General features: G+C 46.4%; 2 protein-coding genes across 2 annotated transcripts; both read left to right on the forward strand.

Annotated features, from left to right (window-relative positions):
- The first annotated feature begins 30,236 nt into the window (after window positions 1-30,236).
- Window positions 30,237-80,402, forward strand: LOC138516904 (zinc finger protein 300-like). The gene is made up of 2 exons (XM_069632360.1): window positions 30,237-30,438; window positions 68,583-80,402. Exon 2 carries the CDS (start codon window positions 69,547-69,549, stop codon window positions 70,504-70,506), a length of 960 nt encoding a protein of 319 aa, XP_069488461.1. The 5' UTR covers window positions 30,237-30,438; window positions 68,583-69,546; the 3' UTR covers window positions 70,507-80,402.
- A 12,973-nt stretch (window positions 80,403-93,375) lies between these two features.
- LOC138515662 (uncharacterized) lies at window positions 93,376-95,781 on the forward strand. The gene is made up of 2 exons (XM_069630345.1): window positions 93,376-93,534; window positions 93,910-95,781. Exon 2 carries the CDS (start codon window positions 93,921-93,923, stop codon window positions 95,508-95,510), a length of 1,590 nt encoding a protein of 529 aa, XP_069486446.1. The 5' UTR covers window positions 93,376-93,534; window positions 93,910-93,920; the 3' UTR covers window positions 95,511-95,781.
- The last annotated feature ends 48,398 nt before the right edge of the window (window positions 95,782-144,179 follow it).

A 144,179-nucleotide genomic window follows, 5' to 3' on the forward strand; every position in this document is an offset into this window, starting at 1 on the left:
ATTTTGCGGTGCCGTAATTAGCTCCGAGGTCCCTTTGCGGGTTGGATTTTAACGCTTGCAAAAAGCAGGCGTTAAATCCCCCAACCCGCAAAGGCACCTCGTAGTAAGGCGGTAAGGATTTACCGGTACCGGTATTTTACCGGTACCGGTAAATCCTTACCGCCATCCGTGTAATGAGGCCCTATGAGTTACTGTAGGCAAATTCAAAATGCCCCCGGTGCACGTGCCTTTGGCCACAAAATGTTTATCTATGAAGCAATACTGCATACCCAAAGGACATAAGGACATTTCAGACACAATTAAGGGATATGTAGAAGCAGGAGAGTTACGTCCTGTTACTACTGCTTGGAATAATTTGGTGTGGCCTGTGAAAAAGGGGGATGGGAGCTGGAGAATGACGGTGGATTATAGAAAATTTAACAAATACACTCCTCCTTTAGTCCCTGCAGTCCCAGATGCTATAACTTTGATTGAGAACGTACAAAGGTTTGAGGGAACCTGGTATGGCGTATTAGACTTAGCAAATGCCCTTTTCTCTGTGCCAATTGCTGAAGAATGCCAGGAGCAGTTTTCATTTTCTTGAAAAGGGTGTCAGTATACCTTCTCGAGGTTGCCTATGGGGTACTTGCACTCCCCAACCATTTGTTGCCGGCAGGTGGCAGTAGATTTGGACACAATATAGTGTAAGCCTGATGTACAGGTTTCACATTACATTGATGACATTTTGATACAGGGTAAGGATAAGCGAAGTGCGTGAAATCAGTTGGAAGCAATCATTGATGGGTTGAAGAAGGAAGGGTGGGAGATTAACCCAAACAAAATTCAAGGGCCAGCTGAGTGGTATTTTGGGGAATTCAGTGGTATAATGGGCATCCAGAGATGGTGCCGAAAGCCTGACAAAAGATACTTGAGTTTACTATTCCTGTGAACAAGAAACAAGCTGAGCAGTTCACGGGGCTGTTTGGATTTTGGAGACAGCATATACCACATTTAGGGCAAATAGTGGCTCCACTCTACAAAGTGACAGTATGAGTTTGAATGGGGAGAGGAACAACAGAGAGCATTTGACTTGGCAAAAAACACTGTGCAGCGTGTACCTGATCTGTGGCCTTTCAAGTTAGGAGAAGTGGAGTTGAATGTGAAGGCACAGGAAAACTATGCTAACTGGAGCTTGTGGAAAAAGCAAGACAGAAAATGGGTTTCCTTAGGATTTTGGAGTCGCAAATTATCTGAAGCTGGTGATAGATACACTCCATTTGAGAAGCAATTCTTAGCATACTATTGTCCACCTCCAACACTTCAAAAAATCCTAATGATAAAATACTCGAGGAAACACCGGGGTGTGGCATGCTGTCCTAGGGGGTTGTGTCAAAGAGTTAAATTAAATTGCCTGGACTCTCAACTGGCTAATAATCATGGCTAAGTATCCCATAAAGAAGACAACTCTCCAGGAGGGGAGTCAGAAACTCCAACAGAAGGAAGCAATCAGTCCAGTCCCCAGGTCAGAAGGGGGAGAGAGGGCATACTTGATCATCTTCCTGTAGTCAAAACCAAGGGGAGTGGTGCCTTCAAGATAGAAATGCTACAAGGGATCATCCCCATGGTGTCACACGTATATTACCGGATGTCGTTCGGCCTCCTAGATGCCCACTTCCATATCTCCATCTTGCCTGCGCAAAGAGGATCCTTGGAATTGGTGGTGGGATGGTTGACTACTAGTTCCTGTGATCTGAACCGTGAGCATTTACAAAGCTCTGGCTCCTAAGACCACAATGGAGGGGTTGATATCCCTGCCTCCATACAGAACATACAAGCTACCGAACAATCTGTCAGCCCTCCTGTAGAGGGACTGGCCATGGCCCATCAATGGTTGATAGTACTGTGGGCATAACTGAAACATTCTTTGTGATCCCGAGGCAAGGCACCACCAGAAGGCACTTGTAATCAATTTACTGGCACACTGGGACACAGCTTCCTTGGATTAAATTAATGATCTGTGGATCATCCCACATCAAGAAATGGCTGGAAAGGTTGCCTGGGAAGGATCATCTCATCCAAGATTTCCCCTCAGAGTCACCTCAGCTCATGATGCTCATGAAAGACCCCAGTCCACTTGGATGAGGTGCGACCCTGGCACCTTCTCAATATAGAGAACATGAACCAAGGAATTAGGTAGGGGATGCACAATTTGGAGAGTGCTGTCCGCTATGACGACGGGCCTCCTGGCAATAATCTACAGAGCTCATAACGTGGTCATGGTCAGCCCAGACAACCTCAAGGTCAAGACACCTTTATCAATCAGCCGAGAGACCATGACTGCAGTTACTGATTCCTGAGACGACGTGCTGGGCGTAATCCAACCAACTGCCACTTCATGCTAATATTATCCTTAGAATGGAGAATGCCAAGGGAAATCTCTTATCCATATATTCCCCTCACCAATGAAATACTCCCTGACAATTTCAACAATGAGGGAAATATTCCACAGATCTGGCATACCCAAGTTGGATCTGTTTGCATGAACTTAGATACACATCTGCCAAGGCAGATATCCCGGTCTCAGGACCACCTGGCCCTGAGAATGATGGCCTAAAATCCCCATGGACTGCAACTCCTCCCTTCATATTTCCTCTACTCCCCTCATGCAGGATGTACTAATCCAAATCAGGAGAGAAGTGGCTCACGTCGTCTTGGTGGTCCCCTGATGACTGAAGAAACCTTGGTTACCCTTCCTTCTGCATCGGGCTGCAGGTTTCCTCCCTTTCCATCTAGGCCCAAGCCCGATGGGTTGGCCCCAACTCCTGCTCTCAACCATGAAATGATTCTAGCTGATGGCCTGGTCTCTGAAGGGAGGATATAGAAAGAGAGTGCCTCCATTGCGAGAGAACATTCAGGTGTGTGGATGTCCAACCACCCTCTAATCCTATGGGAGATACTAGTGAATCTTCTCAGCCTTGTGCCAGAGGTCAGTTCTCAAACTACTCACATGCGCCTCAGTTAAGATGTTGGAACTCATACAGGAGGGGTGTGGATTGGGTCTTGCCTCCTGCACCGTATGTGCAGAGCTAGCAGCCATTTGTGTGTTCAAAGCCTCCTGGGTTCCGAATCACTTTTAATTGAAAACACTGGCATCTGAGAAGCTCTTCTTTTTATGCCACCCCGCCTTGTTTGTACTCAAAGCCATCATTTTCTACCCATGTTCCCTGTTGAAACCTGAGGTCATCTCTGATCTCCATCTTCAAGAGCACCTGGTCCATCCCATTTTTAATGATCTCTCTAAAATCATTGTGATGATCAATTTGTTACTTTCTGCCACGGTAGGAAATCAAACCCAGCAACTTTCAGCAGATGTTTACAACCAGCCATAACATGACATAAAATACTGCTGGTTAACCCCAAACACCCCACCGCCCACCGGGGAAGGGGGCTGTTCAGGGTAGATCAACAAAAGCTATGTTGTCATCCTGAGTAGCACTCTTGTTCCTATGTGTGCCATTTTCAGAGCTGCCATTTGAGACACACCTAATACTTTAATCAAACACTATAAAATATGTATGGTTACTGAGACAATTCTTCAGATCTGTGGTTCTATTGTGTGTGAATGACTGAATTACACTTGAAAAGGTCTTAATGGTTGCAGTGCATCCACTTTTTATGTCCTCAAATGAAATGTTTTGGGACGAGGGAGAGGGACGAGCAGGTAATAGCATGATTACTTTGCATCAATCTCATTATTCTGAGTCCTTCTCATCCTTGTTCCTGGCTTTGTCTCACCCCACCCAGTGGTGAAAATGGAAAAAATGTAATGGGGAATCCCACAAGGGCTAGGGTGGGGGTAGAGTTTGGAGGAGGGGGTGGAGTTCCAAGGAAGCAGATTTCAGAGGAGGTGGAGTTCAGAGGGGCCGAATAGGCAGTTGTACTCCGCTTAAAGAACATTTTCAAAATGATAGGTTCTTTCATGCTGTTTCTTTTCAAACTCCACACTGTACATCAATCCCACTTTAAAACACTTCCATAGCAGCGGTCCACCCAAAATATGTTATCATTGCCACTTTAAAATCACTTTGGGATCCCATCACCAGAGAAATAACCTGAGAGATTATATTTTCCAACAACTGCGCTGGCAAAGTATAAAAGGTGCTCACCTTTTAAACCCAACACTCTATATTGCAAAACAAAATCCAAATATGAGATTTACTTTGATGACAATTTTATGTGGTCTTGCGGATAAGCGTCAACAATGGGAACGTGACTACCTGGGTGAAATAATGGCAGTCAAACAGATGAGCAAGCTTTCCGGCCTCAGAAACACCCATGGGGTGTTGCACCTGCCCTCCCACATGTATCCTTTCCTTGTGCTCTTAAAAGCAGCACATGACCACAATCAGGGAAAAAGAACTGCTCCAGTGTCCAATATTGCAAACTCGCTTGCCACATCCTGAGCAAATATTCACAAATCACTTGCACTCTCATCTTCCCCTCCTCACCCTCCTGTTACAATACTCGGCTTTATAGAAAAACTATAGTAAGGTACTCACACAAATATAGTCTATGTAAATGTTAGGCAAAACGTGTACAATTGTGACATTATTCCACACACATATCTTGACTTCCATGGAGCGGAGACTACAAATACCAGAATCAAATTCTAGAAAAAGCAAATTATCTAATCTGCTCTGTGTGCTGGAGCACCCAGAGCAGATTAGTTCAGTGTCCCCCGCTTCGTCAGGTACGCCTGTACCTGGTGTTGCTGGGGGCTCAGTGATACAATCCGCTCAGCGTGCTAGAGCACACGGAGCAGATTAGATCACAGAGCTCCCACCTTCGTCAGGCTGGGGGCACTGTATGTAATCTGTTCTGTGTTGGAGAGACAGCCTCGGTGATGCATATGCAGAAGTGGGGACCCCGGTTGCAGGGCGGCTCACAGACATTACCTGGCTGCAGTCAAGCCTGATAGTAAAGGTGGCAGCTGCGTAGGGTGTGGAGCCATAAGAGCATGTTGCCAATGGCGCCAACCTGCTATGCGCGGCTCTGCCCCTACACTCTAGACTTTCGGTGTGGTCTTCCCAGCACCAGGACAGGACTGAGGCAAGCCGGGTCCCCCGATCTGCCCAGACATCTGATGCCGGTTCTCGTACCTGGCCAAAACCAGCGCATTAACCAGCGCTGCCCTCACCCCATGGTAGAACTTGGTGGTGATTCATTGTTCTGGTATGGACAGACAGAACTGTGGGTAAGTGGTGAGCTCATACCTTCCCCATCCTAGGGGATAGGAGGGCAATACAAATGAATTCATTTATTTCTGCAAGGGATGGCCTTGGGAGGTGGACACCTTACATGAAAAGTACTGGGATGAATAAAAGATGGATTCGAATTACACATACGTGATATTTCTATGTTTGGTCCAATTGGGCCTCATTATGAGTTTAGGATGTGCAGTAAAAGTGACAGTAAATCTTTAAAGGGCACATTTGTGGCGGTATCAGATTAACAGATATAGCACCACTTTTACTGCACTGGAAAATTCTGAGAATGAAGGAAATGTGGAGGAGATACCTCCACTCTACCACCTCAAAACATTCACAATTGCCAGGGGTAGAATTACACCCACGGTAATTCATCCAAAATCCCCCTGGAGTCCTGGTAACACAAAGCATGGGCACTAACAGTGCCATTCTAACCCCTTATATTTTGAAAGTGGCGTTCGCAGTACTTTAGTCCGGCGGTAATTTATTAGGAATGACAGCTGTAGTAGTTGCTCGTGCTTCCGCGAGCTCTTATCTAAGGTTCTACGATAGAATGTTGAGGGGTTAAGGTTCGGGGGGGACAGTTGGTGGAGGGAGAGTGAAAGGAGCAGGGAAGAGATGTACGGCGTTCGGGTTTGATAATAAAGGCTTAAATAACTTACCTGTGGAGGTCTCGTTATTACACTGGCGACGAGGATCTTCAAACCCGACCCACGCGCCTTGCCAGCCGTACACATCATCCGGTACCTCAGCTGATTTCTGGGCTGCGCTCCCGGACGAGGTCGAGCGCGGGCCCCGGCGTGAAAAGTGTCAGCTGGGCCAACGCTACTTGCCTTCAGCGGCCGGCCGAGCCGCGCTCCCGGAGGAGGTCGAGCGCAGCACACGGCAAGGAGTTCAGCCGTGCTACGGCTGAGCGGCCGCTGCCACTAGCAGAGGATCCTGCCGGGCCGCGCTCTCGGAGGAGGTCGAGCGCGGCACACCGCAAAGAGTGCAGCCGTGTTCACGGCTGTGCGGCCGCTGTCAAGCTTAAATCCTGCCGAGCCGCGCTCCCGGAAGAGGTCGAGTGCGGCTTGTGGCGGGGTGCGACAGTGCCGTGCGGTGCACAATAATACTAGGGAGCAGCACAGGTGAGAGGAGGACCCTGGGAGGGGGCAGAGTCCGGCGTTCTTCGTAGCTGTGAAGACGCAAATTATACACGGATGCCCTGTTGTTCGGCTCCGCCCACCACATAGGAAGTTAACGGAAGGCTTCCTGTTCAAGGGTGGGTGTGTCTATATTACTCGAACTGCAAGGAGAGGAGAGTTAACTACTTGTGTGCTGGCATTGAGATACTGTGCTTTCTATTTGCTACAAAATATAGAGGAGGGAAGTGACTGGAGCCTGCCTTTAACAGTATTGTGCATATGTGAAGGTGGAATAATCATCTTGCTAGTCTGCCGTGTTGAACAAGTTACTTAAACATTGTTATTCACGGAAGAGCGCAGAGAGTTCAGGTGTTTCATAGCATAGACCTCAGTCAGTGGCTATGTCGGATCCAGTGACTATGCAGCGCAGCAATGCACGTCCTCCTCCGGCCTTCCTCCCCAATCCGGGGGAGCCCCCCATTGCATGGGAGCTTTGGGTGGACACTTTCAAAGTATATCTGAGAGCGTCAGGGGGTTCCAGAATGTCTGATGATGACAAGGAAGCGACCCTACTCAATTGCCTTGGTACGGAGGGTTTAAGGGTGTTCAGACACCTTCCGGGCCAGGATGTTATGGCTTTGTCTTCAGGAGAAGGAGATGGTGAAGGGGGGTAGGCAGTGATTTTGGCATTTGAGACTGCTCTAAAAAAACTTGAGACACGTTTTGGCAAAAGAGCAAACATTGTGCTTGAGAGGTATCATTTCTTTTCAAGGGCACAAGGTTCTGGCGAGAACATTGATTCGTATGTGACGGCACTGCGCACCCTCATTTCTACTTGTAAGTTCACGGGCATGGCAGAAGAATACATTCGTGACCAGATCATGATGAGAACTAGTGACTCGAAGGTTAGGGAGAGGTTGTGGACAGAGAAGGATCCTCCGTTGGAGAAAGTAATTGAAATAGCCCGTGCCCTGGAGGAGTCAAGGAAGAGTGTCAAAGAAGTGACGGAAAAGGCGGACATTGTACACATGGTTCAGCCACGCAAAAATGAAGAAAGTCGAACCAGGGACAAGGATCAAAGAGTCACGCCGAATAGCAGAGAATTCTGCAAGAAATGCGGTTGGAGGGGTCATATTGCGGGTGCAAGGGAATGTCCTGCTTCTGCCGTTGTGTGCAGAAAGTGCAAGGGAAGAGGACATTTTGCCCGCATGTGTAAGGCTATACCACAGAAGGAAGTGGTGCGGATGGTGGACCCCGAAGAAGATGATAACAATGTAACTGTTGTAGGATATGTTAGTCCTTCTGCTAGGGCGGATTTGCTTCCAAAAGAAGGTGCACTGTTGAGTGTGGGACCGTCGGGAAAAAGTGCGTGGGCTACTCTTAATGTGAATGGAGTTCCACTCAGTGTGTTGGTTGACACGGGTTCTCCATACACTATGATATCTCCTGAGATGTATAAATCTAAGTTCCATAAGGAGGTGTCTAGTCTTAACCCGTCTGATATTAATCCTTGTGCGTATGGCCGTGTTCCAATTAAAGTATTGGGATATGAGTGGGTTGAAATTGAATTTCATGGCAGAAAAGCCAGAGGAAAACTGTATGTAGCTTGTAAGGGCGATCCGGTTATTGGGTGGGAGGAGCAGGCTGCTCTAGAGATGGAGATTCGACCTGGCAAAGCTGTCCCGGTTTTGTGCGTAAGCAAGGAAAGAGAAGGTAGTTTGCGTGAGGGAAGTGTGGTGTCAGCCGATAATCTCCAAAAGAAATTTCCATCAGTTTTCTCCTCCGTCCTGGGCAAGTTGCGGGGTTTCTCACACAAGATCGTGCTCAAGAGGAATGCCGTTCCCGTTGTGCACAGAGTTAGGCGTGTACCAATCATGGCACGTGAAAGTCTTCAGACAGAACTTAAAAAGCTGATGGAGGCTGGTGTAATAGAGGAGGTAGAGTCATCAGAGTGGTTAGCCCCGGTTGTATTGGCACGTAAAAATGATGGTGGTATGAGGATGTGTGTTGACCTAAGAGATTTGAATTCAAGTATCTGGATAGACAGGCATCCCTTACCGAATATACAGGAAATGCTTTCACTTGTGGGAGGGGCATCTTGTTTCTCCACCTTAGATTTGTCATCTGCCTATCACCAGGTGGATTTGCACATTGAATCACGACCTCTTACATCGTTCATTACGCCATTTGGAGCTTTCCGTTTCCGGCGTATGCCATTTGGTTTGGCATCCGCCTCCGCTGTTTTCCAGCGGGTGATGCAAAAGTTGTTTTGCGGGGTGGATGGTGTGGAATATTTCCAGGACGATATCTTGGTGTGGGGCAGGTCTCGTGAGGAACACAATGAAAGGATTCTACGAGTTTTGGGCATTTTGGAGAAGAGTGGTTTGACGGTCAAATTAAGTAAGTGTAAGATAGGGGTGGAGAGTGTGACTTATTTAGGACACACCCTGGATGCCAAGGGGATACATCCCAAGGCTGAGTTGGTGAAGGCGTTATGTGAAGTATCTCCACCCACCAGTAAGGACCAATTACGGTCGTTTTTGGGATTGGCCGAATATTATAGTAGGTTTATTCCCACGTACTCCGACAAGACTGTGGCCATGAGAGCGTTGCTCAAAAAGGGCGTACATTTTGAGTGGTCAGGGGCATGCCAGCTAGAATTTGAAGGCTTGAAGGCTCAAGTGGACCAGGCTCCATCGTTAGCTTCCTTTTCTCCATCTAGGAAGACGGTTTTGACAGTGGATGCTAGTGAGTATGGTGTAGGGGCAGTTCTTGAACAGTGTTTTGATGGATCGTATCGCCCCATTGCTTTTGCATCTAGGGTTCTTAGTGAAGCAGAACGTAGATATGCTGTCATAGAGAGGGAGGCCTTGGCAGCTGTCTGGGCATCCAAACATTTTAGAACATTCTTGTGGGGAGTAGAATACACATTACGCACCGATCATAAACCCCTAGTGCATGTTTTGACATCTAAGGGTTTGTTCCAGGCATCGTCTAGAGTGATGCGCTGGATGGCGGACATGAATGAGTATAATTTTAAGGTGGAGTACTTACCTGGCAGTAAAAATATGGTTGCAGATGGTCTATCTCGTTTTCCCCGGCATGATGTAAGTGCGGAAAACTCAAAACAGGCTGTGATGAGTGATGAATATGTGTTGGTGGCCAAAGTGTTTCCGGCAGTAAATGAGCAGGAATGGGGTAGAGAATGTGCGATGGACCCTGTGTTGAACAAAATCAAGACTGCTCTTACTACAGGTGCAGGCAAGGATGAATTGGACAAGTCGTTCGGACAAGTATGGACAGAGTTGTCTGAAGGTCCGTGGGGCATTGCCAGGGGTACCAGGTTAATACCACCTGAATCTCTTAAGGCCAAGTTGGTGGAGTTGGCTCATGAAGGGCATCTCGGGAGATCCATGACGAAAAGAAGGCTGAGAGAAGGGTATTGGTGGCCCAAGATGGATGAGGAGGTTGAGAAGGTAGTTAAGGATTGCATGGCTTGTTCAGTCAGTGATAAAAGTAAGACAACGTCGCCCCAACCCGTACAGCCTGTGGAAGTGCCGCAAGAGGTGTGGTCAAAAGTGGCAGTAGATATTATGGGTCCCATGGACACCTTGGGTGGAGGTTTCAGATATTTTGTGGTGTTAGTGGACTATACCTCTAGGTGGGTGGAGGCCACGGCCTTGTCCTCGGTCACCACTGAGAAGGTGATTGACTTCTTGTCAGCAGTGTTTGACAGGGAAGGGGTTCCGGCTGGAATAGTCTCAGATAATGGTCCCCAATTTGTATCAGTCACCATGCAAGAGTTCTTCTCCAAACTAGGAATTCGTCACCATAAAGTGGCTTTGTACAATCCAGAGGCCAATGGATTAGTTGAACGGATGAACAGGTTTGTGAAGGGGGCAGTTCAGTTGGCCATCGCAAATGGTTTGCCGTGGTGCAGTGTGGTGACTGAAGCTCTAAAAGCCTATAGGGTTACCCCTTCTTCCTTTACTGGAGTGTCTCCTTTTGAGTTAATGAGAGGGAGAAAACCAGGATCTAAACTAAGGGTGGCCGCTCTTGGGGGTGGTGTACAAAGTCGCATCAACATGCAGGAGGTTCTGGACAAGGTGCGTGTTAAACAATCCAGTTTTTGGGAATCTCAGCTTAAAAAAAAGAAACCCCTGCGTGTACAAATTGGTGATCTTGTAGTGGTGAAAAATCCAAGATTTGTAGCAAAGGGTTTGTCCAAATTTATGGAACCAAAAATTGTGACCAAAGTAGGTCATGGATACGTTAAATTGCAAGATGGTACCAGATGGAGTTTGAGGAGGGTGGTCCTTGTTAAGGGAAAGCTGGCGGGGACTAAGGAACTGTGTTGTGAGGGAGGTGGGGATACAATAAGAGTTGATCCAGATTATGCCTCTGAGGATGTGGTTCCCCTAGAGAGGGATAAGGATATGGCTGTGCTGGTTGGGGAGGATGCTCGGGTGGGGCATGGTAGGAGGCAGGCGTCTGCCTCGGAAAGTGATGATGTTGTGCCATTAGAAGGAGCTCATGATGCTAAAGGGATGGATGTACATTCTGAGTGTGATTCTGATAAAGGTGCTTTTGGTTTGACTGGTGTGGATGTAAGGGTTGCAGAGGAGTTGTCAGTGCTTGCATCAGATAATGCAAGCATAGTTCCACACGGAAGGGGACAGTGTGGAAACTCTGTTCTTGCGGAGTCCTCCAATCAAGTGAATAATCGCCCAAACCGTATAAAGAATATTCCAGCCAAATACAAGGATTTTGTTTTAGAATTTGCAGATGATTAATGCTTGGACTGTAATCATTATCAATGTTCCATATAGATAAATATGCCTCTTATTGCATATTAAGGATTCTTTCTGTCCTACCTTACCTTACCTATGTTCATAATTAATGAATGTTCATTATGGAGGTTTACAGGGGGAGATGTGTAGTAGTTGCTCGTGCTTCCGCGAGCTCTTATCTAAGGTTCTACGATAGAATGTTGAGGGGTTAAGGTTCGGGGGGGACAGTTGGTGGAGGGAGAGTGAAAGGAGCAGGGAAGAGATGTACGGCGTTCGGGTTTGATAATAAAGGCTTAAATAACTTACCTGTGGAGGTCTCGTTATTACAACAGCCTCACTTGCAATGAGGCCCATTTAAGTCTCCTCACAACCCTGCAGCGGCATCATCTGCTCTGGAAGCTCCTGTAGCCGGCAAGTGGCTGAACCTGTACAGCAACATCTAGGCACGTGCTCTGAGCATGAGCCAACACCCCAAAGCAAACTAGTGTTTCCCTTTTGAGCATGCGCTGATGACGCGAAGCCTTCTCTGAGCATGCGCTGATGAAGGTAGGCCTTATCTGAGCAATGCACTGATGACGCGAAGCCTTATCTGAGCATGCGCTGATGAAGGTAGGCCTTATCTGAGCATGCGCTGATGAAGCGAAACCTTCTCTGAGCATGCGCTGATGAAGGTAGGCCTTATCTGAGCATGCGCTTATGATGGCGGACCTTTTCTGAGCATGCGCTGTGGATTCTCTGGGTGAGACTACAACAGGAAATAGTATCTTCCATGTGCGCATGCGTGCAACCTCCGAGGATCTGCACATTCCCTCCTTTCAGTGCTTTATCTACGAACTCTTGGGTCATTCGTGTCTATTCGCTGTGTGCAGATTATCAGTATATCATTCCGGGAAGTACTCGCTTGACGAAGGCTAGCTCTGGGCCCTGAGCATTTGATCAATGCGGGCTTCAAGGACTTCCTAATAGGGGCACGTGGTTTGCGCATGCGCAGTACTGATTGGTTTGTGGTTTGGGTGATGTGACAGGAACTCTGTTCTTCATCTTCTCTATCTCCTACACAGTGGTATTTCACACACACACATGGAAAACGTAGCTTAAATCCAGAAAGGGCTTTCATTCCAGCCAGATTTGATTAGGTAAGTGACAGGCACCTGTTGCTGAATACAGATTTTCAATACTATTGTAATAGAAAGTTATGATTCTATTAAAGACACAGAGGTGAAGGATTATGCTCATGTCAACTCTTTACTTCTCTAGACAGCCAATAAAAAAATGGTCATAACCATAAAAACTGTCAAAGGAACTACAATTCCCATGAAAATACGTTTTGGAATTTTTTATTAATTAGTCCCTATTTTTCCACATGACCTAATATATCCAACCACAGTCCTTAATCCAGTATAACATCTCATGACTTCTTTCTTCCTCTTTAGCTGATCCAGAACTGAAACTTGCATCACAACTGGTTAACACCTGAACAGCAACTGAAATGTCATGTCGTCCTCTGCACCTGCCAAGACATAAACAGTACTATTGAAAAATGCCATTGACTGTGTAGCAATCCTTACCTTCTCTGTATGATCAGCATGTGGGACACTGTAACCATGTGGGATTAGGAAGTCAAAGATGATTGGAAGAGGCTACGGAGAGCCATGTTTCGGTGATAAAAATAGCAGTAGGCTCATGCATGGAAATGAGGTCACGGATGTTGGCTGCGTTAAGTTGACCCAGTGACCATTGATTAACACCAGGCTGTCACCAGGACAGAGACATATAAATACTTAATTGTAACACTCCATGGGCCTCATTAGGACCCTGGCGGAGTGGGTTTCCGCCAGCGGTATTCGCGGCGGACCCGTCCGCCCCACTACGAGTTCCCGTAGCGCCATGGCGCCGTTTTCCGCCTGGTTTTACCAGGCGGAGAAAACCATGGCGCTACGGGACCTCGTTGTTAATTACGCCACCGTATTTTATGGTGGCGTAATTAACTCCTTCCCCACTCCCATTATACCCTATGGGGCAAGAATGGGAATGGGGAAGGGCAGAATGGGGATTGGGGATTTACCGCTCCGCCAAGGTCGGCATGGGGTGGTAAATCCGCCAACCCCCATGGCGCTATCGACGGCTTTCCGCCGTGCTTCGCGGTGCATTTAGCACCGCGAAATCCGCCAGGGTCCTAATGAGGCCCCATGACAGCCCAGTTCTCAATAAAAACAGAGATTTCAGATTTCTCCCAGCTCAACATATGTAACGTATATTGAAACAAACTCATCTCAAACATGTACAGGGTTGCGACTACACACGCAATGGCTGATTTAGAAGGGTTGAGATCTAAATGGGAGGGTGGCCCTTGGACAGGCGGGACTGGAGAATTTACTTCATAGCACCAGGAAACTAATCATATGCTGTAAAATCTAGCAGGTCCAGATGAAGTACTATAACCAGCTCTAAGGATCCAGAGTCTGGGGAGAGGGAAGTGGGAAAGTGCAGGGTGGAGGGGAGAAGTGGAAAGTACTAAGAAAGGGATAAAACAACACCAACTGGTAGTGCAGCCAGCAGGGTGGCAAGTGAAAGGTTTAATGCACAAAAAAGTGGTGTCTGATAAGTGCAGGTAAGGGGCCCGTAGGGTTACAGATACAGACCCAAATGCAGGGGTTCCCAGGAGGCAGTGCGGGTGAGTGGATGGGTCGGCAGGGACCTACGCCCGAAGTCAGAGGGTAACCGGGTGCAGGGTAACGAGGCAGACAGACCAGCAGGGAAGAGGAAGAGTGAAGGCAGAGGCAAAGAGGATGGTCTTGAGGTTATTCCGGAACCAGAGATGGTTCTCCTCAAGTCCAATTGGTCCCAGCACCATCATAAATTAGGTGACCCAGATCAATTGCTTGCAGTATTTCCTGCCCCCACCTCTGTACTGTAGGTACAGTATGTGCCTGCTTGCTTCTGTGTTGGTAGCCAGCATTTGGTCGGGCAGCCCTAGTCCCAGTGAAAGCAGAGAACTACTGGGTACTGTATATTTTGCTTACTGACCAGTATGTTTTTGTAAAGCAGCTGAGCTGCATTGTAAGAGTGCCCACTTCACACTGGCATTTTAATAAATGTTGTAATGGATATATCCCTGCCCCTTTGCACTATTATACCGCACATGCACCAGAGAACAATGTGATATTGGCATAGGTGCACCACTGTTTTGGCCATGTGTCTGAGGCAGCGCCCTGGCACATTCAATTTGATCCCCTCAGCATTGTAGTCACCCAATCCCCAACCCTCATGTTTCAGAGTGCACACCTGATCTTCTTGAAGCATTTTGTTTTTGACAATGTATCCTAGGCTAATACTTGGGACTGGTGGAGGAAGCCGCTCCCATCGTGGCAGTAAATTATCTATTTGTGTAGTTTTGAAAAGTGAGAGCTGGAGCCCATGGGTAAGTGTTCACATCACAAATATAAGTTAATCAAAACTGGCAAATAATTCAGGCATTATATGAAGCTTGTTTTATTAGAGGAACATTAGAAAGTTTGATAGTACTACCGCACAGTAGCCAGTGCCTAATTACTGACACTGTACGGTGTGGTGCAACAGATGCTGTAAAGCAAGATCGTCAGAAAGGTCCAATAGCTGTGTTGATTATTACAGCAAGGACAGCTTCTGGACAGGTTGGGTTTCCATCACAAGCTGAAAGAAAAACAATCGGAAATTGGATCCTGCAGCCTCAAATACCTAAAGTATGGTGCTGAGAAATTATGGAGCAATATTAGCCCCCATGATGAATGTATGGGTGTTTCAGTTGCATATGATGTCCTTACACTAATCCCAGCTTAACCTAGCCTTTTGGACCTCAAACTATCACAGGGGACTTCCCGGTGCTGCTATTCAGCAGAGTGCATAAAAGCCACAACACGCCCCAAGTTTAAATTCTATAAAAGAAAGATCCATTTCAAAGGCTCCCAAGAAAAAAATGGCCAGATACCATTTTCTTTTCATAGGGATGACAGTAGTAGAATTCAAATTTTCCAGCATCGGGACTCTGCATCAGATAGAGATGCGACAAATAGATAAATGGAGCCGAGCAGTAACCCGCTAATCTGCTTATAGTTGGTGTCATTGAGATACGTAATTTCGGCCAATATTCTGTGTCCACCTTGACCCTGAATGATACCCATTGAATTGCAACTTGTTGCTTGTGAGATGCTTGGTAAAATGAAAATTAAGAGGCATACATTGTTTAGTGTACTGTATAATGTGATGAATCTTATGGAGTAATCATTGATCTCCATCGTGAAGTCTCCTCCCATGTGGCCTGGGGAAGGCAGCCTGACCCTGACCCGGGGGTGGTATTCTGAGGGTGGATCACATCGGAGGAGATGGCTGTCAGCGAGAAATGGTGACTCCAACAGGAAAAATACAGTACTCATCTCTGTCCTGTGAAGCAGACCTTTAGGTCCAGAGTTCCTGATGATATGCTGTCATTATTCAGAAACCTTCATTGGTAAAACCCTGAACAACCCTTTTTTCAAACATTCCAGGCAGAATACTATGCACTCTTCATGTGTACATAACACGCCTAAAACACATTTAACGTCTACTGTTTATGATGGTGTATGTATACAAAGATGTACAGCAATATAACTTAAAACGGTTTAATATTCCTTTGGGCTCCAAGTCCCAGAAAGCCACAAGTACTGAGATGAAGAAGAGGAGTAAAGAGTTAATGTGGAATGAAAGTAACAACAAGTTCAACGTGTGGTCTAGTTGTCAGATTCACAATCGGCTGCAGGGGACATTTAAACCTGGAGATCACATGCAAATAGAAAGGAGAGCTGCAAAGAAAGCAAAGCGGTAAGTGGACCCAAAGGCAGAGGAAGTCACATGGAGATGAGCCGTGCTAGAAGAGCCAAACGCTTACAGGCAACCACCTTGAGGCGTACCTGTCCGGAGGAGCGGGAGTCCGGTAAACCCACAGCAAGTGACCTAGAGGGACTGCTGGAAGAAAGACAGCCACTGCAAGACCAAAGAAGACGCGGTCATGTGGAGTTGTCCTAGTTCCATCTGCGATAGAAAGCCGGAGTGGGAACCAAAAGAAAGTCTGCCTGACAGGGGAATCCTGCTCAACAGTGAACCTTTGCTACAGCTGCACGTTATACCCTTGAGTCAACCCAGAGAAGTTGAAGGCCCCGAACGTGCCAACAAACCTATGAACACTTTGGTAATTATTTTGAATACCGACCAAGTAGATTTGAAGGGCAAAAGTTGTACAAATCTCCTTAAATGAGATGTCAATTCTGGGAAATTTGGAATGCACATTGCCATAAGTCAAGAGATACTAACAAAGAAGTTAAAGGACAAAAGTTGGATAAATCGCCTTTATATGAGTTGTCAATTTGGGGAAACTTGGACCAAGTATTGCCAAAAGCCCAGAGACACTATTGAAGAAGTTGAAAGGCTAAAGTTGAATGAATGTCCCTGTTATAATCTTCCGGGTGGGATAAAACACCAGTAAGACAGTTTTATGAGTTGAACATATGTTTTTATTTGAAACTCTTACAAAATGTCCAAACTTAATAAACAGTTTCCTTTAGACAGATGGCGATGGAAAGAGACCTTTGGGGATTTTGAGTCTCCTCACGTTCTGGCTCTGTTTAATGGTAGAGACTTTCTTTATCTTTTAACTCCTTTTAGAATCCATACTCTTGGGCGGGGTATTTTAATTATGAGAGCTGGATCCCTCTGAAGTAGAATCGTATGTATAGTCTCTCCCCAACTTATAGGCTAGCGTGGTTTCACCCCTTCGATATGTTGACCACTCACTTGTACTCCGATGTAGCCGATTCGCTAGCAGCCCGGAGTCAGCTGGACGATTCTTTCTTTGATCCTCCTCTCCCTCGATCGCAGCGTCCTTCGGTGGGCTGGTCCTTCAGCCCCGCCTGTTCAGCCAATCACGTTCCTGTTAACTTCTCCCAGCCGTCTCATGACGCGTAACGACGCGTATGACAGTCTCCTTTCATCAAGACTTTTCGTCTAACTCCCGAAGTAGAACTCCACCCACAGGTCGGTGGGGGCCAGAAAGAGGAGCGGCTGCTCGCTTTCTTCTCCCAACACAGTACCGGCTGTTTACTCGGCTGCTCGTACCTTATCGGCTTCGTAACAGACTTTTCTTCACTGTTCAGGATTCTCGTTCTCAGCCGTGCGGCTTCTCATTTCACTCAGCACAACAGGTGCAAACAAAACGTACAGGCACAACAGGTGCAACGACTTCGTCGTAAGTCTTATAAGATAGTTTTCCTTTCAATAGGCCCACTCGTATGTTTGTCCATCTTCCACCGTCTGCTCCTGAAAAAAAACGAACAAAAACAAACATCTACATTCCAACGATCAGTCTTAGAGAAACTGACCCTTCCTTTCCCTCTCCCATTCCATTGGCTCAACCTTGCTGTCACTCAAGGGCCCACCCCCTTTATGACATCAACCTAATGCTCTAGGATTGCTGTGATGCTGGGTCAGCCCGGAGTTCCCTAGTGTCAGATCTCCTTCCTGTCTTTTCACTTCATCACAGACCTCTCCTTCTGGGCTCTTACGTTCGGGAAGAGCTGGAATTCTGGATAAAAAATCTGCTTGCGCCATCTTCCGTCCAGGGCGATGAATAGTGTTAAACGAGTATGGCTGGAGGGACAAGAACCACCTTAACACTCTAGGATTAGTATCTTTATTCCTGGAGAGCCAGACCAGGGGTGCATGATCTGTAACTAAAGTAAAAGGTCTTCCTAGCAAATAGTATCTCAAAGCTTCTACTGCCCATTTCACCGCCAAACACTCCTTCTCAATAGTAGCATATCCCAATTCGTGAGGCAACAGCTTACGACTTATGAATAAAATGGGTCTTTCCTTTTCACCCTTATTTTGGAAAAGTACAGCTCCTAATCCAAATCCCGAGGCATCGGTGTGTAAAAAAAAAGGCATCTCGAAATCAGGACATTGTAAGACTGCCTCGCTCGAGAAGCACTTTTAAGCCCATCAAAGGCCTTCTCCGTCTCCTCAGTTCTCCACTTTTTCTCGTGGATATTAGATTTCTTCAGTAGATCAGTCAAGGGAGCAGCAAGCGATGAGAAGCGCGGAATGAAACGTCTGTAGTAACCTACAAAACCCAGGAAAGCTCTCACTTGTCTAGGATTGGCAGGGAACTGTAAACGTTGTATCGCTTCGAGTTTCTCCTGCTGTGGTTTAATTAGACCCTGTCCGACCACATAACCAAGATATTTAGTATGAAAATTTGCTATATGGGACTTCTTCGGATTAATGTGTAGTCCTGCTTTCTGTAGAGTATTCAGAACGGCCTCCAGATGACTAAGCAGACCTTCCAGGATTTTGCGGCATGAAATGGCAAATTTTGCGGCATGAAATGGCAAATTTTGCGGCACAAACCTTTATTTATTGCGGCATTTTTGCAGGACATTTTGTATTAACTGGAGGGTGTAAGATTGCCACATTGCAGGAAATAGGTAGAGTGCAAGGCTAGAAGAGTGCCAGGGTATCATTATTATGTGTCTTTTGTATTAATTTAATAGGAAGAGTCCCAGATGTCTCTGGCTTGGCAGAACAGTGTTTGATTTGGCTACATTTCTGGTTTAATGTTCATGCCTATTTAATAGTATTAACTAAATTGATCATTATCAATTGTAATGCTGAAAATATTCCCCTTCTATGTTCTCCAATCCCCCAAACACCCACAAACATCTCACCAACTCTCCATCATAACTTACATTCCTTAACCTCTCACTCTGTCATACAAATACTCACGTGCTATGTCACACTGTCAAGTCACAATCTGCACTGCCCAGCCCCTGCCACACTCCAAATCATACTCCCAACCCACACCTTACACTCTACAATTCCTCCCTCAATATACAGTCCTTCATTCTTTTGTGCTGCTTCTGCATCTTGCATCTTTTCTCCCATTCTATCACATTCTTCCCTCATCCTTTTTCCCAATCTGCAGCTCACTGCCTCTTTCTGGCCAACCGCTTCCTCTACTTTCTGTACCTCTGCTCGCTCTCAGATTTCTGGCCCACCGCATCACTGCTTCCTCTGCTCTCTTGTGCAGCACTTCCTCCTCTGACCCACTGCTCTTCCTCTGCTTTCTTGCCCATCACTTCACATCTCACCCATCACTCTCCCTCTCTCTCATAGTGTAACCATTTTTATTTTTTTTTTTTAAATGTAGATTTTGTCCCAGTTCCTCAAATGAGGGGGCATTTAAAAAAAGAACGGAGGATGTGCTATTTTTAGACAACCCATTTTTGGAAATGAGCAGGTCACCTTATTCTCAAAGGTGACCGGCGCATTTCCACAGGCTTGAGCTGTAGCGCAAATTGTGCGCTGGCAGCTGCCTTGAATGGTGTTCTGGGTTGTTTGACCGAAGTGTAATTATTTGCGGCGGAATTGACCGTAGTCAATTTTGCTGCAAATTGATTTGCACTTCAGCCAAACAACCCAAAATGTACCTTTCACCACCACCCGACCCCCTCCCCTACTTAACCGCTTGGTCGCTGCAGCTTCCCCTGCAACCCTGCGGTGCCAGATCCGTCCCTCTAACGCGGGTCGGATCCGTCCCTCTAACGCGGGTCGGATCCGACTCTGCAGGGTCCTTTTTTCGTTATTTTCCTTTTTTTTCTGTCCCTGCCTCCAATTTTGAGGAAAAAGGGGAAAACACTTCTGCAACCACCCTAGACCAAAAATACTAAACAAGGGGAGCGGGTGACACCCCCGCAACACATGTTCAGTATTTATAAAAATCGATCGAATAGTACTGCACGTAATTGGTCAAATTGTAACATTCGATAGATTTTTGTCATCAAAATGGGGAGTACTTTGAATAGAATCGCTCTCCCGACAGTGTTCTGCAAGCTCCCAGCGCCTTTCACAGGGACAGGCACTCTAGGTGCCTGCCGCTGTAAAATGTGACCCAAAAAATGCATTTTTATCCTGTTTGAGGAACAGAAATGCAAGCGACTCAGCAGCGGTTCATACCTTAAAAGAAATGCATGACAGGGTCAGGAAAGACCCTGTCATGCAGTGGCAGCCCCACATCCCGTGCGCGTAGGGTTGCCTACAATTTCTGCACATTTAAAAGTGCATCTTGCTTGGAAATGAGGGATGTGCTTTTAAATTGACAGAAACGCCATTTTATTTGATCAAGGAGGTGAAAAAGGCCATCTGAATGGGCGCGCATATAAAATGTGCCCATTCATGTGTCCCTTGTGGATTGGGCTGCAATTTTTGGGGCGCAAGTGATTTCATTTCTTGTGTAAATAAAAACAAAAAAAAAAAGTTGAGCACCTGGCACCCTGAGGATTCTTTTTTTCAAAACAGTAATTTTTGCAGATTACTAAAAAAAAAAAAAAAAAAAAAAAAAATATTTTTTTTTTAAAAGATGCTGTTTTTGCACAAAACGGCCATTTTTGCGGCATTTTGCGCAAAACGGCCGTTTTCGCGGCATTTTGCGGGATCGCAAAATCGCAATAAGCTGGAGGGTCTGACTAAGATGGCTCTGCCAATTTGGACTGTACACAATGATGTCATCCAAATATGCCCCTACGTAACCTTCATGACCTTTGATCAGGAAGTTCATCAATCGCTGGAAAGTCGCAGGTGCTCCATGGAGGCCAAAGGGTAATACTGTGAAATGGTATAGGCCGGTAGGCGCGGCAAAGGCCGTCTTCTCCTTATCTGCCGGATTCAGTGGGATTTGCCAATATCCTTTGGTTAAATCTATGGTCGTTAAAAATTTGGCTTTTCCTAACCTCTCTAATAGTTCCTCTATTCGTGGCATGGGGTATGCGTCAAATTTTGATATCTCATTCAATTTTCTAAAGTCCATACAAAATCTTGATGTTCCATCCGGCTTTGGTACAAGTACTAGAGGAGAGCACCATTCACTGTACGACGGTTCAATCACCCCCAACTTAAGCATTTCCTGAACTTCTTGATTTACAGCTTGTACTTTAGCTTCTGGAATTCTGTATGGCCGAAGACGTACCTTCTCTCCTGGGACGGTTTGTATATGATGACAGGTTAACTTTGTCCTCCCGGGTATGGATGAAAAAATCTCGCCATACTTTCCTATTAAGGCTGAAAGTAAATTCTTCTGACCTACACTCAACTCTGAATTGATATTCAATGCTTCTTCCCCAATCTTCTCTCCGGTGGGAGGGGAACACTCTTCCGTCGTTCCCTCAACATTTATCATGGCAATCATTGGTAGAGGTTCTATCCACTTCTTTAGCATGTTGATATGGTATGTCTGTAACGGAATCTTCCTTTCGGGCTGGCGTACCCTATATGTCACGGGGCCCAGGACCTCCTCAATGGTATATGGCCCCCTCCATGCAGCGAGCATCTTGTTTTCCGAAGTAGGTAGAAGCACAAGAACCTGGTCTCCAACTTGAAAACTTCTCATACGGGTTTTCTGGTTGTAATAGTATTCTTGGTTAATCTGAGCTTGTTGGAGATGACTTTGGGCCACTGCTTGAAGCTTCTCAACTTTTTCCTTCAACTTCACGGCATACTCGGTAAGAGTGATTTCTGGGTGCGGTTGCTCCTCCCAACCTTCTCTCAAGATATCTAAAAGCGTTCTGACTGGTCTGCCAAACAAAAGTTCAAACGGGGCAAACCCGGTGGAAGACTGTGGGGTATTTCTTAAGGTCATCAGGATCCATGGAACTAATCTATCCCAATTACGCTCTCCCGGTACCATTTTTTTTCTTAATATTTGTTTTATGGTCTGGTTGTACCTTTCTACCAGCCCATCGGTTTGAGGATGATATACTGCGGTTTTAATCTGTTTTATGTGTAGAGTCTCACATACTTGTTTTAACACCATGGACATAAAATTGGTACCCCTGTCTGTTAAGATTTCTTTGGGTATACCGACCCTTGCCATAAAGGGAACTAAAACGTCACATATTTGTTGTGCATTAGTAGTGCGCAGAGGAAAAGCCTCTGGATATCGGGTACCATAGTCCACGATCACTAGTAAATATTTATGACCCCTGCTTGTGGGATCTAGTGGACCGACTATATCCATCCCAATCCGGTGAAAAGGCTCCAATATCAGCGGCATAGTCTGCAGCGGCACTTTCTTGATATTAACTTTGTTTTTCTTTTGACATTCGGGACACTGTTGACAGAAACGTGCTATTTGGCCGTACACGCCTGGCCAAAAGAACCTAGCAAGGATCTTCTGCGTAGTCTTTTCCACTCCTAGATGACCCTCCCCTATCTGTAGATGGGCAACTTCCAACACTGACCTAGTATACTTGCTTGGTACTAGGAGTTGTTGTACAAGTTCCTCGTCTTGCCCGGTGACTACACGATAATATAGCCCCTGATTTTTAATGAAGTATGGGCCTTTCCCCTCTTGATTTTTTCCCACAGACGTTCTAGCATTTCTGAATAAGGGGTCCAGTTCCTGGGCTATTCGGAAGCTGTCACCTTGCTCCTCAATTTTCCAGTCTACCACAGCGGGACACATATTTCTGGCCAACCACTCATGTTTCTCCTTTTTTTCCAAGCGGCACTTCCGACTTCTAGGGGAGCTCGGTTCAAGATTTTGGTCGTAGAATGGCGCCTCTTCTAACCACTGCTGTTCAAGCTTTTTTATGATGCGTGATAAGTTAGGAACATCAGATCCCACGAGTAGGGGCTCCGGGAGCACCGGCATCACAGCTGCGCGTATCCCAATCTCTTCCCCTGCAATCTTTAACTGGATTTTTTTGACTGGGTACGTCTTAACATCACCATGCACACAGCGAATAGGTATGGTATCATTCGTTTCGGCCACACCACCTACCAGTTCCAGGTTGACGGCGGTTTGCAGGCTGCCGGAGTCAATCAGAGCCCTGGTATGACGACCTTCTACTTCAGCGTCGCACACATATGGGTAGGTTGGCTTTGTTTCGGCGACCGCCTCAAGTTGATTGTTTTCCTTGGTTATCTCCAACAACCCCACATCCATTGGCTCGGTCTTGCCCCTCTTTGGACATAAGCGAGCCAGATGTCCCCATTCCGCACACTCAAAGCATTGTGGCCCTCTGGAGCTAAGACTAGGGGGTCTGGAAACTGAAGTTGAAGGGAAGCTTTCGCTGGGAGGACGTAGCTTTTGACGCTCCCAGTCTGGTTTCCGGATCATTGAGTTTGGCCATCTGGAGTTATTAGGGGGTCTAGGGCCACTTGCTGGGACCCCGGATACACCCTTCTGGTTTACTGGATAACTTAACAGTTTCCCCTGGCCAGCCTTTTGATACGCAGAGGCGATATTCACTGCCTCCACCAGGGTGGGCCGATGATGTTGCCGGACCCATCGCTGTATTGGAAGGGGGAGTGCTTCGAGGAATTGCTCCAATACAATTTTCTCGGACATCTCATGAACTGTAGAAGTTGTCACCTGCAACCATTTGTCCCCTATTTCTTTCACCCTATAATATAGTTGTCTGGGTGTCTCCTCAGGTAGAAGCCGGATCTCTCGGAACTTGATTCGGTAGGCCTCTTCGTCATGCCCAAGCCTTTCCAGGACAGTACGCTTCATCTCTCCATATGGAGTATCCCCAGCTGGATTTGCAGCCTGGTAGGCGCTTTGCATCTCCCCCGTCATTAGAGGGGCAATGAAATGGCACCACCTTTCTGCCGGCCATTGGGCATTCCGAGCCACCCTCTCAAAGTTTACGAAGAAGTGTGCTGGATCTTCTCCTGGTGCGTACTTCTGTAGCACGGAGGTTGGTACCTGAGGATGACTTCTCATACTGGCAGTTTCCAACAATTGGGCCTGATGTAGTTGCATGGCTTGCTGGAACGCTTGTCGATCTGCCTGAGCCTGTTGTGCCTGTAATTGGAGTGCCTGTTGGAGTAACTGTTGGCCTTCGGCAAGAGACTTTATTAGCTCCTCCATGGTGTTCTAGTTTGTCCAACCGCTGCCACCAAATGTTATAATCTTCCGGGTGGGATAAAACACCAGTAAGACAGTTTTATGAGTTGAACGTATGTTTTTATTTGAAACTCTTACAAAATGTCCAAACTTAATAAACAGTTTCCTTTAGACAGATGGTGATGGAAAGAGACCTTTGGGGATTTTGAGTCTCCTCACGTTCTGGCTCTGTTTAATGGTAGAGACTTTCTCGAAATCGTCTTTCTTTATCTTTTAACTCCTTTTAGAATCCATACTCTTGGGCGGGGTATTTTAATTATGAGAGCTGGATCCCTCTGAAGTAGAATCGTATGTATAGTCTCTCCCCAACTTATAGGCTAGCGTGGTTTCACCCCTTCGATATGTTGACCACTCACTTGTACTCCGATGTAGCCGATTCGCTAGCAGCCCGGAGTCAGCTGGACGATTCTTTCTTTGATCCTCCTCTCCCTCGATCGCAGCGTCCTTCGGTGGGCTGGTCCTTCAGCCCCGCCTGTTCAGCCAATCACGTTCCTGTTAACTTCTCCCAGCCGTCTCATGACGCAGAACGACGCATATGACAGTCTCCTTTCATCAAGACTTTTCGTCTAACTCCCGAAGTAGAACTCCACCCACAGGTCGGTGGGGGCCAGAAAGAGGAGCGGCTGCTCGCTTTCTTCTCCCAACACAGTACCGGCTGTTTACTCGGCTGCTCGTACCTTATCGGCTTCGTAACAGACTTTTCTTCACTGTTCAGGATTCTCGTTCTCAGCCGTGCGGCTTCTCATTTCACTCAGCACAACAGGTGCAAACAAAACGTACAGGCACAACAGGTGCAACGACTTCGTCGTAAGTCTTATAAGATAGTTTTCCTTTCAATAGGCCCACTCGTATGTTTGTCCATCTTCCACCGTCTGCTCCTGAAAAAAAACGAACAAAAACAAACATCTACATCCCAACGATCAGTCTTAGAGAAACTGACCCTTCCTTTCCCTCTCCCATTCCATTGGCTCAACCTTGCTGTCACTCAAGGGCCCACCCCCTTTATGACATCAACCTAATGCTCTAGGATTGCTGTGATGCTGGGTCAGCCCGGAGTTCCCTAATGTCAGATCTCCTTCCTGTCTTTTCACTTCATCACAGTCCCTCTATGAAACATCAGCTTGTGGATAATTGAAACAAGCATTGCCAAAAGCCAAGAGATACTAAGAAGGAAGTTAACAGACAGAACTTGAACAAACCCCCATGCGTGGCATGTAAATACGGGGGAAGTTGATACAAGTAATATCTGAAGTCAATGAGGTATAAACACTGAAGAAGTGCAACTGTGTTACACTTGAAAGGAAAGTGAACATTGTAGAAAGACCTGGTGAATGATACACATCAGGGAGTGAACCCTTTTTGGAAAAGGAGACCTGGCATGAGAATGCACCAGGGGATCTGCAAGAGCCAAAAAGGGGAGAATTCCTGGCAGGGGAGTAAACCAGGATGTCTAAAGATTCTGTTAAGAAATTCCTGGCACGAGACTACCCCCGGTAATAATAATGGAGCGACTGTGTGAAAGAGAAACTTTGACATTTCAAGCAGTTGTTGAAATTAAACATGTTACCATCCTGTAAAGTCGAAAAATACTTCATTTTGTTATGGGAAAGACATTTTCTTTGCAAACTGAGGAAATTATTATGTGAAAGAGGCATCTTCATTAACTTTAACATAACATTGTTGGACCAGAACATTTTCAACAGTTTTCCTAAAACATTTCAGAGGAAGGGAACCACCGCTTGGATACCAGGAGTATTTTGTTGGAATTAAACATTTGGATTTGTACACACTTTTGTTGAATTGAAATAGGAGACATTTACCTTCCACCTTTTGATTGTGTATGTTAGTGTCAGGGTCGGATGTATTTTGGACACACGGTCAGCTTGCTTTAGTCTTAGGTTCCTAGGCAGGGACACTCATTAGGATAGGGACAGATAAGCATTTAACCAACCCCCTTTTTCTTTTAATGACTAATGTTAAGAAAACATTACAACTGTGGGTCCGCCTCTCCTTCCTGACCCCTCATAATAACAAATAAAGAGAATGTGCTATGATCAACAGCTTACTGTACAGTGTGCGTACCATAGTCCACGTGTCAAGATAGACAAATACATCTCCCATCATGGATGCAAAAGCTACTCTCTCATTGTAGCATGGCAGCTCTATCTGTTGAAACTAGTGGATATATACTGCCTCATCACGAGTTTGGTGGTAACCCTTAAATGGGGTGGTAACGCTATTACCGCCGCATTTAACGGTCTGCCAAATCACGGGCTTTGGCGGATTTACCCCCAGCTCTGAGCTGGGGGCAAATCTGCTGCGATTTAGCTGATTTTCAGTGCTATTACCGCCGGCGGTAATACCGCCATCGGTAATAGCGCTGAACATTCCCCTTTGGGCCCAATAAGGAATGGGGACTTACCGTTCTGCCAAACCAGTGATCCGGCGCTAATAGCGCCAGAGGGGTTTGACGGTAGGGCTAAGTTACATGCAGTACGCCAGAGGCCCATCAGAAATAGGAAAAAAGAAATAAATTAGGCAGAGGCAACTTGCCAATAGGAAGGGGCTCATTCTGGATCAGGGTGGATGTCAAATATTGGCCGAAATTACAAATCTCTATGACACCAACTGCTGAAGGGTGGACAGGGTATCTTTTTTAAAGCCTTTAGAGGAGAAGTAGGAGGCTGAGTAATCAGTGGAGCGAGAGGATATGGAGTGGTTCTATGTAGGAGGGGAACAGGGTGGCCAGTGGAGGGCATAAAAAAGAAAGAAGGACACAAAAATAAAGGAGGCTGAGAAGGATTGTTGGGTGCATGATGGGCAGGGGGTGGAGGAATATGAATGGAGACCTAAGGGCGCACAAAAGCAGCGAGACAAAAAGACAGTATGAAGCTGCAGCGACTGAAATGCTGCTAAATCACAGGAGCAAAACCGATCAGAAGGTAATTTGCAGTTTGCATGTAGTCGAGGGCCTTGTACGAGCAAGCTGTGTGTGTAGCATTGGTGTTGTCCATGAAGGATCTGACTTCCTGTCTTTGCAGGTATGTTAATTATGTCTAGGAGGGGCCTCGCTTCTATCCAAAGGTTGCATCTCATTAATAACACATTTTTCAGTAATGGCATTATGGTATAACTCTGAACTGTGTTGAATCCTCTTCCTTGGTTTGTCATTTCCTTCATCTTTTCATGGTTTGGACTTGAGTGCATATTTTCTCCCCAAATACCAGCCCTGATTGTTGACAAATGAAACCAGAAAACAAACCTGTGGAACAAGAGTAAAATAAGGGGATTTAATGTAAAAATCAAAGTGAAATTCACAATATGTGTAAAAAAAAAGACACTGACATTAATCAAGTATATTGATTTTTTTCCTTTTTCAATATCCATTTGATTGTTTTTTTATATTATCATTGTTGTTGTGATACAATTTCATAGCAAACCTTCCACGATTACAGATTAAATGAGCAACATAAAACAACACACATTTAATAATACACCAGGCACAAATTACAATTAAAATAGGGGTTTAAAATCCCACCTAACAGTTACATTTTCAAAAGCAATTTCAGGAAAAATCTCAAGGACGAATCTGATGGTAAACCTAATGAATGACAATTGATGTCCTGGATTCTCACCCACAAGGCGGTCCATAGAACATAATGTTAACTATTGATAAAACTACTGAAATGCTTTAACCTATTTGACCTCAGCTTTGGACAATAGATAATTAGATGTTCCAATGTCTGTGTTTCAACAAAAATGACCACATCCATCCCCACGGTTCTTTGTGAGGTGGGAGGTTGCTGCTTCTGCTGTGCATGTTCAATGTGTTCAGTACTGAAGCCTACCCTGTAATATCTCTGTGTGTGGGGAGGGAGGGTTGGGACTATAACTTTCAACCTCCTGGGCCACCAGGGCAGATGAAATCAGGTGATTTTGCTTTTGGGATGTGAGAGCCCATTTAAATCTATGGTTTTGTATGTGTCTTGCTGTGTGTACAAAGGCAGGTATTGGTGACCAACCACAGAAGGTTTACTGTTGCCGATTTTTCATAGTTTCGAGTGTTAGTGAATATGCTAATTTCTAATTCTGCTACAGTGTAATAAATGTTGATTTCATCTTATCAAATCATAGTTTAAACCATAAGGCATTACTGCAACAGCCTCTTCCTCAATCTGCCTAAATCCTCCCTGTGCCCCCTTTAGCTAATCCACAATAGGACTGCGAGACTTACACTTGGCGTCAAGCCCAGAGACTGCATCTCTCCAGCCCTAAAATACCTCCACTGGCTCCCGGTTGTTGCGAAGATCAATTTCAAGACCCTCTGCATCATCCACAAAGATTTCTGGGGCATGAGACCCCACTAAATCCAACTCTCCTTAAATACCCAGATACAGCCCTTCCATCTTCTAGCTCCAACTCTCTGCTGATCAGGTACTTTTCCAAGCAGAGAGTGGGGGGTAGATCTTTCTGTTCTGCAGGTGCCTCCCCCTTGAATGGCCTCCCTGCGCTGCTCAGACTTAAGCTGGATCTCCTTATGTTCTGGAAGCTTCTCAAGACCCTCCTTTTCTCTTCCTCCTTATTTCTCTCCCTCCTCTGCTAATTTCCCTCTCTCCCTCATTTTGACTGGCTGACTGGTTCCTTCTGATTCATACAGGGCACCAGTCTACCCCTGCACTTGGTCTCCCCTCCCCAACCTGCACTTGCTCTAGCGGGCTCCCTCCCCCTGCACTAACATGGCTGGGCCTGCACCCCTTGAGCCCATCCAGCCCTGTTCCTCGCGCTTAGCACATGGACCTTCTTTCCCTTGCACTCTCTGCAGTCCCTTGGCACTTGTCCACCTGGCCTTCCATTAGCACTCGTCTAACCCATGGGCCCTTCCCCCCTCCCCTCGCCTCCCCCCCTCACCTCCCCAGCTATTGTGCATTCACCACTCCGAACTACATTTTCTTTACCTCCTTAAGATTAGCGCATTCCGCTCTAACCGGCGCTTCCCCCTCCCTTCTCCCCCACACTTCTTTTTACTGCACTTGCATGACACGAATGACACAATGGGCCTCATTAGGACCCTGGCGGAGAGGGTATTACGCCAGCGTAGTGCATGGCGTACCTCTCCGCCATACTACGAGTTCCCGTAGCGCCATGGAGGTTTTCTCCGCCTGGTTTTACCAGCCGGAGAAAACCATGGCGCTACGGGACCTCGTTGTTAATTACGCCACCGTATTTTACGGTGGCGTAATTAACTCCTTCCCCACTCCCATTATACCCTATGGGGCAAGAATGGGAATGGGGAAGGGCAGAATGGGGATTGGGGATTTACCGCTCCGCCGAGGTCGGAATGGGGCGGTAAATCCGCCAACCCCCATGGCGCTATCGGCGGCTTTCCGCCATGCTTCGCGGTGCATTTAGCACCGCGAAGTCCGCCTGGGTCCTAATGAGGCCCAATGCCTTTTGGGCCATATTTGTTTTTCTTCATCCCTATCCCCACTTACCCCCCTTCTCTTTGAATTGCGGCACCTTGAAACTCCATTTGCTGTATAGGCGCAATATAAATACTGAATAAATCAATGCACAAACGCTTGTCAACAAGGCGGCTGAAAAGAGAAGATGTTTGTTTTTGCAGGTGAGAGCTCATTTAATGGATTTGGGGGCGGGTCAGTGAACAAACTGAGTTGAGGGTTATGCAAGAGAAGTCAGTGGTCATTCACATAACGTGAGTGGCGTGGCACATTTCAGGCAGGGCATGCATTAGCCATGCATGACTGTTTGTGTGTGTGTGTGGTGTTTGTATGTGTGTGTGTATATATATATATATAGCCGCAACCATCCTTGCACTGCTCCTGCTGATACCTGCTGATAAGGATTCAAAAGGAGGAGTGAAAGTACAGGGACAGGATTGGCCGCTATTGCCTTGGACATGTGCATTCTCCAGCATACCCGTGCCACCTGTCTGCTGCACACCTCACACAGGATGCCTCCTCACAGGTTCCGGAGTGAGTTCCACTGCTGCGAGCCGCTGCATGCACAGCAACGTGAGCAGACGTAAGCGCACACAGTGCACGCATTCAGCATGTGTGGTGGGCGTGAGCAGGCTGCAGTGTTAGCGTCTCTTCCGCGCATGCTCTGTTTATCACCTCCACTCCTGAGTCCTGTGTCCTTGCACCGTCTCGGGCGGCTGATGCCATATATGGCCTCTCTCTCTGGGCCCCTCTTCTCTGTCTTTTAAGCGGCTGTATATCAAGCCTGCAGCTCCCTATGGAAAAGAGAGACTTAAACTGGAAGGAATTCCAGACGGATTCGATAAGGTGAGTGGCGGGCACCTGTCCCTTACGCTTTATATTTTTTTTTATCACCTTAGATTGTTTCTTTCCCCGTTACTTTTTCTAATACCCCATTGTAACCCCGCGAGGCTGATGCGGGACGTTCAATAGGGGTGAGCAGGAAAAAAACGAACCTGAATGTATTTAGTGCAACTGTGGACTTCTTTACTCTCTCATCCACTGCCCATCCCTCTCTCTCTCTCTCTCTCTCTCTCTACCCTCCCCATCTCTCTCTCTACCCTCCCCCTCGGATCCGAATTGGTTAACACCACATCAGACAGGTATTATACCCTTTTTGAGATGAAGGGAGTTTGGGGTGTGCCCTAGAGAATCGTGTCTTTGCGAGTGTATGTTGTGACACAGGTGCAGCCTGTGTGCTTTACTCGGCATTCACTGGGTCAGTGCATTGATCATTGGATGTCTGTGAAGAAGGAAACGGGCCGAGCAAATGCTTTGGGGGAGGTAAGAGTGTAAAATGACCGGTCATGTAAGGAACATGTACAGAGGTGTGGAAGTGAAGGGGCTAGTTACCAATCGCCTTGTGACAGAAGGGGAGTGTGTGTTTATTAGACAGTTCACTAAATATTCCAAACGCCCCTTAGCTGTTTGTTGTTGGCACCTACCTGGTCCCAAACCCCAATTTCCGAGAGCGGTGTCTTATAGGGGTTGCTGACCTGCACCCTGATACTGCCAGCCTGTTGGCAGACTGCCTTGGTACTTCTGCCTGTTGTGCTCACGCACGCTGTGGCCTTGTGTCTGCTCAAACGCTATTCCTGATCTGGGGACCCCAGGGGCACTTCTCCTCATACACCTCTCTTGTGTGGGCAAGCCAGGATGTGTCTCTGGTGTTATGCCTCATAAATGCACCTGAGCAGCGGTGTCGGCCCACACACAAGCAATGCTCAGCTTGGGGACTGAGACACCCATTCGCCAATGAGGCCGGATTTATTTGAGCCAATCACACGTAACCCCAGTTCCTCTCTCGCGCTCACCAGCCTATGAGTCCCTAGCCTTAACAGACCCGAATGCCTCTCCTTGCATTCAGCAGTTAGAGCAGAAGGAACAGTTGAGCCAATCAGGGTTTTGTAGCCTTTTATTTGGGAGTTGAGATTAGTCCCTTATTTGGGAACCTTCCGCCTAATTCTGGAGGCATGCATGCATGTTTGCCCATCAACATTTCATTTCTTTAAAGTATTGTGCACTGCTGTGTTATGTTAAAGTTCTGACTTGGATCACATGGTTGAATCCTGCCTTGCTTTTCTCTTGATGCTCATACAGGAGTGGCACACCCACCCTGGCCACAAGCACCTGACTCTCCTTTCTTCTCACACCAGTAGCACAAGCACAACCTGCCCAAAACTACTCAACTAGCCTGCCCCCCTTCCTCCAGCCCCTCCAAGTCCTTCACCCAAAAAGGGCCTTCTCCAAGTTTCTGATAAAGGAGCATCACCTGTCGTGGAAGTGGTCTACTGGTTCCTTCTCCGGTGAAAGGCTGGAGCTCCTGCTGCTCGTTACTCCTCACTTTGTTGTTTTGACCTTTGTATTGTGGAGCCTTCAAGCCCCACTGAGCCTCGCAGACCTGTTTCAGGAGACCCTAAGCTCCATTATTATGTGATTCAAAACAGAAGGAATGTGTTTGGGTATGTTCGGCAGCACAGCACAGGAGGTGTACCCTAAAGTCAGCGCCGTATGTGGTGGCTGCATGGCGGTGATTCTGGAATGCGTTTTTTAAATGTTTTGAGCAGTGATGCACATGCAAGTCTTGCAAGTCAGAGCATGCAGGGCCTCCTACAAGAGCTGCTCATGATAAAGAATTACATAGAAATACTATATTCCTCCCAAACCATAGTCCACTCACACAGCATGAGGAAGTGGCAACTTGCAGACGTTCTCTGTTATGCGCTGAAGCCATAGTGATTGAGCGTGCTCTGTGTTTGGTGGTGTCTGCTTAGATTTTACCCAGGAGCACTAATAGAGGTATGTGGTGCACTATCAGCTATTGATGGTTCTTTTGCTGTGGTTTCATGACGGAGCTCATGATTGTCTTCTTGGCTGGGTCTTGGGAGGATAGCTCGGGGGCAAAGACGACGCAGAGCAACACAGGTTCGATACCCGGGTCCGCGCTTAGAAACCTCTGGGTATTAAGCGCGTTATAAATAACAAATTATAATAATATAATGATTGCACATGTCGGTCGTCCGACTACAGTTCTTGGTCTTCTCCAGAATTGTAACTGTGTGGGTGACCCAGGTGTATTGTCTTGCCATACACCCTCATTCAGTCTTTTAGAATGTGTGGCACTTTGGGCGTTATGTCCACCCAGATAATTTCCTGGGACCATTGTTCCTTGCCTTTGCCCTACTATAAGGGGCGTGGCCTCACATGATAGGCTTGCTTTCCCTCGTGGATGGCCGTTCTTGACCTGCACAGTGTCTCCTGTTTCTGTGATTGGTTCTTTGACACATTGCCTCGTGCACACACAATGCTCCTCTTCGAATGGCCCTAAAGCAGCTCATTTGCCATCCATGTCTGGAGAATAGGAATTATCACTTCAACAACACATGATGCAGAAAGGCCTTTTGGAAGTGTAAGTTCCAGTGACGCGTGTGGAAATTGCTGCTTCATGCCTGGAACAAGCAGACCGCCTTTGTTTCTTGCCACATCCTGGTGGGCTTCATGAGCTGACCGTATCATTCTTTCTGACTAATGTGGGCTGTTCTCTGCTTATAATTGTTTTTCCTGGACGCATTGCTTTGGCATCTGCTGTTAGTTTGCATTTTAACTGAATGCTGCTTGTTGGAACTCGCCGCATCCTAATTGTTGTGCGTCGTCAACATGCCTCTTAGGCATTTAGTTATCTTGACTAGACATGGAATGAAACAGAGACAGTAGTTTGCCATGTCAAGAAAGCTTTAAATTCTAACACTGTTTGAGTAGTTCTGACATTATGTACTTTTCCACCTTTTCGTTTAAATTTGGCACCCGCCTGGGTGGGTGTACCCACAGAACTCAAGAGTAGGCTTGCAGTACATGCACAGAGGGAGCCTGTAGTCTTTGACAATACTATGGCGTGCAGCCTGTGGCGATGTGCCTCCCAGGTTATTTGATAAACACGACTGCTGAATGTGCCGCGCCAAGCAAAGGATTCATGAACTCCCTCTTTATCAAAAACAGGGTTGATGTTTGTTCCCCCAATTCTAAGGCCACCGTGCCAAACAAATTCCTATAGGCTGTCCATTGCTCTCAGGCCGCACCACCTAGCTTGTTAGTGGCATATCATTAAATTATCCATGTTTAAAGACCCACAGTCTTCCCTACAACCCACTCCCTTTCGGGACAAGACACACACAGGCTTGCACAGAAGGTCTATTCTTTGATGAAATAGAAATAATCAACGTAAATATAAAGAGATAATTATCTTTCCCATTCTCTATGAAAAACCAATGCCAATGGTTACTCCAATGAAGAATGATCCATTCATCACTCTCAATCTAAATCTCTCTATTTTTAATGTATTGAAAATAAACCCCTCTCCTTTACTCAAGAGACATATCAGTATTTCAAAAAGCATTCTAGAAAACTCAATTTAAAGGCAGGCTACTTGACATTCCTGAATATGAATCACTTGCAAAAATAAAAATGTATCATTAACATGCACGCTTGCTAGGTTCCCTTCATTGGTGCCTCTATTGCAGTAATGTGTAAAAATGCACATTTTTCAATTTCAATGGGCAACTTAAAGATGGAAACAATTGGTGGCAGGCAACCAACCTTTCCCTTTTTCTGTTGAGTGTTTCAGAGCCAGTAACAGGACTTTACTCAGGGATGTAACGGGAGAATACATTCAATGACATTTATTTTGTAGGAATGTGTAAAGTGAGATATTAGTTGGTTGTCTGGACCACCCCATTGCACAGAAAAGGAGTCTGGGATCTGCAAATATACACACCATTTGGATCTATTTGTTCAAATCCAAATTATCCAGAAGCACTTACACTTCTGAAAATATGTACTAATTTCTCAGGATGTACAGCCAATTGATATACCTCCCTTCCCCCTCACAAATAAAAAGGGATGGGGTTCAATCTATTCCCATTTAGAATATACCTCCCTTCAGAATGATTTTCCCCCTAAGTATTATACTTTTACTTTACTTTACTTTATTACATTTGTATAGCGCAACCATAAACCCATAGGTGTGATGGCGCAGACAAAACACATAAAAGAGAGAGAGAAAGGCAGATAGATTTATAGGAAATGGAACTGCTGACTAAGGGCGACTATTTGAAGAGGAAGGTTTTAAGGCCCTTCTTAAAGATACTCAGGGCTGCTGACTTACATAGGAATTTCTTTTTAGCTGTCTAACAGACAGGTAGATACCAACTTAAGTACTGGTTCACGTCTTCCACTTAGGTAACTAGTGGACATCAGTCAGCAAAATGGTTCAGCTTTCCTCCATAACCTGGTTTCTCGCATTCTGTATTGGGTCTGTCTACTTCCTTTCCCACTGAGGAAGTCCAGCTTCTCTTATAGTGGTCCACCAGGAATCAAAAACGTGTCCAAAGGAAATCAAGCTATTATTTCCTTCATTCTGTTGTTGTCATTTCTCCTGTCTATGCTTCTTCCAAGCAGTCCCAACATCTATGTGGTTGGACATTTATAGATTACAAACCACTTTGTTTAGAGGTGTGTAGCATTTATGTATTTTAATTGGTTAGTCGGTAAGCCTACTGGCACGGTTGCTATCGGACCGGCACAGTACGACTCTGCAGGCGGGTGCCGTCCCGCACGCCAGGGTCAGACATGGCTGGCGTTACGGCACCCGCCTACAGAGCATCCATCTTCCCCATTCCCATTGAGCCCTATTGGACTCAAATAGGAATGGGGATTTACAATTACCGGCGCCTGACTTCCTGAAATGCTGGGTTTGTAATTCCCTGGTGTTTCCGGCAAGCAAGGTCTCGGTACAATTCGCAAGTCCGGCAGCAACCTGCTGGTTTTACAGCCAGAGTTGTGATGAGGCCCATAGGGTTTCCAAAAGTTATGTCAAACTAAGTCATGCCCTTTGTACTGAATGGGCAAATTAATGAAGAGTGTAGTCTAATAGGAGTATATTCTAAACCCATTCCCCCCCCCCATTTTATGTGATGGACATTACTACATTAAAAATCTCTACTTTTCTGACATATGTTCGTCGCGTGTAATGAAGTGACTAATTGGATTGCCAGATTGCACTCACTCGGGTGAATCAAGTAATGCGACTCTCATCTCAGCATGGTTGATGACAGATTCTTTTATTCCCTGATACCTACTCTCAAAGATTCCATTCCCATCTCAAATTATCAATGTAGCTGGCATGGACCATAGGATATATGAACCACTGACGTGCAACTTATCTGTGAAAACATATCTATATTAATAGTACCTCCAGCTGACAGAGATTTTCAGCGTGAATTTTTTTTATTTCGAAGTTGATACAACATGCCTATGGAAAGACATTCAAGGAAATATGATCTCATGTGTAAAATTTAAAAATGTAATTATTTTCTGTCCCATGTAACAGGTTCACAAAATATGAATGGCATTTCCAGTTTCTGCCTGGCAACCGCCATATGGTGTCTGCAATTTTTTAAAGGCTTCAAAGCGGACCATGTATGACCCATTAGAGGGCTTGTTATGGCACCATTGCCAGAAGGTTTTTGAGGTGTTAACAATATCTGGCTGTCACAAATGCCAGACTTCATGTCCGAGTAAGCCTGAATGGGATTGTTCAATGGAATACCTGTTTGATGAGAATTTCTGATTACTTGAGGATTGCAGGCCATTGCAGGCCCACTTCTCAGAATACATTTGTATTTATTGTTAAGGAGGCTGGCTTTAAAATAAACGTTCACCTATACAAAACGGATATATCAAGACAATTACAATTACACAATTTTCATAAAAATGTTAAAATGTATGTTAAACATTAGAATGACTTTCCAAATCCCCAAAAACATAGTCAAAACATTGGAACAATACTATCACCATTTTAAAAATGTTCCCCATGTAAAACATTGTCCACCAATCGTCTAGGGTATTGCTTTTGAACGCTTCAAAGTTTTTACCCAAATGCTGTGTTCGCTTGCCAGTCAACCCACTGCAAGTTAACAGGAGATGGTGCAGCGTTTCGTTGGAACCTCTGTCTTACAGTATCTACAACACACTTCTGCTCCGACCCATTGTTTCCTGAAAATCAAGACCAATTTAGTCTGATACAGATTCATACGGAAACGTAAAACCTGCATTCTGTAAAAACCACACAGGAACTCGCTAGGATATTTTGGGAGCGTATGTATGCTCTGTTTTCCCTTAAAGAGAATCCTGGTTAGACTTCAATTGTGATAGTTGATTCAGTGTTTCCTCCCAATCTCTCCTCCAGAGTTTGACTTTTACTGCAATCAGGATTTTACATAAAGTGTCTGCCTGGAAGCCCAAATCTTTCAGTATTTTTAGTGAATGCTTGGATAGACCAATTGACAGAGGTTGTTAATGAACAGTACTCGTTTTACTCGAAAAGCCTGTTTTTTTTAAACAAAAGAGAAGACATGTTGTCCTCTGGTGATTTCAGGCAGTGTCCTAAAGGTTATATCCCAGCCCTAATGGTCTGGGTTTCACTTCCTTTGGGAAATCATCTCTGCAGCACTATTGCTGAAGTCACAGAAAATGCAATTTTGCTTTCTAGGCCAAAGTTGCTGTTTCATTCACAAATGTAGCATTTAAAGTCTCTTTCTTTCCCACGTTTCCATATTATAATGGGTTCTTTAAACATGGACATTATAACATTTTTTCAATCGGGTTCCCGTGGGTAAAAATCTACAATTCAGTTCTCTGCAAGTTTCATGAAGAAAACAGAAATAATGTATGCCTCCAGTAAATATTCACTTGTCTATAACATGCTGTGCTTTTCCATCCCGGATTAACTGTCCTCCATTTAATTCAAATTGCTGTATACTTTCACGTAACTGAGGAGATTCATGTTGACCCTTGCCATTTACTGTGGACATACACACTCTGGTTGTAAATGAGCTCTTGACATCACAACCTTTCCTCGCATATGGTTGGTTGAAATGCTTTGCCCAGAATGCAGTTCATATATTTATTTTTCTATGTGAAACCTTTATTTGCATCCTTTCTCTTTTGTTCAGAGTTCCCTATAATATGTAAAAAAAAAAACCTGAAGACCGGCAATGCAGCACCTGTTCTGTGGCAAATTTGGGGTGAGAAAAACATGACATGCCCCCGCTACCACATTACAACTACCTTGGGATTGTCGTCCAAGAAATTGGTGAGGGTACTTTTGTGTCTGCCACTTTCCCTCTGACCTTAAAATAAGTGCTTCAGTCTGCAGACAAATTGAGCTGCCTTGGTCTGGATAAGTGTGAAAACTCTATGGGGTTTCTATAACTCAGGATGAGAAGGGAACCTTAAGTATATATCAAACCCTTCATGAGATTAATTAGCATAATTACTAAAACAATGCTTTCTAATTTTAGGGAGTATCTGATTATCAAGATAAAGAAACAGATTCCTGCAAAAATAGGATATATTTATTAATTAGTACAGATGGTCATACAAAATTAAAACCATCATAAAGAATAACCAAATTGCTGCTGCCTATACAGTATACCTACAGACATCCAGGCAAATACTACAAAGAAAGGACCAGAAAAGTCCCATAAATCATTATACTGTAAATTGCAGTTGTCAACCAATAGAGAAACAGTGTTTTACAACTTGGCACCAGAGATAGGTATTATGAACTAGTCTTATTTCTCTGAATAAGTTGCAGACTAAGTTTCACAGAAAGGCCAAAGTACATGTGTTGCCATAGCGCCATCTGGGTAGCACTAGAGCTCTGGTGACTTCCACTTTATGCTGCTTATAGAGAGAATGTACTGTGTTTTAGCTGTGGAGGTGATGAGGGCAAGATTTGCTTATTGGAGGAAATCTCATGGTCAGGGAAGAGACACAGGGTTTGGCCTTCAGTCGCGGGAGTTGGTAGGAGTGCATGATGGTAGGCCAGAAAATAGGACAGTACTGGAGATATGTACCAAATTCAGAGAGTTTTAAAGGCGCTCATGTAGAGGTGATTATCAATCATGTGAAGACTCGAGGCAAGAAGCCTTTTGGACATTTTCAGTGCAGTTCATCATTCTAACAGTGATGTATTTAGTGTTGGTGTTCATCAGGAAAGGAGTGGAAGAGGATTCCAAGAGCTATATCAGGCCTTCTATGTAAGAGTAGAAAAGCCATGGGACACTTGAACTGAAGCAAAAGGGGGGGAGTGGGAGGGGCAAGGTGCAACAGTAGTTGTGCATGCAGTCCTGAAGAAAGGATGTGATCCATTTAGGAGCTGTGTTTTTGAACTTTTTGGCGGCAGACAGTGCTGCCAAGAGGTCAAACAGAAACCTACATTCTGGGGAGATTTCATCTGTGATGCAATAGGTTGCTGGAATATATATATATATGTACAGGGAGGAACAATTATCTTCTGATCACAAAGGAATGTACAGTAGATAGGAAATCAGATTTGACAGGAAGCAGTGGGGTCCTTACAATGGGATTGAGTTTGAGTGACATTCTGACCAGGATGTAGGGGGAGTAAATGAACAGTCACCGGGGACAAGACATGCATGAGTGGACATGCATAGAATAAGGACAACCGACGTTAGCAATGTTTAAGTGCAGCTTGGCGGTACGGCCAGCTGTGGTAGGGATGTGACCATGATGGATGAAGTGCTCAAGTGGAGGCAGTAGAAAGTGAGGGACATAGGTAGGTTAGAGGCGAGGGAAAAATGGTAGCTAGAAGGCAGATGAGAGGTAGGTTAAGAGAGTAACTCGGAAGAGAGGAGGAAGACCTTTAATTTGGTTTTGAACAAATCCGTGTGGACTGTTTCTCAGATGTCCCGGAAAGGTGTTGAGCCTGTGGATGTCCCCTTGATGGAGTCAATTTTGAGGTATAGCTGTGTGTCATTGGTGTATTGGTGGATGTTTTGTGTGGCTAGGAGGGCTCCCAGTGGCTCCATGTAGAGTTTGAAGATCACTGGGGAGAGGATGGAAGGAGATTGTTGGTTTCAATGTGTTGCTGTAGTTGTTGTCTACTGCTACCTCAATGATCTTACCTAGGACGGGTAGATGGGTACTGGGGGTGATAGTTACCTAGGCTGTCTGTATCCAGAGTGGGTGTCTTTAGTAGAGGGAGGATTTGTCCTGTCTTTAGGGTTGATGGGAAGGTGCCTTAAGTTAGAGGAGCTGTTGATGATCTCCAGGTTGGGAAGGAGACCTTCTGTGGGGAGGGTCTTCAGGATGGATGCTTGGAAGATGTCATCTGTATATGATGCGGCTTTGCTGGTGGCCAGGATTTCTACAAGGTCCTTTGTAGAGGGTGTATTGAATGCTGTCCAGGGTGTGAAGATTTTGGTAAGAGAGACATGAAGTGGGTCTGTGGATGCAAAGCTGGTGTCTATGTGCAGGAAAATTTTGCTGTGTTTGTTGATAAAGAAGGTTTTTATGGCAGTGGATTTTTCGGTGGAGTGTGGTCTGCCAGGATGGGTAGCGGAATGATGTAGTGCTTGACCACTTTGAATAGGGCTCCGCATTTGTTGTTGGCTTTTGTTATGGTGTTCCGATAGTAGGAGGCCTTGGCTGTGTTGATTAGTTGTCAGCGGGTTGCTCAGAGATGCTTGAATAGGACTGGGTCGGATAGGTTCCTTTAGCGGTGCTAGGTTTTCTCTTGTTTCCTGAAGACTATTTTGCTCAGGTTGTAGTCTTGCGTATACCAGGGTGCTGACGGTTTAGGTTTACAGGTGCATTGTTTCAGAGGTGCGTGTCGGTCGATTGAGGCTGAGAGGGTGACTTGGAGTTCTTCTAGTAGAGAGTCGCAGTTTGGTTGGGGGTGTTTGGTCCATGTGAGGTGGAGGTTGGCAGGGTCTTCTGTGAGAGTTTCCACCAGTAAGTTCTTAAAGGACCTGAAGGTTTGTCTGATGAGTTTCTGCTTTGAGCGCTTGACTGGGGTGGTGCGCAAGATGTTGAAAAGTACGGACAGGTGGTCAGATATTTAGTTTTTCGTCTTTATTTGTTGAAAGCAGGTGGAAGAGGGATGGAGTAGTGGGAGTTTTGAGATGTGAGTTTTATAATATGGCTAGGAAAGGAGAAGCTGTAGCGTGATTGGATAAAGCGTAGAGAGAGTTGAGCTGTAGGAGCAATGAACGCATTACCAGTGAATACCGCAATGTGGAGAAGACAGCACCGTAATTGGGAAGAATGGGACACTCACAGATGCAGCAGGAAGGAAGGCAAAAGCAAATGCTCTTAGGCAAAGACGCTGGTTTTCACTCTTCACTGTACCGCTCTTAACCTGGACACCCCTATGGAGTTCAGAAGTGATGACACAGTCTTATCAACTAAGCGCCTTGTCCATTAGTGGTTGCTCTCTCTGATTTTGTCCCAGGTGTTGATGGGATGAGGCGATTACATCCTGATTGGTGTTCACAGAGGAGTCTATTGTGGCCTTCAGCTGCAGAGTTGGATGACTCACGATTGCCGCTGGAAGTGATGTCACTGATCTAAAATGGTCACATGAAGTGATATCATGATATCACATATCCAAGATGGCCACAGGAAGTGACGTTGAATATCCAATATGGCCGCAGGAAGTTATGTCACCAATCCAAGGTTGCCAATGGAATTGATTTTAGACAGAAAGTGACGCCACAAACCAGAAATGATGTAACACAGTCTGGTCACCTGATCGCCTGGTCTATCAGTGGTTGCTCTCTCTGATTTTGTCCTTGGTGTTGCTGGGATGAGGCGATTGCTTCCTTATTGGTGTTCACAGAGGACTCTCTTGTAGGCTCCAGCTGGAGAGTGGGCTGACTCAAGATATATTCCAGAAGTAGGCAGGTCCTCTGCCACTGATACTATTTCTTCTTGCAGTTCACCAATGAATGGGTTCTTGGAGGTCGAACATTGAAGGCATGTTCATTTCCACACAAGGTCATTTTAGCAGCAGGGTGATGATGAGGGTCTTGTTGGCAGCAGGCATTCCCTATGAGCCAGATGTTATTAACCGGTATAGATAGATCCGGGGCCAGTGTGGAGATGTTTTCTTTGACTGTGGTCGTGGAATATGGTGAGTCTATTGTGAGAAGGCATTCATTCATGCAGCTGTCGAAAAGGGCCGACAGTCCTATTTCAGATCCTGTGGTGGCTCTCTGTCTTTGGGATCGAGATTGGGATGCAGTGAAGTAGACAGACAATGCCTTCTATTTTGTATTGCAAGTGCATAGTTTTTCTCAGAGGATCTTGAATATTGCTGAGGAATTGTTGCTGACCTGTGCAGCTTGATTTTGGAGAAAGGCATTGCTTCCTGGGGATGGCATGGTAGTATCCTGTGCGTTGTCATAGGCAATCCATCTTACCCGTCCTATCTTATGCTTTCTGCCATTTCCTATCAAGTTTCTGGTTTGCTCTTTTGAGGAGGGATAGCACCCAAACAGACCACTTGTAGCTAGTTTTGATAGTTGATTTAAGCAGTTTCAGCATTGCTAGGGTATCAGGAGCACTGGTATCCTATCCCAAGATCTGCAGACGGTTGCAGGGATGAGATATATTTTGAGAGATCATTTGAAAAGAGGGCGATCCTCAGTAGTCAGGAGTGAGCACAGAAGCAGATTCCACTGCCTGGCTGCCATCACTGAGAATGCCCAGCACCCGATCTGATAGGATCTAACGCTTGGGATCTGAATAAGGTATGAATCTTGCGAGCAAAGAGCTCTGGACGATGTATAGGGGCGGAATTTAGATTGCAGATATTCTGCACCCACACCGTAAAAAGCACAATGAACTATGCACAAAGACTTAACATTTTATTTGCTTAGATACCGGGAGCCAGTGAAGCAACCAAATAATCAGAGAAAATGTGCTATGTACAGAATTTGTGTGGCTAACCTCGCAGCCAAACTTAGCAGAACTTGAAGACGCTTAATAAAATGAGAAGGTTGTGCTAAGAAGAGAGAATTACAATAGTCTACAGAGCTTAGAAGAAGCGAGGCAACCACTGGGGCTCATGTATGAGAAGGTAGGTAGGGCAGAACATTACAAAGCACCTTTAGATGTTAATTGGCAACAGCACTCACCCGGGCTCCAGCCGACAAAAAGGCCCAGATCTTAAAACCCAAATCCTTAACCAAAGAAACTGGTGAAGGAAAGGACCCAAGTCAGGAAGGGCAAAAAGGTGTTGTCCACAGAGAAACAGCTGAGTGGGACCCACCACCAACACCTCGGTTTTATCACTGTTCAACTTCAGCCAATTGCTTCTCATCCAGATACCCAGTAATTTCAAACAAGACCTCAACCGAGAAGCAGTCTCGGTTTGAAAGAGATCAAGACAAACAATGATCTGCGTATCATCTGTATAGGAATATCACAGAAAGCCGTGGGACTGGATGAGCTTTGCAAGCGGCTGGATGTAAACATTGAACAGAACGGGAGAGATGGCTGATCCCTGAGGAACCTCACATGTGTGAAGAACTGGTGTTGAGCTAAAAGAAGAGGCCGCGATTGTACACAGTCTGTTAAGAAGGAACTAAGCCAAGTCAAGACTGGGTCTGACAACCCTTCCCTCTCCAGACTATCAAGCAAGTCCGATTGATTAATGGTGTCGAATGCAGCTGACAGATCAAGCAAAATCAGTGTAGCAACACCACCTTGATCACAAAGCCTGGCCAGGTTGACTACTGAAACCAGTACTCTTTCAGAACTGCACCCTGGTCGAAATCCAAATTGAAAAGGGTCAATAAAAAGAAACACTCTTCAAGAAAAGTACTAAGTAAGGGATTAACTAAAGACTGGGAAGATTCATTCAAGAAGGAAGCAGCCAAATGGGTTGACAATTAGCAGGAACTGTAGAGTCTACAGAAGCCTTTTTTTGTAAGTGGAATTACCAGAGCGTGCTGGCAGTTGGAAAAGTGCCGCATGAAAAAGAATGATTGACTGCCTGAGCGACAACGGAGGCAAATCCGTCATGATCTCTTTCAAAATAGCTAAGGGTATAGGATCCAATGGTGAAGCAGATTTCATTCTGTTGGTAGAAGCAATGCCATCTGCTGAAGTAAAAAGAGGAAAGGCAAACCACAAATGTGACACGCCACTCGCAGGTGGCTGTAGCACAGGACTCTCAATCCTTGATCCAGAGGATCGAATTTTCTCACAAATAGTAGCAACTTTCTCTATGAAATAGGAAGGCCAAGTGTGCTGGTGAAGGAGACACCACCTCAGAAGGGACCGAATCAGTGGAACATGAATGTACCAGGCTGAAGAGCTCCTTAGGCTGATTAAGGGAAGATTCAGCCCAGTTCTTATAAAAATTATGCTTTGTTTCCCGGATAGCTTTATGATAAATGGCTGTAGCCTGACACAGTGCAGCTTTAACAACTGGACAGTAAGCACTACACCCTTAAATCGGCATTAAACCATGGCTCAAAAGGGCGAGAGCATGACTTAAAGGTAGTAAGAGGTGCAAGAAGATCAGCCATAGTCGAGAAGTCTTGTACCAGGGTGTTCCGATATAGAACTTGAGAGGCAATGCAGCACTGAGCACCATTTGCGTTGTGGAGAGCCACAGATTTTGGGAGTAATTGAAGGAAAGGTAATCCTAATGGAAACAGAACAATACATTGATCATTCCACAGGCCCCGAATGGGCAGCATATGTAGTAATCCAAGCAGCTGGTGAAAGAATCGTGTTCTGCGTGTTACAGAGCTGATGGAAGGGCCCAACCACTGCCTGAGGAAGATCTACATTATTCATAACAGAGATCACACACCCGTCCTGAAGGCCTAAAGGATCGTTCTAGTTAACATTAAAGTCTCCCACTATAACTAAGTTGGAGAGGCAAACCTGAAGACTATCAGCCAATTCAGAAAATGCATTAGCCAAGTAAGAATCTTAGCCAAGTGGGTTTTAGACAATTAAAATATGCAAAGGCATCAAGGCTTTCGTTTCTAAGCAAACCGGAAGAGCTTCCATTCTATGTTGAAGTAGTAAAGCAGTGCAGATAAAAGTAGATCTGTGAATTAAAGCAATGCCACCCCACCACTGGGATGGGGGGAGGCACGATCCAGACGAAGAATATTCTAATTAGCGGGTAAGGCTTGTACTACCAATGGGGCCGATGACTGACAAAACCACGTCTCAGTAATGCAAGCAAGGCCTGAAAGGTATTCATGCAAGAGATCAAAACACACTGCTGCGTGGGCAACAAGGGAGCAGGAATTAAAAAGAAAACCTTTCTGTGAATTAGTAAGGCTGGACTTGAGACCATATCCATTATATTGGGGAGGATTAGGGTCCTGCTCAAGCCCCGTCTGGGACTCGGACTGGGACTCGGACTGGCCCATACAGGATTAACTTAGGCACAACTTTGGCACGGGAAGCATGTTCCCGCTGTGCTCGTCCGCTGCGCTTCTGGGTAGCAGTCTGAATATTGTCAGAAGCCAATCTGTACACTCCTGCCGAGTAGGCAGCGAGAAAAGACTACTGTGTTGTGATGTGATGCATAGTGATGAGAACTAAAAGCAGATGCGGCAGCCGGGCACGAGACTCGAGAAGCTGCAAGAGGCCAGGCACCCACACACCGAAAATATCAGCTACAAAGGATACAAATGAAATTAAAAGATCTATATGAACCAAAAAATTAAGAATAAAAAACAAAGCAAATGTATGGGATATGAAAAGAAGGCCCGTGACCTAAAAGGAAATGAAAATAAATCACCAAATCAAACAGAACAAAAGAGTAATAAAGCATAATACCAACCTAAAAAATAGAAGACCGGAAGACTACATCAGCTGTGCATTGACCCACCTCTCAGGAAGCGTGGTTCAAAAATTTGATAGAGGTTTGGTATTCAGAACTGAGAATAATAAGAGTCAGGACAGTACATAAATGGCCTGACTGCCTAAGCTTACACAAAGGTTAAATGCTGACATTCTCTGGCATTTGCTGGCTCAAACAAGTTTCTTTTTTGAAGATACTGTAACTTGCTTCATAATTCACCTAGTTAGTCTCTAAAATACTGCCTAAATTAACATATATTATGGATTAAAGATATTTGATTATTATTGCTTTTTGTTTATGATGTTATATACATAATTAATACTGGGCATCAATATTTGTATATAGCAATGAATGCTTTAGGTTAAGTGTACAATTGTATATTTTTTAAAATAAAAGAATACAATTAAACTGGCTACAAACTACAGACATCCGCCACCTCTCTGGCACCCTCCATTGCTTCTTTGGCCGTTCTGCCACCTCCTTCCTCCACCACCTCTCTGGCACCTTCTGTTCATTCTATGGCTTCTCTGGCTTCTCCTTTCTCTGCCACCCCTCCGGCACCCTCTTCTTTCTCTCTATCTCCTCCTTCCTCCTCTGCCCATTATCGGGCCCCTGTAACACTTCCGCAGGTCGTATCACATGCCTGCTTCTGTCATTCCTACACAGGCCTACTCCTCCTTTGAATGCCCGGTCTGCAGGCTCTTTATCTCCTCTGGCCTTTCTCTCACTGTGGCCACCATCTACAGGCCGCATAGCCAGGTTGCCCTCTTCCACTCCGAGTGGGCTGACCACTCCTCCTCCCTCCTTGCCTCTACCTCTAACATCTCTTCCTCTGAGACCTCAACATCCACTTGGATGTTTCTAGCTCCTCCTCTGGGCTCTTTCGCAACTGCTGCAAATCTCTCTCTATTCATCCTTCTGGCCCGACTCACTTTGCAGGGCATACCCTGGAAGTTCTGATCTTGTCAGACCTCCCCTCTCCAACCCTCTCACCACTCCTCTGACTTGGACTGACCACTTTCTTCTCTTCTCTTACCTGTCGCCAGGGGTGTTGCCAGGTCTGGAAAAGATCAGGGGCTAAGCTAATGTCGGGACTGGTGGGACTCAGGGCTAGCTAGCATGTTGGTTGTAACACCTGAGCTACTATCCGGGGCTACAACCAAAAGTTTCCGTGCTATGTCCCCCTCACCCCCCCCCCCCCAGCAAGGCCTCTGCCTGTTGCTCTCTGCTCCTCAGGCTAAGCCAATCCCAGCACTGCAACCCACCTTCTCGGTCATCCATCCCATGAATGGTGTGTCAGTGGAGGCTTTCCCCGCTACTTTCTCTCCTCCTCCTACAACTTTGGCTGACACACACTCTGACACAGCCCTCTCCAACATTTATCTCTCAAACTCTAACACCCTGGATGTCCTTGCCCCTGTCATGAGGATTCATTTGAAGACTGCATCCAAGAGCAACTCTTGGCAAGATTACGACCTTGCCACCCTTAAATTCAAGTGTAGGGTGGCTGAGAGGAAGCAGAGGGCTTCAGACTCATCCTCTGACAAATTGTCCTGCCACCTGCTCCAAAGGCAATACAGACTCTCTGTCCTTTCTAGGAAGAGAGCATACATCCAAGCCTGCGTCTCGGAGGCCTCTAACAAGTCGGCCACATTTTTCAATATCTGCAAGGAGCTGGCCAAAACTCAGGACATTCTGTCCACTCTGTCCTCTTCCTCAACCTCTTCTCCCGTCTACCATTCCAGGACCCTCTCTGGCCGTATCTCCTCTTCCTTTCTCCTCCTTCTCCCTGTTCACTACCGACAAGGTTTCAAGACCAGTCCGACATATGAAAGTCTTGTCAAAGCAGGTGCTCCTTTGCTCCTCCAGAACCATCAAGGACCACTTCAACACCCTTGCTCCAGCCTTGGCCGATTTCTGCAATCACTCTTTTGCCACTGGAACCTTCCCCTACCGTCTTAAGCACTCCCTTGTGCACCCCCTCCTTAAGAAGCCCTCTGCTAATCCTTCCTCTCTGGCAAACTACCGCCCGAACTCCATCACTCCTTTCCTGGGCAAACTCCTGGAAAAGCTGGCCATCTCCCAGCTTAATCTACATACTGAATCTGTTGGTTGTCTCCATGACCACCAGTCTGGCTTCAGAGCGGCCAGAAGCACAGAAACTGCTCTCCTGAACACCCATGAAGACTTGCTCTCTAATCTAGACTCTAACCTTCCTTCTGTCCTCATCTTCCTTGATCTATCCTCTGCTTTTGACACAGTCAACAACGCCATCCTGCTCAATCGTTTTCTTGACAACCTGGGCATCTCTGGTTAGACCCTAGCTTGGTTGAACTCCTTTCTCTCAAATCAACCCTCCCAGGTTCCAACTTGTGTCTTTCCTCTCTTCTAGCTCTCTCTACATGTGGTGCCCCTCAGGGCTCTAACCTCTCTCCCTGGCTCTTTAACCACTACCTGGCACCTCTGGCCCACCGCTTCTCTACTTTCTGCTCTAACTTTCCGTGTTATGCGGATGTCACCCAGCTCTCCTTCAGGCTCCCCTCAGCCTCCTCTGCTTCTTCTTTCATACTGGACTGTCTGTCCGCACATCGGGAATGGGGTGCTTCCAACGATCTTTGCTTTAATGCCTGTAAAACCGAGTTTCTCCTCATTGGGACACCTGCTCCCACCTTCCCTCTCTCACTCTGGATGCCCAACTTGGGTCTTCTAACTGCACCTTCCTGTGAGGCTAAGAACTTTGGTGTAATTTTCGAGTCCACCCTCTCCTTCTCTTTCTCACATCTCCACAGTATCTTAGAAGTCCCATTACCAGCTGTACCTCCTCAGAGGAATTCTTCCTTTTCTCACTTTCCCACAGAAGCTCACCATCTCCCGAGCCCTGGTTCTCTCTAGGCTGGACTAATGCAACAGCCGCTTTCTAAATCTGCCTGCCTCTATTCTTCGTCCTCTGCAACTAATCCAGAACATATCTCTGCAGCCCTGAAATCTCTGCACTGACTCCCTGTGGCTGCAAGGATCAAGTTCAAGACCCTCTGCATTGTCCACAAGGCTTTCTGGGGCCTGAGACCACACTACATCCAACTTTCTCTTCCTAAGCATCTTCCTTCTTGAGCCCTCCGCTCATCCACCTCCAACTCTATGAATGTCAGACACTTCTCCAGGCAGAGAGTGGGGGGTATATCTGTCCTCGGCTGGGGCCTTCCTCTGGAATATCCTCCCAGCCTCTCTCAAACTTGAGCAGGACCACCTAAGGTTCAGGAAGCAACTCAAGACCTTCTTTTTTGCTTCTGCTTTCTCTCTCCCTCTCCCTTGCTGATGTCCCGGTCTGCTGTGGATTCTGGTTACCTGGCTGCCCACTGAACATACAGGACCAGGCTCCTGCACAACCAGTTGCCCTTGCACTGCCTCCAGGCCTCCCAACCACTTAGGGACTGTATCTGCAACCCTACAGTCCCCTGACTATCTGCATTTATGAGCCACTTCACTGGCAGCACTTATGAATTCCTTTGCACTCTCCCCTCCCCAACTCCCCGCCCCTGGCACTTCTCCCCCCAGCCTCTACACTTTTGCTATCTGAATAGCACAAGGCCTTGTAAGATCGTTGTTTTGTCCTCTTTTTGTCATCCCTTCCCTTCCTTGTCGTGCCTAGAAACACTTGTGTACAGGCACGTTACAAATGACTTGTATCATACATCCCCTTCCCCCAACCCCAAGCAGTGGCACCCACCTTTGTTGCAGTGAACCTCATCCACACCAGGGGGAGCTGTAGTCCCATTTTTATTTCTCACAGTCACTCTTTTAATGTAGTCATTGTTCCACAAGTTTGAAGGAATCAAAAATGAGGAGATTGGGAAGAAAGTCAGAAATGGACAATTGTTCATTATTCAGTGTAGTTTTGATTAAATATTGCTTATGACTATCTTGTCTGTTTTCTGAACATTCAGTGTTTGCGTTGTCTTTTAGGTTTTGGATCATTGGTGCTGTTAAAGAGACTCTTAGTGGATCAAAAGACGTTGGAATGGATAGTGTTATCTGACAAAGGTGTATGAATAAACGCTGCCTTAGTGATGTGTCATAATTTACCCTTTTTATGATTTTCTGAAAGATGAACATTTCCTGCATGCCTGAGTTGCAAATGTTTGCCACCTCCTTTCATTCCAGATGTCTAAAGCTTGAAAGAACAGAGTTTGTTTATTTCCCCTTTTTAGTTTGTGTGCCTCTGTTGTGTGTTAATTACTGATAATCACTTATGAATATGTTTGTTATTCTTTAGTCAGGGTATGACTTTTATTGGGGCATTTGGGGCTTTTTACATGAAACAGCTGAAGACTATTGGCTGCGCCAATGCTTGTTAAGGATCAGGACAGTAATATGAGACCAGCACCCTACATCCTATGCTTCTGGAAGGACCTGTAGACCGTACTCTTCAGCTGAACCCCACGTCTCCTGCTTTGGAGCACTTAGGATTTCCAGCTCCCCCTACCCTGCCCGCTGCTCAGCTACCCCAGCACCTAACTTGTAAGCCCTTGGGAGCGACACTTATGTAAAGCTCTCTGATGCTTCCAAACTAGGTCTGTGCTTCATAAACCCATACATACATACATATATGTATACAACAGCAACTAGCAAGTCCAATTCTATGTATTAGTACTCAGCGGGGCGTGGCTTTGTCCTCCCAGCCAATGGAGAGGCACGGATTGGGGGTATTACTATACAGTAATCCCTCTGCTCTGAGCCTCCAGAGGGCTGGAGCCGCCATCTCCTCTCAGGTACATCGGGTAACTGCTCCCCTGCCTCTGCCACCCCCATTTCCCACAATTTCTCTCACTCCCGCGCCACTTACCTGTTCCTTTCTCATCCTGTGCCCTGGACAGTAATGTTCCTGGCTACTGTTCTCGGCGCATCATGATCAACACACACCACCATGGAAAGGGAGAAGGGACAACGTAGTCCCATCACACCCGATCCATGGCATCCATTTTTTTTTCTTCTTTCAGTTGAAAAACGCGCAACTGATAAGACCCTATGAGTACCCCAGTCTAACGTCCTGGGGTACTAATAGCAATAAGCCCTTTGCTGGGTTGGGTGGGTCATTATCACTCGGGTATGTAACTATGGGCCCCAGGACATTACCTGAAGCGATAATGCTCACCCAGCTCGGGACTTATTGCTTAGTTATTGTGATGGATTGCCATCTGATTCGGTGTAGAAGTCCTGTATCGTTTTATTAACTATCTCTGAAAGAGAAATCTGCTGAAAATATTCCCCTCTCGTTAGCTCCACAGCAAAAGCATTGCATACAACTGTGCCCTACTGCACCAGTAGCCTGATCTGCAGTGCCTGCTCTCCAGTGGCACGGACCAGGATCAGAGTTCACAGGTGCCCATCTGACAGCTGCAGTGACAGCCAAGTATCTGCAGCGCTGGGGTGGCATCATTTAAAACATGCATCCTTGTACCAACACCCTATAATTATGTTTTGGTGGCTGATATATATCCTTAAATATAAGGCATACCTGAGTTATGAAATGGTGGATGGTAATTCTCATAAATATTAAGTAATAACAGTTTGATATCACACATGTGCCTGCCCTTTGAGCCCAGCTCAGCTTGTAAAAGCAAAAGGAAATATCAAGGCTGAGTACACCAATAGGAAATACACCAAACACGGGCTTATAAAGATTCACACATCTTTATTCTAAAACTTTACAAAGAAACAAAGTATCAGATACAGATAGCTATCTGGTCCTCAGTACATCACCGCAATTACCAGCCCTTTCAGTGTGAGAAGTGAGAGGTACTGGACGTCTAAACAGTTGCACATTTTATACATTTCCACTTATAATGTCCAGCCCTTCTACAGGTTAATAATACATGGTCTAGAGTTCGTGCCGAGTTCACTTCTGGCTTGTCCTCCAATATACTCATGGATCATCCTCAATTCACATACAAACAATTCACAATGTCAACAGTGTATTCATGGGATTAACAATAAGCTGTAACACATGTCCTTTACAATGCAGTTCAGTTAGTGTTCACGTTCAGTATTGGTATAACATTGTAGTCGATGTATGTCCGCGGATCGGACTTGCTGGCGCAGACAATCCTCTGTCTACAAGTCAGACATGGGACAAGGTCTCTTTACTCGACCCAAACATTCGGCCAATGCACAGTTTACACATTAACTAACATACAAAGTGCAGGACGGCTTAGTTACAAGCGGGAAACACTGTCCACCATTTTAGAACACAGAATTACTTTAGAATAGAAATCAAAATGGCAGACAGACCTAAAATGGCGGCGAAGTCGATCTAGAATCGGAACTTTGCAATGCGGTTTTCTTTGCAGAGCGACTGGGCTTAGGCCAATATATACAAATAAAGGAGGCACGATATGATATTCCGTTTAACAAGCTGTGAAAGAACTATGTAAAAAGTGTTGGGATTTCCATTACCGCCACTTTTCCTGCACCGCTAATTATTATTTATTTGAAGATTTACTACCGGTGGTATTACTGCACGGTAAATCTGCTGATTTTCAGAGGTAAAGTGGATGATTTACCTTTAGCTCCAAATATTTGCGGATTTACCGCACTGATTCCACTGGCATTAAATCCACCAAAAGTCACAAAAATGGGGGATTACCAACATTTGTAATCCTGCCGTAGCTCCACAGGACCAAGTGATGGTAACAGTAATTGAATTTGGTGGTATTATGGTGGATTTACCTCCAAACGTGTAATGAGGCCCTATCTCTGCCACTGCTGGCACGACTGTAGTCTTGGGGATTGCCTCTCTTTGTTGTTGTGGGAGGGCAGGTAATACCATGCCCAGCGAGACAGCCACTCCATAGGAAGCTGTCCTGTAGTCTCATCCCAGATTGCTGCATATCTAAAGGCCTTTGATTCTACTGAGACGTAAAGGGGGCAGGGTTAGTGTTGATGGAGGGAGCGTTATCTTTATTTCTTTTATTTTTTACTGTGCGTTATAGCTCATAAACTGAACTTTTCACACCTTATGCATCTTTCATCATACAGAAATACAAATCAATACAAACCTTATGTAAAAGAGAAATCCATACTTAATTCAAATTCATCACCATAAAAGACTCTAAAACATTTATATAGACATTCTTCTAAAATGTTAGTAATACAGAAATGTCATTAGTTTTTAAAAGCCTAATCCACAAATCCTCATCCGAAGCACTAACAATAGTTACCATTCTTTTCTTTCTGCAACGGACTGAGTACAGTACAATTAATACATAAATGTTTAAGAGACTTATCTTCCTGTAATCAGTATCAACATGTTCTCCTGCCCCTTTGAATCTTCAACTTGGCCCCCAAAACCCCTCTTGTTGGTAACAAATTCAACTTCTGCCTTAACACCTTGTTTGTTTGTTTGTTTATTCATTTGTAATGCACACCAGACCAAAGGGTATCAGGGCACAGCAGTTACATGATATGCACAGCTTGGTTATACAGTAAAATGCATACATACAAATAAATAAGGATAGGTCAGCTATGTACATAATTACACATTTAAATTTTACAGAGCGCTAGAGCACACGTATATACAAATAGATTCAATGGTTGAGGCAGTGTGGTCAGGTGCTCATATGTAGACTGTTAGTAATAAGAGGATTAAAGCCAGTTTATGTAGTTGAGACGGAAATTCGAGAAGGATTAATCTTCTCTGAGGGTGTGTGGCAGGGAGTTCCATAGCTGGGAAGCCTTGACGGGGAAACTACAACCTCCAACCTTAGTAAGCTTATATTTGTGGGTGATGAGGCAGTTAGAATTGGCCAGTCTCGTGGGTCTAGAGGAGGTTCTCCTGTGGAATCTGTCCATGAGGTAGGTGGGTGCAGCATTGTTCAGTGCTTTGTGCGCAAGGGATGCAGTTTTAAGCTGAATTTTATTGAAGGTCGAAAGCCAGTTGTTTTGGCGTCTAATTGTAGTTGTGTGTGATTTTCTAGCCACGCCGAGAGCTGCTCTTAGATCATTGTTTTGGAGGATTTGTATTCTCTGTATTATTGATTTGTTAGCTCCAATATATAGGGCATTGCAATAATTGAGCCTCGAAAGTATGAGGGCTCTGGCTAGGATAATGCAGTTTCCGTTAGAGAGAAAAGGTTTGCCCATTCTAATGAGCTTGCAAGTGTAAGCTATGGTGGATGCCAAGGCGTTCCCTTGTTTGTTGAAGGAAAGGGTGGAGTCGATATAAAAGAGTCTTGACCTCTTTGGCAACCTTGATATAGTTGCCGTCATTTAGGAAGGAGGCGTAGTCCTGTTCTAATTTCTTTAGATTGGCATGGGTGCCCAGGATAATAAGCTCTGTTTTATCATCATTCAGGCATAGACCGTGGGTGGACATCCACGCCTGGATGATGAGGTACACTCTATTCACCAAGGCCAAATCCTTAACGTAATACCCTGAAAGTGGGAGGAGAATCTGGGTATCATCTGCATAGTTGGTGTAGGTGATACCAAGATGGTCCAGATCATCGAAAAAGGGCTTGGTGAATATATTGTACAATGTTTGTGAGACACAGGATCGCTGGGGTACGCTACATGTGATAGGGATGGGGTCTGCTGCTGCGGAGGGGGAAAAGACCCTCATAGTTCTTTCACTTAGGAAAGACTCAATCCAAGTGATAGCCTCTTTGGAGAAGTGTGCAGCTGTGTCCAAGTGGTTACATAAGACTTTATGATCTACAAGGTTAAATGCTGCCGATGGGTTAAGCAGTAGAAGGAGGGCGGTGTTTCCTTTATCTCTGAGCTCATTGACTTGGGCCTTAAAGGCGGTGTTGATAAGTTTAGAGATGAATGGGATAAGGTCTCTAGCAGCATTCTTTATCAGTTGAGCTGGGAAAAGGTCGCCCTGGCAATTGGATGGCTTAAGAGAGAGTATAACCTTTTCTACTTCCAGAATGGATGTTTTGGTCAAGTTAAATCGGTCTGGAGAGTTGAGTGCTGGTTCTTTAGAGTGTTGATCAGACGAGGTTCTTGGCATGTTGGATAGAGTGTTTATTGTGGCCTATTTTTGGGCTATTTTGTTTTGAAGGTTAGATACTTTGTTAGATCATGCTAGTTGTATGCCTGAACACCATGATTTATCCTTGGTGCAGATATCCGGAATAGGAATGGGGGTTTCTAGTTCCTTGAGAATAGTGCATAGCTCTTTCATAACAGAGTTGGCCTCGGAGATGCACTCATTATAAGAATTGCGTTTGGCTAGGAAAATTTATTTTTTATATTGAGATGATATTGAGATGATGGATATTTCCCATCTGTGAAAGGTTCAGTGAGCAAAAAGCGTGTGCTGCAAACTCTCATCTCAGAACAGGTGATCATGCAATGTTCTTTCTGGAGAGGAGCGCCTACTACCTTTTTTTGACTTATATTGAGATGAGACTTCAGATAGTTTGGTTTTGTTGGTTTTTGATGGGGATAATCTCCAGGCCGTTTCACAGCATCTCTTTTGTTGTCGCAATTCCTTAAGCTTAGGGGTGAACCATTTGTTTATACGGATTTGGGCTTACTAGGTCTAAGGTTGAGTGGAGCAATGGAGTCAAGTGTTGTTAACATAATTTTATTATATTAATCGAAAAGAGTTTCTGGATTTAAGTTGTCTGCCAGTGCGTTAAGGGTAGGGAGGATGACGGGGATCATCTTGTCGACCGTCATGTTCCTTTTGTTCCTTGTTAAATAAGGTGGGGCAACTGGTGTGGTTGGTGGAGGTGGTCTTGAGGTTAAAAGGGTAAATGCTAGGAGGTAGTGGTCAGGCCAGGGTTGGGGAGTGATGGCCGTAATATTGGCCGTGCAATTGTATTCAGCCACCCAATCGAGGGCTCTCAATTTATTATGGGTGGGTGCCCTACTTTTTTGGGTGAGGCCTAGTTCAGCCAATATATTGGCAGTAGCAGCGGCATACTTATCTAGGGGGTCATTAAAGCCCAGGTTCAGGTCACCTAGGAGTATGATTTGGGAGGATGTTTTAGGGTTGTTAGACAGTATGTTATAAATGTTTTCCTCAAAGGTTCCCATAGGGCCCGGAGGTCTATAAATGAGGTGAATGGTCAATGTTTGAGAGTTAATTAGTGGGAGTTTGGCTGTGAGGGTTTCGCCGGAATGGGTAGCTTGGGAAGGAGCTAGTCTCATGGAGAGGTTGGATTTGGCAATGATGGCGATGCCTCCACCGCGTGCGTTTTATCTATCCTGTCTAATGATAGTATAACTGTCTGGTACAGCTAACGCAAGTATAGGTCCTGATGCTTCATGCAACCATTATTCAGTGATGGCTAGGAAGTCCGATTTGTCAGCCAGAATCAGGTCAGACACGTCTGTGGCATGAGCAACTAGTGATCTGGAGTTGATTAAGGCTCCCTTGAGTGGGTGGGCTGGGGTATTTGCTGTGGCAGCAATTTTATGTAGTGACTCAGGGATAGTGATATTGCTTTTGTTAGGAGTAGGGTGCTTAGGGGTGGTATGGACGTGAGGCTTGGTATTAGTGTGGGTGGCCCAGGTATTGGTTGGGTTATTGTATAGATTCGTTTTCATCTTTATTGAAGGTAGCGATCTAGTAAGTGATTCTAATATGTTGGGTAGTCTTGCTCTGAGTCTATCATTTCTGCAATTTAGGGTGCAGGGGATGCTTGGGATGAAGCAGACTTGTTCAGCTGTGTGTTGGTCATTAATCCCCATTGTTATTGAGTTCTTGGCGAGTTGTAAGTTGAGTGGAAAAAGGCTAAGGCACAGTGGTAGGATAATGATAACCCTGGTGTTGAGGAGGTGGGAGATATGTGCTATAGTGACCATGTTGGATCTGGTAATAGGTTGTATGGGAGTCTAGGTCAGCAATATGGGTAGCTAGGTTAGTGTACGGTATTAGTCTAACAGTTCATACAGCAACAAATACAAAAGGCAGAATATGCAGATTCGATTTTGGCACTAAATGGGTGTGCAGGTCTAATCCATGCAATATAGGAAGAGCAGTAACAATGCTTTGTTAGTCTAACCATTCAGGCCGCCGCAGATACAATAGTGCAGTATTGGTCTATCAGTATAGGCAACAGCCAATCCAAATGGCAGAATATGCAGATTCGATTTTGGCACTAAATGGGTGTGCAGGTCTAATCCATGCAATATGGGAAGAGCAGTAACAATGCTGTGTTAGTCTAACCATTCAGGCCGCCGCAGATACAATAGTGCAGTATTGGTCTATCAGTATAGGCAACAGCCAATACAAATGGCAGAATATGCAGATTTGATTTTGGCACTAAAAGGGTCTGCAGGTCTAATCCATGCAGTATAGTAAGAGCAGTAACAATGCTGTGTTAGTCTAACCATACAGGCAGCCGCAGATACAATAGTGCAGTATTGGTCTATCAGTATGTGTAGAATCGAAATTCTCTCAATGGATGTTTCCTTAAATATGGGGCCAAGATATTAAAGCTTTTGACAGACCAATTGACATGCTCATTGAAACATCGATAGCCTAAGAGGTCTGATCTGATCTGGCACATACATATCTGTATAGTTTCAACTTAACCTTGTTTGGGTTGGTGCAAAGTTCCTCACAAGAGAACTCAATCCTTAACAGCAAATCAATACAGGTTTGTACCGGTTTCGCCAAGATCTTACAAGTGCCCTTTCCCAACATTTCACTTGGATTCATGTACAATGAGGCTGGTGGGGGGATAAGTATATTAGCATATAATTGCAAAGTCCCCCAAACAATGTACCTCTGTAATGGCAATTGACCCAGTTTGAAGCTCACACCCACCAGTGGGACTGATTTCAGAAGACGCAACACCTTCCTCCATATTAATGCCTCCAGTTTTGCCCAGGGAACGCCTTCATTGTAGTTTTTTGCCCCAAAAATCAACCTTGGGAGGTTGTTTTGCCCAGACAGTTTCATAAGAATTAAGGACGAAAACCTGCCAAATTTCAAATCAAATTTAACCAATTGGACTGCCGAAGCCAGAAATGTGCTTCCAAGTCTTTATAGGGCACAGACTTCCCCAAGCTTGCATAGATGAAACTCCCCAGTTATTTATAGTGTTTGAGGACCTTCGGCCTTTGACCATTCAGTGCCTATCTGAAATGTTTCCATTTGGATCTTTCAACATCCATAACTAGAAATTTTGACTTACTGATGTTAAGGGAAAGGTCCAGGTTTCCTAGGTAAGCACTGATACAATTTAAAGCTCTCTAAGGCCTATGGGCGTCATATCGCAGATGACCATGTTGTATGCATAGTTCAAATATTGCAGCTTTAGGGGTCCCAATACTGGGGGGGGTTTGTCCTCGCCTCGTCAGAGCAAAGAGCCATATAACTTATGTAAAAGTTGACTAGGAATGCCGCGAGGACACACCCCTGTCGAGCCCCCAGTTAGTCTCTATCCAATTCGTACATGACCCCAAGCAAATCCAATCTGATCTTAATTTTTTTCCCCAATGCCAAGCTTCCAGCATACTAATTAGGGGCCGATGGGCACCGGTTGTCGTTAAGCGATTTCCATAATACTGCTCGATTGACATGGTCAAAGGCCTTACTTAGATCTAAGAAGGCTAAATGTACCGGTCTCCCTTGTTATTTTTCTTGTTTAGCCAATAAGTGCAATATGAAACTGTTTAACAAGGTTCCCACCCCCTTATTGGAACCATCCTGGCAACTATCCAAGCAGTTTGCTTTTGAGGCCCAATTTTGAAGTTCTTTGAAGAGTTTCTTTGCGAAAAGTTGGTTTGAAGCACCCATTAAAGAAATGGGCCAATACTATAAGTAGGAAAATCTAAATCCCCTACCCCCCGCATCCCCCTTGAATATCAGAACTATTAAGGCTGCAGCCCAAGTCCCTGGAAACTCTGGTTTATCAGTATGTTTTCAAACAGTCGAGACATTAGAAAAGACCATAGCAAAATGTTTGATTTCACTGTCAAATTAGTTCGCCCATCATGGCCTGGAGCATTTCATTATTTTCTGCTCTTAAATATTAGAAGTATATCATCCAAATCCCAGGTAAGTATCCCTGTCCAACATTTACAAGTGTAAACATCTCGACCCTCCAAGTCTTCCTTTACATACAACTCTGTAAAAGGGCTTTACCCAGATTTCTTCAGCAATAGATTGAGTCTGCAGAAACAGATCACATCCTTTGGGTTTTATTAGCTGCCATAACTTGTTGTTGTTGCTCCTCATAAAACCACCTAAAAATCTTTTCTGCATCGTTTATCCCCCTAAAAAATGTGTGACCTCTCAACCAATTTCTAAATTTGGATTTCAGTTTTGCGATTTCATTTTTATGGAGAAAATTGCTCCCCTTTTGCAAATCCCTTATACTAGATTGCAACTGTTTTTTTTCACATTTGTACCTCTGTATCAAAGGCGCGGTTATGCCCCAATGAATGAACACTTTTTTCTAGGTTTCTGGCAGACAATAATTCCCCATGGGTTGATCTTATGAAGGGCACAAAACCTTAGGGAGAACTTAAAGATGCATCATTGTTATCATTGTTCTCAAGTAAGGCATCTATCTGACAATCCAGCGCCAATACAATTGTCTGGGTCTATTTCACAATAGGGTTTCTTGGGTCAACCTTAATATTTGAAAATCACTTATTAGCAATTACAGGGCCAAAAATTGGTAGCTTACAGATCAACATACAATGATCATACACAATCTCTTATTTTACTCTCAGTTCCAGAACCTTCTCCCCAATATTACCCTTCCCAGAACGTTCAACACTTCCCTCTCGTATTTTAGTTTCCGCCTGAGATCAGTGATTGGACATTAATGGAATGCCTGAAAAAAACTGAAAGAAGGTTGAAAAAAGGTCCAAAATCGTTGCATAGGTTTCAGGATCCACGCCACTGTTTCGTAAGGAAGACTCCATACCAGGTCCGGGAGAGGGGCCATTGATATTCTTCCATGCTGGATACTTGTGAGCAAGTTGGAAAGGCCATGTGATTGGGCCAGGGTGAACGGCTACACTCCCAACTAGCCAAACAATTGGAAAAAAGTTCTGCTTCATGTAGTTCATTGTGTGGAAAATGTGGCGGGTTAACCAGGCTCATTACTGTATTTGAGACCCTCAATAAAGAGGGACTAACCGTTACAGAAAGGAATGCCAAGCTCGGCCTTTTAACTTTGAGAAGTCGAAGATGTTGAAGCCCATGAGAGTGATCATGTCATTTTCAGATGATGACGTGCACCATAATAGTCTTCTGGCTGATGGGCAATGCTTAACCTAGCCTGCACATTATAAGTTGACATTGCCATTTAGAATTCTTCCAGCAGAAGATGATGGCACGTTTCTGTATATTCTATATATTTGTATCTAAGGATGTCAGATATGGTAAACCAATTGGGTGAATTAATGGTCAATACAACTTTTATTATGTGAGCTGGATATGAAGTACTTGTATTTGTGTAAATGTTGCTTTGGTCCAGCGCATAGTCTTCCTATTAAATCCCTGGCTCATTATGAAGAGAAAATGTGGGGGCAGATTGTATCATGCTTTCACTTCTGAAGTACACTGACTTTTAAGAACTATTGCTCTATCTTTCTTCCCTCGTATCACTGCATGCAATAACCCAATTCCCATCCAATATTTTAAGTCATTTTACAAAACAATTCCCACACATGTTTACATCATCCTGGATGATCATTTTCATAAAGGCTTCAGTCATTTTCCTCCCACAAATTAAAATCTAACGTCATTGATATGATGTTATGCTTACTAAGTTTGTAGAAGCTCTTGTTCTATAACGATTCTCCATTGCAAAGTTGTAAAAATCCTCCAAACTAACTGCACTTCTCAGCCATCTTGAAGCTCCCAACATTCTCAAATTCTCCTCATTTACATGGCATATATCTGCTGATGTCATAGCCAGGGTGCACCATTTCACTCTGGTGCCTTCTTGTTTTGTCATCCTTTTTCCCTACTTAAGCATCCCTCCGGCAGTTGGTGAACAGTTCCAAGTGGATCTTTATCATGTGACCTAAGCCTCAGGCACCTGCTTAGACCTAACCCTTCCTTTCCATTATTTACTCTAAGACCACGAGTGTCTCCTGCCCAGGCATCCGCAATGAAGGGCAGACAAAGAAAAGGGCAATTCCTGGTTGGGCCGGTTCGGACCTGAAGGACACAGGACCAGAACCCCTGTTCCTCTAACATAGGTTAAGCTTCCTTGAATAGGTGTTTCACCCTCGTCAACCATGCTGCTTACCAGTAACATCATGGACACTGCATTGCAGCAACATCACCAGTATCACCATAAACTCCATAAACACTCCATCATTCAGCACGTCAAAAAAGCTGATGCATGCCAATCAACCACACATCCGACATTGCGGACCCCAGCGCCTTACATGACTTGGAAGATAGCTTCAATACTAAGACCTAGGTGACATTTACCTCTACCCACATCCTAGATGTCCTCATCCCAAACGTCTACAATATTCTACAATGAAAAAAACAGGTTTGCTGGAGACCTTGCTATCATTCACAAGGCATCCTGGCCATACACCCAACTCAACGTCGCCATGATTGGCTCTTGTGAAAATCTTTCCTGACAACTTTTCACCTCACCTATAGACCACCCAAGCTGAACACCTCTGTCATTGAAGATCCCCACTATGTCTTGCCAGTATGCCAACAACATCTTCTTTGGCAACTTCAAATCCCTGATAAACCATCAGACAAGCCAATGATGGAAGATCTCCACTGCCTACTTGACACTCTTGACCTCCACAGCACATGAAAAAGACCCAACTCGCAGGAAAGGTAATATCCTTGACCTCATCAATATCACCCTGCCATCCTCCATCGCAGCTCTCTAATCCCATTTAACTGGTCAGGCCATCTGGCAATTCCCTGTGACATTAGTCACAGCACCAGTCAAGCAAACCCACTGGAAACCCAGAAAACAGGCTGTAGATTATTCAAAAGCTTCCCATCACAGGTGGTCACAGAAGATCTCACCAAACTCAACCTCACGTGGGCTGATCTACCTATAACGAACCAGGACTGCAGCTTGCTTCTCCAGGAACTCATCACCACCCTCACAACCAAAATAAACCGGCACGCCCAAGTGGAACAATACATCTTCAGACTTAAACCTTCCATACCCTGGTAAACACAGAAAGATTCTGCAATGTATCGGTTCTCGCCCTGCTCAAAAGATTCCATGCTACACGCAGATGACTTATCATCACTGCTACTACCAAGACACCATAACTAGGGAATACAATGAAAGCAGATCCCTCTTCAAAGCCATCAAGCACTACATTAACCCTCTGCCTGACCCACCTGTACCAACGTCACAACTGACAGCACCCTTCACATCCCATCATGCAAAATCACTACTACCTGAACAACTTTCAGGACAGTCACTATCAAAGACCTCACTGCCACACTAGCATCCCTCAAGGCCACATCATACACAGATGAAATACTCCCTGCCTCCGTACTCAAGACCCTTCCGACTGAAGCACTCCTCCCTTACCTAATAATTGCCAACAGCTCCCTAACTCAAGGCACTTTCCCCTGGACCCTCAAGTCTGGAAAATACTCTCCTTGTCAAGAATCCAACAATGGACCGTGACGATCTCAGCATCTACCAGTCTATCACCCATCTTCCTTTCCTAGGTAAGATCCTTGAGAAAGAAATAGCCACGCAACTCCTCCAACACATCGATTCCAACAACCTTCATCAGTTCTACCAATCTTTCTTCAGACCCAAATGCATCATTGAAACAGTTACCTTCAAGGTGATCAACGATGCAGTTAAAATTCTCCATGCTGGTGACCCTTGCCTCTTGTTTCTCCTCTCAGCGACATTCAACAGAGTAAACCAGACACTGAACAACAATCGACAATGGTGCATGGGGATCAGCGAGACTGTTCTCAGCTGGTTCAGATCTCACCTTGCTAATCATCACTACTTTGTACTTATGGATTCCTCCAGATCAGCAACGTTACCCCTCCACTGATTGTCAATCTTTACATGGATCCGCTCTGGTCCTCCTCGCTCCACGCAACTTAGGCATCTTCTAATACATAGATGACACTCCACTCTACCTCAAGATATCCTCCATCAAATATATCCACAGGCTCAATGCTTGCCTCACATTGATCCAGTCGTGTATGTCCAGTGATCACTAGAAGCACAACCCCTCAAAGACTGAATTCCTACTGCTGTCCAGACCTGGCTCTCCACAATGAATCTCGAGGGCTTCACACCCCAGCTGGCCAACTGTGCCAATTCTCTTGGGTTTGATATCTACGGACACCTCTCCTTCAGTCAGCCCGTAGCAGGTAAGACACAAGCAGCTTGGTACCAACTTTCTCTCCTCCTGTAAATTCAAGCCCTTCTTTCCGGATAAAGTCATATCTGATGCCGTGGCCTTGATTCTCTTCCACCTGGATGGTGTCACCAAGACGCTGGAACCTCTGCCCCCCTTCAATACCAGACTCGCCCCCTCTTATTTTTGCAGTTCAGGAAGGAGCTCAAGACCCTCTTCTTCAAGGAATGGATCCTTCCTTACAGCTTCCCCTAGTTGTGTGTAGATCCCTTGCTGCCAGATTGTCCATCCCCCCCACCCCTCGTCCTGTTGCTAGCTCCCTCGTCCCATTTGTCTCTGCTTCCCTCACAATGTTATTCACCCTATGATTGTAAAGGGCAGTCTTGCTTCCTGAGGCTTGGCCAGTAAATACCCTAGTAATAATAATATCAGTAATACATATTAGCTAGATATGGCTTGCTGTCTGTATTAGGTTTGTGAAATTATGGAAGGTGGAAGCTATGGATTCTAACAGGGTGCAGCTCCAGGGCGACCCATGCCTTCCTTTGAAGTGCCACACACTGGGCTACTCTTCGTGGCACCCCCCCCCCCCCACCCTTCCACTGTGGGCAATTGGGGGTGAGTGGATTCCATGCAAACCTTACAACTACAGCTACCAGAGTCCATGGGCCATAATGGACATTGATTGATAACACCTGCACTAGCTGTGAGCTGCAAGCAAAGACTACCTTTCTGATCAGGCCTTAAACCAGTAAGAGAACATCCTCTGCGGCTGATAGGTGAATTGTGCAGGGAACCAGAGTGCACCCCTTCCTTCCTCTTCTATCATGTTTTTGGAATTCTGCAAGGTGGAAGCTCCATATTCCAACAGGTTGCAGGACAAGGGCAAATAAACTACACAGAAAGGATGGGTATCCCCTTCATCATGGACACTGGGAATGAAAGATTTAGAACACTACAAGAAGTGATGACTCACAGAATTGAACTTGCATTCATCATTTCATGTTCAGGACTCAGTAAAGAGGAGTGCGATGGGTCAGTATTCATATTGTAAACAATTATTCATTCTTTATTATAATAAATGCATTAAAAAGGTTTATCACAAGATGTCATTCAATTATTACATATAAACCAGTGATAATACGAAAAACATACATGTTTCTCACATATACCTGAAAACATAATCTATCAATATATACAATGTGCAAAAAACGCCAAATATATTGTATACCACAGTGACTTAAGGAGACAAACGTTCCCTTCACCTTAGTCTGAAACAGATCTTTATATCATCTAACCTCACTGTTGTGTTTCATATCAAGTTTAAGTCAACTAGAGGTATTCTGGAGAAGTATAACCAATACTAATCTAATTGGTAATTACTGAATATCCCTTTATGCTTAGCTTCGACGATAAAGTTATCTAGTTCTATTCAAGAACTGATGTTCGTCATCTTCAGAACTTGGGAAATGACAAAACACTTAATTTATAGACGTGATCTAATATTTTCTTAAGTATTTTTTCTTTAGTTTCTTTTGCACCATCCCTTAAACGAGTTCTAAAAAAGGGAGACAGATATTTAAAACAAACAATTAAAAACTGACCATTCGCTGCTCTTCCTCCAATCACTTGAGTTCCTATAATTCAATTTAAGAAGAACGTTTATCGTAGTTTCCTCTTCCTGTTATGGACACTAGAAAGTTCTCCATCCACCAACCAAAAATTATACACGATAAATTTCAGTTTATCTGCAGAGACATGAAGTTAGAATTGGGGATTAACCCCTAATTCCAATCAGTGGAGTCACATCAGCACCAGCATCAAATGAAACGCAACAACTTTGACTAATCTCTGTCTTTGAGGTAGGATCAAAATAGCCCTCTTTTCCTCGTCTGGCTATTCAACCAGTCAATGTGTTACAACAGGAATCGTCCGTCCAAGTCTTCTTACATATGTCCTTTCCCTGCAACTGTGCAAACAAAGCACAGATGTATAACTCCAATGTCAAAAAGACTCTAGTTCATACCACATTATACACTAATTTTCTACAAAAATTTGAAAGTCTCCTTAATGTAAGGCAATATATTTGACAAAGCAATGTCCCTATATCGTGTTGACCTTTTTGTTTATAAAGTCACTTTTTACTATTCAGGCATTTTGTTGTGGTTGTTAGCATATTGCTAATACGGCGAGGGATGGTAGCTACGAATTAAGGATCTACTTCCTATCATATGGGCTACAAATGTCTCTGCAGCACTCGTAAAGTATAAAAAGCAACAACAACAAAGTTATTGGCTGAATGCTGCAAGCTTACTCATATGTATAATAGACTGGAAGGTACATCCAAGTATCGTTACCACGTGTTAGATGCAGTAATTGATGGCGGTTCCCGAAAACGCTGGTGCCGCCGTAAATTCCCACGTGTATGTCAGCATTTGTAACGCAGTGCGGCTAACACTGATTCACTAAGGAGCTGTCTAAATTCGAAAAGTAAGAGGCCATGATGCACGGAAGGGGCAAACTATCTACCTAGTATAATCTATGGTGAAAAAGCATCATAGCCACTGAAAAAGGACTATTAAAACATGAGTGCATGTCAATAGAAAGGGGACTGATTGTACAACACATGCCTTGCTTTGTAGTGCCACGCTGTGGGCTACACCCTACCTTCTCCCCACTGTGGGTGATTGGGGAGGAGTGGGTTCCCAGCAAATTTAACAAATACAGCTACCAGAAGTGCTTGCAGCATAAATGACATTGATTGATAACACCTGCACTGACTGTGAGCAGCAGGCAAAGACTGCCTGTCTGATGATGTGATGAGCACTGAAACCGGTAGGAGGACATCATCAGTGGCTGAAAGGTGAATTGTTCAGGGAACCAGAGTGCTCCCCTTCCAGCCTTTTCTATTATACATATATAAATTGAAGTGGCCATAGCTATAATTACAATGACTTGCATCTCCACCATGACATAGTGGGTAGATAATGTTATGGGACTGAATGCTGCTGTAATTACATTAACTGCCAATGCTGTTTGTAAATTATATCTAGGTACAACCAAAAAAAGTAGATTTTGCATTCGTCTATGTATGTTTTTGGGTAGCACAGGAGTAGTCAGCCTTTGTTTCATTGTACACACTGTGCATGTCAGTTTTAAAAAAAATCCACCATTCTGTTTCCCCTTTTCTCTTGGTGTATGTAAACCACAGCAGTGTGTTGTATATTCCAAGTTACCCTTATATGTGGAGTCTAATTCTCTTGACCCCTTCTGCAGTCTGAGTTTCATCCTTCTCACTCTATTGAAAATGTCCTCTAGCATGTCACCAACATTCTCACATTTCTCCAGCATTGGACCTTTCATGGATTTACATGCTGTGAATATTTCCCGTCATCAGGCTGGAAAGTTTGACACCTCAGTGTCCTATCGATGGCTTTTTTGGGTGCTTTAGGCTACCCAATAGGATGTTTTTCTTCGTGGTTTGCACATGCTTTTTCGTATCCGGCCAGTATGTAATCTGTGGCCCAGAAAAAAATCGCTTTCTAGGCCTTGTGCTACCTGCGGCGTACAATAGAATTATATCTTTTGCCTTCCTTTCTCCTTAAGATTGCACACCTCCTTCATCTATTTCTTTCACCCCTGATTCTCTTTCTCTTTATTTGTTGTTTCGCAACTTGGGTGTCATCTTTGACTCTTTTATTTTCTTCAATCACAACATAGCCACTCCTACTCTTTCCTGCTACTTTCAGGCCTTTAGCATTCATGGAATCCATCCAGTTGTTTTCCCCAGTACCTCTCATCTTGTGTTAATGCAAGGATCTTCCAACATGTGACATCAAATTCCTTAGCGAATGAACATAGTCCTTATTTCTTTTAATACATTTAGTGGTTTACTGGATGCCATCTCCACTTCATCCCTGGATAGGAAGCAGGGTGGCGGCTTGGCAGTATTAAAATTATATTCATTCAATTCAGCCAAACATGCAAATGTATTGGCACAAACACGGTATGTGGCTGTGTATATCCTTAAAGGTGGTTGTTTCGTACCAAGAGACCTCTTGCTGCTTCCACAAATTTAACACGGGAAGGACCAGGCCCAGTTGCATTCTAGTTTTCTTTTAAAAACATTGTAGAAATCAAATCACTTCATTTAGACTCTTCACCACTAAAGCGGACAAAAGGACAAATTGTGCCATTATGTTTATTTATAGCATCAGCTAGCCAGCTACCCAGGTGGAGAGTCATATTATAAAATACCATAAGATTTAATCATTTAAATGTCGAGCTTAATTAAACATGGGCATGCTACAGAGTCACTTCCTTTGGCCATCTATCCCTGCTTCCTGAAGAGATGGAGGCTGATCTTCTTCCTGAGATAGAGATGGGCTCTCAGTGCTTCCGGTTTCATCTCCCTGTCCCTCTCTGAAGCCCCAAAGGCATCCCCTTTACAAGGTATCAAATGTCTCATAGGGTTAACGATTTCATGCTGTAAGCTACTACTAACCAGGCATTAAAGGTCACATGGCCCAAGTGTTCTCCAAATGCACACAGCACACACAATTTCAAAGTCTAACAATAATGCTGCCCATTTATATAATTTCATATTTTGCATTGAAACACCACCTTCCAATTCTCCTTTGCATATTCTAGCGAGGCTCTGTCTGGGTTAATATATGCTGTAGGTCAATGGGCCACCGGTATATTGGCTTTTGTGTTAATCCATGTTGTGGGTCACAAGTATCATGGGGCTTATGTCAGATTTTGATCTCACAGATGCAGGGAGAAGCCTGTGTGCAGCATGTGTGCCTATGAGTGTAAGGTGATCCTAGAGGCCACCGTAACTACACGCCATCCCCCCAATAAACAGGGTATGCAAGCGCCTTCCTGGCGTGGTTCCCCCATTCCCTAGTTGCGAGGGACAAGTTGCTGGTGCAAGCTATTTCTGGTGGCCTGCAGGGACACAACATGTGGTTCTGATCACAGGCAAATGCAGGCAACTGGTTCCTCACACTGCAGGTTCCTCACACTGGTTCCTCACTGGTTCCTCACACTGCCAGGCTGTCCTCATGAGGCCTAGAAATCTAATGGCTCACTCCACTTGTATTCTGCATTATATTATACCTGTGTCACAGGGGAGGATTTCTACTCCTCTCCATGTTGGTTTCCTTTTCCATGTGTTAGTCTCCCATTCTAGAATGATGAATTTGCCAATATGTCTGTTGAATGCTCCCATTCCATCATGGCGAGCTTGTACTCTGGAGTCTCTGAGAGTAAACTATGCTATAAAAGGCAGTTAACATAAACACACAAATGGTGCTATTGTACTCTTTAGTATACCCTATAGCTATTTGTGCTTAAAGCCTTTAGTTGTGAGTAGGTCCTGTTTGCTCATTCTATACTAATATTCTACTTCCTAGGGAAATGAAGGGATTACTTTCAAAACGTCTTGAGGTGTCTACCTTGCTTACCATCTTCCATGAATTTGCCACAACATGGCAAACAACCTGTTCTCCACTGGTTGATCCATTTTCCAACAACTGAATGCCTTAGATTCTCTTTGGCTCAGTTGTTTACAACTATCCTGGTTTACGCCAGCTGTTAGCCAATGCGTCACCAGCAGGTGTATGTCTGTGATGATTCATGCAGTGAGCATGGTGAATGAGTCCGATTTATGAGGCGCCCTATGCTAATCTTTGCTGCACGTCTGTGGTTCAAGTGTGTTTTAGATTCTGTGTGCATGTCTGTTGTGATGTTGGGACAAAACACACTTTCATCCTCATAGTGTCCTTTGTGCATGTCCGCTGTTTTGCAGGTTACTATCCCCTCAGGTTTAAAAAGACAAACTAATCATTTTCGGCATTCAGATTGAAGATTTAAAGATTTCCATTCAATGTTTAGCTCATGGAAAACTAATTTGAGATTTCTTTTTTTTTCAATCCAACAGTGGGAAAGGAAACAGCAAGAATGGAAAACAGTGAACAGTTTTTTTAAAAAGATCCTACTGTCTATGAAAGCTGGGATTTCAGTTTTGACGGTCTTCTTGGGCTTTACAGAGTCCATTACGAACTCTGAGATAAAAGCCTTTCATAAAAAAAGGTCCATCCAACGGAATGACATGAAAATCATACAGAAGAATGGAGAAAGGAGAGAGTCAGAATAGAGGGAGGAGTTGAATGTGACACCAGTTTTAAAGCCCCACTGGAGTACCTTCATTTGGTGTCAAAGTCCTTACCACATGTTATCCCAGTGAAGGCCCTGGTGCACTACGTCCAGTGTGAAAAAGGACCTGAACACTGAGTTGGGGGAAGTGGTTGTCACAGTGTTAATCCATCATAATCCAGGACATCCCTCCTGCGGTATTAATCTGGTTTGTATGTTGATGATCCTACTGGAGCCCCCAGAGATAAAAGTACAAGGCTGTAAACTGCACACTGAATATTCTAAGGATAAAATCACTTGGATTATTTCTGGGTTTCAATAACTGTATAGCTCTATTTATATTTTAGTGTTCTGAATTAGCCCTGGATTGCCAGCCAATGGTAACAATTTAAACATAACCAATCAATGGACAACCGTATTTATTGTCTGAATGTGTCAAGTCTTTCAGACAAAGGCTGCATCACACCGATGAGAAACCATATACATTTATGAATGTGACAAGGCTTTCAGTCAATCAAAGACATCACATTTGTGAAAAACAATGTTAATGCTCTGAATGTGACGTGGCTTCCTTTTAAACTGTCATTTATCGAGGCATCAGAGAATTCACACAGGTGGGAAACCATATAAATGCTTGGAACGTGAAAAAGATTTCAGGCAAATACCTATTTGTTTTGGTACACCCAAAGAATCACAAAGGTGAGAAACCATATAGATGTTCTGAATTTAACAAAGCTTTCAAACATAAAATGTCTCTGTTGTATCATCAGATACAACACTCTAGTGAGAGACCATATAAGTGTTCAGAATGTGACAAGGCCTTTCTACAAAAGAGTGATCTGATGGTTCATCAGAGATATCATACTGGCGAGAAACCATTTAAATGTTCTGAATGTGACAAGGTGTTCACTGTTAAATGTAATCTCTTGCAACATCAGAGAATTCACACTGGTGAGAAACCATATACATGTTCTCAATGTGACAAAGCTTTCAATCATAAAGTGTCTCTCCTGTATCATCAGGGAAAACACTCTAGTGAGAGACCATATAAATGTTCAGAATGTGACAAGGCCTTTCTACAAAAGGGTGATCTCATGGTTCATCAGAGATGTCATACTGGTGCGACACCATTTAAATGTTTTGAATGTGACAAGGTGTTCATTGTTAAATGTAATCTATTGCAACATCAGCAAAATCACGCTGGCAAGAAACCATATACATGTTCTGAATGTGACAAGGCTTTTACTACAAAAGGTAATCTATTGGTGCATCATCGGATTCATACTGGTGAGAAGCCATATAAATGCTCGGAATGTGAAGAGGCTTTTAAGCAAATGTCTAGTCTTTTGATGCATCAGAAAAGTCACACTGGTGAGCAGCCATATACATGTTCTGAATGTGGCAAAGCTTTCAAACATGCAATATCTCTTTTGTACCATCAGAGAATACACTCTAATGAGAGACCATATAAATGTTCAGAATGTGACAAGGCCTTTATACAAAAGGGTGGTCTAAGGGTTCATCAGCGATGTCACACTGGCGAGAAACCATATACATGTTCTGAATGTGGCAAGGCTTTCATTAAAAAAAGTAATCTCTCGACACATCAGAGAATTCATACCGGTGAAAAACTATATAAATGTTCAGATTGTGACAAAGCTTTCATTCGAAAAGATTATTTGTTGGCACACCAGAGAATCCACACATGAAAAAACCGCATACACTCAGACAGAGAAGTATCTCAGGCATCACCACGAAACTGTATATAAGTGTCTCCGAATTCTACAAAACCTTCATTATGCCTTGGTATAATATTATGAATCTCCATTGATGATACCCCATATAGATATTCTATATTTAGCAATGCTTTCACTCTGAGTTGCCATCCATCATTACATCAGAAGATTGAGAAATGCTTAATTTTTTGACACACCACACAAAATAGACAGATAAGACTTCACATAAAGGCTCTATTGCTATATGGGAGATTTAACATTCGGGAGAACACAATACTGCAACAAAACATTTTCTCAGCATTTTTAAAGATCTCACATCAAGTCTTGATAATGAAACGGCTATTGATTTAAACAACTATACTGTTCCATGTGCAAAGACTATATAAGATACTGTATGCTGCTTCCTGTCTCCTAATAGCGATCCCACTTTAATGTGATTTCTCACAAGCCATAAATGAGAGTATCAGATGCGAGGCATCTTGATAAGAGATTACCTTCTCTGTCACAACCTCCCACCCAGGAACCATACCGTTTCCTCTTGCAGGTTTCTGCACGCCCTTCATATCAAGTGTAGCATAATGGGTGAAAAAGCCTTCTCCTTTCAGATCCTAACATTGTGGATCTCGATTTCTTATCACCTGAGAATCATTTGGTAAAATCGCCTGTTCTTGGCTCTTTACCCAATGAAATATTCCACCAGAGCCACAATGCTTCTTCACAGAATGTATCTGTAGCAGGTACGTTTCTTATGTAGGTGATTATTCAAAAGAAACAATGCTACAAAGTCACTCGGTACGTAAAATGCATTCTTATCTTTCAGATGGTACTATCCAGGTTCAATGACCAAAAGACAGGGGAATGAAATCGTGGGATACAAAGAGACGTGTTCTAAATGTTATCCTATGGTGACCGGGGGAGACAAATGCTTTGCATTACTTACTCCCCCCTGACTCTGATTTCCCCAGATGACTTGTTTTGTCGACTGGGGGTCACTGGAGGTTGGATTTTCTGATGTTGGTTCTGCTGAGAGGTGCCCAGGAGCTGCGGGTACAAAGATTCTTCCAGTCCAGGAGCAACGGGCAACCGCTGGCGATGGAGAAATGCAAGATTCACTGATGCAGCCCTCTTCAGGAAACTGCTTTTAATGTTCCTTTGATTATATCTTCCCGTATCTCCCGTCTCGCCTCTCATTCGGCTTTTCTTGCTCTTTCTGTAGATGAGGCTGCTTTGGTCTCCTTCTCTTCTCTCTCGATGAACAATATCCTGCCTCTCCACTCTCTGCCTCTCGGAAGCCCTTCATCCCTGGCTTATGCTCTAGCTTCGCTTGATGTGAAGAGCCCTGCGTCATCTCAAGAGGCGTTGGGATAAGCCTTGTCCTAATGCTGATCGAGTGCTGTTTTCTTCTTACTACAATCTCTGTGATGAATCACTTCTCTCTTCTAAGAGCTCCTATTTTTCTGATCTCCTGCAATCCCAAACTTCTGATCCTTGACGTCTCTGCCAAACGCTTTCTTGTCTTATCCCCCCACCCCCCTCCTGACCATGTGTAACTGGTTGAAACAACGCCTTGATGACTCTGGGCTTAGGCGCTTTACAAATACAAAAATAAATACAATTCTCCCTAGCCGACTTTTACTGCACTTGATTTCTGAATACTTCTAAAGTAGAAAATCTCTGTGCAGCTACTGCTGTTACTCCTTCTCCTCCTTCTAATTTTTCTCCTTCGTCATCTATTATTGTCTCTCTGTTTTCCCATGTTACTAATTCTGATTTTTCCATGCTTCTTTCAAGGGCTCACCCTACTGCTTCGACTAATTTTATTTATTTATGTATATGTTTATATAGTGCTTGCAGGCATTAATGCTCACAAGAAGACGCAAGAACCTTAGGAAACAGGACAAGAGACAGCTCATAGGAAAGTCTGGCGGACCAAGGATCTGAATCCAAAAAAAGAGTTATTTGATAAAGAATGTTTTAGTTGTTTTCTAAACCTTGCAAGTGTCCTTGGGAAGTGCCTGTTGAGCCTGGGGGAAGGTCTGCCATTCATTGCTGCAGTTTGAGTTACCGACGTGATACGTCTGTCAATCTTCAGCAATGTCACCATACTGGAGACACGTCCCTTTTTATGTCCCTGCTACTGAAGTGCTTGTGCGCACGCACCAGCTCGCGCGCACCTTGCAAGTGCCCTTGCGAAGTGTCTGTTGAGCCTGTTTGGCGTGTGCAGGCGGGGAGTGGGGCCACTTCTATTTTGTCTTTTAAGTAGATACAAGATGACTTTGCGGCCACACAATTTGTCTCTCACCAATTTCACATCTAAAAGGTGAAAACCGCGACATATGTGGTTGTGTGTTTCTGGGCGTTTAATTTTTGGCTTCTTGTCATATAGGCCTAGTTAGTCACTAACGCTCAGAAGGGTGACTTCTTTCGGTATTGCACGGCCGCATGTGCAGGAGTTTCCCTCTTAACACATAATAACTTGCTGCAAAGATCGCGTGTGGATTCTTACACGTTAAGCGCTTGTTTTGTAATAGGTATAAAATTGTATACAGATTAAGCCACACGTACCACATTCTTATGGATCTGTTAAGTCGCTCTGCTGGGGATTTAAAACTCCTTTGTGAAATAGCCCGTTAAGCATTCCCAAACACAGCTATAGTTAATATTAAGTCGACAATGGTTAGGGACCTGAGAAGTGGCAAACACATGAAAGATCAAAAACATAAGACTACGTCAAAGCTTCCAATATGTCGGACTCTGATGATATGAAGGAAATAGTTTCTGATAAATTACTTATACAGGCTGAGGGATATGCAGGGACTGTGCAGATTGAAGCAGACCCGGAAAATCAGGGATTGCCTCTTCCCAATAGATCCCACCCTTCAGATAGTGTTGCAATAGCATATGTGGTTGCCCAAGTGCATACAGCACCAATTCATCAGTGTGGGTCGAAGACTTTCACACTGCGGGACGTGAATGACATACCCCCAATGTTAAGAGAAACATTCAATAACATGCCTATCACTAACAATGTGTTCATTCCCAATCCTGACAAACGATTTAATACATCAATCTCTGACAAATCCATGCTTGCGCCCGCCGTCATGGCAGAGTTTGGCACGCGCATGCGACTTTCTCTGGGTCCTTCTACACCAGTAGAAAACTTTCGCCCTAACATTGAAGATGTTCACCTTCACAATAATGGCAATTCACATCGCAGACTGCCACAACCTCCCCGTTCACCTATTTGTACACGCCATCGGCCTCCGTTTGGCATGACTGCCAGTTCGCCTTCTACCAGGACCAACCAATTTGCGCATGATACTGAGTCGCCTCCACTGATTAGTGAAATAAATGGTCTTGGGGAAAATAGTGAGCATGAAAACTCCATTAGGATGGGACAGGAACACTTTTTACCTTCAGTGGGCAGTGGTACATCCCACGTGCTCAACGCTCCGGACAATTAATCATTTCATGTTTTAACCCATGTACTTAATCTACTGGACAAAGGACACAACACTACACATTATGAAATTAGAGAAATTAAAGAGGCTAGAGGGCTTTATGGTAGCTCAAGAGATTTTTTGTCTGATTCATGCTGCGTTGCAGAAACTATCGCAACATGTCAGTCAAAGCACGAGTGCAATACAAACTCCTACTACAGTTGCAATATAAAAGTCTACGCAAACACACTCATGTCAGGACCTTCAGGGGCCCAACTGAAGTTCTTATGAGAGTGTGGTCGCTAATAATGCTAGTAGTAATGAACCTCCCTGCGGGGATGCCACTACGGACTTTGCTCAAATAGTCCAATTCCAACACGAAAGGATTTTGGCAATTGAGCAGCAGTTAAAGTCTACACATGAAGCCTCGCAGGGTGACTATAAAATTCCCCAAGAAAAATCACAGTTTGGGACCGCAGATATAGCGTCTCGACATGACGCACCAGATATTCCCACTCCTCTTACTGATCTAATTGAGGAGAATGCCATTGCTAACAGGACAGCTCCATTAATACTTGAAATCTCTTCAGATCATGACACTGCAAATGGCGCAAAGTATTATCTTTCCCCTAGAGCCAGGCGACTTGAGCTAAGAGCACGAAAAAAGAAGACAACATTCGGCAAAATAAAATTGAACCAGTAGAAAAAAAACAAAAAATCAAAATTCCATTAAAAGGGCCACAACTCTAGCATAAAAAATGTATTTAATTTTTGAATGAGGACGTGACCCTTGACCTCACTCAACTAAATGCTGAAAGTAAAATCCACTTGCAAGTAAAAGTAAAGAAAAATGTAGTTAAGACTCAATGGGCCTCATTACGACCCTGGCGGTAAGGGGTTTACGCCAGCGTTAGCTGCGCCGACCCCTTACCGCCAATTACGAGGTCCCCTAGCGCCATGGTGCTTTTAACACCTGCTTTTAGCAGGTGTTAAAATCCATGGCGCTAAGGGACCATGGAGTTAATTACGCCACCGTAATTTACGGTGGCGTAATTAACGCCTTCCCCACTCCCATTATGCCCTATGGGGCAAAAATGGGAATGGGGAAGGGTAAATGGGGATTGGGGACTTACCGCCCCGCCAAGGTCGGAATGGGGCGGTAAGTCCGCCAACCACCATGGCGTAAACGTAGTTTACGCCATGGTGGTAAAGTCACGGCCCAGGCGGTAACTTACCGCCTGGGTCGTAATGAGGCCCAATCTCATGTAATTAAAAATGGCAAAGCATCTGGACGTAATCACAAAGCCGGGACCGAGGAAGGCCTACCTAAAGATATTAAACCAACTATGTCCATTGATCCACTAAAGGGGCCTTATCACATGTTACCCTCTGCCACCTCAATAACACAAACTCACTATCTAATTTCTTTCCGACTGTTACGAAAAAAGTGAGAAGTGAACCTCAACAAATCGTACATAATCTGAGTCAAACTCACGAGAGCAGCATAGATAAAGAAGTATTGCCAGCGAATGAAGAGCCGAAGCATGACAAGGATAACAACCGTAAAGTAAAAGTAAAGATCAAAGGACAATAAAACTTCTAAGAATAATGATGTCAGTGGTAAGCCCCCCATTGTAGCATCCGGTGACACGATGGCGAATAATGAATTAGCAGTATGGTCGTCAAGGATATTCCAACTGAACCAAGTCAGGCTGTCCTTCCCGCCGACTTTAACAACATCATTGGGTGGGTCAGCGATGTTAATATCAATGGCAGAGCTAGATTAAACTTTGTATATTCTCAAAGTGTTTGACCAAATTCCTCCATTGAGAAATCCACATTCAGACGACATAGAGTGGATCAACTTATCGGTTCACAACAATAACAGAATGATCTGCAAGGTACAATCACATATTGCTAGAATGATCTGGAAGCATTGTGCAGATCTTGCGCTACTTGGACTGGAAACACATCTGTTTAAATCGAAGGTCGAATCAAGTTCATTCATTGATATACAAATGCCTTCATCTTTAGGGTGTGAGAATTTAGGACCTAATTTGGAATCCCTAAAAATTCCAAATTAGGTTCAATAATGGTACAACTGTCGTCATTTGCTAACCTAATTAAGGACTTGTCATGGTTAGAGCCCTACATGAAAACTCTGATTAGTAACACCAACACCTACTCTGATACGTAGCAAGGATGTCCATAAACTGCTGGAACTCTTGTGGATTCAACAACATAACCACCTGGTTCAAGTCTCAACATCAATAATAAACCCTCCATTATCCTACTTCAAGAAACAATGCTCCTGCAAAACATATACCTAGACAGGTATACTTCATATATGCAACCGGCTAATATAGGCCACTCTGGTCGTCCTTTTGAGGGTCTTGCCATTCTGATTCATAACCGGTTGAAGGCATGCACAAAGCTAAAACTGGTGTCTGAAGATATGTTGGCTATTAATCTAATCATAAATGGAGACAATAAGAATAGCATTTTACTAATCTGCCTATACTGGAATCCAAGCAAGATAGTGCAAGCAGACATGTTCTCAAACCTGAGCACATTATTTGAAGACGCATATAGTCGTAATCATGCTTATGAAATCATTATAGGAGATTTCAACTCTACACTAATGAATGTGCGGCCTGACCTATCTCACACTTCAAAAGGTCCATATCTGATTAACTCAATGACCACCCTGGAACACCCTGCCACTGAGCATCAAATCATCCAATTCCTTCCAGTCATTCAGGAAACTTGTCATTGGGTGGCTTCTGACAAATAGCCAACTTGGAAGTCAGACCTAGCTATTTACTGCATTGTCTGTCCATGCCTCACCTATGTCACTATTGGGTGCTATTACCCCCACTGCCTGCATATAACTGCCATTTAAACTGTTCTAGCATCACTGTTTATTACCATGTACTGTGACTTGTAACCTTGTACTAGTGCCCCTATACTCCTGGGTCCGGAGCGCTATAGAAATAAAATAAACAAACAAACAAACCAGAGGTCGGCGATGGGTCGATTTCTTTTTAGCTGATTGGGACTTTCACGTTGTTTCAACAGCATTGAATCAACTTCCACTTACTTGGCAAAGAGGGACAAACGGGTCCATCATTGATTATTTTGGTGTATCGAAAAACCTCCTAGGAAGCTGTAATCCAGTCACTATAATAAATCGGGGGATGGGTGATCATATGACCCTAAAACTTGATTTAATCACTGCACTTACAAAGCATCAATACCGGCCGGTATTAGAATTGGTAGAAATGGAACGCCATGCGACATCCATACACTGGAACAACAAATTGTGTAGGAAATTGTCTTCCTTGGTCAATCGTGATCTAATGTCTGTGAACATTGCAATTCGCTTGGGACTGTCTAGTTAGTATCAGGAAGTGTGGAATGCTAACATGATTAATTTGTATGTTAGTAATATAGCTAACCAACAGTGCACAATCGCCACTCAACAACATAGTAACACATTTAGCATAGAGGTGGCTTTATTAAAACGTTCAAAAAACAAAAACCTAAGAGATCTAAAAATGGCAAGGAGAACTGAGTCCTCATACCTTAGATTAAAAAATGAGATTTATCGGCAATATAAAATCAAGCTCAAGAGTATTAAATTTTCAAAGTACATGGAGGACAACCTGCGTATGATTCATCATTTATGTAAACATAATGTCAAAAATGTGTGGGCCATTATGAGAAATCCTATAGCAAGGGTCACGTCAAAATTTGAAACGTCGTTCGCGGGAGAGGTTTGGATCGACTACATGACGAAGAAATATCAACTGCTTCATGGACCTCCATCTGTCCCTGCGCCATACCTTGCCAATGCCCCATTGGCACAATGCCTGTGGTCATTGGAGGATGTAGGAGGGGCCATTTGTAAACTCAACTATTGTAGGGCCTCAGGCCCTGATGGAATGCCACCTTGTGTTTTGAAAGATGATTCTCACTTTTGGTCCACGGTTCTAAAATCAAAGTTTGATTACATCTTTGAAACCAAAATTATTCTGGATTAATGCCTCACATCGATTCATGTTCCTATTCACAAGAAAGGTATCCCATCTTATTATAGGCCGATGGCACTTATGGACGCATCCGCAAAGGTCTTTGCGATACTCATCTTGGATGAGCTTCAAAGTTTCATCAGGAAGAACCTTACGTTATCTAGATTGCAAGTTTTAGTTTCGCCAAGACATGGGGACCTCATTAAACGCAGCTATTCTGGCACATCTTTTATAAACAACAAAACATACTCAAGCATGTCCCATATACATGGCATCATTAGACCTGTCCTTGGCATTCGAACGAGTTGTTAGAGCACATCTCTGGAACAAAATGGTGACCTTCGTCATACCTCTGCACAACATTGGTTGGATTGTAAGGCTCCACTATAACACCAAATATAATGTTTGCATTAACCAGGGTGGACTATGAACAGACACAATTGCAATAGAAGGAGGAGTCAAGCAAGGGTGCAATTTAGCATCCATCCTGTTTAATTTATACTTACGCGACCTAAACATACATGGAATCAATCAAATATCTTTTCAGTAAGATTAGGTGGGCTTCAGCTACACTGGTTGGCATTCACCGACGACTTGATCCTGCTTGATAGAACCCCATATGGTCTACGGAATAAATGTGAACTTTTCTTTACATGCGCTCAAAAATGTAACCTGCAGACAAATGCGTACAAATCTAACATAGTAATATTTACAAATAGGAGAAAGATTTGCACCTTCAAATGGCCTATAGGGGGTACAGCAATAGAGCACACACTGAGCACTCGATACTTGGGATATAACTTAACTGACACCTCCTCATTACAAGCGTGCAGGGACTCTCTAAACCTAAGGGTCAGACCCTTAATATCTCAAATGAGACTGATATTTTATAAGCATTGCAAATTCTCCATCATGCCCATATTGGATGTCTACACCTTGAAAGTGGAGGCAATGGTTTTATATGGCCTTGATTTGTGCCTTCTGAATATTGACAAGATCCTAAATCAGCTTCAAGGCAGGATCTGGAGGAGCACCCTTGGCTTATCCAATGCTCTTCCAACCGCGGTTCTCCGACACGAACTGGGGCTAAATTCACTGGCATCTAAACATCAGTGAGGATGTTAACAAATTACACCAAAATATTATCGCCTCCATGTAATTCTCTTTATGAGGTTTTATCACATATGGTAACCAATGCCTATCCTGCTTCAATGGTAAGATTCGATGCTAAAATGAAAATGCTTCTAAAAAATGTAATATGAATCCTATTGACCTGTGTTTTTGTGCCCAGCGCTGGTGAAGATAAAACACTATGATGAGCATTGATTGGATGGAAATGACTGCGATCATTGCTGGTCATGAATCATATAAGGTGTGTGCCCTGTTCATGAAAAAAGAAATTTCTCGCATCCAATATCTGTTATGTTTTCAATATGACAAGGCCTGTGATTTATATATGAGATTTAAGCTTGACCAATTTCCTACAAACGCTCGTATAAAACATTGGCAAACAAAAAACGATCTAAAATCCGATGGTGTGTGCCGATTTTGCCTATTGAGACATAATGTAGAAAATGTAAAGCACCTTGTCATGTATTGTAAATATTGGGAAAATGCTAGAAAGTTATCCTTTGGCAAAGCTTACTTTGGTGAAACTATTGTCTCACCTAACTTAATATGGATTCATTGCATGTGGGGTACAAATACCTCATTGATTCTTTCACTAACTCGCCTACTGAGTCTTATACAGTAACAATTACCTGAACTAAAAAGGTCAAACTGATTGCCTTTTTTTTAACCAATTATCAGACATAAACCACATTAATGCAATCTAGGTGTGTGTAGTGATTTTTAACATTTCTATTAATTCTCAAAGATCTCATGTCTCCTTAAACACCAAGAAATGTTAGGTACGATTATTCATTGTAATTTTGCCTATTGTGTGTATTTTGGGCAATGTTTTGTATGCAATTGACAATACGTAGAAACGGATGTTAGAAATTCTATTAGCGCAATGAACACAAGCAATATTGTAATCAGCACTTTAACAACTCTTAAGCCTGTCGTATTTTTCTTAGTACAATATTCAAGTCAGTTGTCTCTCACTTTATTGACTTGCATGTTGGCCAAAATAGCACTCAATATGTCACTAGGTTGTCCCTTGCAATTTAATAGCACTCAAAAGACAAAGGCAAAATAGCCACGTATAGCTACCTAAAAATGTAACTTTAAACATTTAAAGTCTTTCTCATGTTTTATGTATACATGTTGTGTGTATTTTATCAAATGTCTGTTTTACATACGTTTGAAAAAAGAAAATATCGATTTTATTAAAATGGTTTTATGTTTGTAAAGGTTCATGAGAACCACATGCAAATAAAAAAAAGAAACAACCGTAGCAGAGCAGCCCTTCAAACATTAACATCACAATGTGTATATATTGAAGGTTTGTTAAAAAAAGATGATGGTGTTCTTCTAGTCTTAACTCGATGGGGGAGGTTATTCCATGCTTGCGTGGTGAGAATGAGCAACCAGCATCCGTAACCGAATATTTTTTCATATTTGGAAACACTTGTGTATAGGCGCTTTATAAATGCCATATCATATCAGGAGACCACCAGAACTGGAGCGTAGCGGTCTGGAGGCAGCGCAGAGTTTCAAATGTTCTTTGAGGTAGCTGAGCGCATCTCTGTACACACATCTATGGGCTGGCGAGAGGGCCTTACATTTTATTCTGGCGGAAACTGTTAGCCAGTGAAGTTTCCTTCTTGCACCTGAAACATGCTCTGATATAGGAGTGTCATTCATTTGATTCATAAGTGCAGTTTGTGTTGCACATATGACATCTCTGTTACACATGACGCTTTCCCGAAATTAGCTGATACATATATGCAACAAAAGAAAATATGTATTTCTGTTGCTTTTTTTTAACATTTGGAGATAAAGCCACTGACTACGGTTTTATTTGTTGCATTAAGTGCATTTCTCACAAAATCTTTGAACATTTTCGCACTTTGCGTCACTGCTGACACAGAAATGAAAATGTGTTTTTCTTTGTGAGGCAAGCACTTGGAGTGCTGAAAATTCATCTGTAAGCTCACTATTACCATGCCATTGCCGAAATCTAATTTAAATTCAGCAAACATGAAATACTTTTTTAAGGATCCAAAGGGGACAAAATCAAAATTTTACATGACACAGAGTTCCATGGCATTGCACCAAAAAAGCACTTCGAAACAAAAAGTTGATTTGTTTTTCCTGTGCATATTTTTAACATTTGTACATATGCATTCAATACAGCTTGTTCTGATTCCCCTGATTACAGTTTTCTTTTTCATATTAAGGTGTACTGGATGTCGGTTTCAGAATCAGTCCTCAGCAGAGAACAGAGCAATAAGGCCTCAGACTGGAATTTTCAAGTTTAAAAAATAAAGTTGTATAAATAGGTTGGATACATATGCGGGACACTCCATCAACACCAGTGGTGGGTTCTGAGTTGTACTAACGCCGTCAGAAACACAAAAACTGTATTTTGACTTGACATGAAAATAAGTAACTTTGTGGTCAGAGCACCATATATGGCGCTCTGACCAAGAAATCACTTTTTTCAAAAAGCTGCCTTGCTTGTCAAATCTTCTTCATAAGATCCCAAGTGGTAAATATATTGGCTAGCAGGCACAGTAAAGCTGCAAATATGCACAATTATACTTTCATTGCAGCTTGTTCTAATTCCCCTGAATACAGTCTTTTCTTTGCATTTCTGATGAAAATGTTGAAAATGTTTGCACTTTACATTACTGCTGACAGCGATAAAAATGTGTTTTTCTTGGCGAAGGAAACACTTAGAGTGCTGAAAATTCATCTGTAAGCTCACTATTGGCATGCCATTGCAGTGATCAAATTTAAATTCAGCAAACCAAATTTTACCCGACACAGAGTTCCAAGGCATCGTACCGAAAAAGCCCTCAGAAACAAAGTTATTTGTTTTGCTTTGCACATTTTTAACTTTTGTAGATATGCATGCAATGCAGCGTGTTCTAATTCCCCTGAATACAGTCTTTCTTTCAAAGTGAGGTGTACTGGTGTCAACAGATGTCGGTGTCAGAATCAGTCCTCAACAGTGAACCGAGCAATAAGGCCACAGACTGGAAGTTTCAAGTTTATATAGGTTAGATATACAGCGGGACACTCCATCTACACCAGTGGTGGGTTCTGGGTTGTACTAACGCCATCGGAAACGCGAAAACTGTATTTTGCCTTGACATGAAAATAAGCGACTTCTTGGTCAGAGTGCCCTGACCAAGAAGTCACTTTTTTCAAAAAGCTGCCTTGCTTGTCAAATCTTCTTCATAAAATCCCAAGTGGTAAATAAATTAGCTAGCAGGCACAATTAAGCTGAAAAATATGCACAATTATACTTTCAATGCAGCTTGTTCTAATTCTCCTGAATAGTCTTTTTTTTACATTTCTCATAAAAATTGTTAACATTTTCGCACTTTGTTTCACTGCTGACACAGAGATAAAAATGTGTTTTTTTTGACGAAGGAAACACTTGGAGTGCTGAAAATTCACCCGTGAGCTCACTATTACCATGCCATTGCAAACATCTAATTTAAATTCAACAAACATGAAATTAAATTTTGAGGATCCAAGGGGGACAAACTCCAAATTTTACCTGACACAGAGTTCCATGGCATCGGACCGAAAAAGCCCTTTGACACAAAAAGTTCATTTTTTTTCTTTCCTCTGCACTTATAAAACATTCAATGCAGCTTGTTCTGAATACAGTTTTGTTTTGTGCATTTCTCATGAAGCCCTTGCACATCATCAGCAGGGCCTGATCGTATGTGAGACTGCCCATTACGGGAAAGCGGCACATGTCATGCACGAACATCACTCAGAAACGAAAGGTGACTCACAGAAATCCTGATCATGTCAGGAAAGAACGTTGTAATTTGTTTTAGGACAGCCCCTTTTATTTGATCTCACTTGGTTTAAAAATATTGAGAGGTGGAGTTTGTCAGAGAGCATCATTGTTTCTCTGGCCTCAGGTCTAGTGCTTTTAAACGAAATCTTTTTTGTAAAAATCGTCAAATGTATGAATTAACTTCAAACTTGATTTTTCCATGAAAAAAAATGAAAAAAGGTGAGTTTGTGTAAAAAGAAAAAGTGATTTTACATGGTTTTTTCACTAGACTGTTTTTTTTGCTCAGAATCGCGTTCGGCTTTGGGCCAGTATGTTTTTAGGATTTTCCATCTATCACCAACAAAATCCTTTGGAGGGTGCAAGCATCACATGATGCTCTCTGAAACAATACACCCTCAATATTTTTTTACAAACAAAATGGGGTTCAAATGAACGGGGCTGTCCTAAAGAATTAAAAAACAGTACTTATTTTTCAGGGCTTGAGTTTAAGGTCAAGCATAGGTTGACCTTTGATTCATATGTGTGGTTTGGGTTGCACATGTGACATCTATGTTACACATGTGATGCTTTCCCACAAACATGTAATACATTTTTGAGACTCCAAGGGGGACAAACTCAATATTTTACCCGACACAGAGTTCCATGGCATCGGACCGAAAAATTCCTTCGACGCAAAGAGATAAAAATGTGTTTTTCTTGGCAAATCCAACACTTAGAGTGCTTAGAATTAATCTGTGAGCTCACTAGTACCAAGCCATTGCAGCCAACCAATTTAAATTCAGAAAACAAGAAATACGTTTTTGTGACTCCAAAGGGGACAAACTCAAAACGTTACACGACACAGAGTTCATAGGCATCGTACCGTAAAAGCTCTTCGACACAAAGGGATAAAAATGTGTTTTCTTTGGGGAAGGAAACACTTTGAGTGCTGAGAATTCATCTGTGAGCACACTAGTACCATGCCATTGCAGCCATCCAATTTAAATTCAGCATACATGTAATACATTTTTGTGACTCCAGGGGGGACAAACTAAAATGTTAAACGACACAGAGTTCCATGGCATCAGACTGAAAAAGCCCTTTGACACAAAAAGTTGATTATCTTCCTATGTGCTTATAAGCAATGCAGCTTGTTCTAATTCCTCTGAATACAGTCTTTTATAGCCGCTCTATGGGGCCACTCCAAACAGTAAGAGTCCCGCACACTTACAGTCACCCAGTAAATCACCCTCGAGTCTCACCCAATCATAGCAACAGGCAGCGGAGGAGAAACGTGGAAGCACCTGTGAATAATTAGGGAACAGAAACTAGCAGGCAAACACCACACCCCTGGCTTTGACCCCAATGACCTTAACTTGTTCCAGACTCCCAACAGGGAATCCCAAAATTAAGCTAAATGGGACTTCATGTCCAACCAGTTTAGATAATAATCATGATATTGTGTTATTCCCCAGAGCGTTTTATATTAAAAAAAATGTTATCGTCCAGCCTAAATCGGTACTCATGTATCCACTTCAGAAGTATGAAAGGCTGAGATAACTGACTGAGCTAACTTTCTGGCTATTCTCATCCAGAACCCAGAGTAGCAGCACGGATCTACCCTGAACATGTGGGATCCCGCCCCCCCCCCCATCTACCCAGAACATGCTGGGCCCCGCCCCCTCCTGTCAGCAGGATTCCCACACCGCAGCGTCGACGGTGGTCGCGCATGGAAGGTGGGCGGACCAACAGCCGGCACGTAACCACACGTCCCCACTGTGTGCACAGATGTGGTCCAGTGAGGCCACCAGGCAGTGCCTGCAACAGTGCTTGGTCCAGGGAGGCCACCAGGCAGTGCCTGCAACAGTGCTTGGTCCTGTGAGGCCACCAGGCAGTGCCTGCAACAGTGCTTGGTCCTGTGAGGCCACCAGGCAGTGCCTGCAACAGTGCTTGGTCCTGTGAGGCCACCAGGCAGTGCCTCCAACAGTGCTTGGTCCAGTGAGGCCACCAGGCACTGCCTGCAACAGTGCTTGGTCCAGTGAGGCCACCAGGCAGTACCTGCAAAAGTGCTTGGTCCTGTGAGGCCACCAGGCAGTGCCTGCAACAGTGCTTTGTGTAGTGAGAACACCAAGCAGTGCCTACAACGGTGCTTGGTCCAGTGAGGCCGCCAAGCAGTGCCTGCAACAGTGCTTTGTGTAGTGAGACCACCAAGCAGTGCCTGCAACAGTGCTTGGTCCAGTAAGGCCACCAAGCAGTGCCTGCAACAGTGCTTGGTCCTGGGGGGCCATCGAGCAGTGCCTGCAACAGTGTTTGGTCCAGGGGGGCCATCGAGCAGTGCCTGCAACAGTGTTTGGTCCAGGGGAGCCATCGAGCAGTGCCTGGAACAATGCTTGGTCCAGGGGGGCCATCGAGCAGCGCCTGCAACAGTGCTTGTTCCAGTGAGGCGACCAGGCAATGCCTGCAACAGTGCCTGCAATAGTGCTTGGTCCAGTGAGGCCACCAAACAGTGCCTGTAAAAGTGCTTGGTCCAAGGAGGCCACCAGGCAGTGCCTGCAACAGTGCTTGGTCCAGGGGGGCCGTCGAGGAGTGCCTGCAACAGTGCCTGCAACAGTGCTTGGTGTAGTGAGGACACCAAGCAGTGCCTGCAACAGTGCTTGGTCCAGTGAGGCCACCAAGCAGTCCCTGTAACAGTGCTTGATCCAGGGAGGCCACCAAGCAGTCCCTGTAACAGTGCTTGGTCCAGTGAGGCCACCAAGCAGTCCCTGTAACAGTGCTTGGTCCAGTGAGGCCACCAAGCAGTCCCTGTAACAGTGCTTGGTCCAGTGAGGCCACCAAGCAGTCCCTGTAACAGTGCTTGGTCCTGGGGGGCCATCGAGCAGTGCCTGCAACAGTGTTTGGTCCAGGGGGGCCATCGAGCAGTGCCTGCAACAGTGTTTGGTCCAGGGGAGCCATCGAGCAGTGCCTGGAACAATGCTTGGTCCAGGGGGGCCATCGAGCAGCGCCTGCAACAGTGCTTGTTCCAGTGAGGCGACCAGGCAATGCCTGCAACAGTGCCTGCAATAGTGCTTGGTCCAGTGAGGCCACCAAACAGTGCCTGTAAAAGTGCTTGGTCCAAGGAGGCCACCAGGCAGTGCCTGCAACAGTGCTTGGTCCAGGGGGGCCGTCGAGGAGTGCCTGCAACAGTGCCTGCAACAGTGCTTGGTGTAGTGAGGACACCAAGCAGTGCCTGCAACAGTGCTTGGTCCAGTGAGGCCACCAAGCAGTCCCTGTAACAGTGCTTGATCCAGGGAGGCCACCAAGCAGTCCCTGTAACAGTGCTTGGTCCAGTGAGGCCACCAAGCAGTCCCTGTAACAGTGCTTGGTCCAGTGAGGCCACCAAGCAGTCCCTGTAACAGTGCTTGGTCCAGTGAGGCCACCAAGCAGTCCCTGTAACAGTGCTTGATCCAGGGAGGCCACCAAGCAGTCCCAACAGTGCTTGGTCCAGTGAGGCCACCAAGCAGTCCCTGTAACAGTGCTTGGTCCAGTGAGGCCCTCAGGAAGTGTCTGCAACAGTGTTTGGTGCAGTGAGGCCACCAGGAAGTGTCTGCAACAGTGCTTGGTGCTAGCGCTTTCATAACCAGGCTCCTTCCCAAAGCAGGGGGCCAGGGAGTACTGATGCCCAATTCGAATCCCTCGCCCAAGTGCGGGGGGAGCGGGGCACACAGAGGCTACCAACGTTGCCCCTCAACATCTGGCAATGGGAGGATGCCCAAAGGACAGGAACATGTTACCCGTGGATTGTTGGTGAAAGGGAGTATTCTACGAGGGCTTGAAGCATACAACAATAAAGAGTGGAACTATGTGCCCTGCTCACATGCACCCCTTGCCCCCTCCCCGGTGCCCCCCTCCCCCGACCGCTGACCCAGGAAACTCACAACAATCACCCCAGAAATTGGGCTTGCCCCCTCTCCCCCATTGTGTTTAACAACTGCACTAGGAAGATTGAAAGGAACACAGTGAAAGGGGCTGGCCTGCTTACCGGGCGGCCATCAACCCGCTGCGACTTCCCACCCCCCCACACCCCCTCCACGGGCTATCCTGCACCTCTGCCCCTGCAGCTAAGACCAGCCCCTCCAACCAGAATGGAGCACAGGAAACTGCAGTGATGGGTCATTAACCCCTCAATGGTTTCCTGCCTGCATTCTGATGGGAGTGGAGGGGCAGTGGGGTGTGGGCTTTCATTGGAGGCAGCTTTGCCTCTCTGCAGGTGTGCGTCTGTCCTCTTTGTCACAACACTTAACACTCTCTGACTCACTGATACGTGCGCCACTATGCCAGCATGAAAAGCGCTTAAAAATGCCCCAGTTTCAGCACAGCAGCACTGTCCCCACTTACACTTTGCCTTCCGGCCTCGGGTGATCACCGGCCCCCATAGGATCCAGCCTGCAGCCTGACCCCGCCAGTCCCCAGAGGATCCAGCCTGCAGCAGGACCCCCAACCGCCAGAGGATCCAGCCTGCAGCCTCACCCCGCCAGTCCCCAGAGGATCCAGCTTGCCGCAGGACCCCCGCCCGCCACGTTCAGCATCAGGGGTAAGTCATGAAAGGAGTGCTTGTTGGGCAGCTGCCCTGCGTACAGACCCATCTCTCAACGCTCCCTTTGGGCCCAAGCTCAGGACCCTTCCGTTATCCCTCCCATCGCTGAGGAATGCCGAGCGATGGGGTTTTGTGTACGGTAGCGTGGTGTATGTGTGGCAGGCATTGCGTGTCCCTTGGGCGGTCGCCGTGCAGCGTGGTTGCTGTGTATGTGGAAGGCATTGCGTGTCCCTTGGGCGGTCGCCGTGCAGCGTGGTTGCTGTGTATGTGGCAGACATTGTGTGTCCCTGGGGCGGTCGCAGTGCAGCGTGGTTGCTGTGTATGTGGAAGGCATCGTGTGTCCCTGGGGCAGTCGCCGTGCAGCGTGGTTGCTGTGTATGTGGAAGGCATCGTGTGTCCCTGGGGCAGTCGCCGTGCAGCGTGGTTGCTGTGTATGTGGAAGGCATCGTGTGTCCCTGGGGCAGTCGCCGTGCAGCGTGGTTGCTGTGTATGTGGAAGGCATCGTGTGTCCCTGGGGCAGTCGCCGTGCAGCGTGGTTGCTGTGTATGTGGCAGGCATTGTGTGTCCCTTGGGCGGTCGCAGTGCAGAGTGGTTGCTGTATACCTGGATGGCATTGTGTGTCCCTTGGGCGGTCGCCGTGCAGCGTGGCTGCTGTGTATGTGGAGGGCATTGTGTGTCCCTTGAGTGGTCGCTGTGCAGCGTGGCTGGTGTGTATATGGAGGGCATTGTGTGTCCCTTGGGCGGTCGCAGTGCGCAGTGGTTGCTGTGTATGTGGCAGGCATTGTGTGTCCCTTGGGCGGTCGCCGTGCAGCGTGGCTGCTGTGTATGTGGAGGGCATTGTGTGTCCCTTGGGCGGTCGCCGTGCAGCGTGGCTGCTGTGTATGTGGAGGGCATTGTGTGTCCCTTGGGCGGTCGCCGTGCAGCGTGGCTGCTGTGTATGTGGAGGGCATTGTGTGTCCCTTGGGTGGTCGCAGTGCAGAGTGGTTGCTGTGTATGTGCCAGGCATTGTGTGTCCCTTGGGCGGTCGCCGTGCAGCGTGGTTGCTGTGTATGTGGCAGGCATTGTGTGTCCCTTGGGCGGGCGCTGTGCAGCGTGGCTGCTGTGTATGTGGAAGGCATTGCGTGTCCCTTGGGAGGTCACAGTGCAGCGTGGCTGCTGTGTATGTGGAAGGCATTGCGTGTCCCTTGGGAGGTCACAGTGCAGCGTTGTTGCTGTGTATGTGGAAGGCATCGTGTGTCCCTTGGGCGGTCGCCGTGCAGCGTGGTTGCTGTGTATGTGGAAGGCATTGTGTGTCCCTTGGGCGGTCGCAGTGCAGAGTGGTTGCTGTGTACCTGGATGGCATTGTGTGTCCCTTGGGCGGTCGCCGTGCAGCGTGGCGGCTGTGTATGTGGAGGGCATTGTGTGTCCCTTGGGTGGTCGCTGTGCAGCGTGGCTGGTGTGTATATGGAGGGCATTGTGTGTCCCTTGGGCGGTCGCAGTGCAGAGTGGTTGCTGTGTATGTGCCAGGCATTGTGTGTCCCTTGGGCGGTCGCCGTGCAGCGTGGTTGCTGTGTATGTGGAAGGCATTGTGTGTCCCTGGGGCAGTCGCCGTGCAGCGTGGTTGCTGTGTATGTGGCAGGCATTGTGTGTCCCTTGTGCGGGCGCTGTGCAGCGTGGCTGCTGTGTATGTGGAAGGCATTGCGTGTCCCTTGGGAGGTCACAGTGCCGCGTTGTTGCTGTGTATGTGGAAGGCATCGTGTGTCCCTTGGGTGGTCGCCGTGCAGCGTGGTTGCTGTGTATGTGGAAGGCATTGTGTGTCCCTTGGGCGGTATGAAAAGAGGCACAAGCATGTTGATGCGCGTAACGCGAGCATTGAGCCAGCCAGGCTCAGGGGCTTCAAGCTAGTAGTTTGTAGTACTCAGGACAGGTTTAGTACTCCGGTGGGGTTCAGTATTTGGGTGGGAATCAGATCAGTACTCGGTGAGGTTTAGTACTCCATTGGGGTTCAGTACTCGCGTGGGGTTAGGGACTTGGGTGAAATTAAGTACTCTGTGGGATTCAGTTCTCGGGTGGGCTTCAGTAATCGGGAGAGTTTTAGTACTTTAGTAGTGGGGTTCAGTACTCGGGTGGTGTTCAGTACTCGGGGGAGTCTTAGTACTCCAGTGGGGTTCAGTACTCGTGTGGGGTTCAGTACTCGTGTGGGGTTCAGTACTCGGGTGGGGTTCAGTACTCGGGGGAGTCTTAGTACTCGGATGGCGTTCAGTTCTCTGGTCAGTCTTAGTATTCAGTGAGGTTTAATACTCCATTGGGGTTCAGTACTCGCGTGGGGTTAGGGACTCGGATGGGGATCAGTACTCCAGTAGGGTTCAGTACTCGTGTGGTGTTAGGGAGTCGAGTGTGGTTCAGTACTGGATGGGGTTCAGTACTCAGGTGGGGTTCAGTAATCTGGTGATGCTCAGTACTCGGGTTCATTGTTGACTTGGAATGTTACTGCACTCGTTTAAATAATCCTGCACGTGCAGCTGCACACAGTCCGTCCCGGATACTGACCTGCTGCTGCTTCTGCGTGTTCGGAACGCCATGCAACTGGAAAACACTTGCAACCATGGATGATGGCACGCAGTTCACTGTTTTAGTACCACCAGCGGGTTGGCACTATTTCCGCGCGGAGTGTAGATTAGTGCTGCCTTTGGGCATTTGTGCAGCTTTCTGTTTGCATAGGATGGCCCGTAGTTCCCTGGCCTCCTGAACAACTCCCGCCAGTTGTTGACACGCTGGAGGCTACACATATAGTTTCCTTTCAGAAAGGAACACTTCCCATGTCTGGGTTTTCACCTCCATGGCCATTTGCCCCCCTTGGGGGCAGCGGGAGGCGGCATTTTACAAAAGCACGCTTTTCAGCGACGTGGCTCGGACGTCTGTGGCGTAGTGTGCAAGAAAGGGAGGGGTTTTTAATGGAGGTAAAGGGACCAGGTATTGCGAGGGAGGGCAATGCGCCGCGCTGTCTGCGCCCCCTCCCCCCACAAACAGGTAATGGCATGATAAAGGCTGGGCTCATATGGTTACTGTTAATGCGATTGCTTAATTTCGGGTGTTCATTAAGGAGATTAAAATAAATAAGTACCGCGCGTTTTTTCGGGCCTATCGTGACGATTAGTAATGCTGTACTGCGTTTCGAATGGAATTACCCGTTTTTATTACTCTTGCTTCATTCATTTTTTGTTTACATGCGGCTGGGGGGGTATCCAGCATTGCAAGGGTGGGGGCGGGGGTGACGAGCAACGAAAAAAAAGTCCTGTACTTTCCCTCCAAATGTAGCCGCGCCCACAGTCCCAGCCCTCCCCAATCTACTTTTTTTGGTAAGATTAGTGGAAGGTGGCATTTCAACATACAACAGAAAAAGAAAACTGCAGACTCATTACAGATGCAGGGAACTCATCTATCAGAGCTCTGTCCTGGTGCTGGGTGGTAAAATACATGCACACCCCCTAATTTGCATTTGGATGGCACCATGGAAGTGACTTCACAGGAAAGGACATGGTGGGAGCTTCATCAGTCCTTGATACTTGGAGGCCCCATGGAAGTGACTTCACAGGAAAGGACATAGCAGGGAGAATCATCAGTCCTTGATACTTGGAGACCGCATGGAAGTGACTTCACAGGAAAGGACATCCCAAGGAGCATCACCAGTCTTTGATACTAGGAGACGCCATGGAAGTGACTTCACAGGAAAGGACATCACAGGAGCATCATCAGTCCTTGATACTTGGAGGCGCCATGGAAGTGACTTCACAGGAAAGGAAATCGCAGGAGCATCATCAGTCCTTGATACTTGGAGGCCCCATGGAAGTGACTTTACAGGAAAGGACATTGCAAGGAGCATCATCAGTCCTTGATACCTGAAGGACCCATGGAAGTGACTTCACAGGAAAGGAAATCGTAGGAGCACCATCAGTCCTTGATACTTGGAGGCACCATGCACGTGACTTCACAGGAAAGGACATCGTAGGAGCACCATCAGTCCTTGATACCTGAAGGACCCATGGAAGTGACTTCACAGGAAAGGAAATCGTAGGAGCACCATCAGTCCTTGATACTTGAAGGACCCATGGAAGTGACTTCACAGGAAAGGAAATCGCAGGAGCATCATCAGTCCTTGATACTTGGAGGCCCCATGCACGTGACTTCACAGGAAAGGACATTGCAAGGAGCATCATCAGTCCTTGATACTTGGAGGCCCCATGGAAGTGACTTTACAGGAAAGGACATTGCAAGGAGCATCATCAGTCCTTGATACTTGGAGGCCCCATGCACGTGACTTTAGAACAAGTTGCCATAAGTAAGCCAAGTGGCAAATAACTTTTCAAAATACCTAAATTGCACTATCATTATAAATGGAGCGACTCTATAACCAGGCCTTTTTAAATAACAACATGATATATTAATCTATGCTCTGAAGTGAATCACAGATGCAGATGGCCTCATTACGAGGTTAGCGGTGACCAGCTGGTGCGACCGGCGGGTTGCCACCAACCCTGTAACAAGGAATCCGGCGCCTGACTTCCCAGTGTTACCAGGACATTACAAGTCTCGGTGGTGCCGGAAGTCAGGCGCTGGATTTTGAAACTCTCCATTACCATAGATTCCATTAGGACTCTATAGGGGTGGGGCGACAGAAGCGCTGGCATCGCTGCTTACGCTGCCAGCGCTTCTATGAAGAATCGGCATTCCGGGGCCGCTGCGCCCGGCAGGGTCAGACCTGTCAGGCACAGCAGTCCCAGCGCACTTACGCCTAGTGTGGCGGTTCAGAAACGGGGGTGCCGGTAAGCTTATTAGACACTCTTGTTTCCGGACCGGCACACTTGTAATGAGGCCATGTGTGATTAAATGATCTGCCCGGGATCACACACTTTGGTTAAATGTTGAAACCGGGATGTGGACAAATTAAGCAACTTAGCACATCTTCCCAGGTTTAGTTGATATAGATATTTCTTAAGGTTTCCCTTTGTATTTCATGTGCTTAAATAATACTTTATAGCAATGCCTTGGAATCAAAGCACAGTACACAAGAAACTACACTTTCATAATTAACTTTACACTATATACATCATAGAAATAAGGTGAGCAATATGAAGATGGTTTTAGTTTTATTCTTCCCATCCTGCATGCAAAGTCACAATAGCATCATGCAGAATAATGTGGGCCTAACAAATCCCTCTTGGTAAAATGCACGGTCATTTTTTTTATAAAGCCTGCAGCATTATGCACCCTTCTCACTGCTGATCACTCCCTCCCATGCACAAATATCCATGCCAATAGTACCCCCTCTTCCCCCATCAGTGCCTAATGGCTCACATTCTAGGGCCCCTCTGCTGCCCGGAGCTCTTTGGGGCACTGTCCTGGCAGTGGTACACCTCTCCCGTTCTGAAATGGTAAGGTGTCCCACTGGCAGGACAGTGATCATGCTGTGTCCTCCCAGCGGGGCACCTTTCCCGTTGGGCACACTCATTGAGGTGTCCCACTGACAAAAGTCCCAGTCAGGCTCTCAAAAGAGCCTGTGGTGGGTATTTATTAAGGTGATTACAATAGAAAATAAATAAATATGTTGTACGTTTTTTCAGCCCTATGGTGATGATTAGTAATGATGTACCTCGTTTCTTGAGGGGAATTACCCGTTTTCATTAGCCTTGCTTCACTAATTTTGTTTACGTGGGGCCCATGCGTGTAGCTTGTTTTCTAGGTCCTTGGCTCGCAATATTTACAGAAATGACTGCTGCTCGAGTCATTCTCAGGTCTTTAAACAACCCACTGCTTCTCAAGTATTGCTACTCTTGCAGGTTGTTAAATTCGTTTGCAACGCTAAAGCACATTGGGTGGTAAGCAGTGCAAAGACCATACTTCGATACGGCCATGCTAGGAGTACAAGTGGGCGATGAGACGAATGTTTTACTATTTAACTTTGTTTGACAACGGATTCTCCTATGTGCTACAGACAGGTCAAGGATATCTTAAGAGGATAACGGATCATTTGACGGGTCGGTCACGATACACGCGAGCAGCTGGGAATCCGTGGTAAGTTGGCTGTGGTTGGCTCAGTTTCAGAGAGAGTTTGCTGGGGCACTCAAGAGTAAATAATTGTCTCCTGATTAAGTAAAACAACTGTAAATATAAAAGTGCAATTCCCTCTCTTCCTCCCCCTGCGCTTTGCATTGTCACACTTGCATGATCTTAATAACACAAGGCCTAGTAAGATCGGTTTAGTCTCCCCTGTCCCTTGGGGTATTGACGCCGCTAGAAACAGTTTTATAAGGCGCTTTATAGACATCAGATCATATCAAGGAAGGATGTGGAGGGAACACTACAGCTAATGACAGGAGACACCGCCCCATAGCAAGTTACATTTCATTGAAACCCTATAACAAAGTACCCATCTTCCTATCATTTTAGGTCAATCCGAAATGACAAGAGAAGTGTCGCCGGACATGTGCGCCAGCATTGAGGTTGGCTTAGACCCTCCAGTTGGTAACGAGGGCGATGTGGCAGAAATGTGGGCACTATTTCAAGAACTAATTCGCAAGAAAGGAAGAAACTGGCTAAAAAAGATGCTGGAGGATGAACACGAGGTGCCTACAAACCAGCAGCTGGTTCATGGCCAGATCTGCTCGCCTGTGGCTTCGGGCACTCCCCCGCCAAGTGAAATGCATACCAAAGCACCACCAAAAAGGAAACGGGCAGTGTGTAAACGAAGGTGTAAGGTGGCCACTGTCGGCCCACAAGAACCAGTGTTATTACAGGTGGCAGGTAATCCCGCTGGGCACTCTGTTGAAGTGCAGCAGGCGGTTCTGCCAGTAATTGGTCCGTTAGATGCGATAGGTAGTGTTGTGATCCCGCCAACAGTTAACCACTTGGGCAGTGGGGCAGTAAGTGGCCCACATGAGCTGCCGACAGGGAGCAATTGTGAAAATAAGACAATTATTGAAGCATTAGAAGAAATGCTGAGATTGTTACGGGGAGTGGTGCAGCTACCTAGGGAAGGGGCCATCAGTGAGACCGCCAGAAGAGCCTGGGAGCGCACCTCAGAGCCTGCCGCGTTCGTGGGGGTTATGGGGGAACAGACCTCTCTTAAGCCGGGAGGGGTGTCTTCTGCACCGGGGGACGCAGGACCAGTACACCAGCAGGGGTCCACAGCACTGGGGGACATGATTACGCAGGGACAAGATGAAAGAGGAGTAGCAGCTTCAACAATGTCTGTAGATGTACCGACACCACTGCAGCCAGGTGCGCTGTATGGGACAAAAGGTCCTACAGTGATTAAGGGATGTGGACTTGAGGTGGATGGTGCCCCTTTAGTGACCATCGAAACTTTACTGTCGAGCAGGTCCACCGTGGAATCTATTCCCAGGCAAGCGAAAGAGCGGATTTGGGAAAGGGAATATTTCAATATATTCTCATTATTATCGGTGTTCGGGGCAGGTCCGGACGTTAATGTTAGCAAAGAAGAGCACATGAGGAGGCAGAAAAGAATTAGGGTTGAGGAAAACATCACAAACTGGGACAAGGCATTCTCTTTGTTAGCAGGAATATGGATGGAAAAATATCCAGAGCAGGCGCCAGCTCTATGGCAGTACAGGGACAATATTATTGATGAGCAAAGGCAGTATTGCTCCACGGGGTGGATAGATTACGACAAGGGCTTTAGACTCAAGATGTCAATGTTTCCAGAAATGACATGGTACCAGAAGGATCTGGAGGGATGGGTCTTATTCATGGGTGGTAAGGACAGGGCACGTAAGGGTACACAAAAGACGTGGTACGGTAAGGATGAGTCTAACCATGAAACACACTGGTGGCCCGTACATCAAGACCCCTCGGCAACGAGGGGAAATAATCAGGAAAACAGGAGTTTTGGTTCTGGACAGGCCTGCAGACAATTTAACAAGGGGTCTTGCAGTTGGGGTGCAAGGTGCCGATTTTCGCATCATTGCTCAAATTGTGGGGGGAGCCACTCCCAGAGTGTGGCAGAGTGTTGGGGTGGGCTTAGCTGGTGAGGAGCTTTATGTACAGTTCAGACTCCTCGTTAACGAGATTCAGTGGTCTCAGAATATTACTGCCTGGCAGTTTATAACCAGAGGCGAATGTCGACTACTCTCCAAAACCTGAAATGACAAGTGTCACCCAGGGATAATAAAACGTATTGCAAGCCCGAAAAACCAAAAGCACTACTACCATCGACGTCTAAGGCAATTGCTTTACTTAGTGGCTGGGACCGCAGCACATTGTTGATGACTCCAATAAATGTGGTCTTTTGTTTCCAAAATATATACACACGTCTCTGATTATTGTGTAGAATGTAACCATTGCATCTGTATATTGGACCGTAAGGGAGGGGGGACATGTTGTGGGATGGCCCGTCTAAGCATGTGTATCTTAAACATGAACCATTGTCCCCTACAATATACAGTTTCATACACTCTCCCCTTTCTAACCACTCACCATTCACGCAAAAATACATTTTTGTGACTCCAAGGGGGACAAACTCAAAATGTTACACGGCACATAGTTCGTAGGCATCGTACCAAAAAAGCCCTTCGACACAAAGAGATACAAATGTGTTTTTCTTGGGCAAGGAAACACTTTGAGTGCTGAGAATTCATCTGTGAGCTCACTAGTACCATGCCATTGCAGCCATCCAATTTAAATTCAGCAAACATGAAATACATTTTTGTGACTCCAAGGGGGACAAACTCAAAATGTTACACGACACAGAGTTCGTAGGCATCGTACCGAAAAAGCCCTTCGACACAAAGAGATACAAATGTGTTTTTCTTGGGCAAGGAAACACTTTGAGTGCTGAGAATTCATCTGTGAGCTCACTAGTACCATGCCATTGCAGCCATCCAATTTAAATTCAGCAAACATGAAATACATTTTTGTGACTCCAAGGGGGACAAACTCAAAATGTTAAACGACACAGAGTTCCATGGCATCAGACTGAAAAAGCTCTTTGACACAAAAAGTTGATTATCTTCCTATGTGCTTATAAACAATGCAGCTTGTTCTAATTCCTCTGAATACAGTCTTTTTTGTGCATTTCTCATAAAGACATCAGAGGAGTTGTTAAGAGCTATAAGATCCTCGAAAATAAACAAAACCCCAGTTGGCCTTACTGGGCACTTCTACAAACAGTTCACCATGGACCTACGAACCCATTATTAACGCTATATAACTCTTTCCTAACGTCCAGCAACATGTTTTATTCTATGAGTGTAGCCACAGTCACTGTGATTCCTAAACCTGGGAAGAACCCTGAACATGTTTGTCCTACAGGCCCAGAGGCTTGTTGAATATTGATGCTAAAATGTATGCCAGAATATTGGCGAATAGGCTGGACTCTCTTCTGCCCCAGGCCATCCACCCAGACCAAGCAGGATTTATTACTCAGAGACAGACCTTTGATAACATTAGAAAAATAGCCAACCTTTTGGATAAGATTAAATGATTTGCAGGTAGCTGATGAAAAAGCTTTTGGCAGGGTCAGCTGGTCATTCTTGCACCTACTGCTCACAGTAATGGGTTTCGGCGAAACGTTTATAGACATGATCTTTTCCATCTACGTTGATCCCACCTCCAGAATTAAAGTGAATGGGGATTTATCAGAAAGGTTCAAACTAGGCAGAAGGACAAGACAGGGATGCGCCCTGTCCCCTTTGCATTAATTATGATACCTTTTGCAAGAAGAGGAAGAGCCAACACAGATTCAGGGCATCCGCTTTGGGGGCACATTGTTCACACTATCTATGTTTGCGAAAGATGTTCGACTCTCCATAAGTAAGTCATACTCCTTATCAAAGGCCCTAGGATGTACCCATGCAATTCGAGACCATTTCTTCTTTTAAAATGAATTATAACAAATCTGAACTTTTAAATGCATCAGTTCCTCTATACTCAATGGATAGGTTACTGTGATGCTGGGAATGCATTGGAGGGACATGGCCTCCCTGGCTTTGTCCACTACCTTATCATGTGTGTTCTGTGTTACTTTCTGCACAGGACTCCAGTTGGGACCCCTCTCAGTGCAGCTCTTCCTCTTTTTGGTCATGGTGAACAGAGACCGGGACCATGATACCCTTATGGCACCCATGGGTGGGGGTACAACCCTGTACCCCTAGTGTATGTTTTTGACAGTTGCTCTGAGTATCCTCCACTGACAGAAGGCAAGGTGGCTCCTGGGGCCTCTTTGAATTGAATTGTTTATTTGTATAGCAGCTATACACAATGTGGTTCTATTTCCTGTTACCTTGTTTTCCAAAAGTATTGGGATGCCCCGATTCTGTCCCTTCCCACGACTGGCTTGTTGGGTGGAAAAGCCATACATGGTATAGTGGGGAAGTCCAGGCCAGATTGGCGGGGGCCTTCCCAGTGACTGTATGTTGTGGGTACACCCTTGGGGTGGGACCTGTGTAAATAGAGTGTGCGACCAATATGCACTCTATGTATTGGGTATCTGGTTTCTGTGTGTGTGACACAATGAACGGGACATCCCTGCCTGAAACTGACATGAAGCAGTGTGGTGTGCTGAAAGTCTGGGTGCTTGCCCCTATCCACATTCCTTGTTATCGGTGTCTGTGTGGAAGTGAATTGCCTAAATACATGGGAGCCTGATTGGCTGCCTACCTGCATGAATGCCCTTCTGTGTGATTGGCTGACTGAGCCTGGATCAGCCAGAGAGAATGAGGGACAAATGTGTATATCTAGGGAACTCTCACCTCCCAATTTGTTCAAAATCTGAAGTTGAAACTTGAAGCTCATCCTTGAATCTCAGCTTGAAGAAGAAGATTGCTGCTGTATTTCCTTCAAAGGAATCTAAAAGCTGTTGAGTCTGTTGAGGACTGATCCGAGAGTGTATCTGGCTAGGAGACCTCTCCCCGAGCTACGAGGGGCCATTGTGCAACAACAGCTACTCTTCATAGAAAATGTACCCTCAATATTTTTTACAAACAAAGTGGCCTTCAAATGAACGGGGCTGTCCTAAAACATTAAAACACAACTGCTTTTTCAGGGCTTGAGTCGAAGGTCAGGCTATTAGGTTGAACTTGTGTTCATGTGTGTAGTTTGAGTTAGACTTGTGACATCTCTTTTACACCTCTGCCACCCTCCCTTGTCTTGATGCGCATTGAAACACCTTGTGATGTATAGGTGCATTATTAATACCAATACATAAATAAATCAAATAAACCCCATCACTTAACTCAGCACCAAGGAGAACTCCCCAGCACACAACACATGACTCTGACCCCCTAGTAAACACATTGAAAGAATCCCCCACACACATACACGGGGCTATGAGGTACTCAGCGTCAGTGCCAACTCCCACCCATGCCCTTCAAGCCACCCCAAGGCCAGCCCCCCCCCCGAAATCACTTCAGTCAGACCCATGGCCAACTGCCCCCAAATCCCTCTACTCAGGCCCAAGGCCAACTCCCCCAAATCAAAGCACTTCACTCAGGCCCAAGGCCAACTCCCCTCAATCACTTCACTCAGACCAGGCCAACTCCACCAAATCACTTCACTCAGCCCCCCCACCACAAATCCCTTCACTCGAGCCCAAGGCCAACTCCCCCCACATCACTTCACCCGAGCCCATGGCCAAATCCCCCCAAATCACTTCACTTCACTCAGGACCAATGCCAACTACACTCAATAACTTCACTGAGGCCCAAGGTCAACTCCCCTCAATCACTTCACTCATCCCCTAAATCACTTCACTCAGCTACCCCCCCCCCCCCACAAATCACTTCACTCAGGCCCAAGGCCAACTCCCCCCAAATCACTTCACTCCAGCCCAAGGCCAACTCCCCCACATCACTTCACTCGAGCCCAAGGCCAACTCCCCCAAATCCAATCCCTTCACTCAGTCCCAGGGCCCAACTCCCCCCAAAGCACTTCACTCGAGGCCTCCCTGTCCATTACCTTATCATGTGTCTTCTGTGTTACTTTCTGCACAGGAGTCCAGTTGGGACCCCTGACAGTGCAGCTCTTCCTCTTTTTGGTGATGGTGAACAGTGACCCTTGGGATAGCCTTATGGCACCCATGGGTGGGGGTTCAACCCTGTACCCCTAGAGTATGTTTTGGGCAGTTGAGTTTTGCCCACAGAACAGAGTATGGGCTGGTGGCAACTTCATGCTGATCTGACAGGAGCTCTGAGTATCCTCCACTGATAGAAGGCAAGATGGCTCATGGGGCCTCTTGGTTTCTATTTCCTGTTACCTTGTTTTCCCAAAGACCTGGGGAAACCCTGATACTGTCCCATCCCCTGACTGCCTGTTGGGTGGAAGATGGTATTGTGTGGAAGTCCAGGCCAGTCTGGCTGGGGCCTTCCTAGTGACTGTATGGTGGGTACACCCCTGGGGTGGGACCTGTGTGAATAGAGTATGTGACCAATATGCATTCTATGTATTGGGTGTCTGGTTTCTGTATGTGTGTGACACAATGAACGAGACAGCCTTGCCTGAAACTGACATGAATGCAGTGTGGTGTGCTGAAAGGCTGGGTGCTTGCCCCAATCCACATTCCTTGTTATGGGTGTCTCGGTGTAAGTGAATGGCCTGAATGCACGTGAGCCTCATTGGCTGCCTACCTGCATGAATGCCATTCTGTGTGATTGGCTGACTGAGCCTGGCTCAGCCAGAGTGAATGAGGGATAGATGTGTATATCTGGGGACATCTCACTTCCCAATTTGTTCAGAAGCTGAAGTTGAAACTTGAAGCTCATCCTTGAATCACAGCTGGAAGAAGAAGATTGCTACTGTTTTTCCTTCGAAGTAATCGAAAAGCTGCCGGGTCTGTTGAGGACTGATCTGAGAGAGGACCTGGCTAGGAGACCTCTCCCCGAGCTACGAGGGACCATTGTGCGACAACAGCTATTTGTCATTGAAAATGCACCCTCAATATTATTTACATACAAAGTGGGCTTCAAATGAACAGGGGTGTCCTAAAACATTAAAAAATACAACAGCTTTTCTGGGCTTGTGTCGAAGGTTAGGCTATTAGGTTGACCTTGTGTTCATATATGTAGTTTGAGTTACACTCGTGACATCTCTGTTACACCTCGGCCATTTCCCTTGTCTTGGTGCGCCTTGAAACACCTTGTGATATATAGGCACATTATAAATACCCAATAAGTAAATCAAATAAACCCCATCACTTAACCCAGCCCTAAGGAGAACTCGCCAGCACACAACAAATGACTCTGACCCCTTAGTAAACACGTTCAAAGAATCCTCCCACACATATACATGGGGGTATGAGGCACTCAGCATCAGGGCCGACTGCCACCCATGCACTTCATGGCACCCCAAGGCCCGCCCCCCAAATTACTTCACTCAGACCCATGGTCAACTGCCCCCAAATCCCTTCACTCAGGCCCAAGGCCAACTCCCCCCAAATCCCTTCACTCACGCCCAGTGCCCAACTCTCCCAAATCACTTAACTCAAGCCCAAGGCCATCTCCCCCAAAATCAAATGACCTCACTCAGACCCAAGGCCCAACTCCCCCCAAATCACTTCACTCAAGCCCAAGGCCAACCCCCCCCCCCACATCACTGCATTTGAGCCCATGGCCAAATCCCCCCAAATCAAATCACTTCACTCAGTCCCAAGTCCAACTCCCCTCAATCACTTCCATCAGGTCCAAGGCCAACTCCACTCAATCACTTCACTCAGGCCCAGGGTCAACTCCCCTCAATCACTTCACTCAAGACAAAGGACAACTCCCCCAAATCACTTCACTCAGCCCCCCCCCCCATAAAACATCACTTCACTCAGGCCAAGGGGCACCTCCCCCCAGATGATTTTATTCAGGCCCAAGAAGAAATTCCCCCACCACTCGCTTCACTTAGCCTCAAGGCCAACTCCTGCCCAATCACTTCACACAGCCCCATGGCTAACTGCCCAATCACTTCACCCAGCCCCATGGCTAACTGCCCAATCACTTCACACAGCCCCATGGCTAACTGCCCAATTACTTCACCCAGCCCCATGGCTAACTGCCCAATCACTTCACACAGCCCCATGGCTAACTGCCCAATCACTTCACCCATCCCCATGGCTAACTGCCCAATCACTTCACACAGCCCCATGGCTAACTGCCCAATCACTTCACCCAGACCCATGGCTAACTGCCCAATCACTTCACACAGCCCCATGGCTAACTGCCCAATCACTTCACCCAGCCACAGGCCAAATTCCCCTTAATCACTTCACTCAACCCCAAGGCCAACTCCCCCTGCCACTACCCTCAATGCCAAGGACACTCACTGTCGCTACACTCAATCCCTAACACAAGCCTCATCACTACACTTAACCACAAGGACATCCCTGGATACTACACTCAACCCCAAGGACAACCCTGTCATTACACCGAACTCCTATCTATCAATACACGATTCTAAGCACACCCCATCACTAGTACAACCTCCCATCACACCCACCCAGGTACAACCCCATCACTACACAACTCTAAGCATACCCCATCACTATGACAACCCCTTACCGCAACTCACAGCCCGAAGGACCCCCCCTTATTGCTATACTCACCGTCAAGCACCCTTCCCTAAATCAGTTCAAGGACCCTAAGCATCCCCCCACAATCAGTACCTACCCCGTACTCAGCATCACAGGCTAACACTAAGCTCAAAGGACCATGCTTACCCAGGACTTCTTCCTCTCACAAACCTAGGTCTGTACTCCGCCCACACACATCGACTCATTCTCCACGTGCCTGTGTTGACGAACAAACTCTGGCACCCGTGGCTTCCTTTCTCAGTTTCGTTTAAAAGAAATTGAGCTTCTATATCATGCTTCATGCTGGAGACAAGCCTCTAAGCACAGTAGGGGGATTCAAACCTGTGACGTTCTGCATTCTTTTTGCCCCTAGACAAGTATGTACCGCCCGAGCTATCCTCCTGGCCCTTTACAATCTGAATAAAGTTCTAAACTTTCAGGGGTAAATAATAACCAACAGAAGTAGTGGAATTCAAAATCAGTAGACCCAAATGCCTAGTGGTTCAGAATTATTCATACTTTGGCCTATACCTAGATAATTAAAAGAGAATGTTATTTTGTTTACAAACATTTGGTCCTATCGTGCAAACTTTTCACTTGTGAGAAAAAATGAAGTAGTATTGCACTAGGGTTGCTGATTGCCTAAATGGAAATGGGGCATTGAGGTGTTGCTCAAATGCTTACTGCACTACGAGGATGTTTGCACTAAAGTAAACATCGAGCACACGCAATTTGCACTGTGTTACTTATGAGAAACCATTAGAATAGCATGGACAGCATTATGTGCGTTATCTGAAGGTTTACAAATTGATTGTCACACATGTGCCGCTTTCCCGAACTGAGCTGATACACATGTGTATCGAAGACAATATTTTGTATTCCTGTGCCTCTTTTTAACATTCGGAGATATACATCCAATGCAGCTTGTTATAAAGCCACGGAATACAGTCGTTTTGTTGCATTCATTGCATTTCGCACTAAAAGTTTGAAAATGTTGGCACTTTGCGTCACTGATGCCACAGAAAGAAAAATGTTTTTTTTCTCTGTGAGGGAAACATTTAGAGTGCTGAAAATTCATCTGTGAGCTCCCTAGTACCATGCCACTGCAGCCATCTAATTTAAATTCAGCAAACATGAAATTAATTTTTGAGGCTTCAAGAGGGACAAACTCGACACATGACACAGAGTTCCATGGCATCGGGCCGAAAAAGCCCTTTCACACAAAAAGTTGATATTTTTCCCTCTGCACATTTTTAACATTTGTAGATGTACATGGAATGCAGATTGTTCTAATTCCCCTGTATACAGTCTTTTTATTTTGCATTTTCATAAACATTTTGAACATTTTCGCACATTGGGTTACTGCTGACACAGAGATAAAAATGTGTTTTCCTTGGCGATGGAAACACTTAGGGGGTAATTCATAGAATTCAGCGCACTAGTGGCGCACGCGGATGGCGCACAGTGTGCGCGTGCTGTTAATGACTCCAATCAAGCATTCCCACTAAGTCAGTGCCTTGTCTGGGATTGCTCAAGGGAAGCCCTTATTTATATATTTTTATGACAAGTTATAATCTGGATGATGAACTCTGGTATAACGCCCCTCTCTTAGAATCCCACTGAGCCAAGAAGTAGGTTTGTTTTGCAAATTAAAAAGGTTTATTTGAAAAATTAAACAATAGATATATATCACACTTTTATAATAAATTAATATTTGATATCACACTTAGACATATGACAGTGATCAACAATGGATGATGTTATACTAGCACACTGGTTTAATTACTTAGGAGTAGTATAGAGGATAAGGTAGCTGAGAATGCTTTATGGTTTCAAGGAGATGCAAAGATGAATAAAAAGCAGTACAGAAATAAACTTGATATGATTTCAGCAAAAGATAATATGATCACTTTTTCTCTGACAATTCACTCCCCCCCTATGCAGTGTAAGGAGATGTAAGTAACACACACAGTCTTCAGGAATACAATCACAGTACAATACGAATTCAGTTCCTCCCTAGCAAGCTTATAGCACCAGGGATGATTTTGAAACACAGGCGAAAGACTTTCAGGTGATTTGCAAGGGAGTGAAATATGTTAAAATTGATTTTAATTCCCTCTAGAGGTTCAGGGTGAGTGAGAGATACTTTAAATCAGTTCAGCTCCACACTAACAATGATTAATGAGGGATTATCAGGTTGAAAACGGATTTCAGTAATGGAAGCAAAGGACAGATCTTTCTACACGTGGTTGAAATGAAGCAAAATGTCAAATCACGGCACTTTTTTTCGAGTGCGTCGAGCGCAATTACAGAGGAGCTATTAGGAGTAGCAAGTCGGTTTAGAGCTTGTTGGAAAGCTGAGTTAAATTTCGTTCCTAGGACACGCGGTTCAAAAGATACAGACAATTTTGTGAAGGTAGTTTTTCAGAAACAAAATTACAGTTTCGGAATGACAGATGCGCTTTGAAAGGTTTGAATCAACACGAGGAACACACGATTTCTTATGATGCAGTTCTAAACAGGTTCAAATGTTTTGAATCAGATTATTTTAAGCTAAGAGATGGGTTCTGCACAGTTCTAGCTGGGTACTCACACTATAAATTTGAAAGGAATGGCCTCGTCACGGATCTGGTCAACAAGTTTAGCTGCGGTTCTCTCTGCTCGGCGGGTCAATCAGGCACTGGTTCTGTTCACAGCGGTCTGGTCTGGGTCTCTGGTTCTGCTGGTCTGGATCAAGTGGATTCTGGATACCGCACTGCTTTCTGGGTACTGGTTCTGTTCTGGATACACAGGACTCTTAGCAAGCAGCAAACTGCACATCCCGGTGGTTGAATAGTTTACAAAAGATTTTGAGGCCTGCTGAAGAGTTCAGCTCTTTGGAGTTTTTGTTCTGGAGTTAGTCTGGATCTCTGGAGTTCTGGGTTCTGGAGTTCTCCGTCAGCGTGCTGCGCAGGAATTCAGTTGAAGGTTGGAAAATGAATGTCCCTGTCTGGCTTCCAGTGGCTCTTTTTATGTCTTTTGAAAATGGGTGTGGATGCTAACTTTCTATGCCCAACCCACTCATGATTTGATAGGTCAAGGATTTCTCTTTGACTTGATTTGAGAAGGGAGCAGTGAGTCATCCTATGTCATCAGGTGTCATGTTTATGGCTCCAAAGAAAGAACACTCCCCTTTGCTTTTACCTTAAAAAATCATTTTCATAACTAAACATATTTCCCAAATACACAAGTGGTTGACATTACATGTACATATCATATATCACTTCGGGTAGGTCTCTGTTCCAACTCCGATGGTTCATAAATAGCAACTTATTTTCATTTTTTGTTGGTTTTCCAATATTGGATTTTTACCAAAAATTACACAGATGTACACCGCCTTTCTACACATATTCCAATACATTTTCATTTTTCTAGCGTGAACCCCGTGTCTGCAATCTCCATAATTCATGGGGTTTTGCCTCAGAACATGGAACAGAGTCCTAACACCTCTTAAAATGTGCACAGAAAAATCAGAAGAATAATGATATTAATTATATAATTTTGACAAGTCCGTACTATGAATTATCCATCTTTTTAAAATGATGCTCTGGCCCAGAGGAGTGTGGTTTCCCAAAACACATGGTGGAATTTCTGGTTTGTCCACTTCCTCCAACTCAAGTTGCTCAGAGAGGCACTGCCCCTCCCAGTTTCTCTCAAAAGGAAGCCATTTACGACCCCCCCTAATTTAACATTTGCCTGAGCCAAGGAAGGCTCATTGTTCTGTTTCCCTCCAGTCCTAGGTGCTCCTCCCCTGATTCAATCAGCGAGGTGTCATCTCCTTTTGGTGGGGGCAGCAGAATGCAGCCAGGCCTGGGAAGAGTGGCTGAGCAAGTTTCAATTCCTGTCGGGGGTAGTTGCTGGGCAGAATTCCCTCTCTTCAAGCCAGGCTTCAGCTAAATGTCACTTTTGTTCCCAGTTTTTCTTCATCCAAATCAAACTTACAATTTTTACACATGCAGCTAGAATGCTGATTCTAAGTTCAAAACTATGACATTTAACAGTTGAAAACTATGTGACACTCAACAGTAGGTCACTCATTTATTTTAAACATTTAGATTTTAGTGTCTTTCAGTCCAATTTAACTTAGGCTGCTGACATCCACAGCTCAGCCAGTTTCATTATGAACATTGATTTGGGCTCTTCATCTTTCCAGATTTTGTATGCACACAAGACTACATTCTGCCAAATGTCTGCTGGTGTTCATTGAGATTTTTGAATATCTTGCAATGTATAAAATAAGCATTTTTAGCTTGCATTTCAGAGAAACAAAGGTGATTTCAAAGTGCTTTTTGAGCTAACAGGCACTGCTGTTTTTCCTTTGGCACCACGTTTCACTCATGGCGCTTCTAGCCCACCACGCTCGCACTGGTAGGTGGCAGGTTAGGCGACCATTTTGATGTGCGCAAAAACTGCACAGTTTTCCTGGATCCTGGCGCAAATGTGGGCTTTTCCACCATCTTGGATTTCCTAAGCCCACAGCACCAAATGTTGCAGCATAATAGTCCAAACCTGGGTCAGGACACCCAACAAGCCCCCCCGCCCGACTGCGCTTTGATTTCGAGTCGAGGGGGAGTCGGGTGCAAAGGATGTTTTGATACACGTGTTGGGATGTCCGCATCATCTTCTTCCGATTCCGCAGATGACAAAGTTCAGCATCTTTTCCTCCATCAGGGTGGATCGATCGGTTCTCCTCGCCGGTCCTGATGGGAGTATTGGGCGGTACCCCGGGCCCCTCAGATCTTTGCTCCTGGTCCCCAGGTCGTCTTCCGTGGTCAGTCTCCAGGTTTTCTTTCTCCTAGGATGACAAAGCATAGCGGCAATACCTATTCGTACACATTTCTCCCCCACTATTGATATAGTGGGGCGGCATATACCTTTTATAAATCAATACACATTTACATTCTTATTTTTAAAAAAACAAGATATAATCAAGAATTATTTTCATTCAAGAATCATAATATTTTAGAGACTATATGTGGGATATTTTAGGGTTGGAACTGAATTACTCTGGAGCAGCCCCCTCTGGTATTGCAGAGGACTCCTCCAGTTGCTGCAGAGTGTGCCTGGGATGGCAACACTTTAACTGGTTTATATGGACCCACTTGTCTTCCCCTTCCGCCAAACTGCCTTTGGGAGGCGGATCTTGTAGGCAACTGGGGAGAACTTATCTACAATTTCAAACGGTCCCTTCCATGTAGGCAAAAACTTTCGCTGTTTGTCCTGGTTTCTTTGGAAATTGTATAGATAGACCCGGTCTCCCACATTGTATTCTTTCCGGGTGGTCTTCAAATCGTAATGGGTCTTCATGCTATCAGCTGATCTTTCTAGATTCCGCTGAGCATAGGCAAAAGCATGTTGAAGGTATTTCCTTAAATTCTCCACATACTCATGAGTTGTGGAGGCATTTATCAATGTCTGCTCTTTGGTCCTGTAGAGCAAATGCTGGGGAAGCACCATCTTGCGTCCAGTCATCAGTTCAAATGGTGACATATTAGTTGCAGATGAAGGGGTATATCTGATGGCCATTAGGACCAGAGGTAATCGGGTATCCCAACTTGACCCAGAATCTGCCACAAACTTTTTTAATATGTTCACAATGGTCCGGTTGTAGCGTTCTACTGCCCCAGAAGAAGCTGGCTGGTAAGCAATATGTAGCTTCCTTTTGACCCCCAGTATCTCCCACATCTTTGTCATTACCCCGCTGGTGAAATGGCTACCTCTGTCTGACTCAATCCTTTGAGGTAGACCAAAATGGTAAAAGATGTGGTTAATCATCAGGGCAGCCGCTGTTTCTGCCTTGCAGTTTGGGGCTGGGAGACATTCCACCCACTTGGTAAACAAGCATGTAACGGTCAACATGTACTTGTTTCCTCTAGACGAGCGAATTACAGGGCCTACAAAGTCGATTTGCAAATCTGACCATGGCAGTGTCATCCCCCTCTTTTGGAGAGGCGCACGGTGTGTGAGGGATGATTGCTGAAACTGTGCACACACAAGACACCACTTCAAGTATTGGTCGAGGTCCTGCCCCATGTGTGGCCAGTATGCAACATCTCTTAAGATTTCCAGTGTTGTGTGAATCCCCCTATGACCGGCTGTGGCCGCATCATGGGCGTGACTTAACATCAGGCTTCGGATTGAGGTAGGAACCACCCACTGATCATGGCCAGCTTGGGATTTCCTTACCAACAAACCGTCTTGGATTCGGAACATTTTTGGACATTTCATCAACACTCTAAGGTCCTCCTTCCCAATGTAATCGGTATCCATCAGGGGAAAGTTATCAGGGTCCTCAATGTGTTGGTAAAACTTACCAATTATTGGATCCCCCTTTTGAGCCGTAATCAAATCAGCATCCGGGGTCTCCTTACTCCATTGTGCAGTTGAAAGATAATTGTGAGCATTTGTCTGGGACCTAGTGATAGCCGTGACCTGGATTTCCCTCAACAGGCACTCAATCTCTATTAGATCCCCTTGGATGGCCCCGGTTTTGGCCAGCTGATCAGCTAACTCATTTCCAATTTTGTCTGGTCCCTCTACTTTGGAATGACCCTTGATCTTTTTCCAGTAAATGGTCATCCCATTCGAGGTGACCAGATCATCAATCTTTTGGATTAACTTCCCATGTTTCAGGAGTTTGTTATTAGCACATAACATGCCTCTGGTTTTCCAATTAACCAGGTGCTCCACGAACCCGTTCCGTACATAATCTGAATCTGTGATTATGACCAGTTCGTGGAGTTGATGTTGGACAGCAGTGAGGATGGCTTGATACACAGCCATTAATCATGCCACCTGACTACTTCGGGGACCAATTTTGTACCCGGCGGAGGGATCTGGGGACTCCTTCACCCATTCATTCCCTACGCCACCCACCAGTTCTTTTTCCACATTGTTGTCAACATGGTAAGAGCATCCATCCACATAGACAGTGGGCATTCCCTCACACTTGTCTTCTTCAAATACTTTGTGTGGGGAATTAAGGTATGTCTCCACGTTGTCGTTGATTTTCAGACTTTCGTCCTCGAGACAGTTTTCTCTGGCACAATCATGCAAGTCAGCCATACCTTGCGCGAGGGGACTCTTCTTGTTTTGGCCATATCTGACCTCCAAAGGAAAGCCTTGCATTGACAGAATCCAGGAAGTAATTCGGGAATTACTCACATTTCCGGCTCGGATTCTGTCACTTTGGAGATATTGCAGAGGCTGGTGTGGAGTCTCCACTATGATGTGTTCCCCCTGGATGAACGGGCGGTAGTTCTTCAATGCCCACACCATTGCCAGGAGTGCCTTCTCACAATCGTTGAATTTTTCCTCCACAGAGGATAAAGTTTTGCTCGCAAAAGAGATTACTTTATTGACCTTGTCATGCTTTTGGTATAATACTGCCGTCAAGCACGTATTAGAGAACCCTGTCTCCAGGAAGAACCCCTTGTTTCTGACAGGGTAAGCTAGGCAAGGCACTTGTGAGAGGCTTCTTTTGAGTTGTCTTACTGCCTCGGATTGTTCTGGACCCATTCAAACTTGACCCCCCCTTCAAAAGATGAATCAGGGGTCTGGTGATCTCTGCGTAGCCCTCAATGAACTTTCTGCTGTAATTAGTCAGTCCAAGGAGGCTCCTTAGTTCCCGCAGAGTTGTGGGGTCTTTCAGTTTCTGAAGTGCTTCCACTTTCTTTTCCTGGGGACAGAGACCCTGAGGAGTAATCTCATGCCCCAAGAAATTAACACCGGTTCTACTCCACTGTGCTTTCTGAAAGGAAAGTTTTGCTCCGGTGGCCCTCAACTTTGTCAGAACATAACGGATCTCTGCTATGTGTGCTTCCACAGATGAACTTTTGATGAGGACATCATCTACATAAGCCAAGTTACCCCTTGCACCCAGGTCGGGCATGGCCTTGTGTAGGAAAATGTTGAACTCATTGCCGGAGTTGAGGTATCCGAAGGGAGTCCGGGTCCATGTGTACTGCTGGCCCCCAAAGGTAAAAGCCAGTGTGTATTGGTCCTCCCTACTGACAGGCACGGTCCAGTATCCCTTGGTCAGGTCTATTGCAGTGAATACCTGTGAACCCTGGATCTGGGCCAGCCCTTGTTCAATGTAGGGAAGAGGCCATCGGGAAGTATGGACCCATTTGTTGAGCTCCCTAAGGTCAGCGCAGAGTCTCCACTGGCCGTTTGGCTTCAATATTCCCAGCACCGGATTATTGAAGGTTCTGTGGACTGGACGGATTATTCCCCGGGACTAAAGGTTCTTAATTATTTCAGTGAGGGACTCCATGGATGCGAGAGGCAAGCGATATTGCTTCACAAACACTGGAGCCATGCCATGGTCCGTGGGAATTGTTGTTGTGTGGATGTTGGTGCGACCACAGTCATATGAGTCTACCGCAAAGAGATCTTGGAAATCCAAGAAAACCTGTTTCAACTTTTGCTTCTGTTCCAGAGTCACACAGGCATCAGCTAGGTTGACTCTCTCTTCCACCATCTGCCTGAAGCCGGGAAAGACTTCTGGTTTGGCTATCTCAGCGGCCTTCTCCAGCTGGGTGGAGAAGTCTCTGGTCAGAGTGCTGATTTGGACTGGAGGCTTCAGGTGGGAAAGGCAGCCCTCATGGACCTGGAAAATAACCTCATCCCTCCTGAAGTCACAAGTCACATCTTCCTTACCATAATACAGGCAGGAAGTGTACACCAGGAAGTTCCCCCCATGCCGGGTGAAGATCCTGTCTGGTGTTGTATTGTCATCACTGTCACTGTCAAAACAGTCCTTGGGGATCGGTCCTAACAGTTCATTCCCTAAATCAATGGAAAAATGTCGGTCATCAACCGCCATTCCAATAATGGTGCCCGTGGCTAGAGTAATACCCTTTAAGTCGCTGTTATCTACCTCTATTGGAATGGTGTCATGTTCTATATTGACTAATGGTGTTGGGTTTACCCCCAACCCTTGCTGTTGGAGAGAAGCATTTAGAGGAATATAAGCATCAGGGTTTTTCAATTTTTGTCCTCTTTTAACTTTCACTTCCAGGGAGAATTGTCGGGTCCTTTCTTGGATGGTGACTTCCTCTTTAACCTGAATTTGAACTGCATAAGGTAGCAATTGGGCTGACCTAAATGCTTTTTCTGGATCATCAAAGCCCACGGGATTATCCGCTAATCGGGACCAAGCTTTGAAGTTTATTAGGTCCAAACTAATGGCAAAGCGATTGAGAATATCACTGCCTAAGTAAAAGGCGGCAGTGACGTCTCGCACGACCCAACAATTATGGACTATGCTCTTGTTGCCAATGGAGATTTTGAGCATACACCTGCTTGGCAGGAGATGTTTGGAATTGGGTGCTTCCAGGTCCATGTCCCATTTGTCTATCAGTTTGAATGTGGGAATGGCTGGATCTTTTGGGAGTTGGCGGAACATGGCTTCGCTGATGAAGCTCTTATCGTTGTTCACACACACTCGAGCGAGAACAGAGTCCTTCCCATCATTTAACTGAACAGGGATGAACAACTGCTCTCCAATTTGCTGAACATCAGCCAGGCTCTGAGCTGATTTCACATCTTTCTGGACTATCGGAGTGGGAATGTCTGATTGTGGATTAGTAAAGAATTTCAGAGTGTTTCCTTCCAGTGTGGAATACCACCTTAAACTGGAAGGAAGGTTGATTTTCAGAAATAGAGAGGACCCCCCCGCCACCAGTCTGTTGTCCTACTGCTATTACTGTCACGTCTGGAATTTGGTTATTCTGGAAGTGAAATTCCACTTAGTCAGATTTTTGTTCAACCATGTGGCACGTGCCGTTTAAACTAACATGGTTGACACTCTGCTTTAATTTTATTGGTCGGCTTGTCTGGGTCCAGAGGACCTTGTTTACACAATCTATTAGGGGTGACAACCTTCTCAGGAGGTCATTCCCTAGTAAACAAGGGGTGCCCTCTGGAGTCACTACTATGACTGGGTGTTTCACCTTGTGTCGCCCAATTTTGATGTCCAAATCTGCAGTCCCCTCAACTGGAATTTCCTTCCCGTCAAAGTTCTGGAGTTGTCCAGGAAGAGAGGTGAGAGGAATACGGTAATTCTCCCCCCTTCCTGCATTTAGTTCATCAAAGGCCCTTTTGGACAGAAGGGTAGCTTGGGATCCAGTGTCCACCAGTGCCAAATTTGTACCCTGCCCCTGTACTTGTACCGGGGCATAGTATCTTCCCTCCTTCTCCTCAAGGGGGCACAGATAATGCACATTTTTGGACAACTGGTGGGCTAATTTTCTGGTTTTGGACATTGGGAGAGAAGAGATTTGGGCAGAATTCTGTGGAGAGTCATGGGAATCTGCAAGAAAAAGTTGGCAACTTGAAAGAGGATATTCGAGTACCCCTGGTTCCGGTCCTGGGCGGCCCCCCCCCCTTTTTGGAGGCAGTCACCAGAATGGGTTTGAACCCGGGGATTTTGATGATGATGGTTCTGGGATAGAATGATGGGCGGCGACAGCTCAATCCCCACATCTACCCAGTCTATGTTGGAATCCCTTGGGACCCATTTTTCCTTGGGAGGAGTTCCCCCATCTCTGAAGGAGAAGATCCTTTTCCCAGGATCCTCTGAGGATCCCTCTCCCTCAAATTGGAAGACCTGTACCTCCTCCACAAAATGGGTCTGTTTGGGTCCTTTGTTTCTCCTACCTCTTCTCTGCTCCTTGGGTGGCAGACTTCCAGGGGTAGGAGATTTTGTTTCCGTTTCCTGGGTTTCCAGGGGCTGTTTACAAGTAGGGAAGGAAGCTTCCTCCAAGGCTTTACACCCCCCTTCCCCTTGTGCCTCCTCCCTGGGAACCGGTGGGTTGTCGGGGTGCTGCCCCTGTCATTGTTCTGGAGCACCAGGCCCAGAGTTTGGGGCATTCTGCGGTGGCATGCTCATCTGAGGTTTCTGTTGAGCCCTCAGTATGTGACCCAGATCCTGTGCCATATTTTGGACCTGGCGCTCAAGTTGCGAAACCCGCTCAGGCTGATACGGGGTTCTGTTTTCTCCCCTGGGCTGATCTCGGGAAGGGTAGCTATCCCTTCTCTGGTAGTACCGTAGGTTGGGAAGATTTGGGTACCCCTCCACCCTTGGCCTCCCCTCTCCCGGATTCGGTTGTCTGGGCTCAGGGAATTGGGGAAAGAAGGATGGATGATTTTGGGGCTGGAAGTTGGATGGATACCTGGGGAACAAGTTCTGCCCAGGATTTGGTGAATTTCTGCCATCCTGGGGGAAGTGTGGAGGGAAGTTCCCTGGGTTGGGCGCTTGGTTGGATCCCCCCCCTTGGGCTGGCGAGTCCACACATAACCCAGGATTGGTCGGTTTTCCTTGTAACAGGGACCTACATAATCAGGGGAGTGAGGGACCCCATTTGTGAAACTTCCTCCTTGACTCCCTGTCTGTGACTGGCCCGAAGGCCTTCTGGGCTTAGAATTATTTGGTGCAGGCAGGTTTTTAGGCCCCCCCATCTCCAAATCTAAAACAGGGGCAACTAGTACCTCTGCCACCTTGGCAGCTGCAGGGGTGCTGTTGGTTTTGGGGTTTTTGGGCTGATTCTTATTTTCCACTTGTTTCTGCAACTCATAGATGCGGGTGGCTTGCTCAATGACCCAGTCTAAAGATCTTTTCTTGTGAAAATCTCTCACGAGCTGGGTCATTATGTATTTGGGTAAGGCATGGAAAAACATATTAATAAATTCCTTACTGTTGGTGCGCACCCTTTTGGTAGTCTGCGCAAAAGCACGCTTTAACTCCTGCACAAATTCTTGTGGGGCCTGATCCTCCCCACATTGCAAATTGTAGGCTGCCTTGCGAGCCTCTTGAGGATTTCTATGAACAGAAAAATGTTTCAAGATGGCCGCCCTATAGATGGATCATCTTGAATGATTTTGGTCTTCCAGCCCAGCAAAGAAACTGGAGTATTCTGGGGAGAATGTCCATTTGACGTACTGGATGCAGCTACTGCTATCCTTCAAATGGAAAGTCTCCATCATTTACTCAAAGAGCTCCAAGTGTTCCCAAACAGAATACTTGGAGTTCTTGTAATAAGGCGTGATGACACTCCTGATTGCCTTAATCTGCTTTAAGGGGTCCTTAAGCAAGGCCCTTTTTGCCTTATTGGCCTTTTTGGTTCGGGTAACCCTGGTCCATTCATCCTCCAACTCAGAAGCACTGCTCTCAGAGGTGCCTGTCTGATCTTCCAGGTTTTCCCGGATTCTGCGAGCCTTGGAATGGCTGGCAGAATGTGCGGACCTGGTTTCCTGTGTCCTGTGACGCTCAGAGGAGTCTTCAGGTCCCTCCTTGCTACCAGGATTTGATGGGTACACCCCCACTGACCTAACTGGGCAGAGGTTTTCAGGATGCCCTTAGTGGGCCTACTCTCCTGGGGTTCCCCACTAAATTGCACTGTGCTTGGGTGCCCATACCCGGATGCCCACCCCTCCATTACTGGGTGGTACTGGCCTATACTTTTGGCTGGATAGTAATCTGCCATCCCTGTGGCCCTGTGCTCATGTGCGCCAGGGGACATGGGGGTGGCAGAGTCCAGGGACTGAGAGAGATGAAGGCCTCTGGTACTAGGGCTCCTGAGGTTATGCTCAGGTGTTTCCCTTTCCCAGCGAACTTCATCTCTATCAGCCCCTGCTCCCTGTTGCAATGCAAGAGCCTGGGCTTTCAGTTCCTTACCCAAGCCCTTACTAGACTATATCAGTCTCTCCTGCATGTGTACCTGTTGCTGGAGCCTATCATTGTGTTGACAGAGAGCCTCATTTTCCCCCTGTGCTTCCTAGTCAGCCTTTTCCTGTTGCAAGATATCCATATCCTCCTTTATTTTAATGATGTACTGTCTACTATCATTTTCTGACTCCTGGCTCCTGTGCAGCCTCTGCTCGGAAGAGACCAGGTCAGATTGGGCCTTTTCTAACGCCATCTGTTGCCTATTTGCCAGAACTTGACTTTCAGCACATTTGTCCTGTATGGCTCCCATATATAGATACAAATATGCTGCTATCCTGACAATCTTGTCGTGTTCATCTTTAGCTTTAGGAGCCATATATAGTTCACTCAGGGCCACATGTAATGGACCCTGATCTCTCCATATGTCTGACCCTGTTTCAGTGATCTGGGGTGCGATTGCCTGCAACCAGACCGCCTGGTTCTGATGAGCCCACTCATCTCTCACAAATAGCTTATGTAAGAAGTGCTCTCTAGCTATTTTGATGTCTACCAGTGTCGTCATTCTGGCAGTTGATTTCCTTCCTGACTTACCGAAGTTAGTATTTTATTTTGCAAAACAGACTGTTTCTTGAGAGCGTTCCTTTTTGAGGGGTGTTTTCACAGCGTAGCACAGCGTGGTGATCCAACAGGATTTATGTATCCTATCAGTTAGTACACTGTATTAAGCTGCACAAGTGGTAGATTTAATCCAGAATTCCCGGCTACGAGCCCCCACTCTGTTAATGACTCCAATCAAGCATTCCCACTAAGTCAGTGCCTTGTCTGCGATTGCTCAAGAGAAGCCCTTATTTATATATTTTTATGACAAGTTATTATCTGGATGATGAACCCTTGTATAACGCCCCTCTCTTAGAATCCCCCTGGCCCCACTGAGCCAAGAAGTAGGTTTGTTTTGCAAATTAAAAAGGTTTATTTGAAAAATTAAACAATAGATATATATCACACTTTTATAATAAATTAATATTTGATATCACACTTAGACATATGACAGTGAACAACAGTGGATGATGTTATACTAGCACACTGGTTTCATTACTTAGGAGTAGTATAGAGGATAAGGTAGCTGAGAATGCTTTATGGTTTCAAGGAGATGCAAAGATGAATAAAAGGCAGTACATAAATAAACTTGATATGATTAAAGCAAAAGATAATATGATCACTTTTTCTCTGACAATTCACTCCCCCCCTATGCAGTGTAAGGAGATGGAAGTAACACACACAGTCTTCAGGAATACAATCACAGTACAATACAAATTCAGTTCCCCCCTAGCAAGCTTATAGCACCAGGGATGATTTTGAAACACAGGCGAAAGACTTTCAGGTGATTTGCAAGGGAGTGAAATATGCTAAAATTGATTTTAATTCCCTCTAGAGGTTCAGGGTGAGTGAGAGATACTTTAAATCAGTTCAGGTCCACACTAACAATGATTAATGGGGGATTATCAGGTTGAAAACGGATTTCAGTAGTGGAAGCAAAGGACAGATCTTTCTACACGTGGTTGAAATGAAGCAAAATGTCAAATTGCGGCACTTTTTTTCGAGTGCATCGAGCGCAATTACGGAGGCGCTATAAGGAGTAGCAAGTCGGTTTAGAGCTTGTTGGAAAGCTGAGTTAAATTTCGTTCCTAGGACACAGGGTTCAAAAGATACGGACGATTTTGTGAAGGTAGTTTTTCAGAAATGAAATTACAGTTTCGGAATGACAGATGCGCTTTGAAAGGTTCGAATCAACAGGAGGAACACACGATTTCTTATGATGCAGTTCTAAACAGGTTCAAATGTTTTGAATCAGATTATTTTAAGCTAAGAGATTGGTTCTGCACAGTTCTAGCTGGGTACACACACTATAAATTTGAAAGGAATGGCCTCGTCACGGATCTGGTCAACAAGTTTAGCTACGGTTCTCTCTGCTCGGTGGGTCAATCAGGCACCGGTTCTGTTCACAGCCGTCTGGTCTGGGTCTCTGGTTCTGCTGGTCTGGATCAAGTGGATTCTGGATACCACACTGCTTTCTGGGTACTGGTTCTGTTCTGGATGCACAGGACTCTTAGCAAGCAGCAAACCGCACAGCCCGGCGGTTGAATAGTTTGCAAAAGATTTTGAGGCCTGCTGAAGAGTTCAGCTCTTTGGAGTTTTTGTTCTGGAGTTAGTCTGGATCTCTGGAGTTCTGGATTCTGGAGTTCTCCGTCAGCGTGCTGCGCAGGAATTCAGTTGAAGGTTGGAAAATGAATGTCCCTGTCTGGCTTCCAGTGGCTCTTTTTATGCCTTTTGAAAATGGGTGTGGAAGCTAACTTTCTATGCCCAACCCACTCCTGATTTGATAGGCCAAGGATTTATCTTTGACTTGATTTGAGAAGGGAGCAGTGAGTCATCCTATGTCATCAGGTGTCATGTTTATGGCTCCAAAGAAAGAACACTCCCCTTTGCTTTTACCTTAAAAAATCATTTTCATAACTAAACATATTTCCCAAATACACAAGTGGTTGACATTACATGTACATATCATATATTACTTCGGGTAGGTCTCTGTTCCAACTCCGATGGTTCAAAAATGGCAACTTATTTTCGTTTTTTGTTGGTTTTCCAATATTGGATTTTTACCAAAAATTACACAGATGTACACCGCCTTTCTACACATATTCCTGTAAATTTTCATTTTTCTAGCGTGAACCCCGTGTCTGCATTCTCCATAATTCATGGGGTTTTGCCTCTGAACATGGTACAGAGTCCTAACACCTCTTAAAATGTGCACAGAAAAATCACAAGAATAATGATATTAATTATATCATTTTGACAAGTCCGTACTATAAATTATCCATCTTTTTAAAATGATGCTCTGGCCCAGAGGAGTGTGGTTTCCCAAAGCACATGGTGGAATTTCTGGTTTGTCCACTTCCTCCAACTCAAGTTGCTCACAGAGGCACTGCCCCTCCCCGTTTCTCTCAAAAGGAATCCATTTATGACCCCCCTAATTTAACATTTGCCTGAGCCAAGGAAGGCTCATTGCTCTGTTTCCCTCCAGTCCTAGGTGCTCCTCCCCTGATTCAATCAGGGAGGTGTCATCTCCTTTTGGTGGGGGCAGCAGAATGCAGCCAGGCCTGGGAAGAGTGGCTGAGCAAGTTTCAATTCCTGTCGGGGGTAGTTGCCGGGCAGAATTCCCTCTCTTCAAGTCAGGCTTCAGCTAAATGTCACTTTTGTTCCCAGTTTTTCTTCATCCAAATCAAACTTACAATTTTTACACATGCAGCTAGAACGCTGATTCTAAGTTCAAAACTATGACATTTAACAGTTGAAAACTATGTGACACTCAACAGTATTTCACTCATTTATTTTAAACATTTAGATTTTAGTGTCTTTCAGTCCAATTTAACTTAGGCTGCTGATATCCACAGCTCAGCCAGTTTCATTATGAACATTGTTTTGGGCTCTTCATCTTTCCAGATTTTTTTATGCACACAAGACTACATTCTGCCAAATGTCTTCTGGTGTTCATTGAGATTTTTGAATATCTTGCAATGTATAAAATAAGCATTTTTAGCTTGCATTTCAGAGAAACAAAGGTGATTTCAAAGTGCTTTTTGAGCTAACAGGCACTGCTGTTTTTCCTTTGGCACCACGTTTCACTCATGGCGCTTCTAGCCCACCACGCTCGCACTGGTGGGTGGCAGGTTAGACGACCATTTTGGTGTGCGCAAAAACTGCACGGTTTTCCTGGATCCTGGCGCAAATGTGGGCTTTTCCGCCATCTTGGATTTCCTAAGCCCACAGCACCAAATGTTGCAGCATAATAGTCCAAACGTGGGTCAGGACACCCAACAGTGCGACAGTCTGCGCCAGCCGCGTGCGCCAAAATTCATTTCCGCGCACAGCGTATTCATGGATTTCAACATCCATTACCAGCCGTGGCGCATAGTGGTGCACTGACCCTGCAGCAGCGCTAGTTATGCCCCCAACCCCTCCCCGTGCACCATGCACAGCCCACAAATCCTGTACATGATGCACAGGCCAGTGGACCAGCATACAGCCCCCCAACCACGAAAACGCCTGTAAAACTCCCTGCGCACCCCTCCGAATACATGTACACCCCTGCCTGCGTGGGCAGTTTCACACGCGATTGGCCCTGTGCAAGCGGGATACATGTATTACTGGTGTTCTCAGGGAGTTTCACACGCGATTGGGCCTGTGCGAGTGGGGTACGTGTATCACTGGGGTTCCCGGGGAGTTTCACACGCGATTGGCCCTGTGCGAGCGGGGTATGTGTATTACTGGGGTTGCGGGGAGTTTCACACGCGATTGGCCATGTGCGAGGGGGGTACGTGTATCACTGTGGTTCCCGGGGAGTTTCACATGCGATTGGCCCTGTGCGAGCGGGGTACGTGTATTACTGGGGTTCGCGGGGCATGTCACATGCGATTGGCCCTGTGCGAGCGGGGTACGTGTATCACTGGGGTTCGCGGGGAGTTTCACACGCGATTGGCCCTGTGCGAGCGGGGTACGTGTATCACTGGGGTTCGCGGGGAGTTTCACACACGATTGGCCCTGTGCGAGCGGGGTACGTGTATCCAGTGGGGTACACGGGGAGTCCCACACATGAATTGGCAGTGTGGGTCCTCCCAGGTGTGCCCTCTACCCCCTCCATGGCCCCTGCAGGCAGACCACACCACAGGGGACTACCCTGCACTCCTGGTCATGTTCCACACGCAGCCCATCCACCATGGGCAGGCCCCCCAGCCAGCCCATATGTCACCTTGCATTCGTGATCACCAACTCATGTCCCCCAGGACACCCACCCACCCAGCAGTGACGGTCACCTGCCAGCAGGCCCCGACTCATGTCCCCCAGGACACCCACCCAGCATTGACGGGCACCTGCCAGCAGGCCCCGACTCATGTCCCCCAGCACACCCACCCACCCAGCAGTGAGGTTCAGGCCCGGACTCATGTCCCCCCAACACGTCATCATGCTCCACAATCATGTGCCTCATGGCCTCCCAAATCCCACCGCACGCCACCCCTGTGCAAAGACCCAACCAAGTACCCCATCCACCCCACATTGAAATGCCCATTACATGATACAACCCAAATGGCAAGAATGTACATCAACATATGTCTGTCACAAACCCACAATGGGTGCTGGTGATTGTGAAAACCTACACCGTGACATGCATGAAACCAATGAGAGAATACCACACATCAAAGTAATAAACAAAATGTTTTGTACAGAAAAATAAGGAAATCCAATGAAAACATGAAACAAATTTATCAAAAAAAGATGAAATGCAGCATGTCCAAAACACAAACAGAAAATCCTGAAGTCTGAATCCAAATCAATCGAAATGAAAATGTGTCCAAAGTCTCCGGCCAACAAATCAAATCCAAAGGAAACTGAAACAGTAAAATCCATTGATCCATGGTGAGAAAAATAATTATCGATAAATTCACTGTCCATGAGCCCAACGAATGAAATGAAACCTAGCCAAAAAACTACCTAATAAAGAACTATATACAAAAAGGCGGGGGATAGTCCAAGCGCCCCAAATGAATGAAAAAGATAAAGGAAACCTAAAACTACAAACTATATACAATGGCGGCGGGGTAGTCCAATGGCTCACTTCCCGATTTCCCGGGCCAGGGCATCATCGAACTCCTGCTCGATGTCCTGGAGGCGGTCCTCTTCCATGGCCCTGAGGGTTCGCAGGGACGATGACATGTTGACTTCCAACTCCCTGCGAATTGCCTCGCGGCACTCGGCCCGCCTCAGTGCCCTCTGCATGGAGTTCTCCACCCTGACCATTGTGAGCCGTGCCTCTTCCGCCCGCCGATGCTCTGCATCTATGGCGTGGCCCAACCGCTGCCACACGGAAGACACTTGTAATCCTGGGTCCTCCTGCCCTCTGGCCGATGCCTGCCCCTCCGATGTCGATAGCCCCAACCCAACACGGCTCCCACCTTGTTGCTGCTGCTGCTGTGCCTGTGCCCCTGCTCTTGCTGCCTGCACGTCCTCCTCTGGCTGGGGTGCAGTTGTCATGGTGGCCACCCCTGCTGGACGTCCGACTCCCGACTGTGGAAGGGATGTGTCCCCCACCAGCCTGGCGGCTGGGTCAGAAGCAGCTCCACAGGGTACCCAGGTGATACATGGGTGGGAAGATGGCATGGAGGACGACTGGCGCGTAGGGGGTTCAGGTGAGGAGGGGGTCGGAACAAGGTCCAGCAAACGGAGGAATCCAGCCCTGGTGACCAGTCCCAGTAGGTCAACGCAGTCAATGAGGCATTCAAGATGACTTGCAGTGTCTTCACGAAAACACTGCAGGTCACCTCGCATGCCCCGTTGACGCAACACCATCCCACTCAGGACAGGCTCAACCCGGTCCCGAATAGCCACATCTGCAGGGAGAGGACGGCCAGTTGTCGTAAGCGGATCCCCTCCCTGAAAACGGGTCTGGACGTAGGCATCCCTGCTGGTGTGGGATGATGCAGTCACAGGATCGGGGACAGGATTACACACAGGCACCTCCGCGGCGGCCTGTGCTGCCTCCTGTCCCTGCCCCTGCACTGCACCACTAGCACCAGTGGAATCCCTACCTCCAGTCCCCATGTGCGTCCCTTCCACGGCCTCCTCCTACACCAAACCCCCCACCAACCTGGATGACTCTGTGCCATCTTCCTCCGTCAGACCCTGTGGGGTCTCAGCTGCCCCTTCTGCTGCCGAGGAGTCCACCTCCAACCTCTGCCTCTTGGACCTACCCTCGGCAGCTGCGGCCTGGGATGCGGCACCAGACTCCTCACTCAGCGACAAGATGGCAACCTGGGAGGGGAGCCGGGCCTTGCGTCTCCGGCTGGTGGTGAAATCCCTGCCGCTTTGCTCCACGGCACCCTCTCCGCCCTCTTCATCAGTTGATGCTGCAGACAGGGAGGGATAGAACACAGGCATCAGGGCACTGGACAATGGACTGACACACACATGACAGTTGTACATGAGTGTCAGTGTCAAACTTCAGACATGGCATCATACTCCCCAACACACATGTCATTTCAACACACACAAATGAGCAATTCAACAGCATTATTGCACCAGACAGCACCATCCATACACAAACAACAGCACAAGCAGCCGAAGGTGAGCTTGATGTCACGTGAAACACGGGGAGTGCACAACACATGCACACAGGCCACCACACTTACATGCATGTGTACATCTCCACCAACTGTCGCAGTGATGAGATCGCCATCGATGTCACATCTGCCATTCAGCCTTCTACATGTCAGTGTCACATGCATCCATGTTGCATCACAGTTGCACACTTGTCAAATACACACACATGCACATGTTCACAGTGCAGATACATGCAGCTGGAACCACCATCTATGTGTGACACCACAACCATGCCAACGTACATACACAGTAATTCAAACATGTGTGCTCCCACACCTGCATTTGGCCGGCATGCTTACCAACACATACACCATCCATGTGTCTCACACATGAGAGGACTCACATGTGTCATCCTCACGCCCCTGTACATACACATCCATACATGGTCCTACAAAAACACAGGTGCAACCTGCACACTACTGGCACACCACAACACATACAGCGTCCAATCAGTATGCATGTACACTTACCGCTCGACTCCAGACGGGTCTGCCTCTCAAGGACCTGGATGTGGAGTGCTGGGTGTGTGCGTTCCAGGACCCTAAATTTGGTGGTCCGACAGGTGGCCCCGGCGCCCCTTGGCATCCGCTGCCTTCAAGAGGCACTGGGCCTTGTCGAGGGTCCTGGACCTGAAGTCCTCCCAGCGCTTCCAGACATGTTTGATGTCGCGGACTGCCACCCCCTCCTCGTTGATGGCAGTCACGGTGTCCATCCAGATCCTGGTCCGTCCTTCATTGTCGGCGCGCGAACTTCCAAAGAGGGCATCATACTGCCCCAGGACTTGCTCCACCAGGACACCAACTTATCTGGCACTGAAGCTGGTGGCCCTCTGCCTCTTTGGCTGGGGGTTGCCAGTGGTGTCAGATGGTGTTGTGCCCGACATGGCAACCCCAGAGGCAGGTGCGGGTGGGCAACTGGGTCCTGGGGCTGGGCTGTGGAGCGATGGTATCCCAGTCGGGAGTCTTCAGTTCCAGCAGGGGTGGTCACAACAACTGCACAACTGGCTGACGTGCAGGCAGCAAATAGCAGGGCACGTGGGCAGCAGGCAGTCAGGCAGCAGCAGATGGCAGGTGGGAGCGTGCTCGGAGCTCTGGGGGGCAGGAAAATTGCCTTTTGGGCAGGAGCGTGGTCTACTGTGTGTATTCGCGTGGCCAGCTTGATACGGAGTGATTTGGCTCGTCAGCGTGTAATTCGAGGAAAGGTCCTTAGCGCGTAAGCGCATCAGTGACATTAGGCGCGCAGGCGTTGCCCACACCACGGGTGCATAGTGAATCAGCACGTGAGAAAACTGCACGTCACCATGCTATTGGAGGAAAGGGCCTTAGCGCATAAGCACGTAAGTGACGTTTCACATGTGGGCTGGCTTAAAAGGTACGAGTATCACTCTATTTCCTTGTACGTGCTTTTTGTGGAGAGCAAGCAGGTGTATCTTGTACTTCTTGTCAGTTCACACGTGATTACTTCACAACGTTTCCAGTTCGTACTCCCTGTTTCCTCAGACTGCGTTCCTTTCTACTTTTGGCGGGGGTGTTGCCTACGTGCACACGGACGTCTTTTTCACATTCTTTTTCGAGGCAGACGGTGAGTCGCGCACGTATTTTCCAACTGTGGTTGCCCCCGTGTGCCGCGTACCCATTCAGAGGTCATTGTAGGCTGTGTGTAACACGCGTACCCTTATTTTTGTGTTTCTGGGTGCCACAGCGTAGTGCGGGTTTATTTTTCCACGCACGTGGTCTACCAGGGGTTGCGTGCATATATGCTTTTGTTTTTGGGGTGCCTGTGCGTTGCGTGACCCGTCATCTTCCCCCAGGGATCACATACAGCCTTGCTAGAGCACTAGGATACGAATTCCATCTAGTACCATACCCCTTTCACCCCAATTGCCCAGGACAATTGTTTAATGCAACTCCCATACACACAACAACATCAGTGCCATGGTTGGGAGGCGACCAAGCAGTAAGGGAGGCAAAGGTGGCCGACCTCCAAAAGGTGGGCATGGTGGTCGCGGTAGGGTACGTGGCCAGGATTTGCAGGGTGCCCCTATACCCCCGTGTGTGGAGGACCAATCAGGGACACCCATGCCCCCCCCATGGTTGTGGGAAACGTAGCTGACACCATCCCAGCTCAGCCCTTGTTGGACGGCCCATTTTGGCACCTGAACCGGCACAGGCTGACTTCCAGGCCAGCAAGTGTAAGCCACGTGTGGCGGTGCAAGTTGCTGTCACCAGGCTACGTGGATCTGCGGCAGCAATGTCATCTGCTGCCCCAAGTAGGCAGGATGAGGAGGCTGCAGGGGCAGCTGCAGCTCTATCCACCCCAGCTCTGAGTCTCCCAGCCAGGATAGTGTCGGTCCAGGTCCATCAAACCAACATTGGCCCTGCCAATATCACCCTGCAACCAATGCCTGCACCAAGACATGTGGTCATTGTGCATTCACACACTTCTAGTACCCAGTCCATCTGCGCTTCTGCCCCAGCTGACCAGAGCGGCGTTAGCCACTCAGGATCTGCACCGCCTTTGAAAAAGAAGAAGAAGGGTGCTCTTGCACTACAGGCTAAGACCCCAGACACGGCTACACACTCGGGAACATCAAGGAAGCCTAGCTTTAATGATGCCGAACTTGATGCACTTGTGGCCTATGTGTCGGCACATAGCCGCGAAATGGTGGTGACTGCAGGGTGCAAGACCACACCTGGTCAACGTAGGGCACACTGGCAGACCATCGCGGACCACATTAGTGCCCTTGGATTTGTGAGGCGCATAGCTGATGTGAATTGTGGAAAGGCGCACATTGCTACAAGCGGTGGAATGACCTGAAACGCAGAGCAAAGAACAAGCTGGCCTCAAATCATGCCTCTACTCTGGTGACTGGCGGTGGGTCTCCACCAGAGGACAACCAACTCACTGAACATGAGTCTGTTGCTGGAACCTTCGTCACAGAGGAACAGATCCAAGGTGTGGGAGAACTACCAGATTACAACGCATTGTCCGGTGAGTGCCCATGCATGTGTGTGTAATCCATGTGTATGTTGTTTGGGTGACGGGTTCTGATTGAGTGCCAGATGAGGGTGTGTACTCCTGAGTGGTATGGGTCACCCATGTGCTTCCTCCAAAACATTCACTGGCCTTGGATTTGGGTATGACAGTATCCCTTCTGCCCACAGTAGCCAATTAGCACCACATTACTGCAGTTGCCCTTGAACTGTCATCTTGCAACAACTTTGTTTTGAATTTTTCAGTGTTCATTCAGGCTGATTGTTTCAATTCTGCCATTTTTGCAACACATTTTTCAGCCCTAATGCCACATATGTGACATGCTTCTGTCATTGATTACACCCCACATTGGCCCACATTTGTTACCTTGTTATGTGAATGATTAGACCATTCAGGCTGATTGAGTTTTGGCCTGCTCACATTAATTTTTGGGGCCTGTTTGAATGTGGAACATGATAGTTGTTTCCTGTCATGTTGAAGTGACCAACCATTGATGTGTACATCTGCCTGTGATCACTGTATTATTGTACACTGGATGTGTTGCAGTGTGTGGCACATGCATATTTTGTCACACTATTTAACAGTTTTCATCTCATCATGTCCATCTCACATGGATGGGTGACAGTACTCATTCAATGACATATGGCTGTACTTGTCAAATGTACCATGGCTAGGTTACATGCCCTCTGTGTGCTGACATGTGTTATGTATGTGTATTGGACATGCCACTCACAGGCTAATGTGTGATGCCAGTGCTACCCAGCATGCAGCAAAAGTGTTGCTTTTCCATCTTGGTGTCCTCAGTGTCTGATTTTTGCCTCCCCTTCCAACTCATTGACAGTGCATGCATGCCAGGGTTATTGTCATGTGGGACATGTGTAATTCATGTACTGGATCTCTGGCTTGTCAGGCCTATGTGTGTGCTATGGTGCTCATGCCTGTTTCCATTTGTTGTCTTTCATGTTTTTGCAGGTGATGACGCACTTGATGCTGTTGAGGTTGAGGAGATGGTGCAGACCCAGGAGGAATCTCAGGCACGACCGGGCACCAGTGGAGGATGTGGTGTGGTGGTGGGTGAAAACCCAATCTTATTGCAGACCATACTGTCCAGGGGTGTCTCTGGTTGCACCTACCCAGACCTCTATGATTCAGGTGCTGAATCGGATGATGAGACTTATGTGCTGTCGCAGGGGAGTATTTCTGGCAGGGATTCTGTTCTGTCCAACCCACCTGCAATAGGGTTAGAACCCTCTATGGGGATGCCAGTGTTGATAAGTCCGCCTTTGGCGGTCACGGATGCAGGGTCACACTCCACAACATCTGATCCTGTTCCTGGGTCAGCAGATCAGAGGGGGAATGCAGTCCTGCAGCCTCAGGCAGTGCTGGCACAGCAAGGTGCAGATCGCCTTGCGCCAAACAGGTGTGGTGCCTACCGACGGGGTGGCCGTACGCCAACAGGCAATACTGTATGGGAAAACTCCATGTACGGTATAGCAGCACAACAGGGAGCATCAGTTGAAATGATGGCTCAGGCAATGGAGAGGGTGGCCACTTCCATTCTCCCCCCTGAAAGGCAGATGGAGCAACAACAGCAGGCAACAGACTCCATTTGCCAATCACACAGGTAAGACATGTTGTCGTCCAACAGGGACCGACGGGCAGCACTGGAGACTCTGCAGGAAGCTATTTCTGTAGAGTCACAGGGCCACAGGGAAGCCCTGAGGTTAGAACTCCAGTTCCTCAGGCAGACTCTAAGTGAACTTGACACTTCCCAAAATTTAAGGTCAGAACAGCAGCTGGAGCAGCTCACACGTTCGCTCTCAGCTGAGCTGCAGGCAACTGGGGAGGAGATCCGGCCATCATGTTAGGCCATGTGTGCAGAAATGTAGGTAACCCGTGAGGTGCTGCATGGGGTTCTCTGCACTATCATCCTCTTGAATCAGACCTTCAACACCTGCATGCTTGCTGCCATGGAGGACCATACCAGGGCTTTCCGTGGGCTGCCTCCCATAGCACCACCATCTCCTGATGCAGAAGCAGAGGGTGAAGAGAGCGACAGCAGCAGTTCTCCCACAATAGCGTAGCCGTGCAGGCCATGAGCCCATGGAGGTTTTTTTTTCTGCAACATCCACGCAGGTGGGTGTTGGTGTGCACCCTGTTCTTGAACCTCCTGGGTGGCCTTCCCCCCCTTTCCCCCACATGGCCATTTTTGATTTTTATTATTATTTTTTTTACAGTGTGTTGCCTTGTGTGGCTCCCGTGGGCATCCACTGTGTATTACAGCTGGGAACATGCAGACTTGTCCTGTCTTTGGGTTAGATGCTTGGGTTCCTGACACACACAGCCCTCCTGCTTCCCTTTCCATGGGCTTGCAAAGGGTGTGACCAAGTGACAGTGATATACACAGTGACATTGGGCTCCCATGAGTTGTGTGGGCAGTCTGTAGTCAAAACTGTGTGTACATCCCTAGTGGGGATTGTTGTTGTATTGAACACTGCATGGTGTATTGATATGTGCTTGTGCATCCATGTCTTCCTCTTTATTCATAGGTACCTTCTTCATGTCTTCACAAGGCCGTCTCCTTTGTGGATGCAGTTCATGTTGTATGCAGTACACTGACACATTTGCCTGACGTCAACACTCTGCAGTTGGAAGGGGTGGATGTGCTGGCTTATTCAGGTTGTAAAACTTGCACTACTTTGATTAGGTACTGTCATATTTTGGTAATGTTTCATCCTGTGTTGCTGTATTGTGTTGCTGGTAAGTATTTGGTCATGTGTGCTGTTTGTTATTGATTACTGGGAGCATATTGTCTGTTGCCTGTTTCCATTTGGGACAGTGCACTTTGTGACACTTGTGTCATGTGTTGTGCATTCCTTTGTTTGCTTTCACATTGCATGACATGCCATGGTGTGTTGGGTAGCGGAGATGGGGAGGGGTTGTGTGACATGGCGCTGTTTTCATGTTCTATTTTGCAAGGGGGTAGTCATTCATGCATCATAAATGTATGTCTTTTTGTGACACAGCATTGGTTGTCTTTCGGTAGGTAGGGATGCACACAATGTAACACTTCCAGGTGACCAATCTCAGGCTGGTATGGTTGTGACAGTTGACTGTCCCTTATGTCATCATCATTGATTGTCAGCTGGTATGTGCCAGGGCTGTGTGCACTCCACAGGGGTGTGATTTTAGGTGAGGTAATTAGCCACCAGCTGCGTACGGGCTGCCTCACCACGTGCCCTTTCCCATGCGCAGCGGGCGTGCATGTGGTTGGGGATGTGGGGAACCACCATGTCCACCGGCAAGCCCCGACGGGTTGCAACATTGTGCAGTACACATGCTGCCACTGTGATCCTGCACACTACTGGGGGCGTGTATAGCAGCTGCCCACCAGAGCGGTCAAGGGAGCGAAAGCGTGACTTGAGCACTCCGAATGTGCGCTCCACTATGCCCCGGGTTGCAATATGGGCTGTGTTGTATCTTACCTCGGGTGGTGTGGTGGGGTTCCGAATTGGCATCATCATGTGGGTGCTCAGAGGGTAGGCACTGTCCCCTGGGGAGGTGGCGATGGGTATCATTAGTGGGGTTGTGACATTAATCAGTATCTGACATGCATGCATGTGCAGAGGCATTTATACTCACCAAGCAGCCATGTATCGCCATGCCGCCCAGCTTCTAGGTCCCGGTTTAGGGTTGACATTCTGTAAATGAAACTGTCATGGGTGGATCCTGGATAGTTGGCATATACTGAGGTGATGATTTCCTTGGCATCACATACTACCTGCACGTTGATGGAATGCCAGTGCTTGCGGATTCTATAGATGTGCTCAGTTGCCCTGGGAGGACGTGGGAGCCACATGGGTGAAATTAATGGCACCTAGCACTTTGGTGAAGTGTGCCAACCCGTAAAATTTCTGGAAGGCTGTAAAGACTGGAGGGGGGTGTCTGTATTTCTGCTCTCTATATGGTAGAGGAGAGGCACAGAAGACCCCAGCCAAGATTCTCTATTATGGTAGCAATGGACGAGCAATTAAGGCCTAGCTTCTCGGGAGGTGATGCGGGCTGGTTCTTAAGTACAGTGTAGTCCCCAAGCCCCCACAAAGGAATTCCAAGCACTGTGTTACTGAAAACACAGTCTTTATATAATTAATATTCAAAGGTATGTACACTGTCACAATAACTCACTTTGTGCTCAGGAAAATCAACAATGGTAAATATCTACAATTCTAAAGTAGTACCACCAATATTATTAGATCTCATTAAAGTGCATCCATAGCAATGTAAAAATGTCACACAGATCAAAAGAGGAAACCAGCAATAGAGAGGAAGGAAAGCAAGATGGTTGAAACAATAGGCAGAGTACTGAGTCAGCTACTTAACTACAGTTCTGTGTGGAGATCCCCCCACCTGGGCAACCTGTAAAATAAGATATATAGCACAGGCCCAGTCTGTATATTGTTCAATAGTCTTATTCCCTCCTATAAAGTTTTTTCCCCCCCAATGTACCTGGTGGAGTAGAGTTCTTCGAAAAGGCGTTGACAGATCCTTCTTGAGTGACTGTCATGATGCCTACCCCCAGGGAACCAGACCAGGTCCAGCAGCCCCGGGAGCAGGCATCACGATCCCGGGGAAAGGCCCAGCGACCCCTGTTAGGGGCCATCTGGACACAGTCCTGGCGCCTTTGGCGCCAGGCTCATATAAGACTTCAGTCCTGGCGCCATAGGCGCCAGGCTCATAAGGGGAAAACGTACCTGGATTTACCTGATGCAGACCATGCTGCAAGGGATCCAAGCCGTCAAGAGGCCTAGAAGGGACTACTTTACCTAGGAACTCTTTTACCACTCGGGTGTGGCGGTGGAGGAATACTTACCTGGAACTACTTTGGTGGCTATTTAAACCATGGCCGAAGAGCAGCACACACTTCTCGTTATTCTGCATCCAGTAGCGTAACGCTCACCGTGCCTGCAGCAGCATCCAGACTTCAGCCACGCCCGCCTCGAACCCGGAGCACCTAGAACCAGAACATTTACCAGCTTCTTACCTGATTCCAGAGCCATCGCATCGTCGAACCAAAGGAAAGACTTTATTTTTAAACACGTCGCATCGCCAGCAGCAGCGCCGCACTCACCGTTCCTCGCATCTTCACGTTTCACAGCAGCCTTCTGCATGTTCCTGCTGCATTCTGGCACCTAGGGGGAGATAAAGACAATAAGGTGAGCCAAGGGAACATAGAGAGGAATACTGGTTACCACCCGAAGACCTACCTGATTTACCACCGGGGAAACCATTCCTCTCCTCGGGTCGGCGCAGCTCCCACTGCACCATCGCTGTACCCCGGCCCCTAAGGGGAAACAAAAGCACAACAGGGTGAATCAAAAGGACAATCAAGGGGAGCCACCTCCCTCCATAGACTTACCTAATTTTACCGCCAGAGGTATAACTCCTCGACTCTGGTTTTCTCTCAGCACCTGAATAAAGGAGAAGACCACAGATTACGGGATTGGATAGGAGTGATGGACAGGCATTTGAACTCTTACGAACTGCATACTTACGGCGTCTTGCCGGGGGAGTCAAAATAGCCCTGGAACTCACCAATTCCTTCGCCAGTGGAGCAACTGGTCCATCACGTGCCCCCTGCGCTCGAAGCAGGATGGAGAGCTCACCCTTTCAAACCATAAGGTGAGACTTTAGAGGGGACATCGGAGGTGGTCAGTGGGGAGAACAACGGGGGTGGGGGGAATTTACACTCAACTCCACGGGTGGTTAATTCCCCTTTCTCCATTCACAGAAGAGTACTCCTACCGGCTGGACAAACGACGCATCTCGGCCCTATGCATTACGCTGGAGGAGGCCGCAGCAGCCCAAATCAGACCGGTGCCTCTGTGGGAGTCAGGTGAGCGTAACAGTGACCCCCTTTAAAGCAGGAGTCACGGGTCGTTGAACGTCAGACGGTGAACAGGGTAGAACGGCGTCGATGAGGCGGCAGCTTCAATCCGAGTGTTGCTCGTCGATGATGGAGCGTTGGCGTCCTGCAAGGAAGAGGCATGCGGGGCACCTCGGTGATGATAGTTCTGGACCGCAAAGAGTGTAAAGAACCCTGGCCCAGCAAGGGCGTCGAGTCGTCAAAGTCTTTGTGGTTGTGAGGTGGGGGGAAACCCACCGGCGGATTCTATTCGGCGTGTTGGTCGTCCTCGACTTTCTCCGGTGGGATAAAGTGGTCGACGGCGCGGATAAGGGAGTCCTTCGATTCGAATGTCCTTAGGCAAAGGAGCGGGCGGCTCCGGTCGTCGGCGGAATGGCCTCAAGCGGTCCCCGCGTCTGGGCAACACAACTTCGACGGGCCTCCAGCGGTTACACAAACCTGCGAACCCTGGTCGACGGCAATGGACTTCGACAGCGGCGAAGTCCGGGTGCTTCACTTCGATCTCCTCGGCGGTCCCGTGTCCGGTCGGCAGCCTTTCGAGGGTCTGACATCCAGGGATCTTCAGCGTAGGTTTAGCGGTGCTCGATGGTCCCTCAGAGCATGGGAAGAGGGCGCCTTACCAGGTCCTCTCTCGGATCAGTCTTTGACGGATTCGGCATCTTTCAGATCGGCCGAAGCAAATGCAACAGCAAGTCTTCTTCTTCCAGCTGGGCATCGAGGATCAGCAGTTCCAGTTACTCTTAAAGTGTAGACACAGCTTCTGAACGCTTCTGAACAATTTCCAGTGGTGAGAGGTCCCCAGATATAGTATTCTGTCTCTCATCCACACTGCTGGGTCACTCTCAGCGGCCAATCATACAGAAGGGCATTCATTCAGTCAGCCAATCAGGCACACAGTGCATTCAGGCCATCCTCCTCCCTCTCAGGCACTCACAGCAAGGAATGTGGATTGAGAATGTACCCAGCCATTCAACACTACACACTGCATTCAGGCCAGTTTCAGGCAGGGCTCTCTCAGTCTTTGTCTCTCATGCCAGAAACCAGACTACTACTACAAGAAGTGCATATTGGTCACACACTCCATTCACCCAGGTCCCACCCACAGGAGGTACCCACAACATACAGTCACTGGGAAGGCTACAGCTAGTCTGGCCAGGCCTTCACAACAACACCATATATGGCACTTCCACCCAACAGCCAGTGAGGGGGAAGGGACAGAGTCAGGGCTTCCCAGGACTTTGGGAAAACAGGGTAACAGGCAATAGAAAGCAAGAGGCCACAGGGGCCATCTTGTTTCCTATCAGGAATCAACTGATTCCAATGGCAGGGCCTGGGTATCTCAAAATGGAGGACACCCAGAGCACCTGTCATATTCAGCATGGAGCTGCCACCAGCCCATACCCTGCTCTGTGGGCCACCCACAGGTGCCCCAAAACATACACTAGGGGCACAGGGTCGTACCCCCACCCATGGGTGCCCTAAGGGTATCCCATGGGTCTGTACACCAAACCTAAAACAGGAAGAGCTGCACTGCCAGGAGTCCCAAATGGACTCCTGGCCAGAAAATAATACAGAACACAGATGAAAAAAGGACTACAGGACAAGGACAGGGAGGCCCTGTCCCTCCAATACATTTCCAGCATCACAGTCGCCCCCCCCCCAGGCTGAGGTGGAGGGTGCCTAATCTCCCACGGGATAGACACCCTCATCCAGACGGTCGACATACCTTCTGGAAAGGCCATCTGCATTATCGTGACTCTTCCCTGGTCTGTGCTCTATGGTGAACTCTAGCCCTTGCAGGCTAATGGACCACCTGAGCAGTTTCGGGTTTTCACCCTTCATCTGCATAAGCCACTTCAGGGGCTTATGATCTGTTTGGACCTTGAAGGTAGACCCCGTAAGGTAGGGCCTAAAACGCCTAAGGCTCCAAACTATACTGAAACACTCCTTCTCAACAGTAGCCCACCTAAGTTCTCTACCCTTGAGTTGTCTACTGATGAAGATGATAGGATGTTCCCTCCCTTTGTCATCTAACTGGGACAAGACAGCTCCAATTCCGGTGTCGCAGGCATCCGCCTGGACGATAAAGGGTCGGCTGTAGTCAGGCGCACACAACACAAGTGCCCTACACAGACTTTCTTTCAAGCCATCAAAGGGCCTCTGACAGTCTTCCGTCCAATTAACCTTCCTAGGTTGTTTGGGGGAAGTCAGAGCTGTCAGTGGTGCAGCTATGGTTCCATAGTCCGCCATGAAATTGCGATAATACCCAGTGATGCCCAAAAAGGCTCTCACCTGGGTTTGAGTAGTGGGAGTGTCCCAGTCCTATACATTATGTACCTTACTGGGGAGAGGTTGGATTTCACCCCCTCCTACCTCATGACCAAGATATGGGACTTTCCCCTGAGCTATCTGGCACTTGGTGGCCATGATAGTGAGGTTAGCCCTTTTCAAGGCCTGCAACACCTTACCCAGATGTGTCAAATGCTCTTCCCAAGTGGAACTGTAGACGACAAAGTCGTCTAAATAAGCCACACAAAAGGCTTCCAGCCCACGGAGCGCATGGTTGACCAATCTCTGGAAGGTGGCAGGGGCATTCTTCAACCCAAAAGGCATGACCCTAAACTGGTAGAGTCCCTCTGGTGTTGAGAACGCCGTCTTTTCCTTGGCATGGTCCGTCAGAGCTATTTGCCAATAGCCTGAGGTGAGGTCAAAGGTGCTCACAAATTTGGCAGCACCTATGGTGTCCACAAGCTCATCAGCCCTGGGAAATGGGTGCGTGTCAGTTTTGGTGAATGCATTGACTCCTCGGTAGTCCCCACAGAACCTCCAATCCTTGGTACCTGCCTGGGCACTTGTCTTGGGGACAAGGACCACGGGACTGGTCCAGGGACTGGTTGAGGGTTCAATAACACCCAGATCCAACATCTTGGCGACCTCAGCCTGGATGTGGTTCTTAACAGTGTCTGACATACGGTAGCTCCTGCTTTCGACAGGCACGCTGTCACCAGTGTCAATCTTGTGCTTTCACCACGGAGTAAGGTCTGGCGTCAGCCAAAACAGAGAGGCATACTGCTGGAGCAAAGTCCTGCAGGCCCTCTGCTGTTCTGTTGTCAAATCTGGAGAGAGATGCACTCCCTCCACTGAGCCATCCTGAGGGTTGCTATGCAGCAAATCAGGAAGGGGCTCACTCTCATCCTCTTCTTGCTCTGAAGCTAGCAAGAGACATGAGACTTCTGCTCGCCTGTGGAAAGGCTTGAGCCGATTAATATGGAATACCTGAGGGGCTACCCCTGGGATTTCCATGTCAACCATATAATTGACCTCTCCCATCTTGGAGATTATTCTGAAGGGTCCAGTCCATTTATATGCCAATGCCCGAGGCTTGGTAGGCTCCATCACGAGGACCTCCTGTCCCGGAGTCCAATCCACTTGCGATGCTTTAAGGTCATGCCAGTATTTGTTCAATTCCTGGCTGGCCTTGAGATTCGCTGTTGCCTGACCCATCATCTGTGTCATGCTCCGTCTGAGGCCTAACACATAAGGCCTCATTACGACCCAGGCGCTAATGGGTTAACGGCGCCATAAAAGGCTGCGGCGCCGTTAACCTATTAGCGCCTAATTACGAGTTCCCTTTGCGGGACCCGACCTTAACGGCTGATGTAGACCAGCCGTTAAAGTAGGGACCCGCAAAGGGACCTTGGTGCTAATTACGGTGCCGCAATTTGCGGCACCGTACTTAGCGCCTTCCCCATTCCCATTGAGCCCTATGGGGCAAAAACGGGAATGGGGAAGGGCCATGGAGGAAGGGGGAATTACCGCCCCGCCAACCTTGTAATGGGCTGGTAATTCCCCCTTTCTCCATGGCGGAGTCGGTAACTTACCGGCATGGACTATGGTGCTAATAGCACCATGGTCTTCCGCCAGGGTCGTAATGAGGCCCATAGTTCCCCACTTGCTTGGTGGGACCTGGAGGGGTGGCTTCCAAACCTTCTCTGATCAAGGCAAGGGGCCCCCTCACAGGATTTCCAAAGAGTAACTCAAAGGGGCTGAAACCAACACTCTCTTGAGGTACCTCTCTGTAAGCAAACAGCAGGCATGGCAGGAGGAGATACCATTTCCTCCTTAGGGGCTCTTCCAAAGCACCTAGCATGCCCTTGAGAGTTTTATTAAATCTCTCAACCAGACCATTGGTCTGGGGTGGTAAGAGGTGGAGAACCTTTATGTCACCCTGCACTCTTTCCACATGATTTTCATGTAACTAGACATGAAGTTGGATCCTCGGTCAGAGACAACCTCCTTGGGGAATCCAACACGGGTGAAAATGCCCAGGAGAGCCCTGGCAACCACCTTGGCAGTTACAGTCCGAAGGGTTATAGCCTCAGGGTACCTGGTGGGATGATCTACCAAAACCAGGATGAACCGATGTCCACCTGAAGTGGGAGGGTCCAGGGGACCGACAATGTCGATGCCCACCTTCTCAAATGGTGTGTCAACCACTGGCAATGGCTGCAGTGGGGCGATGACACTGCCTCCAGTCTTGCCAGACAACTGACAAGTTGGGCAGGTCCTGCAGTGGGATTCCACCTCTACTCCCATCCGGGGCCAGTAGAAATGGGCAGAGAGCCTCTGCTTAGTCTTCTTGGTAAAAGATAACCATCGAAGGGCACCTCATGCGCCAACTGCAGTAGGAAGGGCCTGTAAACCTGGGGTACCACCAACCTCTTGAGGGCACCAGGTTCAGGCTTAGTGGGCTCACTAACAAGGAGCTCACCCTCCCAACAAATTGGGAATGTACTAGGCACTTCTCCTTGTGCCTGGGACAGGGCCTCTTTCCTCAGACCCTCGAGAGAGTGGCACTCTCTCTGTCCTTTACAGAAGTCTGCCCGGGAGGGTCCACCTTCAGCTAACAAGCATTGAAGATCGGGATGATCCTCCGGGTTGAGAACCTCTCCCACAGGAGAATCTTCTGGCTCTTCTCCCACATGAGTTGAGACGGGGTTTACCACTGGACCCAGCCCGTCCAGAGCATGGATTCCAATGGGTGCTGTAGGAACAGCAGGAAGAGAAAGAGCTCCCTCCACAGAGGTGGCCTTCTTGTTCTTCCTTCGTCTTGCCTTAGGCCGTGCCTTTGGCTCGGGTACCTGACTCACAGCCAGACCCAGGGTAACCTGTGACCTAGTGGCCACAGCAGCAGTCATGGGAAGACCATCCGAGATCAATCCCAACTCTACTAGATCATTACCTAACAGAATGTTAGCAGGGACATTGTCCTGAAGCAGGACAGGAAGCTTTGCCGTCTTGTCTCCAATTATGAGTGTGACTAAGGCTACAGGCGATAATTTGGGAGGCCCACCAGCTAACCTGGTGGTTCTCAGAGGAGCACCTACATAGTCCTCTGGTTTGAGCAGGGTCCTGTCCACCACTGTCATGCTTGCCCCAGTGTCTCTCAAACCAGTAGAAGGCTGGCCATTCAGGAGGACACTTCTCAAAAACCTACGGGTGTTCTGTGGGATAGTCGCCAGTACTTCTGCGTACTGGTCCCAGGCCCCAAGGAACACTGAGGAAATCTCTACAGGAGCACCAAATGTGATCCTTGTAGAGGAGGGGAGGACAGTGGCCTCCACCTCGGACATGGGGTAAGGGTAGGTCAGGCTGACAGCCTGTACTCCAAGTGCCTTAACTTTACACTTGGAGTCACCCCTCTTGTGATCCAGAGCCCCACAATCCCAACAAGTGCCGGGAGTGCAGGGTACGGTACTGGAACCACTGGGAGCCTGCTTTGCAGCAGGTGGACCACTACTCTTATTCCCACTCACAGATGACTTATCTCCACTAGGTTTTTGGGTCTTAGGAGAGGAGGGTTTAGGTTTACCCGACTGTGACTGCTTTTGGGACTCCTCAGCTTTCTGAGAGGCCCCCTTTTCTTTCTCCTTGTCCTTCCCACTGGAGTCCTTAGGGGACACCTGGTGGGAGACCCACTTGTCAGCCAGCCTAGCCAGCTTAAAGGGATCCAAAATGTTCTGGTCAGCAACATACTGACGCAGCTCCGGTGAACAGGCTTCAGAAAAATGCTCAAAAAACAACAGGTGGGACAATTCAACAAAAGTTTTCACCTTGTAACCATCAATCCACCCCATCATGTTCATGTGCGCAGCACTCACCCAGTCAACCCAAGACACATTCTCTCTTTTCTTAAAATCCCTGAAACTTTTAAGGTATTGGGTAGTTGTCTTGCTAAAGTTGGCAATCAAAGCAGATTTAATACACTCATACTAACCCCTTTCTTCCACACTCAGCTTCAGAATACAGTCATACCCAGTCTGAGGCACTCTGCTTAACAAACACTTAGCCCATTCTCTTTTGTCATCATCATGAATTGCACAAGCCACTTCAAACGCTTCAATCCATTGGAGGATATCAGAACCCTCCACAAACACACCAACCAAATCTTTCACAAATTTAGTTGCTGGGGACCTGACACTCTCACTGGGTTTCACTGAAGTCTCCACTCTAACTTTCTCTAGCTGGATTCTCTGACATTCAGTGTCCTGGTTCTTGAGTTCAAGGTCCTTATTTTTGAGTTCAAGATCCCTATTCTTGAGCTCCACTTGTTGAGTGAACTCCTCCTTCTTAAGCTCAGCATCTATTTCCAACTTGCGATATTCAAAGGCCAATTTCATCCTTAATAGCTCAAGCTCCAAGGAATTGCTGGGGTTCGGAACAGAGGCAGCAGGAATGGTGGCATTCCCAGAAACAGATTCAGAAGAAACCCCAGGGGCAGAGTCCTCATTGGTTGCATTCCCCCCCTCATCAAGAGTTTCACCATCAGTCTGGTAGTCCACCAGGGCAGCTATCAGCTCAGCCCTAGACTTATCCACAAAGTCTAACTCCCTGGCTTCACAAGCACTCCGAAGAGCCTCTAAGCTCATCCTAGTCAATTTACCATTTGCAATAGACTCAATTGCTTGTAATGCAGTTATTCTGTAACAACCAAACCTTAATTTAATAAAGTGCAGATATTTTGTAAGTGGCATGGTTATACACTGATTCTTAAAACCATAAGCATCCCACCGCTGCCTCCAGTGTAAAGACTGGAGGGGGCTGTCTGTACTTCTGCTCTCTATATGGTAGAGGAGAGGCACAGAAGACCCCAGCCAAGATTCTCTATTATGGTAGCAATGGACGAGCAATCAAGGCCTAGCTTCTCGGGAGGTGATGCGGGCTGGTTCTTAAGTACAGTGTAGTCCCCAAGCCCCCACAAAGGAATGTCCACACACTATGTTACTGAAAACACAGTCGTTATATAATTAATATTCAAAGGTATGTACAATGTCACAATAACTCACTTTGTGCTCAGGAAAATCAACAATGGTAAATATCTACAATTCTAAAGTGGTACCACCAATATTATTAGATCTCATTAAAGTGCATCCATAGCAATGTAAACATGTCACACAGATCAAAAGAGGAAACCAGCAATAGAGAGGAAGGAAAGCAAGATGGTTGAAACAATAGGCAGAGTACTGAGTCAGCTACTTAACTACAGTTCTGTGTGGAGATCCCCCCACCTGGGCAACCTGTAAAATAAGATATATAGCACAAGCCCAGTCTGTATACTGTTCAATAGTCTTATTCCCTCCTATAATGTTTTTACCCCCCCAATGTACCTAGTGGAGTAGAGTTCTTCGAAGAGGCTTCGACAGATCCTTCTTGCGTGACCCCCTTTAAAGCAGGAGTCACGGATCGTCGAGAGGCGTCGAGGAAGGCGAACTTGGCGTTCAGCGTCGGGGGATCGATGACCGTTCTTGAGTGCCCTCCCTTTAAAGCAGGAGTCACGGGTCGTCGAACGTCCGACGGTGAACAGGGTAGAACGGCGTCGATGAGGCGGTAACTTCAAACCGAGCGGTGCTCGTCGACGACGGAGCGTTGGCGTCCTGCAAGGAAGAGGCGTGCGCGGCACCTCGGTGACGATAGTTCTGGACCGCAAAGAGTGTAAAGAACCGTGGCCCAGCAAGGGCGTCGAGTCGTCAAAGTCTTTGTGGTTGTGAGGTGGCGGGAAACCCACCGGCGGATTCTCCTCGGCGCGTTGGTCGTCCTCGACTTTCTCCGGCAGGATAAAGTGGTCGACGGCGCGGACAAGGGAGTCCTTCGATTCGAATGTTCTTAGGCAAAGGAGCGGGCGGCTCCGGTCGTCAGCGGCACGGCGTCAAGCGGTCCCCGCATCTGGGCAACACAACTTCGACGGGCCTCCAGCGGTTACACAAACCTGCAAACCCTGCTCGACGGCAATGGACTTCGACGGCGGCGAAGTCCGGATGCTTCACTTCGATCTCCTCGGCGATCCCGTGTCCGGTCCACAATTCTAAAGTGGTACCACCAACATTATTAGATCTCATTAAAGTGCATCCATAGCAATGTAAACATATCACACAGATCAAAAGAGGAAACCAGCAATAGAGAGGAAGGAAAGCATGATGGTTGAAACAATAGGCAGAGTACTAAGTCATCTACTTAACTACAGTTCTGTGTGGAGATCCCCCCACCTGGGCAACCTGTAAAATAAGACATACAGCACAAGCCCAGTCTGTATATTGTTCAATAGTCTTATTCCCTCCTATAATGTTTTTACCCCCCCAATGTACCTAGTGGAGTAGAGTTCTTCGAAGAGGCGTCGACAGATCCTTCTTGAGTGACCCCCTTTAAAGCAGGAGTCACGGATCGACGAGAGGCGTCGAGGAAGGCGAACTTGGCGTTCGGCGTCGGGGAATTGACGACCGTTCTTGAGTGCCCTCCCTTTAAAGCAGGAATCACGGGTCATCGAACGTCCGACAGTGAACAGGGTAGAACGGCGTCGATGAGGCGGCAGCTCCAATCCGAGCGGTGCTCGTCGACGATGGAGCATTGGCGTCCTGCAAGGAAGAGGCATGCGGGGCCCCTCGGTGACGATAGTTCTGGACCGCAAAGAGTGTAAAGAACCATGGCCCAGCAAGGGCGTCGAGTCGTCGAAGTCTTTGTGGTCGTGAGGTGGCGGGAAACCCACCGGCGGATTCTCCTCGGCGCGTTGGTCGTCCTCGACTTTCTCTGGCGGGATAAAGTGGTCGACGGCGCGGACAAGGGAGTCCTTCGATTCGAATGTTCTTAGGCAAAGAAGTGGGCGGCTTTGGTCGTCGGCGGCACGGCGTCAAGCGGTCTCCGCGTCTGGGCAACACAACTTCAACGGGCCTCCAGCGGTTACACAAACCTGCGAACCCTGGTCGACGGCAATGGACTTCGATGGCGGTGAAGTCCGGGTGCTTCACTTCGATCTCCTCGGCGGTCCCGTGTCCGGTCGGCAGCCTTTCGAGGGTCTGGCGTCCAGGGAGCTTGGGTGAAGTTTTAGCGGTGCTCGATAGTCCCTCGGAGCACGAGAAGAGGGTGCCTTACCAGGTCCTCTCTCGGATCAGTCTTCGACGGATTCTGCAGCTTTCAGATCGGTCGAAGCAAATGCAACAGCAAGTCTTCTTCTTCCAGCTGGGCGTCGAGAATCAGCAGTTCCAGTTACTCTTAAAGTGTAGACACAGCTTCTGAACGCTTCTGAACAATTTCCAGTGGTGAGAGGTCTCCAGATATACTATTCTGTCTCTCATCCACACTGCTGGGTCACTCTCAGCAGCCAATCATACAGAAGGGCATTCATGCAGTCAGTCAGCCAATCAGGCACACAGTGCATTCAGGCCATCCTCCTTCCTCTCAGACACTCACAACAAGGAATGTGGATTGGGACAAGTACCCAGCCATTCAACACTACACACTGCATTCAGGCCAGTTTCGGGCAGGGCTGTCTCAGTCTTTGTCTCTCATGCCAGAAACCAGACAACCACAACAAGAAGTGCATATTGGTCACACACTCCATTCACCCAGGTCCCCCCCACAGGAGGTACCCACAACATACAGTCACTGGTAAGACACTTCCACCCAACAGCCAGTCAGGGGGAAGGGACAGAGTCAGGGCTTCCCAGGACTTTGGCAAAACAAGGTAACAGGCAACAGAAAGCAAGAGGCCACAGGGGCCATCTTGTTTCCTATCAGGAATCAACTGATTCCAATGGCAGGGCCTGGGTATCCCAAAATGGAGGACACCCAGAGCACCTGTCAAATTCAGCATGGAGCTGCCACCAGCTCATACCCTGCTCTGTGGGCCACCCACAGGTGCCCAAAAACATACACTAGGGTCACAGGGTTGTACCCCCACCCATGGGTGCCCTAAGGGTATCCCATGGGTCTGTACACCAAACCAAAAACAGGAAGAGCTGCACTGCCAGGAGTCCCACATGGACTCCTGGGCGGAAAATAATACAGAACACAAATGAAAAAAGGACTACAGGACAAGGACAGGGAGGCCCTGTCCCTCCAATGCATTTCCAGCATCACAACGACAGCCTGCCTTTCTGCAGGTGTTCTGGGCAGGTATATGGGCAGGTATATGTGCCTGCGGACTGATGGGCATGCAGTCATGATGGCCAACACCTGGTGTAGGCACCGCTGAAATGAACCAGTGGCCAAGAAGTGCAGTACATTGAGCACCTTTTCCAAGGGGCTCAGTGCTTGGGAGCACAGGGTGGGTGATATGAGGTCATCCTCCCACTCACTCACCAGGTCGAGTATTATGTGAGGTGGAAACCTGTGCCTCCATACACCTGGTCATCAGGCATCCCAAAAAGGCTGGTCATGGGTGTAAAAATTCTGGCCCTGACTATCCTCCTCCTCCTGCGGTGTCCCACGACCACTGCTGCGAGGAACGGTATATTCATCGTAGCGTCTGAGCTTGTTTGTTGTTTGTGCGCACTTTTATGCTGCGCGGGTCCATGTACACCTGCTTCCTGCTGGCATACGTGTTTCCGGATTAGCACGTTTTTTTGCCACACGCGTTTGCCCTGATCAATTCCATGAATACGTGTTGTAGGCGCGTGTGGGCGTTCCGCGCATCTGCCTCCAGTACTTCCCCCGTAACGCCCACATTTTCACGCATTGTTCCCCATTCTGCGTGTTACTCCCCGTGTTCTGCCTACTTTTGTTGTGTGCGCTGCGCTATGTGCACTTTCGCTGTGCGCGTAGCGCATGTCGTTTGATGACGTGTGCGCCCGCGTGCGCCACGCAGGATTTTAGCGCACATCCCAGAATTTACACGTGCACGGACTTCCATGAATCGATGTGCGCGGCTTTCGCATGCTTGCACTGCGATTTTCGCACTTGTGCTGCGATTCGCAAGCTTGAGAATCCATCTATGAACTCACTAGTAACATGCCATTGCAGCCATCCAATTTAAATTCAGCAAACAGGGGGACAAACTCAAAATGTTACACGACACAGAGTTCCATGGCATCGGACCGAAAAAGCCATTCGACACAAAGAGATAAAACTGTTTTGAAATTAATCTGTGAGCTCACTAGTGCCATGCCACTGCAGCCATCCAATTTAATTTGCTGGTCCTCGCCGTCAATGGTGTTTAGGTGTCTTGTCTCCTCGATCCACAGGTAAAACTATCTTTGACTTGTACTATTGGGGGTATAGTGCTAACTTGGTCCTATCTCAAAATGGGACATCTTGAGGGAGAATCACTGACTATGGCCGCAATTTGAGCAAACAGGATCTCACTAATTAATAAACTAAACTTACCAAACTGGACCAGGGTAGCATGAGCCCTAGTAATAATGATGCTGCCCTGAATCAAAAGGACGCTCAGACCATGAGTGAGTAGCAACCATCAATTAGCCAGGACACTACAACTCCCAGACTGCCCTCCAATATAGAAACACTATCTAATACAGGAAGACAAACCAATTCTAACTCTAACCCCCCAATACATCCGCAAAATGCACATTCAATAGCAAGAGATGCCACAGCATTGACTAAAACCTCAAAACCGGACACTCAGACCAGCACAGGCTCTACTGTACCTAGGCGTATGAAAGGAGCACCCTAAAAATTGCTCTTTTGAACACTAGGTCGCTGAACGGCCATGCAAGCAATATTCATGACATGATTGTGGAGAAAGAATTGGTCATCCTATTTCTCACCGAAACATGGATACAAAATACTAGTGGCCTGTTATTAAGTTTGCAGTCCCCCCAGGATACTCCAAACTCTGTAAAAATAGGGAATCTGGAATACGAGGGGGCGTAGCAATTATAGCGAAAACTGAGCCAGGTTGGTTTTCTTCTCCCATTTCTTGCCGAGACTGTGAGATACTATTATCTCTCCCCCCCCAGCATACTTCTGCAGGTGTCTGTCCTGATACATTCTGGTTTCACCATCACTGTCTTGTGGCCAATGCTGGATTTGACTTTTATGGACTTCATTGTTTCACGGTGCGTCACCCTTTCTCAACTCTCATGCTGGACTTCCTTTGCATCCTGTATTCATGGTGGCCCTGAATCATTCTGTTTCCATCTTCATCTTGTATCCAGACTTGCAACATCATGTGTTACTACTGACTTCTGCAATTGTATTTGCTCTCCTCTCTTGCTTCTCCACTCTTTTTGACTGCTTACTCTCTGTTCTCTCCTTCTCTCCCTTTTCCTATCTCCTCCCCTTACTTTCTTCTATACACTTACTCTATCAGAATTGTCCCTGGATCTAGTATGAGAGCAACCTCGTCTGTCTCCTCCCACCTCCCTTTACTTGTCCCCCCACCCGCAGCATTATTTGAAATGTCGTCAGGCCTAGTACGATAGTCACTTGTTTTGTTCCTCCCCTCCCTTCTGCACCCCTCTCCCTCACCTTTGTTTTTCTCCGGCTCTACCAGGAATGTTGTCAGGCCTAGTACGGTAGTCGCCCCTCTGTTTCCGTTTCCTTCCCACTCTCCCCCTCCCTTCCTTATCTATGTCTTTTCACTTGCACTATCTGAAATGTCGTCAGGCCGAGTACGATAGTTAATTTCACATCCTTACTGTTATGGCCTGTAAGAATGTCATTGTATTCTCCCCTGTTCCCTCCCTTGCCTTGAAGCGCTTTGAAACACATTGTGTATAGGCACTATATAAATAAACTATCATATCAAACAGACCCCGGAGCTCTGGATACCTTTTATTCTGTATCTTTTCCATTAGATTATGAGAACTGGTGTGATCCCAGGGTCATGTAAAAAAGCAATAATCTTGCCAGTATATAAAAAGGGTAGTAGGATGGATCCATCTAATTACTGACCCATCGTGCTATTACGGACCTGGCACTGGACCTGGCACTGGCTTGGCTGATCTCATTCCTATCTAACCAACCTTCCAAAGTGCATCTCTCCTCCACCTCATTCTCTACCTGCGGTGTCCCTCAGGGCTCTA

This window comes from Ambystoma mexicanum, chromosome 6q (genome assembly GCF_040938575.1).
Source record: "Ambystoma mexicanum isolate Mex_15411 chromosome 6q, UKY_AmexF1_1, whole genome shotgun sequence".
NCBI lineage: Eukaryota > Metazoa > Chordata > Amphibia > Caudata > Ambystomatidae > Ambystoma > Ambystoma mexicanum.

Coding starts and splice junctions, on each gene's coding strand:
- LOC138515662 (XM_069630345.1), top strand. CDS start 93,921: ATGACAAGAGAAGTGTCGCCGGACATGTGCGCCAGCATTGAGGTTGGC.
- LOC138516904 (XM_069632360.1), top strand. CDS start 69,547: ATGTCTCTGTTGTATCATCAGATACAACACTCTAGTGAGAGACCATAT.